The sequence below is a fragment of the Oryx dammah genome, unplaced genomic scaffold (genome assembly GCF_014754425.2).
Source record: "Oryx dammah isolate SB20612 unplaced genomic scaffold, SCBI_Odam_1.1 HiC_scaffold_1, whole genome shotgun sequence".
Taxonomy (NCBI): domain Eukaryota; kingdom Metazoa; phylum Chordata; class Mammalia; order Artiodactyla; family Bovidae; genus Oryx; species Oryx dammah.
In genome coordinates, this window is record NW_024070185.1 from 88,050,127 (window position 1) to 88,194,305 (window position 144,179).

Sequence of the window (144,179 nt, forward strand, 5' to 3'; positions counted from 1 at the left end):
TGTTCCAACTTTGTGCATATTATAAACATAAGTTAATTACCATAAAATTTTCAAACATGACGCATGGCAAAATTTTGAGTGAAGAAGAATGTTTCCGTGAATTTTATTCAGATATTTTCTCTGATGGCCTGAGAGACATATATACCAGTGTCTCAGAAGATGACAGTTCTTCAGAACATAGTTCTGATTCAGATGATGTGAATATTAGACCAACTAAAAGACAAAAAACTTCAGTGATTGATTCTTATATGGAAAGTGAAAATGAAACTCATGGTGCTGGAGAAGACTTTACAGGTGTATCGGGGTAACTACTGAATGCAAGAACCCGCAAAGTGTTAGTGAAGTAACAGAATTAATTTTCAGCCAGCCAAAATAAAAATCGCTGGCCACAGGCATTACTTTCTGCAAAAATCTCCCAGTTAATAATGAGTTACTAAAGAGCTGTCCAGTTTGGGTAGAGATGGAAGGATGTATTTCCAGCTCTCACGTTTAGCATTCTAAGAATCCGCATCTCTCCAGTCTCTCACATCTGTCCTGAGGGTTCTTGCAGACACGCTGGGAGAGCAGTTGGCCTGACTTTGGCAGGAAACTGGAGAAATATCCCCAGAGAGGCCAGAAATATCCCCAGAGAGCAGTTGGCCTGACTTTGATAAGCTGGGTGGGAGTAAGAACAGGAAGCATGAACACAGCTATAATATTTGATCTTACTTCATCCTCACATCCATCTATAGAGGAGGCTCCGCATCAGACCAAACTTGGTGGCCTCAAGGAGCTAGCATTTGGATAATGAGAAAACCATACAACTCCCAGGCCTGCTCACATTATTATCAACACCAAGCACAAAGCAATCATAGCCAGAAGCCAATGGTATCCCCACCAAGGAAAACTGTCTTCAATTCTTAACTAAAAGGTCAAAGACAAAGACAAGTATTCTTTATGTAGAATTTTTCCATCCCAACTTCTGACATGTAGAGGCAACAGCATCTGGCATCTCTCCATAGACGCTTAGCTTCTGGTGTTCTTTTTGACCCCTCCATGGATTTTTCTTATCTCATCTGTGTGCTTCTTTAAGCTTTTACTGTAAAGAAAAAAAGGGATTTGGAAAATCACATAAAACAAAGATGCAGCTTAAGATAAACATCCCCATGTAGGCCACGACACAGCCTTGCTGCAGACCAGGAATGTCCCTCAGGACTCTCTCCCTTCCCAGGAAGGGGACAGAAGTGTCCTGGGGTGCTGCTGGCTCAGGGTCTGCTTGCAAGGGCAGACTTTCTTCCTATCTTTTCAGGCCCTCCAGGGGCCCAACATGCTCATTCTTCTCCCTCTAGGTCACACAGAGATGGGAGGATGCCACCCACTGTTAGAACAAATGTGATCTGGGGGCTCAGTGCACTCAGTAGCCCCATTCTGACACATGCAGATGGCAGTTCTCGGGGTCCGCTGAGGAAAAGGGGTCTGACTGCTCTTGGAGGCAGCCTCAGACTAGCCATAGAATAGTGGACATGGGTAGGGCCAATGGATACAAAACTAAAAAGACATAGTTTCCAACTTGCTGCCTTTAACTTGTGCAGGAATGAGAATTACTAACCTAGTGCAGTAACCAGACTCTGACAATGGTTGCCTGTGGGCAGAGCAGCCTGGCTTGCTACAGTCCATGGGGCTGCAGATTAGGACACAACTGAAGCAACTAAGCATGCATACACACACGCAGCAGTTGTAAACTACTCTCCTTAAAAAAAAAAAAGAATGACATGCATCTGCCTTCCAGTTTGCTGGCACGGTAAGCCTTGCAGTTGCTACAAGTGTTGGCCTAAGGCAGTGCCCTGGTTAGACAGTGAACTCTACAAATGTGACTGCCCCCTGCAGGGAGTACTGGCCTCTCTGGGGATATTTCTCCAGCTGAGCCACCTTTACAAACTACTAGTCATGTCTGACTCTTTAGGACCCCATGGACTGCAGCACACCAGGCTTCCTTGCCCTTCACTATCTCCTAGAGTTTGCTCAAAGTCATGTCCATTGAGTCAGTGATGCCATCCAACCATCTCATCCTCTGTCACCCCTTTCTCTTCCTGCCCTCAATCTTTCCCAGCATCAGGGTCTTTTCCAATAAGTCAGCTCTTCACATCAGGTGGCCAAAGTATTGGAGCTTCAGCATCAGTCCGTTCAATGAATATTCAGGGTTAAATTCCTCTAGGATTGACTGGTTTGATCTCCTTGCAGTCCAAAGGACTCTCAAGAGTCTTCTCTAACATCACAATTAGAAAGCATCAATTCTTCGGTGCTCAGCCTTCTTTATAGTCTGACTTTCACATCTACACATGACTACTGAAAAAACAATGGCTTTGACTAGATGGACCTTTGTCAGCAAAGTGATGTCTCTGTTTTTTAATACACTGTCTAGGTTTGTCATAGTTTTCCTTCCAAGAAGCAAACATCTTTTATTAATAATTTCATGGCTGCAGTTTCTGTCTGCAGTGATTTTGGAGCCCAAGAAAATAAAGTCTGTCACTGTTTCCATTTTTCCTGTTCTATTTGCCATGAAGTAATGGCACCAGATGCCATGATCTTACTTTTTTTAATGTTGAGTTTCAGGTCAGCTTTTTTACTCTTCCCTTTCACTTTTATCAAGAGGATCTTTAGTTCCTCTTGCTTTCTGCCATTAGAGTGGTATCATCTGCATATCTGGACTTGTTGATATTTTCTCCAGAAATCTTGATTCCAGCTTGTGATTCGTCCAGCCTGGCATTTTGCATGATGTTCTGTGTAGAAGTTAAATAAGCAGGGTGACAGTATATAACCTTGATGTATACCTTCCCCAATTTTGAACCAGTCTGTTGTTTCATGTAAGGTTCTAACTGTTGCTTCTTGACCTGCATACAGTTTTCTCAGGTGACAGATATACTTCCTGATGTACAGAGAACTTTCAGATGTACAAAGTGGATTTAGAAAAGGCAGAGGAACCAGAGATAAAATTTGCCAACATTTGTTGGATCATAGAGAAAGCAAGGGAATTCTGGAAAAACATCTATTTCTACTTCATTGACTATGCTAAAGCCTTTGACTGTGTGGATCACAACAAACTTTGGAAAATTCTCCAAGAGATGGGAATACCAGACCACCTTACCTGCCGCCTGAGAAATCTGTATGCAGGACAATAAACAACAGTTAGAACTGGACATGGAGCAAAGGACTGGCTCAAATTTGGGGAAAGGAGTACAACAAGGCTATATATTGTCACGGTGCTTATTTAACTGCTATGTAGAATACATCATGTGAAATGCCGGGTTGGATAAATCACAAGCTGGAATCAAGGTTGTGGGGAGAAATATCAACAACTTCAGATATGCAGATGATAGCATTCTAGTGGCAGAAAGCAAGAGGAACTAAAGAGCCTCTTGATGAAAGTGAAAGAGGAGAGTGAAAAAGCTGGCCTAAAACTCAACATTCAAAAAACTAAGTTCATGGCATCTGGTCCCATCACTTCATGGCAAATAGAAGAGGAAAAAATGGAAACAGTGACAGACTTTATTTCCTTAGACTCCAAAAATCACTGTGGACAGTGACTGAAGCCATAAAGTTAAAAGACACTTGCTCCTTGGAAGAAAAGCTATGACAAACCTAGATAGTGTATTAAGAAGCAGAGACATACTTTGCTGACAAAGTTCCAGATAGCCAAAGGTATGATTTTTTCCAATGTAACAGCTGGATAAAGAAGGCTGAGTGCCAAAGAATTGATGCTTTCGAACTGTGGTACTGGAGAAGACTCTTGAGAGTCCCTTGGACAGCAAGGAAATCAAATCAGTCCATCCTAAAGGAAATCAACCCTGAATATTCACTGAATGAACTGACGCTGAAGCTGAAGCTCCAATACTTTGGCCACCTGATGTGAAGAGCCAAATTACTGGAAAAGACCCTGATGCTGGGAAGGATTGAGGGCAGGAAGAGAAGGGGACAGAGGATGAGATGGTTGGATGGCATCACTGACTCAGTGGACATGAGTTGGAGCATATTCAGGAAGATGGTGAAGGACAGGGAAGTCTGGCATGCTGCCATTCATGGGGTCGCAAAGATCAGACACGACTGAGTGACTGAAGAACTGGGGGCTCAGTAGTAAGGAATTCATCTCCCCATGCAGGCGACCCGGGTTTGATCCCTGGGTTGGGAAGACCTCCTGAAGAAGGATATGGCAATCCACTCTAGTATTCTTGCCTGGGAAATCCCATGGATAGGGGAGCCTGGTGGGCTACAGTCCATGGGGTTGCAAAAGAGTTCAACACAACTTAGTGACTAAACAACTGACTTTTTAAAGTGATCAATAGTTTCTTATATTTGCCTTTCCTATTGTGTGATTTTCCCTTTTCTATGGATTCTTGCTCCTTTTCTATTTAGAAAACACCTTTCAATATTTCTTTTAGAATAGGTTTAGTACTGTTGTGTTCTTCTAGCTTTTGCTTTTCTGAGAACTTCTTTCTCTCTATGCTAAATGATAATCTTCCTGGGTAGAGTATCCTTGGTTGTGGGTTTTCCTTTTTCAGGACTTTGAATATATCATGCCACTCCATTCTGGCCTGCAAAATTTCTGCAGAGAAATCAGCTGATAGTCTTATGAAGGTTCTCTTGTGACTGACCCGTTTTTCTTTTGCTACCTTTGTTCAGTCATTAAGTCGGGTCCAACTCTTTGCAACCCCATGAACTGTAGCACATCAGGTTTCCTTGCTCCTCACTATCTCTTGGAGTTTGCTCAAACTTGTGTTCACTGAGTTGGTGATGCCATCCAACCATCTCATCCTCTGTCCCTGCTTCTGCCGCCTTTAGAATCCTCTCTTTAATTATATCAACTCCTTATTTTAATTATATTTATGTCTTAGTGTGGGTCTGTTTGGGTTCATCTTATTTGGGACCTTTTGTACTTCCTGCACCTGAATAGCTATTTCCTTCTTGAAGTCTGGGAATTTTTCAGCCATCATTTCTTCAAATACATTTTTGATCCCCTTCTCTCTCTTTTCTCCTTCTGGTACCTTTATTTTTCATGCTTTATATTATCCCACAAATTTCGTATGTTGCCTTCATTTGTTTTCATTTGCCTTTCTGTGTGCTGTTCTGATTGGGTGATTTCCATTATTCCATTTTCCAGATCACTTACTTGTTCTTCTGTGTTACTTAGTTTGGTATTAACTGCTTCTGGATTGATTTTTATCTCAGCAATTAAGTTGTCTAATTTTGATTGGTTCCTTTTTATAGTTTCTAGTTAGAGTGATCTGCATTTCTATTTAAAATCTTGACTGTCTTCAGCATTTTTATTACCTCTTTTTTGAGCTCAGGGTCTTGTAGACTGGTGAGGTCTGTTTCATTATTTGTTCTTTCATGGGATTTTTCTTGTTCTTTTAATTGAGAGTGATTCCTCTGATCTTTCATTTTACTTCACTTTCTCTGCCTGTATAACTTTAGGAGAAAATTACCTAAATGGTCCTTGAAGGGGTGTTTTTCTGTGGGAGCACCTCTGTGTAGACTGTGTGAGTCCAGTATTTTTGATACGGGTGTCTTTTGTGTGTGCTGGCTGTTTCCCACGTGATGTGCTGTGCTCAGTTGCTGAGTCATGTTTGACTTTTTGCGACCTCAAAGACTATAGCCCACCAGGCTCCTGTCCATGGGGTTTTTCAGGCAAGTATACTGGAATGGGTTGCCATTTCCTCCTCCAGGGGATCTTGCCAACTCAAGGATCGAACCTGTGTCTCCTGCATCACCTGCACTGCACATGGATTATTTACCTCTGAGCCATCCGGGAAGCCCTTTCCACTCGACAGTGGGTGTAATTAACGCTGTGATATCCAGAGCCAACACTGGTTATTGGGCAGGGGCTCCTCTCTGTTCCATAGCCATCACAGCCCTGTCAGGGGCAGGGTCTGCTCCCCAGTTGTTGGAGTAGAAGCCCTGATGGATGGATTAGATAACATTCTGGTGCCTTTGACTCCATGCTCTGCCCCAAAGGAGCTGAGTGCTGAAGCAACTGAGGTCCCACTCACCACCTGTGCTGTAGTCCATGGTCACGTGGAAGCAGCCCAAGGTCACATCCTTTTCTCCATTGTGTTTATCCTACACCTCATCCTGGGCTGATGCTGGGGGCCAGGGTGCTATGGCTACAGGGACCAAGGTAGTTGTGCTGCCGCATGGGACCTGGCCGCCTCTATAGCAGGTCTCTCCCAGGACCTGATCATCCCAGATCCAGCTGCAAACTGTGGTAAGGGGTGGGCAGAACCAGAGCACTCCTGCCAGGAAAGGAACTGCTGCATATTCCTCCCCAGGGGCTGTCCATGTAAGATGTGTGTTTCTGAGGCACCACCCAGATGTGCACACCAGCAACCCCTGCTTCTGCTGGACCTGTGCCCCACTGTTAATGCACTGACAATGGGCTCCAGTGGAGGACCACACTTGTCATTCCCATGCTAACAATGGGCTCCAAGGTTCAAAGCATATCACACCCCAGCCCCCAGGCTGTCTCTGTGCAGCTAGACCGAGTCTTCTCCCAGGGCCCATCCACCCCAGATTCAGTGCCTAGTTGCTGTTGGTACTGGAAGCCCCATCTGGTATGCATTTCGGGCTGGGAAGTGCAGCAAGGTAGCAGTCCATCTCTCTCAGCCCTGATTGTTGGTAAGCTGGCATGCATCCTGCGAGCAGGATCCTGACCATTCCAACCCCTCTGTCTGGCCTCCCAGCAGGCAAGGGGGGTCCCCCAGAAAGTACCCATCTGTGTGGACTTTCTCGCCTATGTCCTGATCCTCTTGCCCAGGGTCCTACTGTTCCTTAACAGACTTAGGTCCTCGGGACTGGACAAGGAGTGGACATGATACCTGGGACAGGAGCACCCATCTTGCTGTCAGGCTATGGGTAAAACTGATCATGGAGAAGACAGAGGCGACCCTGATATACTATGCCTCGTCACACCTCCCCTTCTGAGAGCCTTCAGTTATGGGAGATGATCCATTCCTGTCTGAGCCAATGTTTTCTATCACTGTTGTGGAAAATACCCTAGGTGGTACTTTGTCTAAAATTTCTATCTTGTATAAGGTATCATGCCAGATACTTTTCCTACTGAATGTGATGGAATCTCAGGGAGACGTGGCAGTTCAGAATCATGATTTGACAGGTGCGTCTAGACATACCTGCAGTGCCTTTGCCCCTTCCTGGGGTGGAGGTCACACTCACTCCCTGTGACAGCCCCGTAAAGAGGTCCTAAAGGGGGTAATGAGCCCATTTTAAAGGTGGAGATCTGAAGCCTGACCACCACACCGGGCATGACAGGGCATGAAGGCAGAGATGAGTCGCCTATTAGGACATGAAGAGCTGAAATGATTTCTTGCTAAGAGATGGTTAGTTTCCAATGAAAGATTCCTCATGTACAATAATGGAAACCATTAGCTCAAGGTACCTGTGTCAACTGTCTCCAGACTCCCCATGTACAACGTCCTTCAAGCCTCTAAAAGCACATGGTGAATGGCTGGCACTCTGTCCTTTCCGTGTAACCCCTGCCACTGCTCACTTGTACTCGCGCGCTCTCTCTCTCTCACACACACATATACACGGGACCTCGACCTACTGTCCCGGCACCCAAACTTGTTTTGCCAGAACAGAATATATATTATGTTGTTGCTTTGCTTACAGAGGATCCCCTAAAACACAGGGCTCTGTGTACTACCCCCTCGCCTTCTCTGCTGCAGAGATCTGGTCCACAGGCAATGACTCTGTCAGAGAGGACTATCGTTTTCAGAAGCCAATGGGCAGCCCCATAGACATCAATTGTAACTACAAATGGAAATCCCTGTAACACCCTTGAATGAACTAACAGTGCATGGAGGGCTCTCTGACAGATCACAAATATGTGGCATGAGGAAGTTCATGCTTATGGTCAGTTGCTTAGCCCTGTCTGACTCTGTGACCCTATGGACCCTAGACTGGCAGCCTCCTCTGTCCATGGACTTCTCCAGGCAAGAACAGAGGAGTGGGTGGCCATTTCCTCCTCCAGGGGATCTTCCCAATCCAGGGACTGAACCTGAGTCTCCTGTATCGCCTGCATTGGTAGGCAGATTCTTTGCCACTGAGCCACCAGGTAAGCCCCCATGAGGAAGTTAAAGTCTTTATTGATAAGAGCTGATCTTACAAAGAGGTCTGTGAGAGAATTAAAACAGAGAAATACAAAGTGTGAGTGCATGTTGGAGGATACAGGACACAAGCAGGTGTAGCTCTCACTGGTCCCGTCTGGCCTGAGTACACTAACACTGACAGTTAATTATATTGCCTGAGATAGTTGTTGAGATCAAACTTCATCCTGCCCATTCTCTTTCTTTGCCACCCTCACTGCCCACCCTCCAGTTTCTCTAACATAACAACCCATGTGCTTCCTCACCCCAGGGCCATTGCACATGCTGTTTCTTCTGCCTGTCTTCAGTTCCCTAGTGCTCCTCCCGCTTCAGGACTCTGCTTAAATGCCCTGTCCCAGCAAGTCCACCTTCAACCTCTGGACCATGTCAGTTCAGTTTAGTCGCTCAGTCGTGTCCAAATCTTTCTGACTCCACGAACCACAGCACGCCAGGCCACCCTGTCCATCACCAACTCCCGCAGTTTACCCAAACTCATGTCCATTGAGTTGGAGATGCCATCCAACCATCTCATCCTCTGTCGTCCCCTTCTCCTCCCACCCTCAATCTTTCTCAGCATCAGGGTCTTTTCAAATGAGTCAGCCCTTCGCATCAGATGGTCAAAGTATTGGAGTTTCAGCTTCAGCATCAGTCCTTCCAATGAACACCCAGGACTGATCTCCTTGAGGATGGACTGTTTGGATCTCCTTGCAGTCCAAGGGATTCTCAAGAGTCTTCTCCAACACCACAGTTCAAAAGCATCAATTCTGCAGCACTCAGCTTTCTTCACAATCCAACTCTCACATCCATACATGACCACAGGAAAAACCATAGCCTTGACTAGATGGACCTTTGTTGGCAAAGTAATGTCTCTGCTTTTGAATATGCTGTCTAGGTTGGTCATAACTTTCCTTCCAAGGAGTAAGTGTCTTTTAATCTCACGGCTGCAATCACTATCTGTGGTGATTTTGGAGCCAAAAAAAAAAAAAAAAAACAGTCTGACACTTGTTTCCACTGTTTCCCCATCTATTTGCCATGAAGTGATGGGACCAGATGCCATGATCTTCGTTTTCTGAATGTTGAGCTTTAAGCCAACTTTTTCACTCTCCTCTTTCATTTTCATCAAGAGGCTCTTTAGTTCCTCTTCACTTTCTGCCATAAGGGTGGTGTCATCTGCACATCTGAGGTTATTGATATTTCTCCCAGCAATCTTGATTCCAGCTTGTGCTTCCTCCACCCCAGCATTCCTCATGATGTACTGTGCATATAAGTTAAATAAGCAGGGTGACAATATACAGCCTTGACGTACTCCTTTTCCTATTTGGAACCAATCTGTTGTTCCATGTCCAGTTCTAACTATTGCTTCCTGACCTACATATAGGTTTCTCAAGAGGCAGGTCAGGTGGTCTGGTATTCCCATCTTTTGAAGAATTTTCCACAGTTGATTGTGATCCACACAGTCAAAGGCTTTGGCATAGTCAGTAAAGCAGAAATAGTTGTTTTTCTGGAACTCATTGGCTTTTTCGATGATCCAGTGGATGTTGGCAATTTGATCTCTGGTTCCTCTGCCTTTTCTAAAACCAGCTTGAACATCTGGAAATTCACGGTTCACGTATTCGTGAAGTCTGTCTTGGAGAATTTCGAGCATTACTTTACTAGCGTGTAAGATGAGTGCAATTGTGTGGTAGTTTGAGCATTCTTTGGCATTGTCTTTCTTTGGGATTGGAATGAAAACTGACCTTTTCCAGTCCTGTGGCCACTGCTGAGTTTTCCAAATTTTCTGGCATATTGAGTGCAACACTTTCACAGCATCACCTTTCAGGATTTGAAAGAACTCCACCGGAATTCCATCACCTCCACTAGCTTTGTTCGTAGTGATGCTTCCTAAGGCTCACTTGACTTCACATTCCAGGATGTTTGGCTCTGGATGAGTGATCATACAGTCGTGATTATTTTGGTCGTGAAGATCATTTTTGTACAGTTCTTCTGTGTATTCTTGCCACCTCTTCTTAATATCTTCTGCTTCTGTCCTTTATTGAGCCCATCTTTGCATAAAATGTTCCCTTGGTATCTCTAATTTTCTTGAAGAGATCTCTAGTCTTTCCCATTCTGTTGTTTTCCTCTATTTCTTTGCATTGATCGCTGAAGAAGGCTTTCTTCTCTCTCCTTGCTATTCTTTGGAACTCTGCATTCAGATGCTTATATCTTTCCTTTTTTCCTTTGCTTTTCACGTCTTTTCTTTTCACAGCTACTTGTAAAGCCTCCCCAGATAGCCATTTTGCTTTTCTGCATTTCTTTTCCATGGGGATGGTCTTGATCCCTGTCTCCTATACAATGTCATCAACCTCCATCCATAGTTCATCAGGCACTCTGTCTATCAGATCTAGTCCCTTAAATCTACTTCTCACTTCCACTGTATAATCATAAGGGATTTTATTTAGGTCATACCTGAATGGTCTAGTGGTTTTCCCTACTTTCTTCACTTTGAGTCTGAATTTGGTAATAAGGAGTTCATGATCTGAGCCACAGTCAGCTCCTGGTCTTGTTTTTGCTGACTGTAGAGCTTCTCCATCTCTGGCTGCAAAGAATATAATCAATCTGATTTCGGTTGACCATCTGGTGATGTCCATGCGTAGAGTCTTCTCTTGTGTTGTTGGAAACGGGTGTTTGCTATGACTAGTACATTCTCTTGGCAAAACTCTATTGGTCTTTGCCCTGCTTCATTCCATACTCCAAGGTGAAATTTGCCTGTTACTCCAGGTGTTTCTTTGGAGAAGGCAATGCAACCCACTCCAGTAGTCTTGCCTGGGAAATCACATGGACGGAGGAGTCTGGTAGGTTACAGTCCATGGGGTTGCAAAAAGTTGGACATGACTGAGCGAGTTCACTTTCACTTTCATTCACAGGAGAAGAAAATAGCAACCCACTCATGTTCTTGCCTGGAGAATCCCAGGGACAGGGGAGCCAGGTGCGCTGATTCGGACACGACTACTGTGACTTAGCAGCCAGGTGTTTCTTGACTTCCTACTTTTGCATTTGAGTCCCCTATAATGAAAAGGACATCTTTTTGGGGTGTTAGTTCTAAAAGGTCTTGTAGGTCTTCACAGAACCATTCAACTTCAGCTTATTCAGCATTACTGGTTGGGGCGTAGGCTTGAATCACCATGATATTGAATGGTTTGCCTTGGAAATGAACAGAGATCATTCTGTCATTTTTGAGATTGCATCCAAGTACTGCATTTCAGACACTTTTGTTGACCATGATGGCTACTCCATTTCTTCTAAGGGATTTCTGCCCACAGTAGTAGATATAATGGTCATCAGAGTTAAATTCACCCATTCCAGTCCATTTTAGTTCACTGATTCCTAGAATGTCAACGTCCACTCTTGCCATCTCCTCTTTGACCACTTCCAATTTGCCTTGATTCATGGACCTGACATTCCAGGTTCCTATGTAATATTGCTCTTTACAGCATTGGACCTTGCTTCTGTCACCAGTCACATCCACAACTGGATATTGTTTTTGCTTTGACTCCATCCCTTCATTCTTTCTGGAGTTATTTCTCCAATGATCTCCAGTAGCATATTGGGCACTTACCAACCCGGGGAGTTCCTCTTTCAGTATTTTATCATTTTGCCTTTTCATACTGTTCATGGGGTTCTCAAGGCAAGAATACTGAAGTGGTTTGTTGCTCCTTACCTTGGACGGGGGCTATCTCCTCACAGCTGCCCCTCCTGACCTTGAATGTGGAGTAGCTCCTCTCGGCCCTCCTGAGCCCGCGCAGCTGCCGCTCCTTGGATGTGGGGTTAGTCCTCTCAGCCCGGAATGCACCCTATCTACTGACAAATACATAGCATTAAGACTTACCTGTACAGTTTACAGAACAGCAATGAGACAGACAACCACCCGGGTTAGGTTATGCTAAGGCCTTGTCTGCACTATCTGCCATAGCAGCTACAGGCCACATGGAGCTATTTTTATTACAATGAAATAAAATTAAAAATTCAGTTCCTCAGCCCCAGGGACCATTCTGGGTGCTTAGAAACCACATGTAGCTAGTGCATTGGGCAGCACAGACAGAATATGTCCCTCATCCCCCAAGGTTCTACTGGACAGCCTTGTCTAAGCTGCTCAGTGCAAGCTCAGCTTTCTAAAGCACAGGTATGAGTCTTACTAGTCACTCAACTGGCCCCATCTGTAAAATGATGATAGTGCCTAACCTTGAAGAAGTTACTGTAAGATTTTTATATCTCATATATGAAACATACACACAGAGCAACCAGATTCCCAGCACGTACACACGTGGTGTTTTGCTGCCTGATAAATCTGAGTAACTACTGGGTCTTGGTCCACTTGGGCTGCTGTGACAGAAAACCAAATACTGGGTGGCTTATAGACAAGAACTGCTCACAGTTCTGGAGGCTATAAGTCCAAGATCTTGGCACCAGCAGGAGGACCCGCTTCCTGGTTCATAGACGGATGACTTACTGCTGTCCGCCATCACATACAGGAAGGGGCAAGGGAGATCTCTAGGGTCTCTTTTGTAAGGTCACCAAGCCCATCAGGGGCTCTATCCTCATGCCCTAGTCATCTCCCAAAGGTCCAACCTAATACCATCACATGGAGCATCAGGATTTAACACGGTAATTTTGGGGAGACACAGCCTACACATGGGCTCAAGTTTCTGCTAAGTGTCTTCATGGAGACACACATGCTTCTTATTTGTTTCTGATATGAGATACAGGAATGTGTATACCGGTCAAGAAGTAACAGTTAAAACTGGACATGGAACAACGGACTGGTTCCAAATTTGGAAAGAAGTACGTCAAGGCTGCATACTGTCACCCTGCTGATTTAATTAATATGCAGAGTACATCATGCAAAATGCCAGGCTAGATGAAGCACAAGCTGGAATCAAGATTACTGGGAGAAATATCAACAACCTCAGATATGCAGATGACACCACCCTTGTTTCAGAAAGTGAAGAGGAACTAAAGAGCCTCTTGATGAAAGAGGAGAGTAAAAAAGCTGACTTAAAACACAACATTCAAAAAATTAAGATCATGGCATTGGTCCCATCACTTCGTGGCAAATAGATGGGGAAACAATGGAAACAGTGACAGACTTAAATTTTCTTGGATTCCAAAATCACTGTGGGAGAGCCATGAAATTAAAAGATGCTTGCTCCTTGGAAGAAAAGCTATGACAAACCTAGACAGTGTATTAAGAAGCAGAGACATTACTTTCCTGACAAAGGTCCATATAGTCAAAGCTACGGTTTTTCCAGTAGTCATGTACAGATGTGAGAGTTGGACCAAAAGAAGGCTGAGCACTGAAGAATTGAAGTTCACAGCTTCTGAACTGTGGTGTTGGAGAAGACTTTTGAGAGTCCCTTGGACAGCAAGGAGATCAAACCAGTAAATCCTAAAGGAAATAAACTCTGAATATTCATTTGAAGGACTGATGCTGAAGCTGAAACTCCAATACTTTGGCAACCTGATGTGGAGAGCTGACTCATAGGAAAACACCCTGATGCTGGGAAAGATTGAAGGTGGGAGAAGTAGCAGATGACAGAGGACTAGATGATTGGATGGCATTACTGACTCGATGGACATGACTGTGCAAATCTGGGAGATAGTGTAGGGCAGAGAAGCCTGGTGTGCTGCAGTCCATAGGGTCACAAAGAGTATGACACGTCTGAGTGACTGAACAGCAGTATCTCTGATCCCTTAAAGGCCTGAGGAAATCTGACTCTGAAATGCTTGCAACATTCCTGTCCTACCCAGGATTTCTCTCCATCTTGGATTCTTCCAAGATGTTCTTCTGAAATGCACAGTCATTTCAGAAGACTTTACCCTGATCTCAGCTGCTTTACCCTGGTTAGGTCTGAGTTGCTTGTTACTCCCTTAGAAAGTGTTTATTGCTCACCGTTGTGTTGGTAGCCATCAGCGGATGAGGGGTAAGTGATAACTAAGTGATAGCGTCTCTCCACCACAATCCTCCACAAGCCACAGGTTGCATGCTTCTCTTTCTAGATCCTTCACCCACAAATCCAAACCACCTTGTAGGGAATTCCCCAGCAGTCCAGCAGTTAAGACTCTGCATTTAAACCACAGAGGGGACAGGTTAACTAAGACTCCCACATGCTGTGTGGTGTGCCCCTTGGGAAAAAACCTTTTATTCTTGAGAGACTTTCATCTCTCAAAGATGCATCAGTAAATCCCATTTCTTAGTAGCACCACCAGGCAACCGTATTTCTAAGGACTTCCTTAGAAACGATTAAATGTGGATTTGTGAATTTTAAAAGACAATTTCAACTTATTGCGAAGTCATGAAACACCCCTAGAGGAGGCCTTCCAATCCACAACTGCTGTGGGTCCCAGACAGAGAGAAGGATAGAGGCAGTGTGAGTTACTCATTAACCATTAGTTCATTGTTGTGGTGACCAACCTCTCCAAAATACATTATTATTCTTTTTTTAAAAAGACATTATAACCTAGGACTGATATTAGGTTTTACTCTTTTGTACATAATTTAGACAAGAGTATCACTGATATTCAGAGAGATGAATACATTTACACAGACATGAAATAAAGCAGTTTTGAAATGACTTACATCAGAGGCTTCTGAGACATGGGCCATAAAACAAAGCACAGGCCAAGGCCAAGGCCAAGGCTACCGTAAGAACAGAAGTGGGTATCACCTGGCTGCCTTTTCCCTTGGACTCAAAATCCTATGTTCTTATGCTGTGAAAGACGGCAACCAGTTCCTAAGCATGAACATCTGTCATTACAGTGTGGGCATTCTTTTTAGGGCTTGTTTTCATGAAACACTACACATTTTGGGACACATGGTGCACACTAGGGGAAACAAAGTTCTCATGGCAAAGTGCAGTCAGCAGAACCTAGAGGTGATCGCCCATAAATGTGGCATGCTGCAGTTCATTGGGTCACAAGTCAGACACGACTCAGGGACTGAGTAACGGTAACAACAAAGAATGGAGAGTAAGTCCCATTCAAACGTGGAAGGTGGCTCTTTTCCTTCTGCATCTGGATGCAGCTGTCTTTCTTGTCTGGATCTTGAAGGAGGAAACACACCCAAACCTGAGAAGAAATGAGGAACTGGCGGTCACTGCCCTTGAGGTCAAGGCTGTGGGTGGCATTAGCCGACCACTAACTTATTGAGTAAAACATCCAGGCCATGGAAACACCAGGACGGCAGGGGCAGACTGCAAAGGACGTGCAAAATGCCCAAGAGGAATAGCAAGGTGTTCCCAGTTATGACTGTGGAGGAATTCCCTTGCAATAAAGCAACTGGAAACTGATACGGAGAAACCTCATAAAGTAGCACATGCAGAAACTGTTCAGTTGCTGTCATGTCTGACCCTTTGCAACCCCATGAATTGCACCACAGCAGCCTCCTCTGTCCTTCACTATCTTCCAGAGCTTGCTCAAACTCATGTACACTGAGTCAGTGATGCCATCCAACCATCTCATCGTCTGCTGCCACCTTCTCCTCTTGCCTTCAACCTTTCCCAGTATCAGGATCTTTTACAATGACTCAGTTCTTCACATCTGGTGACCAAAGTATAGGAGATTCAGCTTCAGCATCAGTCCTTCCAATGATGAATGACCAGAATGATTCAGGGTTGATTTCCATTAGCAATGACTGGCTTGATCTCCTTGCTTTTGAAGGGACTCTCAAGAATCTTCTCCAGCACCACAATTCGAAAGCATCAATTCTTTAGCGCTCAGCCGAAGAAATCGTTGTTGTTCAGTTGCTAACATGTCCGACTCTGAAACGCCTTCACCAACTCTTGGACTTTGGATTATGGTTCAACTCTCACATCCATACACGACTACTGGAAAAACCATAGCTTTGATTAGATGGACCTTTGTCAGCAAAGTTTTGTCTCTGCTTTTTAAAACACTTACTAGGTTTGTCAAAGCTTTCCTTCCAAGGAGCGAGTGTCCTCATTTCATGGCTGCAATCACCATCCACAGTGATTTTGGACCCCAAGAAAATAAGTCTGCCACTGTTTCCACTTTTTTTCCTTTTATTTGCCATGAAATAATGTGACTGGATGCCATGATCTTAGTTTTTTGAATGTTGGGTATTAAGCCAGCCTTTTCACTCTCCTCTTTCACCTTCATTAATAGAATCTTTAGTTTCTCTTCGCTTTCTGCCATAGGGGTGGTGTCTTTTGCATATCTGAGGTTGTTGATATTCCTCCCAGTTATCTTGATTCCAGCTTGTGCTTCATCCAGCCTAGCATTTTGCAAGATGTACTCAACATAGAATTTAAACAGGGTGACAATATACAGCCTTGTTGTACTCCTTTCCCAATTTGGAACCAGTCTGTTGTTCCCTGTCCAGTTCTAACTGTTGCTTCTTGACCTGCTATATATAGGTTTCTCAGGAGACAGGTAAGGTGGTCTGCTATTCCCATCTCTTAAAGAATTTTCCAGTTTGTTGTGATCCACACAAAGAATTTAGCATAGTCAATGAAGCAGAAATAGGTTTTTCTGGAATTCCTTTGCTTTCTCTGTTATCTAACAGATGTTGTCAATTTGATGTCTGGTTCCTCTGCCTTTTCTAAACCTAGCTTGTACATCTAGAAGTTCTCAGTTCTTGTACTGTTGAAACCTAGCTTGAACGATTTTTATCCTTACCTTGCTAACACGTGAAATGAGCACCAACTGTGTGGTTTTAACATTCTTTGGCATTGCCCTTCTTTAGGATTGGAATGAAAACTGCCCTTTTCCTGTCCTGCAGCCACTGCTGAGTTTTCCAAATTTGCTGGCATATTGAGTGCAGCACTTTAACAGCATCATCTTTTAGGATTTGACATAGCTCAGCTGAAATTCCATCACTTCCACTAGTTTTGTTCCTAGTAATGCTTCCCTAAGGCCCACTTGACTTCGCATTCCAGGATGTCTGAGAGCTCTTAGGTGAGTGATCACACCATCATGGTCATCTGGTTCATTAAGACTTTTTAAATACAGTTTCTCTGTATATTCTTGCCACCTCTTCTTAGTACCTTCTGCTTCTATTAGGTCCACATCAATTCTGTCCTTTATTGTGCCCATTTTTGCATGAAATGTTCCCTCAGTATCTCTAATTTAAGAGATCTCTAATCTGTCCCATTCTATTATTTTCCTCTATTTCTTTGCATTGATTAATGAGGAAGGCTTTCTTATCTCTCCTTGCTATTCTCTGGAACTCTGCATTCAGAAGGGTATCTTTTTCTTCTTTGCCTTTCATTTCTGTTCTTTTTTCAGCTATTTGTAAGGCCTCCTCAGACAACCATTTGGCCTTTTTGCATTTCTTTTGCTTGGGGATGGTTTTGGTCAACACTTCCTATACAATGTCACAAACCTCCATCCATAGTTCTTCATGCACTCTATCAGATTTAATCCCTTGAATCTATTCGTCACCTCCACTGTGTAATCATAATGGATTTGATTAAGGTCACACTTGAATTGCCTAGTGGTTGTCTCTACTTGAAGTCTGAATTTTGCAATAAGCAGCTCATGATCTGAACCAGTCAGCTCCCTATTGTTTTTGCCTATTGTATAGAGCTTCTCCATCTTCAGCTACAAAGAATATAATCAATCTGATTTTGGTATGAACCATCTGGTGATTTCCATGTGTAGAGTTGTCCCTTCTATTGTTGGAAGAGTGTTTCCTTGACCAGTGCAGTCTCTTGGCAAACTATTAGCCTTTGCCCAGTTTCATTTTGTACTCCAAGGCCAAATTTGCCTATTACTCCAGGTCTCTTGACTTTCTACTTTTGCAGTGAAGTCCCCTATGATAAAAAGGACATCTTTTTTGTGTGTTAGTTCTAGAAGGTCTTGTAGGTCTTCACAGAACTGTTCAGCTTCAGCTTTTTCAGCATTAGTGGTTTGAGCATAGACTTGGGTAACTGTCACGTTGGTTTTGCCTTGGAAACAACTGAAATCTTTTTGTCATTCTTGAGACTGCATGGAAGTACTGCACTTCATACTCTTTTGCAGACTATGAGGGTTAGTCCATTCCTTCCAAGGGATTCTTGCCCACAGCTGTATATATAATGGCCATTTGAATTAAACTCACCCATCCCCATCCTTTTTAGTTCACTGATTTCTAAAATGTTGATGCTCACTCTTCCCATCTCCTGTTTGACCATTTCCAATTTACCTTGATTCATGGACCTAACATTCCAGGTTTCCATGTAGTATTATTCTTTACAGCATCAGACTTTACTTTTACCACCAGACACATCCACAACTGCATCGTTTCTGCTTTGGCTCAGCCTCTCATTTCTTCTGAAGCTATTTCTTCACTCTTTCCCAGTAGCATAGTGGACACCTAGCTAGCTGGGGGGGGGGGGGGGGGTTCATCTCTGTGTCATATCTTTTCACCTCTTCATACTGTTCACGGGCTTCTCAAGGCAAGAATGTTGAAGTAGTTTGCCATTTCATTCTCCACTGGACCCCATTTTGTCAGATTTCTGCAGCACGACCCATCTATCTATCTTCAGTGGCTCTACACAGAATGGCTCATAGTTTCGTTGAATTTTACAAGGCTGTGATCCATGTGATCATTTTGGTTAGTTTTCTGTGATTGTGGTTTTCACTCTAGGGCTAGGGAAATAAAAGCACTAAGAGACTCGGGATTAATTTGTGTGAGAGAAAATGGTTGCATCAGCCAACGTTTCATCACAGTAAATGTACCTGCTTAGCCATCAGCTCCAACAGGCAACCTGGGCCTGGGCAGCTGCTCTTTTCTCTGCAATCCTGGCCACCAATGTGTGGTACTAAGGTGAAAGGGAGCTATTAGATCCTCACTGGCCTTCACAGGCACCACTCAGAGAAAGAATTCCCACGTTGAAAAATGAGAAGTGTGCCTAGCTGCCACAGCAAACCCATCATCAAACACATTCTCCACTAACAGTCAGGGAGGACCATCTCTCAAAGCTGTAAATCCACTATGGTCACTTGGGATTTGCACTTGACACTTTTTGTCTATGATCATTTTCTTCTGGGGCCTCCTGACCATTCACAATAGGAGTGTAACTGAGACAGTGGTCACACAACTGATCTTTGTGTAAAGAGAGCAATTATCTCGCTACGCCTCCTTCCAGGAAGAAGTTGGGGGTAGGTGGATATTGTGACCTGCGATGTGAGTGCCATCTCAATGTCCTGCAGACAGGACACAATCTCTTTACCAGGGACTACACTCACCAGTAGCCCTTGAGGCCTGGGCTGCTCCCTCGACTACAGATGCTGAGAGGGATGACAGATGACAGCACCAACTCTCAGTGACACCAGTCACAATGTTATGGACATGCCCTGCAGGCAGTGAGAGGCCCTAATGGAGGCCCTCCTGACTCCACTGTGGGCCTCTGCCCAAGCACTCAGCTTCACATGCATTTGTCAGGCACTCGGGACTGGCAGACAGCTCCCAAGGTGGAGAGCCATTTAAAGATGGGACTCTCAGGTGAACCTGAGATGGATCTGCTCAGAGTGTTTCTTCTAACACAGAAAAGTAACCTAGGCACTGTATTAGCTTACTCCTTTTTTCAGTAACATACTTTCATATACTTCCCTCTGAGGGGGGATTTTCTGCTCAAACTAACTCACACCAGAACTCTTTCAAAAGGTGTGAGTAGTACTCTGAGGGGACTTCCCAGGGGACTAGATAGGACTTTACTATCTGAAAAAACCTGTGACACAAGAATCTTAAAATCTTGCCTTTAAGGATCATAAAAAGTAAATAAACTAAGCACAAAATTATATTAACATGACCCTGAAAAAAAAAAATAAAAGTATGTCTAATTTATGGAAGTTATGGTTTCTACAAAGTGCAAAGGAATTTGTTAATAGGAAGTGAAGTCGCTCCGTCATGTCTGATTCTTTGTGACCCCATGGACTGTAGCCTACCAGGCTCCATCCATGAGATTTTCCAGGCAAGAATATTAGAGTAGGTTGCCATTTCCTTCTCCAGAGGATCCTTCCAACCCAGGGATCAAACCTGGGTCTCCCACATTGCAGGTAGACGCTTTACCATCTGAGCCACCAGGGAAGCCCCATTTGTTAATATGGTTAGCTACAAAACAAACTACATTTTCTTGGAAAAATTAACAATCAGAGTAAAAGCTGCAAATAAATTTTGAAAAATTTCTGAAGGGTTAATGCAGCCACAATAGGGTAGCGGAGATGTGCCTGCAAACAGGACTCTGCTCGCGCTGAACATGCTTGCAAACGAGGTGTTCTGCCAAGGAGTCTGGACACAGCCTTGAGTTTAATGGTCCCTTGCAAACGAGGGAACATTCCCTTCTTATGATAAGGAGAAAGAAAGGCTCTGGACTGACTCTGCAGTAGACAGGGATTTCACTCCCCTTGCTGTACAATAACATGTATGTACCTGCGCTGTACTGAAAAGGCTTATTCATGCAGTCTGGAATTCTGCCTAGGGGGCTTTATAAAAATAAACCGCAATTCGTTTTGTGCAGTTTTTTTCCTCCGGCAGGAGTAGTGTATTGTCTATCTCTTGTGTATCTCGTGTGTTTTGTCTTTGTGTCATTTCGCTCGCAACATCTGGAGACCAATGTGGGGCACGGGTGAAACCGAAAGGGTGAGTAACCCCGGGCGGATTTTATATCCATAGCAGGGGAACTTTCAGGAAAATCATGGGGAATTCCTCATCATTACGGACACAATCATGGAGTTAGTCAAAGGACTTCTCCACTCCATAGGTGTTAAGGCCTCGACTCGTCGATTGAGTGAGCTCTTTCGCTTGGTGGCGCAATATTGTCATTGGTTTCAATATCAAACTAAGTTACAGTTAAACATGAAGGAATGGGAAATAATTCAAAAGGAATTGAGAAAGCAACATCAGAAGGGTAATGTGATCCCTTTGAAGTTATGGACTTTGTGTAGTGCTATAACACAGGCTTTGACCTTGCGTTCTACTGATAGTGAAACTAAATCTAATGCTTCAAGGAAGGGAAAAATAATTTATGAGGATGTGTCAGACGTTGGTGGGGCTTCTGCATCGCCTGAAGGCAAGGATACAGGTGAGCCTCCTCCTGTAAATGGTGAAACATCTGATAGTTTAGAATCAGATTTGGAGGCTTCTTTGGTTTCGTCAGAGGAGGGCAAAGAGATTAAAGAAATGACCCATCTCTTCCAGGAGTGACAGAAATCCCGTAAGGAGGAGAAGAAATCTACACCTTAGGCTCCTCCTTATGCTTCTCTTTCCCCCACTGCGGTTAATCAGCCCGATGTGGGCAGGGAACATTGTCGGTTCTCCTTCCCTTTGTCTATGCTTCATGATGATGACTTACCTGCTCCCCCTGGTGGTTTTATCGATCCTCCACAATTATTTCCCATCCAGAGACAGCAAAATGACAATGTGATAAATGTTCAATACACTCCTTTGGAATATAAATTTTTTAAAGATCTTAAAGCTGCAGTAGCGCAATACGGTCCTCAATCTCCCTTTGTTTTGGCTATGCTGGAATCATTGGGAAAAGGCAAATTAATCATTCCGTTAGATTGGGAATCTATTGCCCAAGCTGTCTTGGAGGGTTCTCAATGTTTGCAACTTCGTAGCTGGTGGGAAGAAGAAGCTAGAAAGCAGGCTCGGATTAATGAGGGACAGAATCCCCCTGGTCCTCTCAAGGACAAGCTAATGGGAGAGGGCCATTATCGGGCTTTAAGAGAACAGGCTCAGTACTCTGACCAGGACTTACAGCAAGTCCGCCAGGTCTTTTCACAAGCATGGCGCCGTGTGGTGCCTACTGGCCACGCCCAGCCCTCCTTTGTTAAAACAATGCAAGGCCCCAATGAGCCATATACTGATTTTCTAGCAAGATTGAGGGTAGCTATGGAACAGGCTGTAGGGAGGGACAAAATTTCAGAGATATTATTACAAACTTTAGCATTTGAAAATGCAAATCCTGAATGCAAGCGTATACTGAGACCATTAAAGGGACAGGGTGCATCTATAGCTGAATATATCAGAGCCTGCTTGGGAATAGGAAGAACTGAGCATCAGGCTAATGTCTTTGCTACAGCCTTGGCCAAAGCTATGAGACCACAAAAAGGAGGTAACTGCTTCCATTGTGGAAAACCTGGTCATATGAAAAGAGAGTGTTGGAAATTAAAAGCTGATCAAGGTGCAATTCCTAAAGACAGATCTCTTGCTGGGAAGAATAAGACTCCTCCTGGACCTTGCCGTTGGTGCGGGAAGGGGCTTCATTGGACTAATGAATGCAGATCTAAAACAGACAAAATGGGCAACCTGATACCGGGAAACTATCCTGCGGGCCTAAGTCCTTGGGGCCCAGGAACAATACCGGGGACTTCTCCTCCTTGCCCTCCTGCCATGCCACCTGCCCCAACCCTGTTCCCTCCCAGCAACCGTTACGAGTCGATGCCCCATTAAAAGGACCTCAGATGATGGTTTCGGACTTACGGTCTGCTACTTCAGGGAGTGCTACTGTTGATTTGCCACTAGCTGATAATGTTCTTTTGTCACCAGGGGGAGGCATTTGCAAATTAAAAACAAATGTATTCGGACCACTGCCTAAAGGCACTTTTGGCTTGATATTAGGCCATAGCAGCGTGGCTTTGAGAGGTCTAACCATAATTCCTGGGGTAATAGACTCTGACTATGTTGGGGAAATTTTAATTATGGTCTCTACTTCTACCACGCTTTCATTGTTAGCTGGAGAGCGTATTGCTCAAATACTTCTCCTACCTTATCACCCCTTTTTGGCTCTTCCTAATGAACTAACAGGAGGATTTGGAAGTACTGGGCAACATATATTTTGGGAAATGCTTATCAAAGATTTTCGCCCTGTTCTCTCCTCCTTGATTATACAAGGAAACAACTTTGAGGGACTAGTAGACACAGGGGCGGATGTTTCAGTCATTTATTCTCAACCATGGCCCCAAGATTGGAAAAAAGAAAAAAGCCCTCTAATACTGACGGGACTGGGCTCCATTGCAGATGTCTGGAAGAGTACCCATCCCTTGCAATGCCAATTCCATAATGGAAGATCAGTGTCTGTTACCTTGTATATTGTAAACATACCTATTAATATATGGGGAAGAGATCTTCTCTCTCCTTTGGGGGCTTCTGTAACCATTCCATTGGAAAACTAGCAGCCACCGCTCAAATTCCTCGAGCACTCCCATTAAAATGGTTAACTAATACTCCAAAATGGGTTGAGCAGTGGCCATTACCACAAATGAAGCTCGAGGCATTAGAACAATTAGTACAAGAACAACTCCAACTTGGTCATATAGAGCCCTCTACCTCCCCCTGGAATTCTCCTGTTTTTGTTATAAAAAAGAAATCTGGAAAAGGGAGAATGTTAACTGATTTACGAGAAGTTAATAAATGTATTGAACCTATGGGAGCATTACAACTGGGACTCCCCTCTCCAGCTCTTATTCCTCAGAATTGGTCCTTAATGGTGCTAGATCTCAAAGACTGTTTTTTTTTTACCATTCCCCTACAATTGCAAGATAGAGATAAATTTGCTTTTACAGTTCCTGTTCTTAATCATGCTCAGCCTGTTAAGCGTTATCAGTGGACAATCTTACCACAAAGAATGATAAATAGTCTACCTTATGCCAAAAATTCGTAGCTCGCTCTTTACAATCCCTCCATCAAAAATACCCCAATTATATTCTATATCATTATATGGATGATCTCCTATTAACAGCTCCTAATATTGATGAACGTGATGAATTCTTTTTAAAGTACAGGAGGCTTTAAGACTATACAATTTGCAAATAGCCCCGGAAAAAATTCTAAAGGACTTTCCTATTTCATACTTAGGGACAATATTGGAACAACATAAAATAAGGCCCCAAAAGTTGCAAATTAAAAGAGACCATCTCAAAACCTTAAATGATTTTCAAAAGTTATTGGGAGATATTAATTGGCTACACCCAGTACTTGGGATTCCTACTTATCAGTTATGACATTTGTTTTCTACTTTAGAAGGAGATACAGCTCTGGATAGCCCCTGGACCTTAACCCCATTGGCTTTATAGGAACTTCAATTTGTTGAGCAACGACTAAATGACGGCTTTTTGACTGACTTACATGTGTCTCAACCTATTTCGTTTATAATATTTCATACCCCTTATTCTCCATCTGGTGTAATTGCTCAAAAAAAAAGATTAATAAAATGGGTTTTCTTACCTAACAGTTTTTCCCAAAAATTGACTACATATATGGATAAATTAGCCTTCCTTATACAGAAAGGTCGCCATCATATTTTACAATTGTCAAGATGTGAACCACACCAGATTGTTACTCAGTTAACAACTGCTCAAATATCTCGATGTTTACAATTTAATGAAAACTGGCAAATTTCTCTTGCCTCATATCCTGGTTCGTTTTCTAATCATTATCCGTCATCTAAATTGATTGATTTTCTCCGGACTAACGCTATGATATCTCATTCCCCAATTTCAGATGTTCCAGTTAAGGGACCCACTATTTTTACAGATGCAAATAAAAATACTGCTGGATATTGGACCCGGAAAGTTCCAAGGTTCTCCCCAACTCATTTTCTTCTGTACAGTCCGCTAAATTGTGGGCTATCTATTTAGTTTTGCAAGATTTTCCCCAACTTCCTATTAACATTGTTTCAGATTCTTGATATGCTGTTTTGCTTGATTGCCTACAGCTTCCCCATGTCTCCCTTCCACTGACCCTTAAAACAGCTATTGATAAATTGTTTTACCAAATACAACAATTGCTCTTGCAGCGTTCAGAGTTAATTTTCTTTACCCACATCCATGCACATTCTGCCCTTCCTGGACCCTTATCATTTGGAAATGCTACAATTGATGCCTTACTTTATCCTATAGAAGCAGCAAAACAAGAACATCTCTTACAGCATACCAACTCCAAAGGGTTACAAAAATCTCATGCTATTACTCAAAAACAAGCTCAAAATATTGTTCGTTCTTGTTCCATATGTGCACCCTTTGCTTTGCCATTTACCCCACCTGGTGTCAACATGAGAGGACAACAAACAAATCAGATATGACAAATAGATGTAATTTACATTTCTTCTTTCAGACAACAAAAATGTGTGCATCATACTATAGATACTTGCACACATTTTCAATGGGCCACTGCATTACATTCTGAAAAGGCTGATGCTGTTATTACTCATTTGTTATCTTGTTTTGCAGTTACGGGATTACCAATTGAATTAAAAACTGATAATGCACCTGCCTACCAATCCGCAAAATTAGCTCACTTTTTCTCCCAATACCATAAAACTCATACTTTTGGTATTCCTTATAATAGTCAAGGGCAAGCTATCATTGAAAGAGCTAATCGTACCTTGCGTAAATATCTTAAAAAAATAAAAAAGGGGGAACAAGAGAGATTTATGAAACCTAAAGACATTCTGAATAAAAACTTACTTACCCTAAATTTTTTGAATGTTTGGAGCAAGGGAAATCTATCAGCAGCAGAGTTGCATTTTCAAGGGTAAGAAGAGGATAAGAAGATCTTGAATACGCCTATTTGGTATAAAGATAAAGAGAAAGGTTGGATCCCAGCATCATTAATATATTTGGGATGAGAGTATGCTTTGACCCCAGCAAGATTGATCAAAATCAACAATGGCTGAACCCTTTGTCCAAAAATTCGAAGAGTTTACTATGCAGAGAAGCTTTACTTTCTGTACAAGGGAAGCAACACCTCCTACGTGGGGTCAAATGAAGAGGTTGACCCAGGAAGCAGAGAAGACGTTAATGAAGGTGGGGCAACCTCTAAATCCTACCAATTTTTTGCTTGCCACGATGGCGGTGGTGACATGTCAGGTAATCAGTGTATCAGCAAGTAATCATACATATTGGGCATATATACCTAATCCCCCATTATTAAGAGCAGTTTCCTGGGGGGAACCAGAAGTGCAGGTATGTACTAATGAGACTGCCTTCTTTCCCTCGCCAGCTTGCGGGGGACTAGAACAACTATCTCATCATAAACAACAATATAATATTAGTAATTTGACCATTGCAGTGGAAGGTGTTCCTTTGTGTATAGGAGGACACCCCTTTTTTCTGTCCACCAAGGAACATTCTTATCATTCCTATAATACATGGGGTGTAAAGTATAATAATTACCATTTTGCTACTTTTACTGTGCTTGTTTCCACCAGGGGATTTAATACCTTGACAGAACCGATAGACATTCATAATGGAAAACACATGTCGCTATGTCCTGTTAACTTTTTTGTTTCTTCTCTAGAATCTTTGGAGTGAGAACGTTGCCGAGGTCATCGACCCTTTAAAGTCATGAATTATTCTGGGGCCATCATTGTAGATTGGAGTCCAGATCATGGGCAGTTCTTAGGAAAATGGTCAAATAAATCTCTTAGGTGGCATCGTGCAAATAGCAGTTTGATGGGCAATGGTAATGAAACAGTTAAATGGCAGCAATTTGCACTTGTCCCTCCTCAATTACAATTGCAAGGATATCCGCACATTCAAGGAGATATTTGGAAACTATGGGCAGTTTCTGGTAATCTCACTATCTGGTCAGGAAACTGTACTTTGGATAGTGGTGACTCTTCGGGTCCATTCCATGTCAATTTACATGTTAATAAATCTTATTCCGCAATGGCATGTGTAAAATATCCTTTTGCCTTGTTATATGGGAATAGGACCTGGAATGATACTGTGGGGTCTGTGTCATGTTACTATCGTAATCTAACTCAATGTGTAAATCAGTCTTGGTGGAAAGAATTTGAAAGATGAGCCTATAACTCTAATTTCTCGTTAGTAATTGTTAAGGCTCGGACAGAAGTATGGTTACCTATAAATCTGACTCGGCTATGGTCAGATTCTTTTGCTGTTTCTCATCTAGTAACCGCTGTATGGACTTTGCTACACCGATCTCGACATATGCTTGGTGTGGTCATTGCTTCGATTCTAGCAGTCGCGTCAGTAACTGCAACAGCGACGGTGGCAGGTCTTTGCATTACACCAAGGAATTCAAACAGCTGATTTTATTCGGGATTGGCATAAAGACTCTCATTTGTTATGGCAACAACAGCGAGATTTGGATGCACAACTTGCTACCGACGTGCCCAATCTTCAACACACTGTTTCCTGGCTTGGAGATCAATTAGCTGTTTTATCTACACGAAATGTGTTGAAATGTGATTGGAATTCTCCTCAGTTTTGTATAACACCTGTACCATTTAACAAGAGTGAAGGATGGGATAAAGTAAAACGATCCTTGACTGGGCATCAAAATCTCACTAAGGAGATTATGGACCTGGAACGACAAATTTGGTCCAGATCTGATAGTAATGGTAACTTGAAATCTAACTTTGCACCTCATGATAAAACTATAAAGGGAGCATAAAACCTGAGAAGCACAGGTATGACAACCCAACCAGGCAGGTCCCGACTACAGCCAAACAAATCCTGCTAGAACAAGGAACACGAGTTTGTCCCGCCACCTCGCAGAAAGCCCTTGGCTGGAGGAGGCTGGGCGGTTAACAGCCCTAGCAGATTCCAATGTATTAGCAGTCTGTTGGCCAGTGGTGGTTGGCTGGGAGACTTTCGACTGAGAACATGTTGCAATTTACATTTTACTTTGTTTTCTCATTCTAAAAGTTACACCACACCCTTCTTTAGTATCACAGAGAACTAAAATGCTTATATGGCAGTTGGAAGCTACTCCATGGGGCACAGCCTAATAGGGATGACACTGGTTAGGAACCTTCATAAACTTCATGTTCATCAGCCAAAGTAATTGTTGACATAAGGCAACTTGTTGAACCAGGTGAGCAGTGGAAAGCCTGAGATGTAGTAATACTTAGAAAAGATACAAGCTAATTGCTATCCAAATTACTCTGCTACTAGTTTAAAAGTCATTTAAATAAGGTTACTTATTCTGAGGTATTTTTGCAAAAAAAAAAAAAAAAGTTACCCTTTCCTAATGAACAGGAAATGATAACTTATTCTGGATATAAACAAATGAGAAGTTCAGTTCAGTTGCTCAGTTGTGTCCGACTCTTTGCGACCCCATGAACTGCAGCACACCAGGCCTACCTGTCCATCACCAACTCCCAGAGTTCACCCAAACTCAAGTCCATCGAGTCGGTGATGCAATCCAGCCGTCTTATCCTGTCGTCCCCTTCTCCTCCTGCCCCCAATCCCTCCCAGCATCAGGGTCTTTTCCAATGAATCAACTCTTCGCATGAGGTGGCCAAAGTACTGGAGCTTCAGCTTTAGCATCATTTCTTCCAAAGACCACCCAGGATTGATCTTTAGAATGGACTGGCTGGATCTCCTTGCAGTCCAAGGGACTCTCAAGAGTCCTCCAACACCACAGATCAAAAGCATCAATTCTTCAGCACTCAGCTTTCTTCACAGTCCAACTCTCACATCCATACATGACCACTGGAAAAACCACAGCCTTGACTAGATGGACCTTTGTTGGCTTGAACATCTGGAAGTTCACGGTTCATGTATTGCTGAAGCCTGGTTTGGAAAATTTTGAGCATTACTTTTCTAGCATGTGAAATGAGTGCAACTGTGCAGTAGTTTGAGCATTCTTTGGCATTATCTTTCTCAGAGATGTTTAAAAAAACAAATCATGCAAAGAAAGAAACTGAGCAGAGATATTTTCAAACAGAGAACAGAGAGCAGAGTGCAGATATCTGCCCGATGCTAATTCTGTTAGGCCTTGCGAATTCACCCTGTAAAGTCCAGCTGCTGAACCACAGTGTCGCCCAAAGTCCCAACTTATAACCACCATAAAACTCATGCACCAGTGAATTTAACCACATAACAGTGACCACAAGTTTTAGGAGCCATCTCAGTGAAGTGTCCCCCTGAGGTGGCAGTACACTGTATCAATTTATATCATCTGAAAAGAGAGGAGAGAACCCAGAGGGATAGGGTGGGAAAGGAGGTAGGTTCAGGATGGGGGGAAACATGTATACCTGTGGCCAATGCATGCTGATGTATGGCAAAAACCATCACAATATTGTAAAGTAATTATCCTCCAATCAAAATTAATTAAAAAAATAATTTTTTTAAAAAAAGATCAATTTTCCACAGACTTAAAAATTCACTGAAGGGTAGATAATCTTCAAGGGCAAAGTAACAGTGTATACCTGTTTTGTTCTATACAGTATTTTAGGTATCTTATGAAATTATTTGTATATTATCCACATTTAAAAAATACACTACAGGCAAATGTATATTTCTACTACTATCTGAAGAGCATTAAAGCTGAATTAGTTTAGAACTGACTTATGTACAGGTTAAAATAAACATTTACAACATAACAACATTTGAAATTTAACTCTTAAGTCTGTATAAACCCTCACCTCCAGTTATAACTTCTAGACCAAAGGTCTAGAATGTTCCCTAAACATTAACCCTTTAGAGGAAGGCAGCCTGCTGTCTTCACTTTCTCAGAAGAACAGAACACACTCTCAACCACTTCCCAGGCGCCCCACGGAAGAACATAAGCAATGGCACAGTTATGGACCAGCTGCCAGCTACCATTCTCTCACAATCTGAGGGTTCTTTCTTTTAGCACCCCTGAAAAGAAAATGAAATTTTGCTGCAGTTTAAATAAAGCTGTTAGCATTACTTAAGAGTGTAGGACCCAATGTTAAAAATCCATACCAGAAATTAATGATGGAATGTCAAATACTAAGGTGAATTTTAATTCCCATAAATCTCCACACCACCCCTGCGTTCATGCAGAAACATAATTAACTTTTAAAACCTCTCCAAAGAGGGACCGGTTTCAGACCATATTAGAGAAAAAGCAAAGGTGGTGATTAAAGACACAGTTGAACCAAGGCCTTGCCTGGGGTGGGAGGGAGGAGAATGGTGGTTACTCTTGCACATAACAGTTACATTTCATGGGGCGCAACTGTCCTGGTTTAAAGACACATCTCCCCTCATAGGTGGCAAATCATTCTGAAAGTGGATGCTGTTTAAATTACTCTGAATCGGGCTCCTGGCTGACACCACAAACTTCTAGCACCATGTTTAACAAAAGCACTGAGGAGGCAGTTCAATGTTCATGAACCCTATGACAATGTGAGAACATAAGCAAAGCTTTTTCCATCAAGATTGCCTTTATAGTCTACTTCTCAGTCACAATAAAATGGAAAATATGAAACAGCCACTAACCCTTCAGCAGTGCTTTTTATAACAATTTTTACATATGCTGGGAGATGCCAGTGTTCTGATAAAACATAAAAACGGAAATCTTCCCAACTGACATTACATAAGTGAAACTAAACTTAGGATCTCGAAGATTATAAAATCAAAGCAAAACATAGCAATGCCTGAAATGACAGAGCCACTGCCTGTGTAAGGCTCTGCCACTCAATGAAATCCCAGCACCAAAAGGGACTCATCCTTCCGGCATCAGGCTCAGGTCTGCATCATGGGAAACTCACAGGCATCTTCAGTGTGTGGGGCAGGAGTCTCCCTCACTAGATGAGGAAAAGAAGGTACAAAGGCTAAGTAATCTGCCTAAGTTTACACCAGCAGAAAGTGAGCGACTAGAACTCAGATTTGGTTCTTCTTTTAATGCTCTTTTTAGTACACTAAATTTATCCATCTCTATTATATAAAACCAGAATTAGTATTAATTTTTAAATAAGTAGACTGTAAAAAATAATGCCCTCCCAATAAGATTTCTTTTCCATTGTAAGCTTAACAATAAGAAAATCCAACATGGTGCTACGGATTGAATTGCATTCCCTCAAAATTTACCTGGTACCTCAAAGTGTGACTGTATTTGGAGACAGGGCCTTTAAATAGGCCATGGAATTTTCCAGGCAAGAATACTGGAGTGGGTTGCCACTGCCCTCTCGGGAACTTTCTGACCCAGGGATCAAACCTGGGTCTCCTGCATTACAGGCAGATTCTTTACAGTCTGAGCCACCAGGGAAACCCTTTAAATAAGCAGTTAAAGTTAAATGAGGTGGTTAACAGTGGACCCTAATCCAATGTGACTGATGTTTTTACAAGAAGACATCAGGACATGGACTCGGGACACCATGTGAAGAGGGAGGGAGAGAACACGTCTGCAAGCCAAAAATTAAGGCCTCGGGAGAAACCCGCCTGCTGACATCTCAACCACAGACTTTCAGCTTCCAGAACTGAGAGAACAAATGTCTACTGTTTATTAAGCCCCCAGGTCTGTGGTGTTTGTTACAGCAGCCTGACCTGATACATATAATACGCAGAGCAGTAGCAGAAAAAAATCCTCCACTGGTCTACCACATGTAATTTGAGCAGAGCATGGCCCTTTTTAAAAAACTGCAATTATCAAATTTTAAAAAAGGGCCAGTGACAACAGTGGTTTTTTTTTTTTTTTTAATAAATGCTTGTGAATTAAAGAGACATCCAGTAATGGGTGTTAAGATTCCTGTGCTCTGTGTGATCTCCCCCTTACAAATTGATCAGAAGCAGTGATTGTGGTTGTAGGACAATACAGACCATGGACTCCATCCCTTGAGACGTGTTTTTCACTGCTCTCCTCTGCTGGACTGGTCTGAAAACGACCACTCCCTTGTCCTTCTAGTGTGACAGATCAGATTTGGAATAAAGAAATTCAGTGGTTAAAACTACTTAGCCATGGTACTACAGGACGTGAAGCAGGACTTTGCTCAAAATAGGTCCCCCATAAATCAGACACACAGAGAGTCCACCCCGAAGTCTAACTCTTGTGAGAAAAGCCGGGGTCACCAGGGACTACTCTCCTTGTTTTTCCAGTGGGAAAGTGCACAGGGCACAAGTGGTCACATCCAGATTTCTTATAGATCCTTTAGGAGACAAATTCAAGGCAAAAGCTTTAAAGCTACTTTCACAATCAATATTTGAAGACAATTTAGAATGCTGAATTTCAATCGTCAGTTGTTAACTCTTTATGTTAGTGTCAAGGGTTTTAAACGGTCCTCCTCCTCTACTTTTCACATCATGATCTATCTGCTCTGGTTCCAACATGAAGACACAGAATCAAAAGCTCTATGTAATATGCCAATCCTATAAGGGATTGCCAGGTAGTTCACATGGTACTTCAAGCTCTTATGTTTTCCCAGAGGATGAATTTTCAAGGCGTAAGCGGCAAGTAATGGAGGAGGATGGAGATAAAAACAGAAGCAGGAACGTGCCTAACAGTACACACAGCAGCCCACTCACCTACTGTTAACAGCCAACATAAGAAAGAAATGCATGCAAAGGGCCCAGACTTCCGGGTCGCTATCACTAGGGCACACACCACCTGGTCCAGTGCCCTTCACATAAAAATTAAGCAGAAAGAATGCAATGTCCTTTTAAGCAAAATAATGTGCCAAGGCAGTACCTCAAAACCATCTGCCACTGAGTTACCAAAACCTGAGTTTTATGGACAATGTAAGGACAGAGACTATCTAAGAATATCTGGAGAAACAGTTTACAGACTCAGTCAATCTTCTGAAATTCAGCAGCCTAAGAACTATATATATATATATATATATATATATATATATATATATATATATATGAATGACAAACTACTCTAATTAGATAGGAGTCCAGGTTTAATAGGGCTATTAATCTAATGTTTGAAGTGTCTTGAAAATATAAAATAGTACCTATATTCTTGTATTGGAAATTGATAAAATATTTCCCGTAAAATCTCTAAATAATAGATATTTTCGTATCTTTTATTAGCTGTCATTTTGGGTTATAATTCTCACTATGAAGAGGCATAGCTTTCTACATAGCTTTCTAAAGAGACATAGCTTTCCAGTGATTTAATCACCCCACTGAAGTAATTCCGATGCAAGAATGAAGCAGCGTACAGCCTTGACACAGTGTTGGGGGTCTGAGTTTCGTTCGCTTCTGTAATCCTGGACAAAGGACCCCACCCTCATCTCTTTTTCACAACATGAAAAAACATCATGCCTTCTTCACAGGATTAAGAATGAAATGAAGGGCACTCCCTGGCAGTTGAGCAATTCAGATTCAGTGCTTCCACTTCAGGGGGCATAGGTTCAGTCTCTGGTTGGGGAACTAAGATCCCACATGCTGCGTGGCATGGTAAAACTCAAACACACACACACACAAGCCAACAGCAAAACAAAACAGACAACTAAAACAAAAAGCATTAAATGAAATGGGTGGAAAGTGCTTGGTAAGGTACTTATTAAGCACTTTTGCTAGTGCTTTATTAGTGTCAAATGATTTTATTATCACAGAGCTGACAGTACCAAATGAAGAAACAATGGAAAGTAAGCCCACCCCTGCAATTCTCCTACAGTGGTGACTGCTTTAGACTCAGTTCTTCAGTTTACAAGTAGCAGTCAGCAACCACCCACCTTTAGACTAAGCCTGCCTTGTTATTTTGGGGGAAAAATATTTCCGGAGCTGTACCTTCAGTTACTGCAATGAGTGATTTACCTTCAGGAAGAAGACTCTAAGATCTCGCTCAGGGGGAACACCTATGCTTCCAGGTCCATCTCCTTTCTGTATCTGTCTGTGGCTCCTCCCACCAGAGCCTGAGAGGTGACCCTGCCATCCCCCTGGCCATGGCCTTGGCAGTGGCCATTGTGGCTGCTACGCCAGCCACTCTGCCAGCAGGAAAGGTGACCTGTCCCATCCCAGCTTTAACCACAGATCCTTGGGCCAAAGAGGGTAACATTAAAAAAAAAAAAAAATCTAATTAAGTGTAGGAATACCATAAATTCTACTTTTTCCTCTGATAAAATTATCCAGGAAGATAAAACAGAGTACATACAGTTTCAGTACTTATATGCCTTGGTGCTTAAAACAAAGATTTTTCACTACAGAATCTAACTGGTACTTAAGTATTAATAAAAACAATATGCAATTACAGCAAGAAAAGATATGAAACTATAAAACACATTATTTAATCCTATTTAAAACAATTCTTTTTAAGTTTAAAATTTTATGATAAATTGAAATTTCTTATTAATTGCTAATCATAAAGTTTAATACTTTGGACTATATAATATATTGGGGCTACTGATTATTGCCCCTCTTCTTCTTAGGTAGTATTATCATTCAAATAAAAATTCTACTTCTTTTTGTTCCTATATGTATACCTGACATTTACATTGGTGAAAAGAGGGAAAAAGATTACCTAAAGTCTTCAAGTAAAACTTCAAAAAATCTTTTCACAGAAGCAGTTTTAACACATCACAGTCTGCTCATAAGCACAAAATTTGCAGTCAAAAGTTGCACATAAAGGGTTTATTTTAAATGTTTTAAGGATAGGATAGAGTTACATCATAATTATAAAAATTACTTACAGAATTAACAGCTTTATATTGTTTATACTTCTAAATGCAGAGAACAGGGAACTGTCTACACATTGTATAAAATAAAATTAAAATTAAAAATGAATTCAAGCTTGAAAGATGAGGTCATTTACCTAATTTTAAAATGCGAACACAAAGACCTCTGAACTATACACATTCGTTCAACTGCACTAATGATGGAAAATACAAAAAGCGCAGCATTTCCAAGGAACCACAGACATTTCAACCATAATTGTTTTCTGTTATAATAATTATTCCTGTTTTGTCTTTGGAGAACTTTCTTTTTTTAAGACAATCAGCTTAATAATGTTTTCAGGCACTACAATTTGTGACAATCAAAACAGTCTTCTAATGGGTCCACGGCGTTCAGAGATTCAAGCCCAATGCACTTCGGGGTTTGGCACGTAAAACAATAACAGAAATGAAATCTGGTTTAGAAGCAACTGTGTTTGTTTTAAGAATGCACAGTCCCTTCAAATGCTGCAAGACATACACAACAGGAAAATCACCTTCTGTTGGCACTACATTTGCTTCACCAGTGCATTTATATCCTACAACCACTAAAACAGCACAGTTAAGCAAATATACAGAAACTGAAAACAAATAAAAACAAAGATAGAAAACAAAAAACCTAAATATATTTAACATGCAATTTTAGTTAGTTACATTGAACATTCTACTTAGAATAGAGCATGCAAAAAAGGATGGTCTGCTTTTAAGGTCTTCCTTTGAAGCTTTACGTGGCAGCCAGACATCACACACGCACACACACGACACAATAATACTATAGCAGGTCAATGAGAAAGGCCAATACATTTTATACAGAGATTCATGTCTTGTGTTGTCACAAGTCCCATGATAATTTTGGAAATTAATGTTGTATTCCTAGAACAAGGAACCAACATTCCGATACCAGGAAAATGCAAGCAATGCATGCAGATCTGAAACATGAGCCTAAACGAAGCCTGAAATACTCAGCTGGGAAGCAGAGTTAGTCACGGCATCAGGAAGTGTGGTTTAAGCCACCAAAAGAAAAAGAATGAAAAAAATAAGGGAAAAACAACAACATAAAACCCCTTCCCCTTCCTTCAACCCTAACGGCAATAAATGGAACAATGATTAAAATAATAATGATAACAAATCACATGTCACATTCATCTAGAGAGTGGCAGATCATGTGGTATATTAAAAGTTCCTAAAGGTACTTGCAGAAAAACCACAATGCAAGTCATTAAGTAATGCAAGAATTGTTTCAACTGATCCAACCCTCAAGATACCACCAAAGGACTATGTTTTTCAGCCTATAGTCACTGTGTCCTGTTCATGCAGTGCACACTGGACAACTCACTCTCTTGGCCATTCGTGTCCTCTTGGACTCAGGGATGGGCTCAGCCTTGAGACTCACATGCAGGAACTCTTACAAGAGCCACCAGCAGAACAGATGATAGATCTGTAGTGTGACACTTGTTTCAACCACAGAAGGAACACCTAAGACCTAGGTACTCACTGCATGGAGAAGCTCACCCTTGACCACCCTGGGTGAGGGCACGCTGCAGAGACCCAGAGTGCTGGATTTACATGGCGCACGAGGTTACCGTACACCAGCATGACACGGCAAAGCCTTCCTGAGCGAAAATGGGCATCATACAAACCACATACAGCATGGCCTTGAAACAAACATCAAGAACAGCTACGAGAAGGGTCACACAGACCTGGTGTTTGATTGCCAGCCTATGTATTTAAGCTTTCTGCGCAAATCTTAGGTAAGATTTTCAACCTCTACAAGACTGGTTTCACAAACCATCTTTCTCCCAGCCAGCTTTCAAACTGCCAGGGATCATCCAAAACAAAGTGGTAGGCTGATGTTTTGCTGCTAAACGAACCACTTTGCAGTTATATTTTAGTTCAAACCGCCTTGCAGGGAAGGTTTCAAAGGCTAAGGGCTGCTATCAGTCACACCCATAAACCAGTACAGGTGACCAACCCTGATGTGGCAGGACGCACCAACTGGAATGAATCCACATTATTAGCACACCATGAGCAAGAACACACAGCACCAAAAAAGGTGTCAGGAATTTAAGCTGTTAATTGTCTAGATATTCTTTGAGGGGGAAAAGCCTTCTGACCATAATCATACACCAGTAGTAACAGTAATAATAATGAAGGGATCCGAGAGAACTTGGTAAAAGACAACAATGCCATTCTTACATTTCTAATATAAAAGTACTATGTTCTTCCAGGAACCTACCAAATACACATAAACCACTGATATACTGTTGCCTTTTAAATTCATGTACTAAAACCCAGACTAGTACTAATTTGTACAAATAGTGGACCAAATGCATCATCCAAAATACACCTGTATTACACAATGTGGACCAAGTACCTGGGCTTTGCTTTAAAAAAGTATTTAAGATTAAAAAAAATGTAAACAAAAAATGTACAAAGCTTAGAATTAAAGGCAGCCTTTTACGTAGATTCCTAATTGTTTTGTAAATTCTAATGTGGGTCGTTAAACACCCACAAGTGATTCATGTTTGAATTTACAGTTTAAAAGCTCTGGATTGAAATGGCGCTCTGAACTTCTGACTTTCAACACAAGCTGAATGTCCCCATGTTCTTCCTGTGCCTAGATTTAATTTTTAAATAAACAGCAGTGATATAAAGTCAAGCACTCCTGCTAAACTGGAGAAAATTATTTAACTCCTACCTCAATCCACAAAGAACTGCCAGTGAAGTGTGTGTTTGTGTGTGTGTGTGTGTACACAGATCTGTGTGTGTGTATATATATTATATATGTATACACACAGATATAGATAGGTAGAGATATACATACATATATATCTAAAAAAAAAAAAAAAGGCAGTAACAAAAATGCAACCAAACTATGCTTGCATTGTGGCAGCAGAATAAGTGTTAAGAGTGAAGGGGAAAGTGGATAAGATCTATTACGGTTTTAAATGACTATGATACTAGCTTAATTTTTACCAGACTTGCCTGTAACTCCCTTCCAAACAGACAGACTTCTTTTAAGAGGAAGGAGTTCCTTACACAAAATGCTTTGTGTTCACATAAATCTGTACGATTCAGAACAAAACCAGTTCTGCTGGCAGAGATTGTGGGTTCGCAGGGACATTTAAGCTTTCATTAAACTGGAAAGCAATCAAGTCTTTATGTCTACAAATTATACATTTAATAGTTCCACAAATTTGGTAAAGTTTGTGATGCCATCTAGGATGTTTTCACCAAATCGTAGACATAAATATGGAAATCATCATCAAACTTGATGAAATAGACAGACGGTTTGGCTTCTACTTGATGAATGACCATGCCAGTCCTTTTAGAGCCGTCTTCTTTGGCATATTCCACTTGTTTGCCCACCAGGCTGTCCACAACTTCTCCCGGTTCCCTTTCTGCTGGAGGTGAATCATCTATATTTAAAGGGGGGAGAAAAAAAAAAAAGAATTTAGAGTCAGTTTTTAGATACACACCAACTCATATTTTAATAATTTTTAAAAATGTTTTTAATATCCTGCATTCATTTTGATTTTCTAGACCAAGAGTCAGCAAACTTTTTCTTCACTGGCCAAACAATAAATATTTCAGGCTTGAAGCCATATGGTCTCTGTACCAACTACTCAGTTGTATCTCTTTGTGATGACACATCTGTGACAACACAGCTGACACATCAATGAATGGTGTGACTGTGTGCCAATAAAACTTCATTTACAAAAATCTAGATATGTAAACAATTTCAAAAATCATAACCAGAAATTCCTTTGGCTCATATTTAATTATAGCTATAATTACCTAATGAAGTAATAAGGACTAAAAGAAGGAAAAGGGCAAGAAAAAACTAAATACAGTTCACCCTTAAACAACAGGAGTTTGAACTGTATGGGTCCACTTATACCGGGATTTCTTCCCAACAGTAAACAGATCTGCAGTTGGTTGAATTCATGGATACAGAGGAACCACAGAAATGAAGGGCTGCCCATAAGTTATATGCAAATTTTCAACTGCTCAGAGGGATCAGTTCTCCGCCACACCCCCAAGTTGTTCAGTTGTCAACTATAATAATATCTTTCTTTAAAAAAAAAAAATTATTGACATGTGAGTGAGTGAAGTTGCTCAGTCGTGTCCAACTCTTTGCGACCCTGTGGACTGGAGCCCACCAGGCTCCTCAGTCCAGGGGATTCTACAGGCAAGAATACTGGAGTAGGTTGCCATTTCCTTCTCCAGGGGATCTTCCCAACCCAGGGATCGAACCCAGGTCTCCCGCATTGCAGGCAGACACTTTAACCTCTGAGCCACAAGGTTGATTTACAATTGTTATGTTTTATAACTTCTTAAAAATAAGTCTGCATTGGTGATTTCCCTGGTGGTCCAGTGGTTGAGAATCCACCTTCCAATGCAGGGGATGCGGGTTTGATCTCTGGTTGGGTAACAAAGATCCCACAAGTCACAGGCCAACTAAAGCCCATGGGTGCTGCAACTAGAGACCACAGGCTCTGGAGCTTGCACACCACAACCAGAGAGAAGCCTGCACATTTCACAAGGAAGATCTCGCATGCCACAACTAAGACATGATGCAGCCAAAAATACATAATAAATCTAATTCCTTTCAGTGGAAGTCTTGCTTTACTTTGAAATGATTTTAAAGCAGACAATGCCTACTGGGATTGCTGAGAATGTACTACACACTTAAAATGCCTAAGAATCCCTGCCTTAAAGCTTTTTTGCCTCAACTTCATTTCATTACACATGGTCCTCCTAACCCAGTTTCAAAATAAAAGAGATTTCTCATGCTATAAAAATAGGTGCTAGGTGAATGCAACTGAATCTCGGAGGATGAATGGGGCACCTGAACTTTTTTTTAAAAGTCCCTAAGAAAATCTTGAGTGTTGGAAAACATTGCTCACCCTATGACCTAACAAGAACTCTGTAAATTCTAGGAAAACACATAAAAATGAGAGCAAATTATCACTATCAACAATAAAGAAATAACGTACAAAAGGGAAAGGGGGTTGGCAAGGGGATGGCGCTAGGCAGTTGCATTTTTATTTTAAGAAACCCCTTACTGGTCCTGAGTAAATCTGTTGCTCCTTTCCTATGGAGCAACAGAGAGCCTGCAAGTAGGACAACCAGGTATCCTGGTTGTCCATGCTTATGCCAGTCATCCTGACACACTAGTTAGCAGTGCGCCTTTTAATTTCCACATGTATCTTGGTCTGGACCATATCTTGTATTTACATTAACAGCAGTTTGCTCTTTGATTATAATAAATTCTCTCACTGGATGATATAATCCAGAACCTGCAATTCTGATCTCACATAACACAAATAATCCACATGAGCATGTTATCAGTCCTGGAGGAGTACAGAGGAAATCCAAGCTGAACGCTTCTTCAATAGTGCTCTTCCATCAAGCAGCAGCATCATACCACACCACACTTTCACGGAACCTCATGTGGATGAAGAAATCCCATATACATGACTGCCGTACATTCTATAGTAATCATGAATGAAGCAAGAGACTCAAACAAAGGCCGCCATGGAGCTCTTTGTACCAGAACATCATCAGAGATTCTAACAGCAAATAAACTTGCATACCACTCAAAAGAAAGGAGTGAGAGGATAAAGACATGGTCAGTACAGGCAATGGGTAATGTGCAAATGATCCCATACTTTCTATTATCAAGTCAACAGCACCTGCTTTAGACCTTTCTCTACAAAAACGTTAAAAATTTCATATAGGTTGGAGAAAAGCTTTTAAGGAATGCTCTCATCACTAAATTCTTGCCTATATAAACACTTTCCCATTATACATTTATAACAAATACACACAAACTAAAAAAAAAAATCTCTAAGAAGACAGAAGTCAGGGCCAGATGACCATGAGTGGGTTCACTGAGCAGCATGTTCAAAGGGAGAGCTTAAAAAAAAAAGACACAAAAACGAGGAGAGGATATCACACTGTTAATATATCCATTGTCTATCAGCCACATTTGTCTAAGGCCAAGACTTCATGTGTTTGAGGAAAAGCTATTGAGTAGTTAAAAAAAAAAAGGCTTACCTAAAAGTGAAATTAAGAAAATAATTCTAGTCACAACAGCATCAAAAAGAATGAAATACTTAGGAATACATTTAAGAAGTGCAAAGCTTAGAAAACTACAAAACATTATTCCCAGAAAAAAAAAAATCTCAATGAATGAAAAAACATCCCATTCTCATGGGTCAATAGCTTAACATTGTTAAGATGGCAATACTCTCATGCCAAACTGACCAAGAGATTCAACATAATATCTAACACAATCTCAGCTGACTTCTTTGCAGAAACTGACAAGCTGATTCTAAAATTTACATGAAACTGTAAAGAACAGCCAAAACAATTCTGAAAGAAAGAAGGAAGATTCACACTTCTTGATTTTAAAACTTAAAAGAATGAAGTTGGACCTGACATCACATCATAAACAAAAATTAACTCAAAATGTATCAAAGATCCAAGTAAGAGTTAAAGCCCAACATATTCAAGGCTTCTAGAAGACATGAGGTAAATCTTTATAACCTTGGACTTAGCAAGGGATTATTAGATATGACTAAAAAAGCATGGGCAACAGAAGGAAAAATAGACAACTTGGATGTCATAAAATTAAAAACTTTTGTACTTCAAAGAAGGCTATCAAGAAAGTAAAAAGACAACTCTGAGAAGAAGAGAAAAGTGTCTGCAAGTCATGTATCTGACAAGAGACTTGTACCTAGACTACTGCCTCTAACTCAGGAACAGAAAGACAACATAACTGAAACTGCAGGCCAAGACCATGAAGAGATTTCCCCAAACAAGACACACCAAAGGCCAGTAACACAAGAAAAGATACTTGACAACTTTAGTCATCAAAAATATGAAAACCAAAATCACAATGAGGTATCATTTTACTACCACCAGGATGGCTAGATTCAAAAAGGCAAGTTCAGAGATGAACGAATAAACAAAATACAGTATATCTGTTCAATGGAGTTGTATTTGGGCGTTAAAAGAAATGAAGTATGGACACACACTACAACATGGATGAGCCTTGAAAACACTAAGTTGAGTGAAAGAAGCCAGTTAAAGGACCCCAAATTATATATTCTATTCATATAAAAACCCAAAGTTCAGAAGAGGGAAAGGAAAATATTCTTGACAAGAGGGTGAATAATTTTACTACCTAACTAAAACAATCACTTATCCCTAATAATTAAATATTTCAAATGTACCCCCATAAGAATTAATCAAAGACCTTGTTTTGAAATTCAAATTCCTTTTGAAGTTATCAGAAGTAAAAGCTGTTGATTTATACTTACTAGAATCGGGCATAATGCGAAGGTCGCCTTCTTTATAATCATCTAAGAGCTGGTACATGTATAAGACAGGATCTTTCTCATAGGTGATGTAAAACCATGTGTTCATGATAGGGGCGCGTGCTAAGACCATTCCCCTCCACTCGTCTTTAGAGCCATCCTCTGTCTCAAACATGTGCTCCACTGCTTTCCCAATCATTGTGTCAGCTAGGTGCGCATCACTGATTCGAGATGTTGCTAGGGATGAAAAAAGCAAACGATGATTTACAAAATATGCACTGTGAAGACTGAACTTACTCAAAGAAATGATTCTGAAATACACTATCAGGCTTCAGAATCATGTGGAGGGCTGTACGAAGGACAACCACCAAATTCACATTACTGACCCAGCCCAGGATGGATTCCATGGAATTACTATGCCCCAAAGTCATGTTACTGAGAGAATCTGTTTTTCTTTGAATTCATCTGCTCTTGGTACTGTACTTAATTTAAAATTTTAGCTGTTTATTCAAGGTATAAATATTTTGGTTACAATAATTATTTTTAAATTATTAATTATAGACTTACAGAAAAGTTCCAAAATTAGTATTGTCCCTATATAACTTTTACTCACCTTCCCCTTACATTTACATTTTACAAAATGGTCATTTATTAAAATCAAGATATTAACCTTCAAGGCATAGGTTTTTACTCTTGCCCCTACAATCTATTTTTTACAGTAATCAGAGTGGTATTTGTGGCAGTTACACCAGATTATGTCGATCACTCGCTTAAAATACTCCAGCATTTTCCTTTCATTATCTGAATAACAAACTGTTTCTCCAGAGCCGAAGGCCCTCAGCCATCATTCCCTGCTGGTCCTCTGCCCTCCTGTTCTGTCACCTCCCTCCTACTGCCTACACCTCAGCAGCATGGGCATCTTTTTCTGGGATGCCCTTTGCTGACCATGGCCCCCACATCCTCAGGGGCTGGCTCTTCCTGAGCAGGTGTCCTCCCTGAGGCTCTCTAGGACCATGTTATGAAAAGTGCCCCACTGCTCGGTCACCTGAGTTTTATTTCTTAAGGACATTCACCACTATCTATAATCATCTTGTTTTACATGTTTGTTTACTTGTTTTCAGACTGCACAGCGATGACAGCAGAGGCCTTTCCCATCTTATTCTCAATACTGTGATCATATGGGTTCAACACTGCTGTGTGAATTAATTATTTCAGAGGAAAACCAGGTTGTTCTAGATTGTCGTTAGGAACACAGGTGAAAAATGACAAGCTTCTTTTCTTTTTTAATACTGGGATAATTATGGAGGAATCTATTGATGTTAAGATTTTTCCATTCTTCATATTTCAGATAATTCTTTAAGGAAAAAAAGGCACTCCTATCTCATTCATGAGAGCTTCTATTTTTGTTTAAAGATACTGCTATTCAATTTTATCAGAAAGACACTCTAAATACAAATGGTAGTTTTGTTTACAAGTGCAATAATTCCCAAAAATAACAGATTCTCTGCTGCACAACACTAAAGCAAAATCCCACCAGTTTCTCCAAACCAGAAGGTATCAAACTTTCTGATCTCAGGACTCCTAAAATGTTTGAGTATTTGTTTATATGGATGATAAATATCAGTATCAACTATTTTAAAAATTATAAATGATGTATCTAAAGATATTCTAAGATACCCACAGAAATACATTTTTAAGGAAAAATAACTATTTTCTAACAAAATTTTTATATATATCTAACTTTAGAAACAGGCAGCTAGACTCATATCTGTTTCAATATTCAATCTTTTATGCATGTACTTTTAGTTGACGTTTAAAATCACAAAGATATGCTGTTGAAAAAGAGTTATTTTATTCGTCTTTTCAAATAATTCTAGATATTCTTCTCTGATATCACATCAAAACTCAGCAAGTCTTGGCTTTCCTTAAAGGTTAATTGCACTGTAGAATCTGAAATCATTATCAATAACCTTCTGTCAAACTATTAAACTAAAATTCATCTGCAGAATACATAAAGAATTCCTATAACTCTTGAAATAATCCAATCAAAAATGTGGGCAAAGGAATAGATATTTCTGCAAAGATGATATATGAATGGTCAAAAAGCAAATAAAAAGATGCTTAGCATCACTAATCATCAAAAAATATTCAAATCAAAACCAATAGAAAATAACAAATATTGGGGAAGATGAGAAATTGAAATCCTTATGCACTGCTGGTGGGACTGTAAAATGTTAATGAACACTATGGAAAAACAGTTTGTACACAGGCACCTCAACACAAAATTGCTGTATGATTCCACTTCAGGGTAAATGCCCGAAAGAACTGAAAGCAGTGCCTGAAGACATATTTGTACACCCATGTCATAGCAGCACTATTCACAATAGCCCTGGAAGAAGGAACCCACCAAAATTCCAATCAAGGATGAATGGGGAAAAAATGTGGTATACACATACAATGGTATATTACTCAGCCTTTGCCTGGAGAATCCCAGGGATGGCGGAGCCTGGTGGGCTGCCGTCTATGGCGTCGCACAGAGTCGGACACGACTGAAGCGACTTGGCAGCAGCAGCAGAAAGGAAGGAAATCCTGTCACATGCTACAACATGAATGAACCTTGAGGACACTATGCTAAGGGCAAAAATCTAGTCACAAGAAAGCAATACAACATGTTTCTATTTATGATGTACCTAAAGTTATCATATTCACAGAAACAGGATGATGGGTACAGGGGCTGGTGGGAGGAGGAAAATGAGTTGTTTAATGAGGAAAGAACTGCAAAATAAAAAAATGTGGAAATCTGTTCCATAACAATGTGAATATACTTAACATCTCTGAACTGTACACTTGAAAACAGTTATGGTAGTAAATTTAATGTTTTTGGGGGGGGGCGGGGAAGGAAAAACAAATTTAATGTTTTGTGTTTTTTTACCACCACAACAAAAAAAAACCTGTTGGTCTTTGAATGGATCTTTCACCAATACATGATTTGGTAACAGCATGCACTGTTCATACTGAACATATATTCACCGAGCTATGCAGATCTTTGGAAACCTCAGTACGTAACTGTGAAAGGATGAGAGTGATAAAGGCAAATTCTACCTTAAGGTTACTATGAATTTTGATCTCATAAGGCACATGAATATGCTTCAGGGAACCTCAAGAGTCCTAGACCACACTTTGGGAATCAGTACTCTGTGATGTCACTTTCTCTCACCTCTAGCTTAAGGTTATGCAAAACAAAACTAACTTAAATGTACTGCCTAAAGCAAATTAGGAAAAACCATTTTCTTTCTACGTGGAATATAAATGAAGTCCAAATAACTTTTCAGAATAAAGTATCACAGGGAATACTATAATTAACTGATAATTATATTAGGCATATAACATACTGCTGCTTTGCAAATAGGCCTTTGGATTTCCTTTTGAAAATTGAACTCGAAAGAACATTAAGAAACCCTTAAATCTCATTACCAGAGACACTCATATATTTCTGGGTATCTTGGTTGGTAAAATCACTGTTTTTTTATAAATCAAGCTAAGTTTTTTTGCTCTATGATGACAAAAGAACTAACATAGGTCATGTGGAAGAATGCAGTAAAATCTCAAATAAGCTAGCAGTCTTGCCCTTGAAGGGGTCAGAAAAAGAATTATGATAATTAATGAGCACAAATAATTGATATAAAGGTGAGGATACTTTTTAAGCCCTGAAGGGAAGATTCTTCCCTGTTAGTTTCTGATGTGGGATATTCAAGAGGAAAGAGGACATGCTTCACAAGGAACAATTTGTTCAGTCACACTTAAAAGAGATAAAGTTTAAAATGCCAAAGATTTACTATTACACAATTAGTTGCCTGTAGTTAAAAACACAAATTTAAAGAAAGACTTCTGTGAAAACAGAACTATATTTATATAGGATGAGTAAAGACAACATCTGCTATCTAAAGCGAAGATTAAAAAGTAACTTGCTGCTCTGCTAAACTTAACCTGATGGGGAAGCATTGTCCCAGGAACACAAGGGTAAAATCAAAGGGACAGGGGACTGGGTAAGCTTCTTCCCTTGACAATCTGATTCCAAAATTCTATCCTCCAAGTACAGAACTGCTGAAGCTATATTTGTAAAACTACAGGCTTTTAAAGGACAATTACAAAAACATAAACCAGATTCAGGCAATGGCAGCATCACTGTAAAAATGCAAATACTCTGAAGAAAGGAACATTCATTTGGGAGTATTCTATTGATCTTAAAAATAAAACCTATTTTACTTTATTCTTAAAAATAAAACCAGTCATTATGCCTAAGGTATGCAAGGCAAAACTGATTCATATGACATTTAAAGTCATTCATAGCTCCTATGACCATTTGTGTACATAAAAAATAAACTGAGGCTGTCATTAAAAAAAAAAAAGAAAAAAAGCCATTCATTTCCCACAAATCTTGCAAAACAAACCCTTAAAAATATAATAAAATTCACATGCACTGGTTGTTTAAATTTTGGCTGAAAGTGCAATGATCACTTTTGTAATAATACACAATGAAAGATACACTTCACCTAAAAGATTCTAAAATAAACACATGGAATTTTTCTTAGCTACTGTATGATAAAATAAGTATACTGAATATTTGAGCTAATGAGAAATACTCTTACCCATCAGAGTCCAGATAAACTGTGAGCAAAATGTGGGAAATAATCATATTAGAAATTATTAGATCGTCAACTTCTTAGGGAACAATTTTATACATCTTTATATCCCTCACAGTTCCTTTGAACTGTGGTTTCAGGACATCTGTTCAGCAGTTTTCATGGTCTTAGGTGACTGATTTAAATATGTATCAGAAGTGATTATTCTCCAATAAAAAGACAAAATACCAGTAATGCAAATAATCAAAAAGCATCCATTTCAGAAATCCTTTTTAAAGCATGTAATGCACAAATAGTAAAGAGAACTTACCAACTCTATCAGGGAGGACTTCAAGCGCAGAAACTCTTTCATCTTTATTAAGTTCTAGTCCATAAACACAGTCAAATCCATCGTATTTTATAAGATACAAAGAAGGGTTTACAGGCACCTGGTCCAGAACGGTTCCTTTCCACTGGGTGACAGGGCCATTCCCTTCCTTCCACCCATGCTGAATCCTGCAGCCTACGATGTTCCGCCGAGGCTGGGAAACAGGTTTGCTTGGTCCCACACTGCTCCGATGTTTTCTGTATTCACACATATACACACGTAAGGTATCTTCTCAAAGTATCCACTCCTACCAACACAACTACTGCTAGCTAGCATGCTCTCATCAGAAATGATCCCGGTCCTGTACAGGCTAACGCTGCCACACCCAGGGTTCAGGTGGCTCCAGCCAGCCATCTCGCAGTCCCACAGCCGTGCAGTGGTGGCTCACAGGGGGCCCATTTCAAGCAATAGAAGCTCCCTGTGCACCTTAAGTGTGGAGGCAGAAAAACACAGGCCTAGCCCGTAACAACTAAACCCTAAAATTAAGCATCAGTTTTCCAGCTTTCTGAGTTTCTTTTAATTCAATCAACTTACAGTTATCCAAATTAATCAAAGAAAGACAAGGGCTGACTACATGAAATAACTGCATGTGCATATGGCTTTATGAAACAGAAATCCATTTCTTGTCAAAACGAAATGTGTAACTATTCAATTTCAACCATTCTTATGCCCACATAACTTTATTCCCATTGGCTTAAACAATAAGAATAAACTACACATTTAACTTTTTCTTAAACTAAGCCCAGGCTGGCTTATATTCATGCATTTATACCATCATTACTTCTCTAAAAAGCACATAACCTTCAACCCTTAAATCTGTAGCAAATAATATTGAAAATTATTCAAATGACATACATCAGTTACAAATAATTGAAAAACCTACATACAATGTTTACAAATAATACACCTGGCTCTTGATGTGAGGGGGAAAAAAACCTTCATTTCATGGAGCAATCCAAAGACAAGGGACAAGACTTAGCTTGAATGAAAGCTGAAGGCCGAAGCCATGATGGCACATGGATATATGCCAAGAATGAAAAAATTTAGAGAGCAGAAAAGAATTGCTTTTCTGCTACACTTTTATAGGCATAAAGCTCTCATCTGGTAAACCATAAAAGTGGGAATAAATGGCATAAATACAAATGTACGTTAAAAAAAACAAGCAATTTATTATAGGATGTAATATTTAAAATTACAATTTTATATATTTGAAGTACACCAGGTTGGTAAACTTAGTGGGTTTGTAAGCAGAGAAAACAGGTTATACAGCAAACCATTAAAGCTGCCTTAATAAGGCCTATAATGAGTTGACACAATCCTTTACCTAAGAGAGGGAACACCATTTGGGGAACATCTCAGAAGGAAAACTTCTCCAGTCGGACTGTAAAAGGATTCACAGATTACATACAGGATTGTGAGATCATGAGACCGGAAGATGCTGTGTCTGCCCAGCCCTTAAGGCTCTGCACACACCCAGCCAAAAGGCCTTCCAGGAAAGGCAGAACCATGCACTGAGGCCATAAGCTGAGACTAACATCCTGAACAGGATGAGGCCCGGGGATAAAGGAAAGATGAGGTTCGGGTGCTAGGCAGACCTCAACAGGTAACACAGAGGAGACCACACAGAAGTGTATTAGGTGTGCCATGGGAATACTGAAGAGCTCTGCAGCACAGACAGCTCTCCTGGTGTAGTGTCACCCCTTTCCATGTACAAGAGTCTCAGGAGAGGACCATGGTGGCAACAACGGGCAACAGAAGCAAACCCAAGAACATGTCCACAAGGTAGATGGAAACTATCATCTAATATTATGCACATACAAAGGCCATGAAAGAGGAACTTACATCAGAAACAGAAGAGCCCAGATGAGAGGCAGCCACACGAGAGAAGATGCAAGAAAAATCAGACACAGTCAAGAAACAAGGAGCAATTTGAAATCTTTTCAGAAATGAAGACTAGACTAGAGGAACACGGAAGAAATTGACACCAAGGAGCATTTAAGGAAAATTGTTGTTTTTCAGTCATTAAGTCGTGTCCAACTCCGCAATCCCACAGACTGCAGCACATTAGACTCCTCTGTCCTCCAGCATCTCCAGAGTTTGCTCAAATTCATGTCCATTTAAGGAAAATAGATAATAAAAAAAGAGACAGATGGGAACAGATATGAAATTCCAACTTCTATATAACAGAATCACCCAACAGCTAAAATCAGAACAGAAAAAAATACTAAAATAATTCAAGAAAAACATCCTGAAAGACTGAAATGTACAAATGCATCCCTGGTAAAACTGACACAGAACTACTGACGCTTAAGACATCCAGTAAAACAAACAGACTTTAAGGAAAACATCTCCTGGGCATCCAAGCAGAAGAACGGCATCACGTGTAAGGAAAAAGCAAATCACAACGTGACAGCGACCCGGTGTGCCTCCAGACACACAGGGTGATGACCTTCCAAGTTCCCAGGAAAGCAAACGCGAGGTGTTGATTTCACAGTCAGCCAAGAATGCTATACTATCCTCCAGGTAAAAGTACACAGATAACACTGTGAACAAATAATGACTTGAGGAATATTGTTCTTACAGATGCTTCCTGAAGAAGTTAACAGTTGGCCATCATATCTATGGGTTCCACATCCTGATTCAACCAAATGTGGACAGAAAAACAAAGTTCCAAAAAGCAAAGCTTGAATTCGCCACATGCAGGCAACAATTTACAAATCATCTACATTGTATTTACAACGATTTACACAGTATTTACTCTGTATTAAGTCTTATGAATAATCTAGAGATGATCTGAAGTATACAGGAGGATGTGTGTGGGTTATGTGCAAATACTAGGCCATTTTATACAATGGATGTGAGCATATGTGGATTTTGGTATGGTGTCAAGGGTCCTAGAATCAATCCACCCAGATACCAAGGAACCACTGTATAGGACAGTTTCAGATAATCAAGAATGCTTAGAAAGCTTTCAGCACAGAGCTGATACTAAGTAAAAGTGAGCATCTTTTACTGCAGAACAAACATAGGGAAAAGAGCAATATGTAACTATTATCTGCTCTGACAACAGAGTTAACACCACTCTGAAAAGGGGAAGGAAAGAAGAATACCTGTAAAGTACAAGAAGTTTGCTAAACAAAAGAGTATGACTTGGAACAGAGTACCTTATATTAAATGGAGATAAAGCAGAGAAGCGGGAGCTAAATTCAATACTGTTCATAGTAAGGAACCAATCTATATAACCTAAAATAAATAAAGATTGGTTAACTTTAAAAGACTGCAGTATAAAACTTACTGGAGAGACAAGCCTTAATAACATACTATCAGTCAGTAACTTGTAACTACTAATAATACTCAAACCTAAAAGTGAACTCAAGACCTCTTCATACTCCCTGAAAATGGGCCACTACATCCAACTAGTCCTCTGTGGGGATATATGGCTGCGAAGGTGATTACATGTCTTCTTTAGAATACAGGTATCTTTTTGAGCATTACATTTTTCTTCAAATAGACAATTACCTATCTTCTTTTGATCTTTAGGAAAAAGTCCTTGTGATTCATCCTGTGTACAGGATCACGTTTTCTTCAAAGCAAAGGCAGAGGTTGGTCCCCAAAACTCACTGAAGAAAGAATTCAGTCATATGCACCATTTTATAATTCACAGACATTCTATTATTCCTACCAAAATTATAAGCAAATATAGCATCTTTACCAGTGTGATGATTAATTTTAATGTGTCAAGTTGGCTGGGCCACAGTACTAAGATACCTAGTCAAACATTACTCTAAATGTTTTCTGTGAAGATATTTTTCTACATAAAACTAACATGTAAATCAGCAGATAGATTGCCTTCCATTACATAGGTGAGTCTCATCCGATCAGTTGAAGGTATTAATATCAGCTCTTCCCTGGATCTCCAATCTCTGTGCATAAAACATTGGTGCTGTTTCTCTGGAAAACACTGACTACAAACAGAAAAGATTCCATCCTAGATTCAGAGGCATTAAATTTTCTACTACCATGATTCTCAACAAAACCAAACTACACTTAGCAACTGAGAGCAGAAAAGGGCAACTGGAAGACGCAGAGCAGTTCAGTCATTCCTCCTTCCTACACTCACTAGGGGCATTCTTCTGTAACGCGCAGTTGCTTCTGAAGAGGGAGATGCATGACGCTCTCTTTAATCACATTTCAGAACAAGCATTTTCATCCTGGTCGCCTCCAGTGGAAGTACACGAGACTCTCCTCCCCTCTTCCAAACAACACGAGGGACTGAAATCTAGTTAGCAAGCAGCCCTATTCAGAGTGGGTCCTATATCCTTTAATTCTGAAGAAACATGACCCTTCCTTTTTCGCATGGATTTTCTCACTTTTTTAAAGGGAATTTTAATCAACTTTTGTTACATAAATGTGGTAATAATATGCCTGGATTACTCCCTGGTTCGAGGAACTTCCTGCAAGCTGTATGGCACAGTCAAAAAAATACAAATAAATAAATAACCTACTTATTAAGCTTACAATTTTCTACTAGAGTACACAATTAAAACCAAAGCAAGACGAAAACCAAAAAAAAAAAAAAAAATAACAACAAAAAAATTCTTAGTCAAGGAAGGAAAAAAATTTTTAAAACAAACATCTTAGCACCTTAGTAACCCTTTCCTCACCACTTTCACCACACTATCAGAAATTTAGTCTTTTGTTCCAAATTGTTATTAATCTTGCTCAGTTCAGTTCAGTCACTCAGTCATATCCGACTCTGTGACCCCATCAACCACAGCACGCCAGGACTCCCTTTCCATCACCAACTCCCAGAGTTTACCCAAACTCATGTCCATTTAGTCAGTGATGCCATCCAACCATCTCATCTTCTGTCGTCCCTTTCTCCTCCTGTCCTCAATCTTTCGCAGCATCAGGGTCTTTTCAAATGAGTCAGCCCTTCGCATCAGGTGGCCAAAGTATTAGTTTCAGCTTCAACATCAGTCCTTCCACTGAACACCCAGGACTGATCTCCTTTAGAACAGACTGGCTGGATCTCCTTGCAGTCCAAGGGACACTCAAGAGTCTTCTCCAACACCACAGTTCAAAAGCATCAATTCTTCGGCACTCAGCTTTCTTCACAGTCCAACTCTCACATCCATACAGGACTACTGGAAAAACCATAGCCTTGACTAGACAGACCTTTGTTGACAAAGTAGTGTCTCTGCTTTTTAATATGCTGTCTAGTTTTGTCATAACTTTCCTTCCAAGGAGTAAGCATCTTTTAATTTAATGGCTGCAATCACCATCTGCAGTCATTTTGGAGCCCCCAAAAAACAAAGTCAGCCACTGTTTCCAGTTTCCCCATCTATTTGCCCTGAAGTGATGGGACTGGATGCCATGATCTTCCTTTTCTGAATGCTGAGCTTTAAGCCAACCTTTTCACTCTCCTCTTTCACTTTCATCAAAAGGCTCTTTAGTTCTTCTTCGCTTTCTGCCATAAGGGTTCTGCTGCTGCTAAGTCACTTCAGTCATGTCTGACTCTGTGTGACCCCATAGATGGCAGCCCACCAGGCTCCCCCGTCCCTGGGATTCTCCAGGCAAGAACACTGGAGTGGGTTGCCATTGCCTTCTCCGATAAGAGTGCTGTCATATTCATATCTGAGGTTATTGGTATTTCTCCTGGCAATCCTGATTCCAGCTTGTGCTTCTTCCAGCCCAGCGTTTCTCATAATGTGCTCCACATATAAGTTAAATAAGCAGGGTAATAATATACAGCCTTGACATACTCCTCCTATTTGGAACCAGTCTGTTGTTCCATGCCCAGTTCTAACTGTTGCTTCCTGACTTGCCTACAGGTTGCTACTATCTTAAAAATAATTTTTAAAAAACATTCCCTATTTAGTAGTAAACAAAGAGGATTTTTGTTGCTTTTTGCAACATTTATTTTTTTCTCATGCATATTTGCTCTTTCTAGTATATTCTCTGGTAGTCAGACAGGGTTCACAAATGCAAACTACAAATTCTTGCAAGCCTCAAAATACTGTTATTTTGTTCTCATCCTTGACTTGCCTAGGTATGCAAGGCAGGCTCAAACTCCCTTTGCCTTCAGTACCTTTACTGCAAAAAGGTATTTTCATTGTCTTTATCTTATCTTCCAGAATCACAGATACCAGATGCCAATCTGATCCTTGCTCCTTTGAGGGTAATCCATCTTCCTCTTCAAGCTGCTTTTAGAATTTTGTTACTAGATTCTGAAATGTCCCTAGAACTCGTGACATGTTTCTAAGTATCCCTCACTAGGACTTGGTAAATTTCTTGAATTAGGTAAAATAGGCTTGAATTTCCACCTATCTATTGAATATCTTACCTAATATTTTGATTTCTATGAACTGATCACTTCTTTACCTTAAATGATTTTTCTTTGTAATGAGTGCAACACCTGATATGAGGATAATTTTCACTTTTCTGGATTCCTTATGAACTTCTGAGTTCAGCCTTTCTTTGTAGCATCTGCTGCCATCTGAGTGGCAGCATTCTTCACACCTGCAGGAGAGCAAGGTTAACTCTCCTGTTCTATGTATGACTTTCCTTGGTGCTGTCAGAGTTCCTCAGGTGCCTGATGATTCTTGGTGTCCATATTTTCAGATGCAAGGAAAGATATAAAGTGGTATCCGTAGTTGAGATGTGTTTCTTTAGGCCAAGTCAGGGTCTCTGATATCTCAGTATAAAGTACAGGTTCTGATAAAGCAGCCAGGACCCAGGTAATTTCAGAGCAGCTGAGACTGTGTGGAAACTTCCAGCCAGGAGAGATAAGGTGAACACCTACCGCCTAATGTGGCTGGTTTCTCGCCCATAATGACAAAGGTAACTGCGGCCAGCCTGTGCTGTCCCTAACCTGAATAGATGCTAGGATCCAGTTCGAACATTCAACGTTTTGGAGGTCTTCTTTTTCAACTCAAACTTGTTGACAGTACCTTAGCTTAGCTTAGTTTTTATGTTGATATAAATCTATTCCTGTCTGCTGTGTATCTTGCAGAGATTTCTCAGTGTTCTGATCTGTTGGTGGGATGATCTTTCTATATCAATAACAAAAACTGCAAACTTAATGCAAATTACGGTGAAGTGCTATTTTCTATCTTCTTATAGAATAAATACAACCCTCCTAGTGAACAAACAATCTGGCATCCATTGTCTCAGTGATTTCATGTCTAGGAATTGATCAAAAGAAAACAATGGACAAGCACAAAACTACAGCAAACAGTATGTTCTGAGCAGTGTTTGTACCACGGGAAACCGGATATGAAGTTCAATAGGTCTCACTGATTTAGTAAGTAACACTATATCTATATGATGAATTACTACATAGCTATTAAAATCACAGAAAAATACTAAGACATTTAAAAAATATACACAATCATCCAAATATGTAGGAAAAAAAACTTTTAAAACATACATTAAATTATTGACAGGGATAATCTCTGGATGACAGTGGATCAAAAATAATTAAGTTGCCTTTCTCTGCATTCACCTGTTATTTTCAAATTTTTTTATGACTTAAGTACTTTAATAGACAGATAAAATACAATTTATAATTATGCTTAAATTAATGCAATGGATTCCTAATTCTGCAAGAAACTATATATAAAAATAGATTTTACATATTAGCATTATAAATTCCAAATTTTATTTCTGTTGCCTTTTTAGTCAAGAGTAATTTCACTTTTAGAATACCATTTCACTAATTCTAAAAGAATTAAAGATCTAATATAGATACCATTTTTGCCAAATTTATTTAATGAACAACCTAATTTGATTAAAAAGGTAGAGGCAGTAAAGTTGGAACAGATGGGACTTCCTGGAGGTCCAGTGGTTGGCACTCCAAGCTTCCACTGCAGGGGGCACGAGTTTGAGGAACTAGGAGCTGCACAGCAAAGTGCAGTCCCAAAAAAAGAAAAAGAAAAGAATGAACGGATGCCTCAATGAATACTAAAGACAAAAATGGTAATTAGACTAATACAATACTTCTAAAAATCGTTAAGCCAAGCTTTCCAATTACTGCTCCCTGAATGTCCAAACTGTTCAAATACCTTACAGGCAGAGTTTACAAATGTTGTTTTAAAATATTTTTAAATATGTTAAGCCAGTAATTATTAATGTTAAGAGTGAAAAAATATTTACTACTTTATTTCTGTGTGTATTTAATATTTTCCATACTAGAGAAGTTAAAAATTACATATTAATTTTTTAAAATTCCAATCACTAATTCAGATTCAAATATCGGTAAGAAAAGTTTTAATAAAAATTAAAGCTTACTTACATGAGTTGAAATGGTATATATAAAAGGAAACAATAAGAACATGTCAGATAACTGGCAGAAGATACAAAAGATCAAAAACACACTTTGATGGTCATATCTCTAGGTAGTTCAATCTAACAGCAGTATAGGGCTTCCATGATAGTCCCCACTGTGGTTAAGAACCTGCCTTGTAGTTCAGGGGACTCTGGCTTGATCCCTGGTCCGGAAGATCCCACATGCCGTGGACCAATTATGCCCGTGCATCACAGCTACTGAGCCCCCATCTAGAGCCTGCATGCTGCAACTCCTGAGGCCGTGTGGTGCAACTCCTGAGGCCCTCGTGCCCCAGAGCCCACGATCTACAAGAGAAGCACTGCAATGAGAAGCCTGTGTGCCACAACCAGGGAGGAGCCCCTGCTCTCTGCTAGAGAAAGTTCATGCTGCAGCAACAAAGATCCAGTGCAGCCAAAAATAAACACAACAGAACAGAAAATAAACATATTTTTAAAAAGAACAGTACAGGGAGTTCCCTGGTGGTCCAGTGGTTAGGACTTTAAACTTTCACAACTGAAGACTGAGTTTCAATCTCTGGTTGGAGAACTAAGATCCCACAGGCCAGTACAAAAAGGGATGTAAGATTAACAATTTAAAGCAACTAACTTTTTTTAATTTAAAATGAGAGTTTCTGGAATATGGTGATTTTGCTTTATATGTTCTCCTTGGATATGTTATTTTTAATAACCTTAGTGTCTGGCATTTTCTTGGGGGAAAAAGTCTAAAATATTCTTAACTATCACTTACCAGGTAGTCAATAAACAACAACATTATAAACAAATACCAGGACATCTCATTCAACTGAGGACACATGGAATTATAGCGCCAAGGGCAAATAAAAGGCTGTATTGTGTCAGGATCCAAACAATTCAAGGATAAAAGCAGAGACACCAGAATTAAACATCTATAATCACTTTCCTTGTCATCTCCATAAGTTATAAACAGCTTTTCCTATAGTTTCAATAGGAGTAAATGGTGACCAAGTATACAGCATCCAATCACCTTTCATTGCTGTAATTGTGTATATTAATTTCCAAACAACTTGACTTTGTTATCTGATGTGCTCTAAGATATCAGTTCTGATGATGGTTTAGGCCAGTGCTTCTCAAACTTAGGCATGCATCAAATCACCTACAGTTTCTGAAAACAGTTACCCAAGCCCTGTCCCAGAAACTCTGGGTTCCATTTTATTCTTCAGGTCTGAAGAAGAACCAAAGACTTTCTAACAAGGTTCCAAGTGCACTGCTGACCTAGGCACCACACCTTTGGTAGCAGAACTGATCCAGAATAAACAGTAACTTTTATACATCCATGTTCCCAAAAAGGAAAACCAAGACTACAGAAAACACTTCTATACTTTGCTCAATATTTTAAATAATGGTACTGAAAGTACCATTCCAATTATTCTATCAAGAAAAGAATTCCTGAGAACAAACTAGTGGTTACCAGTAAGGAAATGGAAGGTGGAGGGGCAAAACAGAAACAGGAGATTAAGTATAAACTCCTGTGTATAAAACAAACAAGGATATACGGTACAGTATAAGGAATCTAGCCAATATTTTATAACAACTATATAAACAGAGTATAATCTTTATAAGTTGTGAAACACTATGTTGTACACCTAGAACATTGTATAACCCAATTATATGTCGATTTAAGAAACAAAATCTGTGCTGAAAGACCTTTCACCCTTTATCTAGACTCCCTTAATGACTTAAGTTGACTACCATTTCTCATCAGTAAATATCTTACTTTTATAGTCAATATTTAAAGGCACTGTACTTCTTACATTTTTAACTATTATAATTCTCCTATAATAAACCAGTAATGACAGCCACATACTGCATACTGGTGTATGAATTAACTGACCTCTTTCCTGACTTTTTTAATACTGTGAGATAAAAGCAGCTTCCTTACTGTGTTCCAGCAGATTTCAAAAGAAACTAAGTCAAAATAATTGTCTTTTTGCAAGATGCACAGCAGCAAATAGAGAGAGGAAAAAAAAAATCTGCTTCTCTAGTACTTGTTGCTTGTTAAGAGTTCTACAGCTGAAACTGGCATTCCCAGCTTAAACCGACAATAAAAAAACAGGATGGAGAAAGTCAAGTTTTCTATCCAAATCACTCTGGTTTTTTTCATTATTTTGTCTACACACTGCACACTGAGAGTATTCAGAGATGTTCATGGCAAGCATCCAAATGCCTCAAGGGTTTTCCAAAGCACTATTCACTTTCACTGGTATGAATAACAGAGCTACTGGCAAACTGATTAAAAAGTATTCCACATTTGACCAGTTTAAGAATGTCAATACCATGGTTCATTTAGATGCTTACTCCAACTGTGATATAGGTCTGTGTGCTTGTCACAGAAATATTATTTTCATATACGAGACAACAAAACATACAGTTCAGGAAACAGGACGTGGTTATCAACAGTTACTATAGGTTCCAGAATCATACTGTGCTGTTTCTGAATCCTAGCTATTTCTTAGATGTGATGACCGCAGACTCAAACTTTCTTCTCACAGAAGGGTTCGCGGTCCCTACTTGACAAGGGATGTCATGAATGAGACTACCACAGGGACAAGAGGAGGAGGGGAAGGAACACAGTGACAGCCTTGGTCAGTGACTACTGGTGTCTTAGAAAAAGGAAAACATTCCCTAGAAATCTTCAATTCAGTGTGTTAACAGCTCCTGATCCATTTTTCAAATGTACATTAGTGGAAAAGATACCAAAGCCCAGTCACACCTCCCTGACATGTAAATCTATCGACTATCCAAATTACAGAAGCAAAAAGCCAGACCCACATTCGAAAACTAAAACGAAGAATTACTTCAGCTACATCCACCTTATTTGTTCCCCAACTACACCTGCCTTCAAGATGTACCTTCAGTGAAGACATAATTCCCAAACAACCTTCTGGGAAGCCAGAAAAGAAATGTCCACCAGCTTGTCCCCAAAATACACCAAGGACCCTGGCTCACAAGAAGCACAAAAGTTTCTATTTACTTCAAAAAATGAGAACGAGACTCAGCTATGCAACATTTCTGGGTGCAGAGACACTGCTCCAAGCACTTTGGACCTGATTACCACAATCCCCTCACACCCACAGAGATAGGAGGTGCCATTTGCAGGAACTGGGCTCTGCCAGCCCTTGTCTCCTGGGTGTTCCTTTGACTCTCTCAAGCAAGCAGAGGCATGTGCACACGGAGTTATTATTGCACAGTCCCCCTGTACCAACATGGAAAGCGAGAGGAGGCATGACCACGGGTCAGTGGCTGCACACAAGGAGTCTGAGTGCCTTACTCTCTGGAGGGCCACAGTGGAGGCAGGCAAGGAGAGAGCGAGGCTCCAAGTTCTGCTTTCCTGTATTTGTTTGCTATAAACACTTCATCTGTAATGAAAACCCAAAAACCTCACTGTTCTAGTCCAACACCATGACTTAATACAAGTTAAGCTGAGCGTTAGGCATACGAGGGATTTGGTAAAGCCCAAAGCTGGGCCAGTGGGGCTTCCCACTCTAAGGCCAGCCTCTCCACTACCCATCATCCCCACTTACCCATTCAAGGACAACAGTTAACAGCTTTCATTTGTGATATGTGGAAACTTCTGTTTCAGTTTTTTTCCACCCCACCCATCCTCAAATTTGCACTGACATCAGAAAAAAATAGGAAAATGACTGGTAACTTTTCAACTTCTCCTTTTTGCTATGTTCAAAACTTCTACTCTTTAAGTGAGACAAGCACACCTCATATTAAAGCCCTAGATCACGTTTCCTGCATCATGTAACAGATAGGATGAGAGATTCTTTAGCTGTACATGTATGAACTTCAAAAATCAAATGCATAGGTATTTATTCCTTTTTAGGGGAAAAAAGATAATGCTAGTTTTGCAAAGTTAATGTGTAATTTGCTTTCATCTCCCATTGTATTTAAGTTTTTTTTTAATTACCTTCTATTTATGCCAAGAGATGGTTTACTACTTATGGTAAAGATAATGAGTGGAGATATATTACATAAATTATTAGATCACTAGATATGACAGAACTGTGAAGATGATGGGCAAATAAGTGAAATTTGAGAAATGTTTTTATCAAACCTCAGGACTTGCCCTATCTTCATATTTTTACTTTTCAAGTCATTTCTTAATCTGAGTATCACATATATTTACATTACATATCCAAGTTTTCCTTTAAATAGAGACACATTTTGGTTTAACTACCAACAGTTAATGAAAGGCACCTTTATTCATCCAGACCTTCTATAACAGCCCAGAGGACTCACACTCTTCGACTACTAGACTGATGACCAAGTGGCACAAGCATTTCAATATAAATAATTTGAAAATAATTGTATAATCAGTCTTAGGAGGTGTGAGGGTCACAGTGAGGGTCTCCCATATTTAACAACCTTATGATGAACACTCATACAATCATAGTTGATTTGTTAGAGAGGATTTCATGGTGCAGTAGCCATCACAGTACCACAGTACCAGTGGATATTGTTGTTTAAGATAGGAACTCAATTTTCATTCTGGACATAACTATACACTTACAAAAAAATTGCAGGAAGGAAAAAAGTTGCTTTTACACTCTAGTACCTACAGGATTTAAGATGCATACCACTTTGTCACTTAAAATTATCTTTCAACATGAATATGCTTTCTCTACATTACAATATCCTCATTCATTTGAAAATTTTATGAAGAAGTGAGTGTGCCTGGCAGAGTGCTAGCTAGGTCCTTGATGAACGGGGCAAGATAGCACACCATTATTTAGTGTGCAGCGAGGCTCCATGTGAGGCTGGCTGCTCTGAGGGTTCAAGAGAGGGCCTCAAAGAGATGACCTCACAGCCCATGTAACCAAAGGCCATAGTGTGCTATCTAAAAAGGCAAGTTTCTGTAAAATAGATAACCAGTGCAAGTTCAACGCATGAAGCAGGGCACTCAAAGCCAGTGCTCTGGGACAACCCAGAGGGATGGGGTGGGAAGGGACGAGGGAGTGGGATTCAGGATGGGCAACACATGTGTACCCACGGCCAATTCATGTCAATGTATGGCAAAAACTATCACAATGTTTAAAGTGATTATCCTCCAATTAAAATTAATTACTTAAAAAATAAATAAATAAAAAGGCAAGTTTCAGAGCCGCTTACTTGTGGGATGTCCTTTTCTTCATCATGCTTGCAGATACACCAGCATGGCCTAAAAGAGAAGTGAGTATATGTCAATGAAAACTGGATTAAAAAATAGTTCAAACTCAGGAAAAAGTTAACTTATGAAAAACTGTCATATAAAGTATGCAATTAAAATAAACTACAAGGGAATTCCCTGGATGCCCAGTGGTTAGGACTCTGCACTACTCTGCTTTCACTGCCATAGGTCCAGGTTCCATTCCTGGTTAGGGAACTCTGCAGAATCCCACAAGCCACAAGATGTGGCCAAAAAACAAAAAACCCCAAAACAGCCAAAATGTAAGAAAACCATTTGCTTACTTATCTTTTAAACGGAAGATATAAGGGGTTCTGGGAAGATTAAAGGACAGGAAGAGCAGTTTATCTGCCTAAATTGCCCATAAAACACACAAAAAGCAAAATCACATGGATAAAAACTACAACCAAAAAAAGTGACAATCCTAGTCATAAACTACTAAAAGGTACAGAACTCATCTTCCTGCAACAACTAGAAAATGGGACAAGAGATATGAAACATCTGGATGCAGACATCAGGACAACAGACATCAGGACAACAGACAGCACAGGATGATGGAACCAGGGAGCTGAAAACCCACACAAGGGCCCCTACACCAACCAAGTGCATCCCAAGAACCATTTGAGGACAATGGTGCATGAAGGGTAACCAAGGACACTGAGGTTGTGCTACACTGAGAGTCAGATGGAAGCTAAGGAGGCGAGGTGGGCTGGGAGCCGTGGGTCAGAGCGCTGGCAAGGAAAGAGATCTCACAGGGGGCTCCAAACATCTGGAAAAGGTATGGTGGTCTTCAATCTCTGGCTAGATACTGACTTGCAAAGGCATGAGAGCTGTTCAAACTCCATTTAGCCACCTCTTTGAGCACACAGGACAATCAGGAAAAACCATAAAGATAATTCCTTGGCAGGAAGATGAAGCAGCCCTAAGAAGGAAAGCTGCTACAGACACATTCCAGAACTTGCTTGCCAAAACAAAACTCTAATATGCAGTAAAGGACATCAGTAAAACCCAATGCTTCACAATTGGGTTGGACACTTCAGATGTCCAACACCCCAACTACAAGCACTAGGTCTGTGGGAAAGCAGCAAACTGTATCCCCATAAGCAAACAGGTTATAACCAAAACAATGCAATTAGCAAGCAAAGATGCTAAAAGAATGATTAACACCTATGCTCCAACAGTTAAAGGAAGACATAAACACTCAGAACAGATGAATAGGGAAGGAGAAATAAATGAAACTGATGGAAAATACATGATCCAAAATGAAGAAGAAGAAAAAAAAACTACACTGGATGTGGTTAGTAGCAGATCAGACCCCACAAATAAAAAAAGCAGTGATTGTGAGACATTGTAACACAACATATCCAAAATAGAACACAAACAGCCTCAGTGACTTCTAGGACAATAGCAACCGGCCCAGCATAAATGAAATGGACTCCACGAAGAGGACAGAGGGGTGAAGAAAAAGTCTGACAAAAATAATGGCAGAAAGGTTTTCAGATGTGGTAAGTACACAAACATAGAGCCAACAAGGTCAATGAAACCAAAGTAAAAAACAAAGGGAAAAACCACAAGGCACATTCTAACCAATTTCTGAAAACCAGTGACACAGAAAATACCTTTAAACAGCCTAACAATAAAAGACATCTTAAATTTAGGGAAACAAAACAGTGGCTCCAGATTTGTTGTCAGAAACAATGTTGGCCAGAAAAAGCAGTGGAATAAATCTTTAAGGTGCTGCTAAGATAAAGAAAACAATCTACTTGTGAATACTATATATAGCAAAAATCTTTCCAACCCCAACAATATTATTTCACTAAATATAGTTTAAATACATCAATTAAGAGACCATACAAAGAAGGAAGGAACAATTATTAAAATCAAAGGTATCAGGCATCAAAAAGGATATTCCAAAATGATAAATAACAGAGTCAATTAAGAAGCCCCAACACTTTCCTTTCCGGGGTGTGGGAGGTAAGATGGCAGTGCAGATTTCCAAGAAAAGAAAGTTTGGCTTTGAAGAAGATGGCATCTTCAAAGCTGAACTGAATGAGTTTCTCACTCAGGAGATGGCTGAAGATGGGTACTCTGGAGGTGAGGTCCGAGTTACACCAACCAGGACAGAAATCATTATCATGGCCACAAGGACAGAGGATGCTCTTGGTGAGGAGGGCTGGCGGATCTGGGAATTGACTGCTGTGGTTCAGAAGAGATGCAGCTTCCCTGAGGGCAGTGTAGGGCTATATGCTAAAAAGGTAGCCAAAGGAAGTCTGCGTGCCACTGTCCAGGCAGAGTCTCTGCCTTATAGACTCCTAAGAGGCCTTGCTGTGCAAAGGGCCTACTATGGTGTGCTGAGGTTTATCATGGGACCAAAGGCTGTGAGGTTGTGGTGTCTGGGAAACTCCAAGGATAGAGGGCTAAATCCATGAAGTTTGTGGATGGCCTCATGATCCACAGTGGGGACCCTGTTAACTACTATGCTGATACCTCTGCATACCATGTGCTGCTCACACAGGGTGTGCTGGGCATCAAGGTAAAGATCATGCTGCCTTGGGACCCAACCGCTAAGACTAGCCCTAAGAAGCCTTTGCTTGATCACAGGAACACTGTGGAACCCAGAGATGAAAATGCTGCCTACTGACCCCATTAACAGAAAAGTGGGATGCCAGAGCTGCCTGCCATGCCCTAGCCAGTAACCAAGGCAAGACAGATTTCCTTGGCCCCTGGGTCTGGAGCCTGGATGTTGCTCTATAAAGATCGTTAATAAAATATTTTTAAAAGACAAAAAAAAATAAAAAAGAAGAAGAAGCCACAACAGGGCTGGTGGTCCTGTGGTTAGGCTCCCAGTTCTCATTACTGAGGGCCTGAGTTCAATATCTGTTCAGGGAACTAAGATCCCACAACCATGTAGCACAGTCAAAAATAAACAAAACAAAACAAAAAAGGAAGCTATAACGATCTTTAAGATATATACTTTTAAAGTATATAAACCTAATTATAGTATACTGAAATATATAAAGCAAAAACTGACAGAATAAGAAAAATTGACACACTCATATTTAAAAACATAAACACTTCTCAGTAATTGATATAACAAGTGGGTAAAAAATAAGAAAAGGATATAGGAGACCTAAACATCACAAACAGCCAACTAGGCTTAGATGACATTTACAGAATGTTAATTCAGTAATACCAAAATAAACATTTTTTCCAAGTTCACATGGGACATTAACCCAGATACACCATATGCTACTCAGAATGCAAACTCTCAATACACTTAACATGAAACCATACAAAATAAGTCCTCTGACTACATCAGAATTAAATTAGAAATAAATATTTGTAAACACCCCAATATCTGAAAATTAAACAATCTTCTAAAACTTCATGTTTCAAACACAAAGTCACAATGAAAATTCAAATATTTTGAATAAGAAAACAACAACTTATCAATATCTACAGAGTGCTTCAAAATGTATACCATATTGATCAAAATTCACACTAAGTAACATAATCCACCTGGGTGGAGGAAGAAGGCTTCTGGGTTATCTGCAAAGTTCTCTCCTTGGCATTACATCAAGATGTGCAGTTTTTAAACATAAATTTCTGCTATTACATAACAATTCTAAAAAGATAAACGAAAAAGGATATATATAAGTCAGTTGGTCTGTACAGGACTATCCATTCTACTTCACAGATGAAAACTGCCAAACATGATCCCAAATGCTAAGAGAGCCATTTCCCCTCAGTTTCGCCCAGCATGTTGACAAACACTGATGAAGTGGGCAGCTTATACATGAAGATACAGACTGAACAGAGATCAAATCTACCCGAAGCATCTCTAGAAGAGCCCTTTCAGCCGTATGAAGTGCAGCTGCAAATGCCTATGGATGGTCATCCAGCTGATCCTGTCAACCCACAATAAATTTCATAATCACACTTTATGCCCACTTCACTTTTGGTCTCAAAGTTCCTCCTTAGTACAGAGGATATTAATATCTCCACCCTCAAAGAGGCTCTAATGAAAAAAGTAGACAATAAATAAGAACAAATGAGTAATATAAGCAGAAAAATTGAATGTTTAAGAAAAAACAGACAGACATGGCAGATGGGCTTCCCTGATGGTTCAGTGGTAAAGAATCCACTGCCAGTGCAGGAAATATGGGTTTGATCCCTGGTCTGGGAAGATCCTACATACTGCAGAACAACTACGCCCCTATGCCACTACTATTGAGCCTGTATTCTAGACAGACCCCAGGAACAGCAACTACTGAGCCCACTGGCCTAGAGCCAGGACTCCACACAAGAGAAGCCACTGCAATGAAAAGCCTGTACAGCAAAGAAGACCCTTTGCGACCCCATGGACAGTAGCCTACCAGGCTCCTCCATCCATGGGATTTTCCAGGCAAGAGTACTGGAGAGGGTTGCCACTTCCTTCTCCAGAGGATCTTCCCAACCCAGGGATCAAACCTGAGTCTCCCGCACTGCAGGCAGACACTTTACCATCTGAGCCACCAGGGAAGTTCTAAAGATGATCCAGAATAACCAAAATAATATTTTTTAAAGATCAAAGAGATTTAAGACACAGTAGAAATCAAAAACACCAAAACAGAAATGAAGAACGCTTTGATAGACTCGTTAGTAGACCGAGTAGACTCAACTAAGGAAACGACTTCTGAGCTTGAAGATATGTCAAAAGAAACTTCCAATACTGAAAAGTAAAGAGAAAAAAAAAAAGATGAAGATGCAGGGAAAAACAGAATATCCAAGAACTGTTAAATAACAACGTCTAAGTGTAATATGTACATAATGAGAATATCAGAAAGACAAGAAAGAAACAGGAAAAAAAATATGTAAAGTAATAACGACAATTTGCCCCAGATTAATGTCAGACACCAAACCACAGATAAGGAAGCGCAAAGAACACCAACCAGGAAAAGTGCCAAGGAAACAAAAATAAAACCTAAATAGGTTTTTCATATTCAAATGTGAGAAAAACCAAAGATAAAGAAAAAAACCTCTTAAGAAGCCAGAATAAAAAAAAAAAAAGCAAAATTAAGAATTAGATCCTACTTCTCCTCAGAAAGCATGGAAGCAAAAAGATACTGGAGCGAAATATTAAATTTTGTATTCTGCAAAAGTATCCTTCAAAAGTGAGAGAAATAGACTTGCTCAAACACAGATGAGGGAATCTGTTGCCAGTAGATATGCCCTTCAAAAAATGCTAGAAGAAATTATTCAAAGAGAAGAAAAACAAGATAGCTCTGAAACTCAGATCTGCATAAAGGAAGAACATTAGAAACAGAATAAGTGAAAGTAATATAAAAATTTTTATTTTTTGATTTTTAATTGAACTGATAAATTTGTTCATAGTAATATTAGCAACAATGTACTAGATGATTATGGAGCTTATATGAAAGTGAAAGACAACAGCACAAAGGACTGGAGTGGAAGAATTAGAATACTTTGCTGTCGTAAGATATTCTCACTACCAGTGAAGCTCTACCACATTATTTGACAGTGTACCAGAATAAGCTGTATACTGCAAACTCTAGAGCTAAAAGTTTTTTTAAAAAAAGTATAACTGACAAGGTAAGAAAAGAGAATAAAGGGAATCAAGCACATGCTCAATTAAAACCATAAAAGGGGACTTGTCTTGCAGTCCAGTGGTTAAGAATCTGCTTACCAATAGAGGGGACACGGATTCCATCCCTTGTCTGGAAAGATCGCATGTACCATAGGGCAGCTAACTAAGCCTGTGAGCCACAACTACTGAGCCAACCCACCAAAACCACTGAAGCCTGCTTGTTCCTGAGCCCAAGTGCCACAATTACTGAAGTCCACAGCAACTACGGAAGCCTGCATGCCTGAGTACCTGTGCTCTGCAACAAGAGAAGTCACCACAATGAGAAGCCTGAGGACTGCAACTAGAAAGTAGTACCCACTCACAGAAACGAGAAGGATGGCTGTGCACAGCAATGACAACACAGTGCAACCATAAATAAATAAGCAAGAAAAAAAACCTTAAAAGGCAGAAAAAGAGAAGACAAAAATATGAACAAAGAAGAAGGGCAATACAGCAGTAAGTATGGCAGATATTAATCCAATAATCTCCTTAAATGCCAATGGTCTAAGTAAGCACTCCAATAAAGAGATTGTCATACTGAATGAAAAAGCAGTATCATATTGTAGATGTTCTATAAGAAATTCACTTTAAAAACAAAGATATATTCAGAGTGAAAGTAAACAGATGGAGAAAGAGGCACCAAGGGAACAAAGATCAAGAGAAAGCCCTTAAAGGGGTATTTGGGTTTCCCAGTAAAAGGGAAAGTCACTCAGTCGTATCCAACTCTTTGTGATCCCATGGACTATACACAGTCCATGGGATTCTCCAGGCCAGGACTGCTGGAGTGGGTAGCCTTTCCCTTCTCCAAGGGATCTTCCCAACCCAGGGATCAAACCCAGGTTTCCTGCATTGCAGGTGGATTCTTTACCAGCTGAGCTGCCAATTTCAGAGAGAGATTTAAGAGCAAAGAAATTCACTGGGAATACAGAAAAGCATTATGTAACGATTATGGTCTCATTTCTCCAAGAAGACATAACAATCCTTAATGTGTATGTACCTAACAACAGAGAATCAAACTAGTTGAGGCAAAAACCGATAGGAACTACAAGGAGAAATAGATGAATTCACTATCACAGTTGAAAACACTTCACTATCTCTATCAAAAATGGACAGCTTCAGCCTTAAGAAAATCAGAAAAAGACATAGCTGAACCCAATACTACCATTAATCACATGGATAAAACTGACATATATATAGCACTTTACCCAACAACTGAATATACCTTCTTCTCGAGATCCCTTGGAATATTCATCAAGAGGGCCTATATTGTGAAGCATCAAACACACTTTTAACAAATTTAAAAGAAGATAAAAGAAATATCCTCAGATCACAATGAGATCTACACTCAGTAATAGAAAGACAGCTGGAAAATCCCCAAACACTCGAAGATTAAATAGCACACTTCTAAATACATGCTTTGAAGATGAAATTTTAAGACAAAAATATTTTGAACTAAATGAAAATGAAAGTACAATTTACTAAAATCTGTGGGATTCAGATAAAGCAGTGCTCAAAGGGGTTATTTGGGCTTCCCGGGTGGCTCAGATGGTAAAATATATGGCTGCAATGCAGGAGATGATCCCTGGGTTGGGGATGATCCCCTGGAAAAGGGAATATCAACCCACTACAGTATTCTTGCCTGGAGAATTCCATAGACAGAGGAGCCTAGCGGGTTACAGTCCATGAGGCTGCAAAGAGTTGGACATGACTGAGTGACTGATACTAACTAAAGGAAAATTTATAGGACTAAATGAAATGCATATATCGGAAAAGAGGAAAGATTTAAAACCAAAAATCTATGCTTCCAATTTAGGAAACCAGAAAAAGAAGAGCAAATTAAATGCAAAGTAAGCAGATATTATAAAACTTAGAAATCAACAAAATTTAAATTAGCAAGTCAACAGAGACAAATCAACAAAATCAAAACCTGTTCTTCAAAAAGATCCAAACTGATAAATCTCTGGCTGTGCTAAGAATAAAAGATACAAATCACTAGCATGAAAGATGAAAGAAGACATCAGTACTGATTCCACTGAGGTAAACTGCAAGAAATTAAAGACAGGAAGACTCAATATCATCAAGATGTCAGCTCTTCCCCACTTGATCCACAGACTTTAAACGCAATCCCAATCAAACTCCTAGCAAGTTATTGTGAGGATATCAACAAACTGATTCTAGAGTTTTTACGGAGCGGCAAAAAGACACAACCAACAGGACACTGAAGTTGAAAAACAAAACTGGAGGACATTACTGGACTTCATGACCCACTATATAGCTACATTAATCATGACAGTGTAAAAGAATTGGTGGAAGAATGAACAAATAGACCAAAAAAAAAAAAACCAACAACAACAACAGAATAGAAAGCCCATAAGAGATCCTCCATAAATACAGTCAACTGTCCTTTGACAAATGAACAAAGGTAATACAAATGAAGACAGTGTTTTCAACAAATGGTGCTAAACAACTGGACTTCTACATGCAGAAAAGTGAATTTAGACACAGACCTTATATCCATCACAAAAATGAACTCGTAACAGATCATATACCTAAATGTAAAATTAAAAACTATAAAATATAAAATCCCTAAAAGGTAGTAATAGGAGAAAATCTAGATAACCTTGGTTATGTTGAACACATTTTAGATACTGAGTCTGCCAAAAAGTTCATTCAGTTTTCCTATAAGATAGCTGTGGTAGTGCTTAGCTGTCTTTAACTTCATTTGAAACAATTCTGTTACACTGTATTGTGACAGCTGTCATCTCAGTGTGCATCAAAAAAAAAAAAAACACCTTATCAAAATTGGTGAAATTTTGTGTAGCCATTTCCAGTCATTTTAATACTGGAGACAGAAGAAAATGTTATTATTTCAAGAAAACGCAATTGATTTGTGCAGTATATGGAGAAGGTGCTGTGACTTATCAGGTAGACCAGTTGAAGCTGATAGCCATTAAACCCAGACATTAACTGAGAAAGATCAGTTATACCATGTGGGAGACAGCCAACATACTCAAAACATCCAAATTAAGTGCTAAAAATCATTTGCACCAGCTTGGTTATGTTAATTACTTTGGTATTTGGGTTTCACATAAGTTAAGTGGGAAAAACTTTCTTTTATTAAAAAAAAAAATCATTTTTGGCTGTGCTGGGTCTTTGCTGTTGCACATCAGCTTTCTCTAGTTGCAGCAAATGGGGGCTGCTCTCCAGCTGCAGTGCCAAGGGCTTCTCACTGTGGTGGCTTCTCTTACTGTAGAGCACAGGCTCTAGGCATGTGGGCTTCAGTACTTGTGGCACAACTTAGGTGTCCTGCAACATGTGGGATCTTTCCAGACCAGGGACCAAACCCGTGTCCACTGCAACGGCAGGTGGATTCCTGATCACTGTATCACCAGGGAAGCCCCATGAAGAAACAGTATTTCTGCAAGCAATTCTACTTAAACGTCATGAAAACATTCTGTTTTTAAAACAAACTGTGACAGGTGATGAAAAGTAGTCACTGAATAATAACTGGAAGAGATTGTGGGACAAGCAAAAGGAACCACCACACCAAAGGCTGGTCTTCACCCAAAGATTATATAGTATATATGATGGGATTTGTAACGGAGTCCTCTATTATGAGCTCTTTCTGGAAAATCAAACAATTCCAACAAGTACTGCTCCCAATTAGACCACCTGACAAAAAGTATCCAGAATTAGTCAACAGAAAACACAAAATCTTTTCATCAGGAGAACACAAGATCGCATGTTTCTTTGATGATCAGGCAAAAACTGTAACAGCTTTGCTGGGAACTTCTGATTCATATACCATTTCACCAGACACTGCACCTTCAAAATTCCATTTATTTCAGTCTTTACAAAATTCTGTTAATGGAAACAATTTCAAATCCCTGGAAGACTGTAAAAAGCACCTGGAACAGTTCTTTGCGCAAGAAGATATAAAGTTTTGGGAAGAAGGAATCACAAAGTTGCCTTAAAAAATCACAGAAGGTAATGGAACAAAAAACAATTAATATGTTGTCCAATAAAGTTCTTGAAGAAAATGAAAAAAGTGTCTTTTATTTTTACCTTAAAACCAAAGGAACACTTTGGCCAACCCAATACAATGCCAAAGGCACAATCCATGAAAAATCTGATAAGTCAGACTTAATTAAAATTTAAAACTTCTGCTCTATGAAAGACAATGTCAAGATGCTAAGAAAATATTTGTGAAAGACATATCTGATAAAGTACTGTTATCTATAATATACACAACTTTTAAAATTCAGCAACAAGAAAACATAACTGATTATAAACATCCTTTAAAAAATGAACCAAAAACCTTAATATCCACCTCATCAAAGAAGACAGAGATGGCAAATAAACACATGAAAAGATGCTCTGTATCATAGGTCATCAGAGAAATACAGGCTCAAAACAATGAGACACTACTAATATACCTATTAGAATGGTGAAACTGACAACAGCAAACGCTGGAGAGGATGTGAAGCAACTGGAATTCTCATTCAAAGCTGATGGAAATGCAAATTTGGCAGTTTCTAACAAAACTCTTATGATATGATCCAGAAATTATGCTCCCTGACACTTACCCAAAGGAGGTAAAAATTTATATCCATATAAAAGCCTACACATGGATGTGCATAGGACTTTTATTCATAAGTGCCAAAACTTGGAAGCAATCAACAAGACATCCTTCAGTAGGTGAATGGATAAATACTTGGTACTATATCGTGACAACAGATTATTCAGTACTGAAAGAAAAAAGAGCCATCAAGCCATGAAAAGACATGGAGGAAACTTAAATCCATAATACTAACCTGATAAGTTTATGTATTTTATGACTCCAACTATATGATATTCTGGAAAAGTCAAAAACTGTGGAGACAATGAAAGGTCAGACAATAAAAGGTTAAGGGGGAGGCAGGGATGAATAGCTGCAGCAAAGAGGAATTTTAGGGCCGTGAAGCTGCTCTGTATGATACTCTAAGGGTGGATTCGTATCACTACTTATTTGTCAAGACCCACAGAGCATATGTCACCAAGAGTGAACACTCTGGTGAACCACAGACCTAGGATGATGATGCCTCACTGCAATAGACGCATTTATCTAACAGAAGTACAACTGGCTGCGGGATGCTGCTGCTGGGAAACACTGAAGAGACAGGGGATATATGAGGAGCCACTGGACCTGTGGTTCAGTTTTGCTATGACTTGAAATTGCTCTACAAAATAGTCTAATTTTTAAAAATTCTTTATAAAAAATAAAGAGGTACTAGACTTATTCTTTGACCATCAACACTGGGCTAGATTAACAAGAGGTTAAGTGATGCCTTCAAAACAGAGGTAAAATTACTTCAAAGCCTGAATTCTGTAATCAGATAAATTACCAACTGGCATTTACATTCACGTATGGGCTCAAAAATTTACAGCTTAAATAAATCTCTCAAAATTATTGGAAGATACTCCAGAAATTGAGAGGAAAGCACTGTAGACACACAGGACTCAAGAAGCCATGTGGGAAGCCCAGCAGAACTCCTGAGAAGCAGGCTGGGACCCACACAGCTGGGAGCCAGAGACAAGGGCGCAAAGAGGGTTTCTCCAAGAAGCCGATGCCACACAACAATGTGTAGATAAATTAGTCACAACACAGACAAAGTTACTATCTCTGATATTAAAAGACTTTCAGAAAGCAGGGGAGAAAAAATGGGTGAGATAAGAACAGAAAAAGGCCAAAGAGGCCTTTAAAACTACAGTGATACCATTCCTCATCCATCAGATGGAAAAAATCCTACACTGCTGATGACATACATCACTGGCAAGACTGTGTAAGAAACACTGACAAATTACTTGCTGGTAGGAATACAAAGTGGTACAAAGCCCATACAGGGGAAGGTGATGGCATCTTACATAACTATATATATATATTTAAGATCTGATTCAGTGCTACCTCAAGAAATCTATCCCAATGACAGTGGTAAGACAAATGGGCAAGGCTATTCACTGCAGTTATTATTTCCAATAGCAGGAGAGTAGAAACAACACAAATGTCCAAATAAATGACTACTCTACAAACTAACTTCGTACTTCTACACAATGGAATACCATGCAGTTGTAAGGAACCATGAGCCATTTCCCTATATATTGCTAAGAGGTCACAACTACATATTGTTCAGTGGAAAACGCCAGTAACAGAAGAACAGGTAGGTATGTATATATTAACTGGGCACTAAGCTTATTTAAGTTATATGCAGAGTACATCATGAGAAACACTGGACTGGAAGAAACACAAGCTGGAATAAATATCTGGGAGAAATATCAATAACCTCGGATATGCAGATGATACCACCCTTATGGCAGAAAGTGAAGAGGAACTAAAAAGCCTCTTGATGAAAGTGAAAGTGGAGAGTGAAAAAGTTGGCCTAAAGCTCAACATTCAGAAAACGAAGATCATGGCATCCTGTCCTATCACTTCATGGGAAATCAGTGGAAACAGTGTCAGACTTTATTTTGGGGGGCTCCAAAATCACTGCAGATGGTGACTGTAGCCATGAAATTAAAAGACGCTTACTCCTTGGAAGAAAAGTTATGACCAACCTAGATAGTATATTCAAAAGCAGAAACATTACTTTGCTGACTAAGGTCCGTCTAGTCAAGGCTATGGTTTTTCCTGTGGTCATGTATGGATGTGAGAGTTGGACTGCGAAGAAAGCTGAGCACCGAAGAATTGATGCTTTGGAACTGTGGTGTTGGAGAAGACTCTTGAGAGTCCCTTGGACTGCAAGGAGATCCATCCAGTCTATTCTGAAGGAGATCAACCCTGGGATTTCTTTGGAAGGAATGATGCTGAAGGTGAAACTCCAGTACTTTGGCCACTTCATGTGAAGAGTTGACTCATTGGAAAAGACTTTGATGCTGGGAGGGATTGAGGGCAGGAGAAGGGGACGACCCAGGATGAGATGGCTGGATGGCATCACTGACTCAATAGACGTGAGTCTGAGTGAACTCCGGGAGTTGGGGATGGACAGGGAGGCCTGGAGTGATGCGATTTATGGGGTGGCAAAGAATCGAACACGACTGAGCAACTGAACTGAACTGAAGATTAGTTTGTTATTCACAATGGCTTCATGTCACCCATCTGAGGATCACAGATTTTCCAGCAGAAAACAGAACAAGACCCTACACTAGGTAGCAACAGTTACATCTATTTGTTGATTGAAGTGAGGAAAAACAAGCATTATTTACAAAATAAGCTGTTATATGATTCACCTAACAGTACAGTCGTTTGGATTGTCCTAAACAGTAACAGGCAAGAAAAACTATATACACTCAAACTGTTTTAACAAACTCATCCAGACACAAGTTCCAAAATAATCAGCATTTTTTTAAAATTTACTTTTACTGTATTATTTATTTTTGGCTGCGCAGGCTTTCTCTAGTTGCAGACTTCTCACTGCAGCGGCTTTTCTTGTTGTGGAGCACAGGCTCCATAGTGGTGGCGCACGGGTTTGATCGCCCCTTAGCATGTGGGATCTTCCCATGTCTCCTGCGTTGACAGGCGGATTCTTTATCATTGAGCCACCAAGGAAGCCCTTTTTATGTGCATTTTTGAAAATTGTTATTAGAGACAATTTCAGTAAATCTGAGAACTGAAAAATAAAGAATATGAATGAGTCACTATACATTACACCTGTAGCTTTCTAACAATCAACTCATCCACTGCCTATTCATGTAACTTTTAAAGATGTACACGCTTTAGCTAGGCAAGAGTACACACTAAGAAACAAAGGCACAGCAACCAAGAAAAAGGAGAATCTAACATATAAAGAGGAAAAAGAAACTCCAAGGATGACAATGTTGTATCAGATCGAGAGAATAATCAACAGAATAGAAAATGACAGAAGGTGCTAGAAAAAACTCTCAAGAAAAACAAGGACAGATGGATTATCTATTACATTCGGCATGCAGGAAATTATATTGAGAGGAGTTTCATAAAGCTGTTAGAGGTTCTAGGAGACTCCAACTTGCAAAGAAACTTAAACAAATAGAAAAAAATAAGGCAATCACAAAACTCCAAGAAAAACATTATGTACCAAAAAAAAGTAACCATACTGCATTACTTGGCTCAAATGTTCAATATTTATGTAGTAATCATGACAGAAACAATAAATACACTTTTCACCAAAGCTTTTTTAGAAGTTTAAAGAAGTAGTAAAAACTGTCAAGATGACATAACGCTATGTATCGGTTCAGTTCAGATGCTCAGTCGTGTCCGACTCTTTGCAACCCCATGAATCGCAGCACGCTAGGCCTCCCTGTCCATCACCAACTCCCAGAGTTCACCCAAACTCACATGAGTCGGTGATGCCATCCAGCCATCTCATCCTGTCGTCCCCTTCTCCTCCTGCCCCCAATCCCTCCCAGCATCAGAGTCTTTTCCAATGAGTCAACTCTTCGCATGAGGTGGCCAAAGTACTGGAGCTTCAGCTTTAGCATCATTCCTTCCAAAGAACACCCAGGGTTGATCTCCTTGCAGTCCAAGGGACTCTCAAGAGTCTTCTCCAACACCATAGTTCAAATACATCAATTCTTCAGCACTCAGCTTTCTTCACATAGAAAATCCTAAAAAATGCTATCAGAAAACTACTAGAGCTCATCAATGAATTTGAAAGTTGCTGGATACAAAATTAATATACAGAAATCATTTTTATTTCTGTATACTAACAATGAAGCATCAGAAAGAGAGATTAAGGAAACAAGTTCATTTACCACTGCATCAAAAAGACTCTAGGACTTCACTGGGGTTCAGTGGCTAAGAGTCCATGCTCCCAATGCAGAGGGCCTACATTCAATCCCTGCTCATGGAACTAGATCCATATGCTACAAATAAGGGCTCACATGCCACAATTAAAAGATCTCCTATGCTGCAATGAAGATCGAAGATCCTGTGGGCCCCATCTAAGACCTGGTGCAGCCAAATAAATTCATTGTTGTTTCCGTTCAGTCGCCAAGTCATGTCCGACTCTTTGTGACCGCAAGGACGGCAGCACACCAGGCTCCCCAGTCTTCACCGTCTCCAGGAATTTGCTCAGATTTATGTCTGTTGAGTTGGTGATGCTACCTAACTATCTCACCTCTATCGCCCCCTTCTCCTCTTGCCCTCAATCTTTCCCAGCATCAGGGTCTTTCCCAATGAGTCTGCTCTTCACAACAGGTAGGCAAAGTACTAGAGCTTCAGCATCAAGCCTTCCAATGAATATTCAGGGTTGATTTCCTTTAGGATTGACCACTTTCACTTCCTTGCAGTCCAAGGGACTCTCAAGAGTCTTCTCCAGCACCATAATTAAAAAACATCAATTCTTCATCACTCAGCCTTCTTTATGGTCCAACTCTCACATCCATACATAACTTATTGGAAAAACCATAGCTTAACTAGACAGACCTTTATCAGCAAAGTGATGTCTCTGCTTTTGAATATACTGTCTAGGGTTGTCATAGCTTTTCTTCCAAGGAGCAAGTGTGTTAATTTTGTGGCTGTAGTCACTGTCCGTGTTGATTTTGGAACCCAAGAAAATAAAGTCTGTCACTGCTTCCACTTTCCCCCATCTATTTGCCATGAAGTGAGGGGACCGGACACCCGCTTAGTTTCTTGAATATCAAGTTTTAAGCCGGCTTTTTTACTCTTCTCTTTCACCTTCACAAAGTAGCTCTTTAGTTGCTCTTCAATTTCTGCCATTAGAGTGGTATCATCTACATACCTGAGGTTGTTGGTATTTCTCTTGGCAATCTTGACTCCAGCTTATGAATCATCCAGCCCAGCATTTCACATGATGTACTCTGCATAGAAGTTAAATAAACAGGGTGACAATATACAGCTTGTCATATTCCTTTCCCAATTTGGAACCAGTCAGTTGTTCCATGTCCCACTCTAATTGTTGCTTCTTGACCTGCATACCAGTTTCTCAGGAGATAAGTAAGGCAGTCTGGTATTCTTATCTCTTTAAGAATTTTCCAGTTTGTTGTGATCCACAAAGTCAAAGGCTTTAGCACAGTCAATGAAGTAGAAGTAAATGATTTTCCGGAATTCCCTGGCTTTCTCTATGATCCAACAAATGTTGGCAACCTGATCTCTAGTTCCTCTGCCTTTTTAAAAACCAGTCTGTACATTCGGAAGTTCTTGGTTCACAAACTCCTGAAGTCTTGCTTGAAGGATTTTGGACATAACCTTGTTAGCAAGTGAAATGAGTACAATTTTACAGTAATTTGAACACTCTTTGGCACTGCCTTTCTTTGAAACTGGAATGAAAACTGACCTTTTCCAGTGCTGCGACCATTGCTGAGTTTTCCAAATTTGCTGACGTATTAAGTACAGCACTTTAACAGCATCATCTTCTAGGATTCTAAATAGCTCAGCTGGAATTTTACCACCTCTCCACTAGCTTTGTTGGTAGTAAATGCTAAGACCCACTTCACTTCACACTCCAGGATTTCTGACTCTAGGTGAATGACCACAAAATCGTGGTTATTCAAGTCATTAAGACCTTTTCTGTACAGTTCTTCTGTGTATTCTTGCCACCCTTCTTACTCTGCTTCTGATAGGTCCTTACCATTTCTGTCCTTTATCATGCCCCTCCTTACATGAAATATTCCCGTGATATCTCCAGTTTTCTTGAAGAGATCTCTAGTTACACAAGCCTCTTCACCACGAGAAGGCTGTGATCCATGAACAGGAGCCAAATTAATAAATAAATATCAAAAAAAATAATAAAGCATTAAAAAAGAGAATTTATCTATAAATAAAGCCTAAGGAAGCAGAATACCAGAACTTCAAAAACTATAAAACACTGATGAAAAGAAATTGAAGATATACTGTGTTCTTGGAATGGAAGAACCAATAATGTTAAAATGGCCACACTACCCAAAGCAATCTACAGCCAATGCAATTCCTTTCAAATTACCAGTGGTATTTTTCATAGAACTAGAACAAAAAATTTTATTTGTATGGAAGCACAAAAGAATCCAAATAGCCAGAACAATCTTGAGAAAGAACACACCTGAGGAATCATGCTCCCTGACTTCAGATTATACTACAGAGATACAGTAATCAAACAGTATGATACAGGCACAAAAACAGACATAGAGATCAATGGACAGGATGGAAAGCCTAGAAATAAACTCACACACTTTGAGTTTGTGAGTGGCAAGAATATACAATAAAGAAAAGACAGTCTCTTCAGTTAGTACTGCTGGGAAAACTGGACAGCTACACGTAAACGGATGAAATTAGAACATTCTCTTAACACCATATACAAAAATAAACTCAAAAGGAATTAGACTTAAATGTAAGACTGGGTACTATAAAACTCCTAGAGGAAAACAGAACACTCCAACATAAATTGCAGCAGTATTTGGGAAGATGGGGGGAATGGAAGAGGGGCGGCTGCTCTCTTACGGGAATGGAAATAAAAGCAAAAATTTTACAAATGGGATCTAATTAAACTCAAAAAGTTTTTGTACAGCAAAGAAAACCATAACAAAGCAAAAAGTCAATCTACAGACTGGGAGAAAATATTTGCAAATGATGCTACCAACAGGGATTAATTTTTAAAATATACAAACTTCATACAGCTTAGTATCAAAAAACAAACAACCCAATCAAAAAAGAACAGAAGATCTATACAGACATTTCTCCAAAGATGACACACAGATGGGTAACAGGCATATGAAAATAAGCCCAACATTGCTAATTATTAAAGAAATGCAAATCAAAAGTACAATGAGGTATCTGACTGATAGACACCAGTCAGAATGGCTGTCTTTAAAAAGTCAATAAACAATAAATGCTACAGAGTATGGTACTCTTCTACACAGCTGGAGAACGTAAATTGGTACAGCTGCTATGGAGAACAATACAGAGGTTCCTTAAAAAACTAAAATCAGAGCTACCATATGATACTGGAATCCATGCATCTCAATGTTCATAACAGCACTAACTGCAACAGCCAAGACCTAGAAGTATCCATCAACAGATGAATGGATCAAGCTGTGGTACACATACACAACAGATTATTACTCAGCCATAAAAAGAGATGGAATAATGGCACTGCAGCTACATGTACAGACCTAGAGATTATCATATGAACTGCACTCAAGGAAAACTATCACATGCTATCACCTACATGCCAAAGTTAAAAGAATAACACAAGTGAACTTATTTACAAAACGGAAATAGACTCACACACATAGAAAACAAACTTATGGCTACCAAGGAGATATAATGGGAGGAGGGGATAAATTAGGAGTATCTGCTTAACACAAACACACTATCACATATAGAATAGGTAAACAAGGACCTACCATACAGTGGAGGGAACAATCAGTATCTAAAAGAATCTGAGAAACAGACATGTATATGCAGGTGGCGCTAGTGGTCAAGAACCCGCCTGCTGATGCAGGAGACGTAAGAGACGCAGGTTCAATCTCTGGGTCGGAAAGATCCCTTAGAGAAGAAAATGGTAACCCGCTCCAGTATTCTTGCCTGGAAACTCCCAAGGACAGAGGAACCTGGTGGGCTACAGTCTACAGAGCTGCAAAGAGCTGAACTGATGCAACTTAGCAGCAGTAGCGGCAGCACATATACAACTGAATCACTTTGCTGTATACCTGAAACTAACTCAACTTTGCAAATTAGCTATATTTCAATTAAAAAATAGACTTCATTTTTAAAAAAAAAACAAAAAGGGTAACGAGAGAAAAAGATGTTATGTGAAAAAGAATCCTCAACAGGTTTCAATATCGAATAAAGAGAAATTTGTATACTCATTATTTACAAATACTGAAGGCAAAAATCAAAATGAACAGAATGCCTACTTTTTGATAAAAGTCTTTGGCACTATTTGACATTTCACTCATAAATTTCTATTGATTGGTAAACATAAATATCGAGGTTTTAAAAACATCTGAATATAGTAAAAATAGTTGTTAATCTGAGTATTAGGCACATCCATCTATTATTTCCATTCCCTGTACTTGTAAGTATGATTAAAATGTCATAAAGAGAGAAAATTTATATTTGATAAACTAGTAAAAATGGAGGCTAACTCTATGGGAGGAAAACATGAAAAGAAGTTTTATCAGGTAAAAGGACTTGTGGCTCAACATCATTAGGTATATATAAAGTACCACTTCAGAAACCGATTAAAATTCAACATAATTATACAAATAAATCTAAGTGATTTAAAAAATAGAAATCCCTATTATGTTGAACTATGTATATAGAAAGTGAAAAGAAAGAAAGTGAAGTCACTCAGTCGTGTCCAACTCTTTGTGACCCCATGGCCTGTAGCCTACCAGTCTCCTCTGTTTGTGGGATTTTCCAGGCAATACTCCTGGAGTGGACTGCCATTTCCTTCTCCAGGGGAATCTTCCCAAACCCAGGGATCGAACCCAGGTCTCCGGCATTGTAGACAGACACTTTACCATCTGAGCCACCAGGGAAGTCACTTATGTATATAGAGATAATGCAAATATTCAATTTGCAAATTTTTATTGATCACACATGCCCTAACGACACTGTCAGGTATTAGGCTTTGCCCACTCTGGTGGTTTTAAAACATGACCATAATTCTCTGACACTTCTCCCATAGAGCAGAGTGCATGCCCACTCCCTTGAACCTGAGCAGACCTTTGACACTGCATCAATGAACAAAATGCAACAAAAGTGAACCCATGTAACCTTCAAGACTCCCAACAGAAGACACCATGCATCTGTGCCTGTTTCTCTTCAGGTACTCGCTCTAGGAGCCTTAAGTAATAAGTCCAGATATCCAATGGCCCACAGTGGAAGAGAAATATCCTAGGAGCCCTATACACTGAAGGCTTCCCGTTTCAGTTTTGAGATGGCACCAGACTAAGGGAATATCTGAGCCACCATATCAACTCTGGAATGTCTATCTAGGTTTCTTGATGCATGAAAATAAGAAACCCCCTTTCTAGGTGAATTTTATTTGTTAATGGGCACATTTGTTACTGATATAAGGGTTTAAAAGTAACAGTCTCCATTTATGTTAACAGGAAGAATGATTAAGATAATTTTATAAATAATACTGATCAAGAGATCATTAATCTAAGAGTATAATACATAACAGTGAAAAATAAATGACCCCAGGATCTTACACATTAAAATATTAAACAAAAGGCCAACTGGAATTTACAGAGTACCCACTCTGTCTTCAGTGCTATGCCACGTGCTCTAAGAAATTATCAAAGGATAAGAAAATATAAGATCAAAGTACTGGCTAGGATTAGACAATCTCTCCCTTAACAGTAACATCTCCTGGTTTAGCTCTTTCACTTACTTATACCATACTACACATCACTTTAATCAATTCTCTCTCCTAACTAAGAATATGACTTTAAATCAATAAAGAAAATAGGAGTGATGAATTCAGAATGGTGTGCCTAAAAAAACTTGGGGTACAATTACTATTTCAAGCTAGAGAAACATGATCAACAAAAACTTTTGTCGACACCAATTTTTGAAACATGAGATGAAATAAACATTTTGTTAAAATAGTATGATCAACAAAAACCATGCTTTTTGCAGAGCAGCTGTAATGTGGCAGGCATGTAGCTAAGCACCTAACACACAAAAACACATTTATTTCTTCATAATAAGCCCAGTAGATACATAACAGTACTGTTGTTTAGATAAGGAAAAACAAGGCTTAAGAAGATACAAAATGCACCAATGTTTACACAGCTAGTAAAAGAGCAGGATAGGACTTCCCTGGTGGTGCAGTGGATAAGAATCTGCCTGCCAATGCAAGGGACACAAGTTTGATCCCTGGTCTGAGAAAATTCCACATGTCGCAGAGCAATTTAAGCCTGTGTGCAACTTGAGCCTGTGCTCTAGAGCCCGCATGTGGCAACTGACCCTGCACTCTAGAGTCCACATGTGGCATCTACTGAAGCCCGTGTGTCTAGAGCTTGTGCTCTGCATCAAGAAGTCACGACAACGCACCACAAAGAGCAGCCCCCACTAGTAGAAGCTAGAGAACCTGTACGCGGTAACAGAGACCTAGTGTAAACAAAAATAAATACGCAAATTATTAAACAATTTTAAGAAGTAAAGAAATAAAAAAAGAGCAGGACAGAACTGATGAGAGAGTTGGAATCAGAACAGTAAACTCCCAGCTGACTTACACTCCAGTCTGTCACCATGCCTGCAAGTTAATCTTATCAACAAATGTAACAGTTGAATCAATGTTTGCAAGAGAGGAACTAAAATCAAAGAGATAAAAGGAACTTAAAATCTTAATCCCTGTGGCTCCTCTACAAAGGAATTACAAACTCCATAGCGAATAAATACAGTAAATTCTAAACCACAGCAACCATTTTAAGATTACTAGTAATTTTGCTAGCTGAATTCTCAGATTCACTTATATTTGACAGATGTTTTCAATATTCAAACATATTTCTGGAATGGAAAAAAATATAAGTTCAAAAGAGAACACTGAGCTTCCCTGATGGCTCAGTGGTAAAGAATCTGCCTACCAACACAGGAGACGCAAGATGGATCCCTGGGTCAGAAAGATCCCTAAAGAAAAAAATGGCAACCCACTCCAGTATTCTTGCCTGGGAAATCCCATGGACAGAGAAGCCTGCGGGGCTACAGTCCATGGGGTCGAAAAAAAATCTGACACAACTTAGTGACTAAACAACAACAACAAAAGAATATATTACTTACCTATTTTATTCTGTAGCCTATAAGATTTTTACCTTTTAGTTTTCTAGGGTAGACAAAAACCATGCAAAGTCTAAACTTCTAGTATCAACTGTATGCCACAAAAATAAGAATTTCTATTAAACATTCATTACATTTCCATACATTACATTCCAGTAAAGTTCTTTCAAGTAAATATACAAAAAACTGAGTTTACCTTTTTTCCTATTAAATACTCTAAATCTCACTAAATCTAATACTCATCTAGTCTTCTTACTTTCACTTCTTTCAAAACCAATGATAAAACCTTTACTTACTATAAACCTCTTAAGTATTTACAATTCACTTGCTAAATTTACTGGACATCCATAACTTACTGCAAAAGACCACAGGAAAAACTAATGATTCCCTACCTTTCAAAAACCTAAACCTGTGTTTTTCACATGTATAAAATACTAGAAATCACACAAAGCTTTAAGAATAGCAAACCACTAGGAATTACATGAGCGCATTCCCCATTTTCACAACTGTTTCAAATTTATTGTACTAAAGTAAGTGTAGGTAGAACTGCACTGCCTACCTGCATCAGCTCTGGACCGCTGGCCAGGTGTCTTTCCGAATGGGGTCTTCATTCATCTGTATTTAAGTGAGCAGCACAGCTGCTGGACTAGGGTGAAAATTCAATATGCTCCAATTTGAAACTTTTCACAGAATTTCAATGTTCTTGTTAATCCATCATCCCAAGCGCTTTTTTTTTTTTAACAAGTTCAGCAAAAATACGTGAAATCTTAAGTACTCTGTAAAACAGTGAAATAACAGTTCATTACTAGAGCATCACACAAGAGCAAACTTCTCCAAGTAAGCCATCAAACGTGACATTATTTTAAATGTAACATCAGTGAAAACACACTTTGCCCAGAAGCAATTAACTTTAATTTCTCAGTCCTTGGTGCCAAGGACTGCACAGAGAAGCAAGAGAAAAGGAAGTACTAGACCCCTCAACAAAGAAAAGGGCAGTTCCTTGGCGGTCAACTGAACATAATACAGCCTTGGGCTTCCCACGCTGTATCCCAATCCATTTTGCTGGCAGAAGTCAGAAAAGGGTAGACACTGGTATGTCAAAAAAGATTTAGACTGGCACAGCCCATCTTCTTGACGGGACACAAAAACACCCAGCAAGGAGCAGCAGTGAGGAACAGGTGCAGCCGGCACACAGCGGGACAACTGCCGGAGGATGAGGCAACACTGCAATCTACGTCAAGCCTGAGCCACTGCTAGGTGGAAGGTCGGTAAACCAAGATAAGGGACTACAGTCAATGAGGCTTAGCAGTTCCCTTTCTGCTCCCAAGATTCCAGAAACCAGAGGGAAAGATCCAGTCAGTAACTCTGGAGGAGCCTTAAAGAAATTTTCATTCATTCCCATGTAAAAAGTTAAATCGTCTTATAAAAACGGTTCATCCTTTAAACCAAATTTGGGTTCAGTTTACAGTCCACGTAGTAAAACATCTATGGAAACATATTCTCATAAAACACAAAAATATCTACCACAAATTTCAGTTCACAAACTGAACCACCTGACTATATTCAGTTCTCATGTATTAGTTACCATATATACAACTTATAGGCACGTGTTCACAGGTTTAAGAACTAAAGGGAATGCATTTTCTAGAGACTAAAATGTAACATAATAGTTAAAATAATTTAATAAGTCTAAATAACAAGGGGAAAAGGAATCATTTTAGCTGGTAAAAAATTCTTAACTACACAAATAAAACTTCAGAAAACCTCAAAGGAAATTTAAAATCAAATGGACTTTGTAATTCAATGAATACTCAGAACGACTATTGTTTGAAGCTAAGGTAGAAGGGGAAAGACACTTACATAAGTAAGCAAGCAAAGGAGATAGTATCTCAAGTGGCAGTAAGTCACAGGGCATCCCTCAGAGATACGGCGGGTTCAGTTCCAATTGCTTCCAACGAAGCAATTATTGTCAACTGTCAACTACAAACTGGTGCTTGCCAAGGGCGTTTGCCATCTGCCTCTGTGGAGACTGAACACTGGGCTGCTGCAGCTGTTGACCTTCAACACTCGCTGAGGGAGTGCAGGGTAGAGAATAAGGCACTCTGTGCTCCACAGAATCTGGTGGAACAGGTCTTTACACAGTTGGATATTTTCAAGAACTGATTTCATTACCCCAATCTTTGCATCTCCTCATATCTAGAAAAGCACTAAATCCCTTCATGAAGACATCAGCTCCTCATGACTAGCAGAAAACCTCTTATTAGGTTAAGAGCTTGATTGCACTCAACTCCCCCTTCACCAAAATCTTTATATGCACTTTCCCTCACTACCTCTTTGGAGCAGTCTCTCAGAGCTGTATGAGATGCTGTCTCCCTGGCTGCGGTCCTCATTTTGTCCCAAATAAAACTTAACTCACAACTCTCATGTTGTTTTTAAGTCAACAATAAAGTGAGTCACATGAATTTTTTGGTTTCCAATGCATATGAAAGTTATGTTCACATTATACTGTTGTCTATTAAGTATGCAGCAGCATCATACCTGAAGAAAACTACGTACATATCTTGATTTTAACAGATTCTATTGCTAAAAAAGCTAACCATCATCTGCCAATGCCAGGTTACCACTAACCTTCAATGAAACGAGCTATGCCTGTAATGAAAAAAAAGGAAGCGGTATCACCAAGTCCATGCTCATTCTGCTTGCCACACAACAGGGCAGTGAATCCAAGAGACAAGGTGTAGAGACAAGCTGGCTGACCAAGGAGACGGCAGACTAACGTCTCAAAATAACCATCCTGTCTGGATCTGGATGCCAGGTTCTTTTATAGAACCCAAGAGAGAAGCAATGAAGAACCACAGTCAAAAGGCAGAATAGAGAGGGAGGCAGTGAGGAAGTAAAGTAAAAAGGGTTTTCAGTCTTGCAAATATCTCCAGGAATGGCCAAGCCTCCGGAAAGAATGTGTAAATCTTTTCTTTGCAGCCATTCACAGGTGGGCAGGGTCAGATTATCTATTAGCTGAACAAGGCATTTTAGTTTAACAGGCAAACAATAAAGTTTGTGGAAGTAATGGAATTCCAGCAGAACTATTTAAAATCCTAAAAGATTATGCTAGTGAAGTGCTGCACTCAATATGTCAGCAAATCTGGAAAACCCAGCAGTGGCCACAGGACTGGAAAAGGTCAATCCTCATCCCAATTCCCAAGGACAATACGAAAGAATGGTCAAACAGGACAATCATACTCATCTCCCATTCTAGCAAAGTTATGTTCAAAATCCTCCAAGCTAAGCTTCAGCATTATGTGAACCGAGAACTTCCAGATGTTCAACCTGGGTTTAGAAAAGGAAGAGGAAACAGAGAGCAAATCACCAACATTTGCTGGATCATAGAGAAAGCAAGGGAATGCCAGAAAAACATCTGCCTCTGTTTCACTGAGTACACTGAAGCCTTTGACTGTGTGGATCACAGCAATCTGTGGAAAACTCTTAAAGAGATGGGAATACCAGACCATTACCTGTCTCCTGAGAAACCTGTATGTAGGTCAAGAATCAACAGTTAGAACCCTGTATGGAACAACTGACTGGTTCAGGATTGAGAAAGGAGTACAAGGCTGTTATTGTCACTCTGTTTATTTAACTTATATGCAAAGCACAGGATGAGAAATGCTGGGCTGAATGACTCACAAGCTAGCCCAAGAGAAACATCAAAACTTCAGATATGCAGATGATCCCACTCTAACGAAAGAAAGTAAAGAGAAACTGAAGAGCTTCTTGATGAGAGTGAAGATAGGAGAGTGAAAAAGCCCACTTAAAACTCAATATCAAAAAAACTAAGATCGGTCCCATCACTTCATGGCAAATAGAAGAGGAAAAGGTGTAAGGAGTGACAGATTTCTTCTTGGGATCTAAAATCACAGATGGTGACTGCAGCCATGAAATTAGAAGACCACTGCTTCTAAGCAGGAAAGCTATGACAAACTTAGTGTGTCAAAAAGCAAGGTCTTCATTTAGCCGACAAAGGTCTATACAATCAAGGCTATGGTCTTTCCAGTAGTCATGTATGGATGTTAGGGAGTCATGTATGGATGTTAGGGCTGGACATTAAAGAAGCAGAGCAAGGAAGAACTGATGCTTTTAAATGTGATGCTGGAGGAGACCCATGAGAACACCTTGAAAAGCAAGGAGATGAAACCAGTCAGTCTTAAAGGAAATCAACCCTGAATACTCTTTGGAAGGACTGAAGCTGAAGCTCCAATACTTTGATCACCTAATGCAAAGAGCTGGGCTACTTCCCCAGTGGTTCAGTGGTCAAGATTCGGCCTGCAGTACAAGGGCTGTAAGTGACATGGGTTCAATCACTGGGTTGGATGTTCCCCTGGAGGAGGGCATGGCAACCCACTCCAGGAGAACCCATGGAACAGAGGAGCCTGGCCGGCTACAGTCCATGGGGTCCCAAAGCTGGACCCAAATGAAGCGACTTTGCACACACACACAATGCAAACAGCTAACTCATTGGCAAAGACCCTCATGCTGGGAAAGATTGAAGGAAGAAGGAGAAGAGAGAGACAGCAGATAAGATGGCTGGATGGCATCAAGAATTCAATGGGCATGAACTTGGACAAACTCTGGGAGATGATGAGAAACAGGGAAGCCTGGTGTGCTGCAGTTCATGGGGTCACGAAGAATACTTGGCAACTGAACAAGAGGCAGAGAGGCAGGGTCCTTTGAGGTAGGCCATTAAGTAAGATTTGAAAGGCAAAATGGTTGTCTGAGAAGGACTTACAAATAGCTGTGAAAAGAAGAGAAGCAAAAAGCAAACGAAAAAAGGAAAGACACTTCCATTTGAATGCAGAGTTCCAAAGAATAGCAAGAAGAGATAAGAAAGCCTTCCTCAGTGATTACTGCAAAGAAATAGAGGAAGACAATAGAATGCAAAAGACTAGAGATCCCTTCAAGAATATTAGAGATACCAAGGGAACATTTCATGCAAAGATGGACTCAATAAAGGACAGAAGTGGCATGGACCTAACAGAAGCAGAAGATATTAAGAGGTGAGAAGAACTGTACAAAAAAGATCTTCACGACCCAGATAATCACGATGATGTGATCACTCACCTAGAGCCAGACATCCAGGAGTGTGAAGTCAAGTGGGCCTTAGAAAGCATCACTATGAACAAAGCTAGTGGAGGTGAAGGAATTCCAGTTGAGCTATTTCAAATCCTGAAACATGATGCTGTGTAAGTGCTGCACTCAATATGCCAGCAAATTTGGAAAACTCAGCAGTGGCCACAGGACTGGAAAGGGTCAGTTTTCATTCCAATACTTTGGAAAAGCAATGCCAAAGAATGCTCAAACTATCACACAATTGTACTCATCTCACACACTAGCCAATTAATGCTCAAAATTCTCCGAGCCAGGCTTCAACAGTATGTGAACCATGAACTTCCAGATGTTCAAGCTGGATTTAGAAAAGGCAGAGGAACCAGAGATCAAATTGCCAACATCCGCTGGATCTGGAAAAAGCCAGAGAGTTCCAGAAAAACATCTATTTCTGCTTTATTGACTATGCCAAAATTTTGACTGTGTGGATCACAACAAACTGGAAAATTCTTTAAGAGATGGGAATACCAGACCACCTGACCTGTCTCCTGAGAAATCTGTATGCAGGCCAAGAAGCAACAGTTAGAACTGGACATGGAACAACAGACTGGTGCCAAATCAGGAAAGGAGTATGTCAAGGCTGTATTTTGACACCCAGCTTATTTAACTTATATGCAGAGTACGTCATGAAAAGAGTTCATCCAGAGTTCATCTGGGCTGGATGAAGCACAAGCTGGAATCAAGACGGCTGGGAGAAATACCAATAACCTAAGATAGGCAGATGACACCATCCTATGGCAGAAACCAAAGAAGAGCCTCTTGATGAAAGTGAAAGAGGTGAGTGAGAAAGTTGGCTTAAAGCTCAACATTCAGAAAAATAAGATCTGGTCCCATCAATTCATGGCAAATAGATGGGGAAACAATGGAAACAGTGAAAGCCTTTATTTTGGGGGGGCTCCAAAATCACTGCATATGATGACTGCATCCATGAAATTAAAAGATGCTTGCTCCTTGGAAAAAAAGTTATAACAACCTAGACAGCATGTTAAATAGCAGAAACATTACTTTGCCAACAAAGGTCCATCTCGTCGAAGCTATGGTTTTTCCAGTAGTCATGTATGGATGTGAGAGTTGGACTATAAAGAAAGCTGAGCACCAAAGAAATGATGTTTTTGAAATGTGGTGTTGGAGAAGATGTCTTGAGAGTCCCTTGGACAGCAAGGAGATCCAACCAGTCCATCCTAAAGGAGATCAATCCTGAGTATTCACTGGAAGGACTGATGCCGAAGCTGAAACTCCAATACTCTGGCCACCTGATGCCAAGAACTGACTCATTTGAAAAGACCCTGATGCTGGGAAAGATTGAAGGCAGGAGGAGAAGGGGATGACAGAGGATGAGATGTCTGGATGGCATCACCAACTCAATGGGACATGAGTCTGAGTAGGCTCTAGGAGTTGGTGATGGACAGGGAGGCCTGGCGTGTTGTGATTCATGGGGTCACAAAGAGTTGGACATGACTGAGCAACTGAACTGACCTGAACAACTGAATTTAACTGATTAAGTAAGATCACAATAACAGCAACAAAAAGCAAGTTGAAGAAACAGGTCCAACATGGAGTCAGAATTGGCTGGTCTCTGTAGAAGCAGCAGCACCTTCTCTAAAGGTGACTTTTCCCCCACGCAAGGTTCCCAAGCTGTTCCTAGGGGCTCTCCCACATTGAGCTGAGGAAATCAGTATAGGTGTCATGACAGCAAAGACAAACATCCACCTTTCCCAAGAGTCCACCCAACCGCCAGGCAAGCCTTGCACAGCTCTACCTCTTTCACACCAGAAATCTCAGCTTCCACATTGAACTCTTCCCACACTGCTATAGCTTTCCTTACTGGAACCCTACAGCCCTTATCCTCCAACTGTCCAAACCTCTCCACTGCCTTCTGAAAGGCAGTCCCCGCCATCCAGTAGCTCCCTCCAAAGTGGTTGTTTGTGTTCTCCACTGTCTTTACTTACATGATCTCTCCTACCCCCACACCCTAATGTGGAGGCATGTGCCACAGCACTCACTAGTAATAACAGGCCTCCCTTTTTCTTCAAAAGAATTGATGCTTTTGAACTGTGGTGCTGGAGAAGGCTCTTCAGAGTTCCGTGGACTGAAGGAGATAAAACCAGTCAATCCTAAAGGAAATCAATCCTGAATATTCATTGGAAAGACTGATGCTGAAGCTGAAACTCCAATACTTTGGCCACCTGATGCGAAGGGTCCACTCATTAGGAAAAGATGCTGATGCTGGGAAACATTGAAGGCAGAAGGGGATGACAGAGGATGAGACGGTTGGATAGCATCACCAACTCAATGTATATGAGTTTGAGCAAGTTCCGGGAGTTAGTGATGGACAAGGAAGCCTGGTGTGCTGCAGTCCATGGGGAAACAAAGAGTCGGACACAACAGAGCAACTAAACTCAACTTTTTGTTTCAGACCTGTATCTACCTGCTAACCCTCTAGTCATCTGCACACATTTTTGAAAATTTGGTTCCTGGTTTGCTTGTTTTCCATTACATTTTTTCAGCATAAGATCCTTTGAACAACATGCCCCCTTGGTTCTAAGACATCTTTACTTCAATCTATCCAACTCCAGCCAACTATCTCCACAGTCATAACCTCAACCTTCTCATTAGCAATCACTCCAATACCTCTGGAATCTTTGTTTTAAGCATCTCACACTCCAAACAACCTCTAGTCACTCCACTTTCCTTATACCAGCCATGCTGCTCCCACAATTACCTTATGCAACCACTACCTCCAAACTACGGCTTGATTTTTATCTCCTTGGGTACTAACCGCCTTCATTACTCAGCTTAGATTCCATAGATGGTCAACTACATAGTGACTCCCTTGCCTGTCTCTGGCACTTTCTGCCAAAACGAACTTCTTGCTTACCACAGCCACAATTTGAGCCATTAAGCATGGCTGAAAAACTTCAAACTTATAATCTTATATCTCAAGTGAGCTTTTGACAATATCATGCCCACCTTCAGCAGGTAAGCTTCCTTTTTGCTAGTCAGATGGAAGCAAACAAAAGAGAACTGCTCATTTTCCCACTACCAAATTTGTTAGCTGACTGGTACCTTCTCCTGTAGTAACAGAAGAACTGTTTCAATTCAACCCTTTCATATGTTTTGCAAATCCCATCTTCTGTATCAATTTCCCTTACCACTAAAATATTCTCAACAGCACTTAACAAAGGATGTAGTATTTTCCAATTTTAAAAACATCTCACGACTCTGTTCCTTTTCTGACATTCTTTACAAAGCTACTTCAAAGATTAAAGACTATTTTAACCTACACAAGTATCAATGTTTCCTAACTTAATAAATCAACTTGGTTCTATAACATAAAAAATTTGGCTTACTGATGATCTAAAGGCACTCTTCTCACTAGCAGATATAAGCTTGTCTTTGTATGATTTTCTATTGCTTACCACTGCATTAAAATTTTCAGGTTAAACTTGTTATAATACTTTCACGGAAAGTAAAACACACAGATTGAAGAGTTGCAGCAGGAAAGGATACGGGAGCTTTTTTAATAACACAAAAGTCCTTCCCCATTTTTGAGCTGCAATTACTATTCCAAACTGCCTGATTTTATCTTAAAAATGATATAGCAAAATCTCATTTCTAAGATAGCTGCTGCTGCTGCTGCTAAGTTGCTTCAGTCGTGTCCGACTCTGTGCGACCCCATAGACAGCAGCCCATCAGGCTCCCCCGTCCCTGGGATTCTCCAAGCAAGAACACTGGAGTGGGGTGCCATTTCCTTCTCCAATGCAGGAAAGTGAAAAGGGAAAGTGAAGTTGCTCAGTCGTATCCAACTCTTAGCGACCCCATGGACCGCAGCCCACCAGGCTCCTCCATCCATGGGATTTTCCAGGCAAGAGTACTGGAGTGGGGTGCCAGTGCCTTCTCCTCTAAGATAGCAGGAGTCACAGTTTTTTCAAATATCACAGAAAATGTTATCAAGTGAAGCTTAATTTGATGGCCATAAAAAAGACAGCCCTGTATTCAGGATTAAAGACAGCAGACTGCTAACCCCATGAGGCGAAAGGCTTCTAGGGAATAATGTTGCATAGTACTAAAGAATCACCTCAAATTACCCGCTGGTTATGAACGGCGCTTGACAGTGAAGGGACCAAACCATTCAACACCACTAATTATGAGTCAACCACACTTTGGAGTCCTCCAGACATGATGTAATGCAAAGCACACCAGGCACAAGAGCAGGTAAGAAGCTTCTACATGACAAACAGGTCATATTCTATAAAAGTTCAATGTCATAAGAAAAAAAGGTAGACATACTGATCTAGATTAAGAGACTAAAAGCAGACAAGTAAATCCTAAATGAATGGTTTGGAGGGGGAAAAGCTGTAGAAGACACTGAAAACAAATGGGGAAATTTAAATAGGGACTATATAATAGATCACCCATTATTACATTATCATTAAACTTTAAAGGCAGAGTGACATTACAGTTATGCACAAGAATACACTTATTTTTAGGAAACACATACTGAAATTTCTACAGGTAGGGTGATGTAATGTCTGCAAGTGAATTTCAAACAGTTCAGGGCAAGAAAGCAATACATACAATCAAGTGAAAATGACAAAATATTAATTTCTGAATCTAAACAAAGAACATACTAATATTATTTTCCAAATTCCTACTTCAATATAAATTTAAAAAATAAATAAAATTTTTCATAATGAAATTTGGAGAAAAGATGATCTTGGATTTCCCTTTGCTAAATCCATCTGTATTAAACATAGCTAGCTATCCGGTATGCAATTTTGCTAGACAACTTTTAAAATGTTATGAATTTAGTTTTAGAGCTCAAAATTCTTCTATAACCATCTCAAAGGTTGTTTGTCCCCAAGCACATGCTGTATCTCACACACTGATATACATCTAACAACTCAGACCGTACACAGCCACCATGAGGCACACACACTATAGCTGTTCCATTTTGGAAATTAAAAACCTATGGCACTGAAATTAAAACAGCTAGCAAGTGGGCTGCAAGAAGTATTACTGAGATATATTTATTTTAAAAATAAACACAGGGGCTTCCCTGGTGGTCCATTGGTTAAGACTCTGAGCTCCCACTGCAGGGGGCATGGCTTTAAACTCTGGTCGGGAACTAAGACCCCACATGCCGCACGGGGTGGCACACAAACCAAACAAAAACTAAAAACACAGATTGTGCCCATAAAGGAAAAGGACACCACACACACACAAAAAAAAATCAATGACACAGCGCTGTTGTCTCCAAAAAGGTTAAGAAATGGATGTTTCAAATTTTCAGATGTAAAATTAACAAACACAAATCAGAAGTTACATATCAAAATATTTGCTGCCAGCTGCTATCACCAAACAGTGCTATTTATAAATTCCTAAAGCTGCTTAAGCAAAAGTGCCATGTTCCAAAGAAGTCTCAACACCAATGCAAAACTACACAGGAACACTAAAGGCCAAACACATCACGTGTAAGCTTAAGTTTGGGCTGCCAACAAGGGTCTTAAAGTTGTCATCATAGAGGGTTCAGAGTGTGGGGGGGAATTTATGTGAACACAAATATTTATATGAAAAATGACACATGGCTAAAATCTGAATAAGGACCTAAACATTAAACAAGAAATAATTTTCTTAACTAAGATATTGTAGATACAAAGAAAAACACCCAAATCTTAAAAGTGTTATGATGCCTGCAATTTACTTCAACTTTCAAATGGCTCAACAAAAAATATTAGTAGAGCAAAATGTTAGCAAATGAAATCTCAATGGAAAACATAAAGGTATAATTAAGCTATAGCTTTAACCTTTCAGTGTAGAGGAAATTTCACTTTAAAAGCTTGAGGGATGGGGAACAGCACACAGAGGAGAACAGCAAAGTTTGGAACTAGTGGCAACAACACTGATTTACTACACGTACTCAACAGTCTGTAGCTTATTTCCTAAGATGAGATTTTTTTTTTTTAATTAAGAAAAGGTGGCAAAATATTTGCAACTCCTGAATCTGGATGGCAAGTATTACACATGTTCAAATGCCTTTTTCAACTTTTCTACATGTTTGAAAATTTTCACAATAAAATGGTAAGAGAAAAAGATTCAATAGTTTCAGATTTTATAAATCTGGAAAGAAAAAGCACTGGTTTACAACTGAGAACCTTCCTAAGTACCCAGAAGAATTTACTAGAAAAGTCCAGTCATAAATGTTTCAATGGACGGCAGGTAAAACCAGCACTCTAGGCCTCCGGTGCTGACATCCCTTTGGCTAAAACTTTAAAATTAAAATGAAGGGCTCAATTTGAACACAACATCATTAACTACCCAGTGTTTGGCTACAGTATATACCAAGAGTATACTTGGAAGGCCTTCTGGAGCCCCAAACTATCAATATAAACAAAACCATTAAACAGTCTAAATCACTAGACATCTAAACACCAAGTTCTAATATAAGAGCTCTTAAGCATGGACAAAATTCACAAGTACCATGAAGTTGGACAAGGGAAAAATCCTATCTTCATTTTCCTTTTAGTTTCATCATGTGTATGAAACACAATATTACTTGAGTATCCCTGACTTTCTCAAACAATAGAAATCACAGATCTTTCCAACCCCCACTGCATATGTTACAGATCTCAAAATAGCTTTAAAGCTCATGCACTACTTCTAAATTAAGTTACATGGCCTGCCACAGAACAGACATGACCAGAGCCATCAGGGAATTAGTCATCCAACTATGAAAACAGAATTGGTGACTGCTGTAAAACAAAGAGTTTGGCTGGCCTTCGTCCCAGTTCCTAGGAAGTACCTTCTAAATCCTTGGAATGTACTTAGTAACAGGAGTGCTTTTGATTTATGATCCCCTAGATAGTTTGTGCCAACAAGATGACTCACCAAAAAGATCAACTAGGGGATTAGAGAATTGGGATTTTGAATCCCCTGACAAGTCAATTTTCAAGGAGAGACGCTAATGATTGAGCTCAACCTTATGGCCAATGATTCAATCAGCCATGCTTACATAACAAAGCCCCAATAAACACTCTGGACAGCCAAGCTTCCCTAGTCAGCAATACTCCAGCCCTACACACGGTTACATATCCATGTGCAGGACAGTGATACTCCTGACTCCACCAGAGAAAACTGGATGATCCCCACTCCGACTATTACAGACCTCGTCCTGTGTGTTTCTTCTTTTGGATGGTCATGGATTTGGATCCTTTTCTGCTATAATGAAACTGTATCATAAGGATAGCATTTTCCTGAGTTCTATGAGTTCTTCTAATAAATTCTCAAATCTGAGGTGGTCATCGGAACCCCTGACTTTGTAGCCCAGGTGGTCAGAAATGTGGATGGCTTGTGGACCCCAAGTTTATTGCTGGTGTCTGCATGAGGGCAGTTTTATGGAGGACAATGCTTCAGCCTGTAAAGTGTAGCCTCACTCTGAGTAGGTAGCATGTTAGGATTATATGCACTGACCCACAGATCTATAATGCTCTTCCGTATTCCCTATCATCAATTATTTATGGCTTAATATGCTACAGTCCATGGGGTCACAGAGTCAGACACAACTGAATGACAGAACAACCAACAACAAATGTGAAAGGTCAAAGACCACCTCAATTCACTCTTCTGATAAGCATCAAGAACTACCATTTCAGTGCCTTAAAATATAAAAATTGTTTTCCTATATGTCTTACCTGCAACATAATATATTAACAAAAAAGCACTATTACTAAATTAAAGTTTTCATATTTTAGTTAACTATTTAAATGTTTAAATTTATTTCTCCTTTGCTCCCTTGTATTTAAGTTACTGTATTCAGAAACATTCTGAGAAGGTATCCATAGGTTTTGCCAGACTGCCAAAAGACCCATGACAAAACCACTCCTGCCTAAAACCACTGGCAAAAAAACAACTCTGAATCTTTGGTGTGTCTTTACAAGGATACACACAGGAATCACTATAAAGAACAGACAATCCTGGTAGTGATGGACTACCATCACTGGTGATGGACTGGTAATTTAGACCACTCACCTGAAAGCTAGAATATTAAAATAAAATTTGAAAGAACAACACTAACAAAAACTACTGGGAACCAGGGTTTCTTATAGGAATGGTTAATTCCAGGTAAGGGGGAGGAAATACACGAAGAGCTTGGAATATCTTGCTCATACCAGAAGCCAGGAAGTTATCCAACTTAAGAAAGTATCACTGGAGTGGTGTCACAGAGACAAAGGGGGTTCTTTTACACTATTTTCTTGACTGTTATATCATTCACCCTCTGTATCTGTGAGTTCCACATCCACAGATTCAACCTACCTTAGATAAAGAATATTCAAGGGAAAAAAAATTCCAGAAAGTTCCCCCATAGCACTGGTAACTACTTACAGAGCATTTATGTGGCATTTGCAACCACTTATGCAGTACTTATGTTGCATTTGGTATTATAAATAATTTAGAAATGACAAAGTATATGGGAGGACGTGCATAGGTTACATGCAAAAACTATGTCGTTTTATGGAAGAGATTTCTTCAGGGGATACTAGAACCAATCCCCCACAGATATTGAGGAACTGTATATGACTGAAAATGTCCACAGACCAAAACTTGAAGACACACACTGACACATACCCTAATCACATGCTTGCAGGTATCAAAGAATTTGAAGATAGTGCTTCCAAAGGTAGGGCCTTGAGAGGTAAACCCCAAATTTGCAACCACTTTTATCCCTGGGGGTAACGGCCAAGTGTTTGGGGCAGCTAAAGGTAAAAACTTTGCAAGGTGAGGGGACCTCATTCCAAAGGCCAGAACCCAGGGAATACCAAAGAAAGGAGGGGGCTAGTAAATCCATCTCTCTGTAAGATGGAATCCTGAACTGCTCTTGGGATCTGAGGGAATGGTAAGAGACCTAGCTCCAACTCATCTCTACCTTAAAACTTAGCTGAGATTATCCTAAACCACCTGATCCCTCAGATGTCTGGCACAGCAACCATCCCAGAAATGTCTGGCACAGGAATACCATCCCAGAGCCCAAATTATCTCAAACAATTAAAAAAAAATAATCTACTACATGTGCAACTATGTAAATTAACCCATAAAGAGAAAAAATAAAAACCAGCTGAAACAACAAATAACCACCACCAAAAAAAGCAAGACCCACTAACGTCTAAAGAGCCTCTTGATGAAAGGAAAGAGGAGAGTGAAAAAGTTGGCTTAAAGCTCAACATTCAGAAAACTAAGATCATGGCATCTGGTCCCATCACTTCATGGCAAATAGATGGGGAAACAGTGGACACAGTGGCTGACTTTATTTTTCTGGGCTCCAAAATCACTGCAGATGTTGACTGCAGCCATGAAATTAAAAGACGCTTGCTCCTTGGAAGGAAAGTTATGACCAACCTGCTGCTGATACTGCTGCTAAAGTCACTTCAGTCGTGTCCAACTCTGTGTGACCCCACAGACGGCAGCCCACCAGGCTCCCCCACCCCTAGGATTCTCCAGGCAAGAACACTGGAGTGGGTTGCCATTTCCTTCTCCAATGTGTGAAAGTGAAAGTGAAGTTGTATCTTTCGAGACCCCATGGACTGCAGCCTACCAGGCTCCTCCTCCCATGGGATTTTCCAGGCAAGAGTACTGAAGTGGGGTGCCATTGCCTTCTCCATGACCAACCTAGACAGCATAATAAAAAACTTTGCCAACAAAGGTCCGTCTAGTCAAGGCTATGGTTTTTCCAGTGGTCATGTATGGATGTGAGAGTTGGACTATAAAGAAGGCTAAGCGCTGAAGAATTGATGCTTTTGAACTATGGTATTGCAGAAGACTCTTGAAAGTCCCTTGGACTGCAAGGAGATCCAACCAGTCCATCCTAAAGAAGATCAGTCCTGGGTGTTCATTGGAGGGACTGATGTTGAAGCTGAAACTCCAATACTTTGAGTTTTGAAACCCCAATACTTCTCATCAGCCACCTGATAAGAAGAGCTGACTCATTTGAAAAGACCCTGCTGCTACTGCTGCTGCTAAGTCACTCCAGTCATGTTCAACTCTGTGCGACCCCATAGATGGCAGCCCATCAGGCTCCCCCGTCCCTGGGATTCTCCAGGCAAGAACACTGGAGTGGGTTGCCATTTCCTTCTCCAATGCATGAAAGTGGAAAGTGAAAGTAAAGTCTCTCAGTCGTGTCTGACCCTCAGCGACCCCAGGGACTGCAGCCTTCCAGGCTCCTCTGTCCATGAGATTTTCCAGACAAGAGTACTGGAGTGGGGTGCCATTGCCTTCTCCGGAAAAGACCCTGATGCTGGGAAAGATTGAGGGAAGGAGGAGAAGGGAAAGACAGAGGATGAGATGGTTGGATGGCATCACCAACTCGATGGACATGGGTTTGGGTGGACTCCGGAAGTTGGTGATAGACAGGGAAGCCTGGCATGCTGCGGTTCATGGGGTCACAAAGAGTTGGACACAACTGAGCGACTGAACTGAACTGGGCTGCCGGCTATTGCAGTTACAAAATTATCCTTTAAAGTAAATTATGGGAGGAAGGCTACAGGAATAAATAGCTAAATGCAAAAACATCTGCAACTATCACATTTGAAGTGATTAAAAATAAGATATAAAACTCTGGTAGAAAATTACCACAGAACCAGATTTTCCAGAAGTGAAAAAACACAATAAACTCAATGGACAGATTATCAGTAAGCTAGTCTCGAGCAGCAGCAGTCTCGTTAAAAATTAGTGAACCAAAGGAGATCAGAAGAAATATCAAGAATGAAGCATGCAAAGGGTAAATAAAACATCAGGAAAATCTCACAAGTGTTTTAATGGCGTGGAGGGTGGGAGACAGGGCAGCAGAAATACATTAAAAGACAATGACTGCAAACGTCTCAAAAGAATAAAAAGCATTACCGTAGATTCAGTAAGACCTGTAAACACAAAATATAAATTAAAAAAGACATAAAATACAAAATATAAATACAAAAATTACAAAATATAAACACAAAAAATATAAATTTAAAAAATCACAAAAACTGTTCAAAGCGAAAGACCAAATAAATAAATAAAAAGCATGAAGTAAAAAAGATTCTATCCATGACAGCAAATACTAAACTGACAGTTTACTTGAGGAAAAAAAAAAAAAAAGAAAGCTGAAAATGTAATTCAGTAACTTCTTTCAACACCTTAGAAGAAAACCAACAAGTTAAAACTCTATACATATCAAAAATATCCTTCAAAAAGAAAAATCAATTTGAGATATTTTTAGACTAACACAAACTCATAGAATTCACTATTAGGAGTCACACAACAGGGGAGAAACAAAGAGTGTTCTTCAGGCAGAAGGAAAATGAAACTGGAATTGGACTGACTGGAATTACAGCAAGCAATGAAGAGCAAGGAAAAGGATGAAGGTAAATGGCTAGTACTAGGGGACTCCCTGGAGGTCCAGTGGTCAGGACTTTGCCCTCCAATGCAGGGGACATGCGTTGATTCCTGGTCGCTGAACTAAGATCCCACAAGCCGTGGGACAACTAAGTCCGCTCGCTGAAACTAGTGAGGCTGCACGCCCCAATTGGAGAAAAGTCCACAGGCAGTTACAAAGAGCCCGCCTGCGGCAGCAAAGATTCCACATGCCGCAACCAAGATCTGACACAGTCAAATGAGGGGGTTTTAAAAACAATAAATAAATGGCTATTACCATACAAATTAATAATGTATAAGATAAAATACACACCAAGTTAAAATAGCACCAACTGAGCTACATAAGTGAAAATAAAATAAATGGAGTTTCAGCATCCACAAAGAGGGCGAAACAACCAAACGTTAGATTTTTGACAAGTCGAAGATGCATGTTTTAAGTAACCTTGAGGTTAGCAGAGTTAAAAAAAAAAAAAAAAAAGGACATCCAAAGAAATGAGGGAAAAGACATAAAACAGGTGCAATAAACAGAAAACAGAAGAACATATTAAAACCCACTGGAGGAGGAAATGGCAACCCACTACTCCAGTACTCTTGCTTGGAGAACACCATAGACGGAGAAGCCTGGTGGGCTACAGTCCATGGGGTCGCACAGAGTCAGACTCCACTGAGCGACTTCACTTTCATGTCAGTCATTTTGTTAAATATCAATAGACCAAACACTCCAGTTACAAGAAATAGCGTCAGACTAGATTTTTTAAATCCCAGCTATGTATTGTTGACAACAGAAAAATCCATAGAAAGTATGCAGAAAGACTGCAAATACAAGTTAAAAAAACTAAAAGGCACACACTATACCTACTAATCAGAGAAAAGATAATGCAATTACATTAATATTAAGCTAATCGAACTTTACCTCTAATAATACTTTTGCCTTAAAGGACACATTATTTTAAAAGACTCAATGGTGAGGAAAATATACAATGTTACATGTATACACTTAGTAACATAACCACAAAATAGATAAAGTAAAAAGTATCATTAAGGAGATACCAATACATTTGTCTTGATAACCAATACAACCAGCAAACCGAAGGGATAAAAGGACAAGAAGGATTTAACACAACCAGCAAAGCTGACTAACAAATATAAAACAAATGTTCAAGAACATTCTTTCCAAGCACACACAGGTCATTTACAAAAACTGATCAGAGCAGTGACGCTGCACACAGCAGGCAGAAAGGACGTGCTCGCCCGCACTACTCCTTCCTCTTTCTCTACTCCGTATCTGTGGTAGCAGCAGCAGTGTCCATGCTCTAGTAGCCAACAAGCAGCTCTTTGTCTGCGCACAGGAGCTGCACACTCTCCATGTGAGCAGCCAGGAGACAGTCCCCCAGATCAAGGCTCATGCAGTCTCTCGCTGGAGAGCACTGCTCCAAAGGGTCCAGCCCTGCTCCTGGCAGGCACGCCCCAAGAGGATGAGGGTACCCTGGGCCAGTGCGGGTTAAAGGTTCTGAGCACTCTGCAAGTAGCCAGCCTCATGCCTGGTCCATGGGTCCCTGGGGCCCTGCTGGGGAAGTAAGGGTCAGACTCCGAAGGTGCCAAACAAGAGGAAAAGAAGACAGACTGGGCCAAGAAGCCTACGCAGTAGAACCAGCACTGTCAGTGGTGTGCCCATTTTGGGCAAGAAGGGCCCCAATGCCAACTCTCAAGTCCTCCGTAATCTTGGCTTTCTCTAATAAAGCCACTTAGCCCAATCATATTAAAAAAAAAAAAAAAAAGAACCTGATCAGATGGTATGTTAGGCCATAAAAGCAAGCTTCAAAAAATGTCATAAGCTTTTAATTATATAGTATTCTGACCACAAAGGAATCAAAACAGAAATCATAAAAAAAGCACAAAGAATACAGAAGATTCTTAGAGCAAATAAACTATTCTGTATGTAATTATAATGGTGGATACACATTACAAATGTAAAGGCTCCCAGACTATATAAAACCAAGAGTGAACCCTGGTGGTCCAGTGACTAATACTCCATGTTCCCAACACACGTGGCCCAGGTTTGGTTCCTAGTCGGGGAACTAGTACTATATCCCACATGCCACAACTAAGAGTTAGCATGACACAGCTAAAGATCACGCACGCATCACTGAAAATGGAAGATCCGCATGCCGCAACTAAAACCTCGTACAGCCAAACAAACAAACAAATACATTTTTAAAAAGAACGGTGAACCCTATGTGACCTTGGATGACAATGACGTCAACGTAGGTTCATCCACTCTAACAAAGGTACAATCTGGTACAGGATGTTGCTAATAGGAGAGGCTGTGCTTGTGTGAGATCAGGGGGTAGAGGGAACTCTGTACTTTCTACTCAGTATTGCTGTGAACCTAAAGCTGCCCTTAAAAATAAAAGTGTATTTGGAAATAAGGAAAAAAAAAGTTTAACTACCTGGCAGGCTAGGTTAATAAGTATGCTACGATTACAAACAACTCTCAAAATCTTGGTTGCGTAAGACCAAAGAAATTCCCACTTCCTGCCTTCCTCTTTTCTCCCCTCTTGCCTCCCCCCGAACCCTCAGCTCTGTCTGCTCTAGACACATAAACACCTGCACTGCAAGAAGCTCCGCTTGTAAACATGATCACTGGCAAGAGGGAGGGAGTATGGCAAATCTCACCACTGCTCTTAAAGCCTGTGTGACAAGGCTCTTCAGCTCACACTTCACTGGTCAAGACAAATCACATGACTACTTAACTTTGGAGGCAGAAACTAAAAGCAAAAATATTGCCACACACTCTCAGAAAAGATTTAAACTTAATACTGGTGAGGATGTGGAGTCACAAGAATGCATTCACCAGAAAAGAAACGGACAGGTACACCCACACTGGATGTCTGGCATGATCTAATGCTGAACATACAACAAATCTACTCCTAAGTCTACCCAACAGAAAGGCAACCACGAGACATGTACCTGAATGTTCAGAGCATATCCACTTACCCGAGCCCCGTGACACTCATGAAATGAGCCTCCTGGATCACTTATTATCAGGAGATGCTCGGTTCTAAATCCATCATGGTCCTTGCCCTAGACCAATACTTCCCACAGGCTGTTCTAGCCAATGACTGGCCGTAGGCAGGATGCTAAAGAATGCCCATTGCAGCAGGACAAGGGACTCCTCTGGTCCCAACTTTGGCTACAGGACATGTCACTGGCCTTGCTAAAACTTTCTTAGAACAGCACTTAAGTCCTAAGTTACCAGACATTTTCTTCAATTTCTTTCTCTTCCACATGCATCAGACCTGCAAGGGGCTGTTCACTCTCTCACAAGTATTTCTCCCAATACTGCAAAATCTAATCCAAACTTCCTTTCTTGTCCTTGGGGGAAACTGAACAGTCTCAAAGTGGGAACAACCTAATATTTATCAGCAGGAGAATGAACAGCCATGGATAATACATGAGTAAATCATTACATTCATAAACAAACTACAACTATACGTGACCTTGTGAATGAAACGAATGACAAAAATGAGTAACAGTTGCATGGGTAGTATGTCACAAACCACAGATTTGTCATTACTTCTGTACTTTCGGTATATTTCACTGAATAAAAAACAAAGGCAAGACTCTGAAAAGTCAACTGTCCTTAACCCAAACAGGGAATTGGCTACTTACTATTAATCAGATACAACCGCTATGGAGAACAGTGTGGAGAATCCTTAAATAACTAAGAATAAAAGTATCATCCGTGTGTGCTCAGTTGTGCCCGACTCCTTGCACCCCAATGGACTGCAGCCCACCAGGCTCCTCTATCCATTAAAATTTCCAGGCAAGAATATCGGAGTAGGTTGCCATCTCCTCCTCCAGAGGATCTTCTGGACTCAGAGATAGAACCAGTGTTTCCTGAGTTTCCCACGTTAGCAGGCAGATTCTTTATCACAAAGCCACCTGGGAAGCCCAAAGGTGATGCTGAGGGTGATGAGGGCCAAAGGAAACAGTGATTCCTTCCTCTTTTTCTCCCTCCCTCTCTCCCGCTTCTTACCTTCACCTTAGTATCCATTTGAGTAGACATCAATGCTATTCTCAAAACTACCATATATGACTCAGCAATCCCACTACTGAGCATACTCCTTGAGAAAACCATAATTCAAAAGGACACATGTACCCCAATGTTCACAGCAGCACTGTTTACAACAGCAAGGATGTGGAAGCAATTTAGATGTCCGCTGACAGATGAATGGATAAAGATGTGGGGCATGTATACAATGGAATATTACTCAGCAGCCACAGAAAGGAACAAAATTGGGTCATTTGTAGTATGTGGATGAACACAGAATCTGTCATACAGCAGAGGGAAGTTAGAAAAACAAATATATATACATGGAATATACATGGAATCTAGAAAAATGGTACTGAGGAACCAAACTGCAGAACAGGAACAAAAATGCATGTAGAGGATGGCCTTTGGGTGGGGGGGGGGGTGGACTGAGAGAGTCACGCTGACATATACACACCACCATCTGTAAAATAGCTAGCTACCGAGAGGCTGCTGCAGAGCACAGGAAGCTCGACTTGGAGCTCAGCAATGACCTAGACGGGTGGGACGCAGGGAGGCTCAAGAGAGAAGGGAAACATGCATACTTATAGCTGATGCATGCTTTTCTATAGCAGGAACTAAAGAAAGTTGTAAAGCAACTATATTCCAATTAAAAAATGAAAAAATAAAAACAGAGCATAAGCAATTTATATTTCTTCAGTGAAGCCACTTTCCAAAAAGATTCTACCAAATTATAGTCCCACAGTTATGTAAATTATTTATTTATTTAAAGGTAATGCATTTTAGGTGAACACTACTTTATGGACTAAAACTTGTAGTGAAGAGTAATTATGAAGAGAAAGCACATAAGATTGCTTTTATCTTTTACTGATTCCATGTAAAAGATTCATGAGATTACATCTGATAGAGTGCCTGAGGAACTATGGACAGAGGTTTGTGGCATTGCAGGGATCAAGACCATCCCCATGGAAAAGAAATGCAAAATGGCAAAATGGCTGTCTGAGGAGGCCTTACAAATAGCTGTGAAAAGAAGAGAAGCAAAAAGCAAAAGAGAAAAGGAACGATATATCTATTTGAATGCAGAGTTCCAAAGAATAGCAAGGAGAGATAAGAAAGCCTTCCTCAGTGATCAGTGCAAAGAAATAGAGGAAGATAATAGAATGGGAAAGACTAGAGATCTCTTCAAGAAAATTAGATACCAAGGGAACATGTCCTGCAAAGATGGACTCAAATAAAGAACAGAAGTGGCATGGACCTAACAGAAGCAGAAGATATTAAGAAGAAGTGGCAAGAATATACAGAAGAACTGTACAAAAAAGATCTTCATGACCCAGATAATCACGATGGTGTTATCAATCACCTAGAGCCAGGCATCCTGGAATGTGAAGTCAAGTGGGCCTTAGGAAGCATCACTATGAACAAAGCTAGTGGAGGTGATGGAATTCCAGTGGAGCTATTTCAAATCCTGAAAGATGATGCTGTGAAAGTGCTGCACTCAATATGCCAGCAAATTTGGAAAACTCAGCAGTGGTCACAGGACTGGAGAAGGCCAGTTTTCATTCCAATACTTTAGAAAGGCAAGGCCAAAGAATGCTCAAAGTAACCCACAATTGCACTCATCTCACATGCTAGTAAAGTAATGCTCAAAATTCTCCAAGCCAGGCTTCAACAGTACAGCATGAACCGTGAACTTTCAGATGTTCAAGCTGGTTTTTAAAAAGGCAGAGGAACCAGAGATCAAATTGCCAACATCCACTGGATCATTGAAAAACAAAGAGAGTTCCAGATAAACATCTATTTCTGCTTTACTGACTATGCCAAAGCCTTTGACTGTGTGAATCACAATAAACTGTGGAAAATTCTTCAAGAGATGGGAGTACCAGACCATGTGACCTGCCTCTTGAGAAATCTGTATGCAGGTCAGGAAGCAACAGTTAGAACTGCACATGGAACAGACTGGTTCCAAATAAAAAAAGGAGTACGTCAACGCTGTACACTGTCACCCTGCTTATTTAACTTATATGCAGAGTACATCATGAGAAACGCTGGGCTGGATGAAGCACAAGCTGGAATCAAGATTGCTGGGAGAAATATCAATAACCTCAGATATGCAGATGACACCACCCTTACGGCAGAAAGTAAAGAAGAGCTAAAGAGCCTCTTGATGAAAGTGAAAGTGGAGAGTGAAAAAGTTGGCTTAAAGCTCAACATTCAGAAAACTAAGATCATGGCATCCAGTCCCATCACTTCATGGCAAACAGAAACAGTGTCAGACTTTATTTTTTGGGGCTTCAAAATCACTGCTGATGGTGACTGCAGCCATGAAATTAAAAGACGCTTACTCCATGGAAGAAAAGTTATGACCAATCTAGACAGCATATTAAAAAGCAGAGACATTACTTTGCCAACAAAGGTCCACCTAGTCAAAGCTACGGTTTTTCCAGTTGTCACGTATGGATGTGACAGTTGGGACTATAAAGAAAGCTGAGCACCGAAGAATTGATGCTTTTGAACTGTGGTGTTGAAGACTCTTGAGAGTCCCTTGGACTGCAAAAAGATCCAACCAGTCCATCCTAATGGAAATCAGTCCTGAATATTCATTGGAAGGACTGATGTTGAAGCTGAAATGCCAGTACTTTGGCCACCTGATGTGAAGAACTGACTCATTTGAAAAGACCCTGATGCTGGGAAAGGTTGAAGGCGGGAGAAGGGGATAACAGAGGGTGAGATGGTTGGATGGCATCACCAACTCAATGGACATGAGTTTGAGTAAACTCCCGGAGTTAGTGATGGACAGGGAGGCCTGGTGTGCTACAGTCCATGAGGTCACAAAGAGTCAGACACAACTGAGCAACTGAATTGAACTGAGTCCATTTAAAGAAAAACTTTTTAAGATTATACAAAAATACCAGGGTCACCAAAAATTACCTATTATAACCCAATGATTAATTCTAAATTAAAAAGAACATTTAACAGACCTTCCAGACCAAGATGGAACTGTCACCACAGCATTTACAGACCCCAGTTCAGTGTCCTGCCCACATCAATGAATTTGGCCTAACCCAACTTTACATTCCCTCCACCATCATCTCACACCCTTAACATCCATCCCCACAATTATTCCCCAGGCAAACTCTTTTGGAGGGTAGGTCTTCCTCTTCATGAATCACACCTGGCACCTCATCCTTTGGGGCCTTCTGGGAGGATTCTAGGTGAAGCCAAATGCAGGTTTTTCAGACAGAGATTAAGTTCAGACAGGGGATGAAAAGGCTGTTTCTACTGGCAAAGGTAGCCCAACAGAATTCAGGTGTTCAAGATCTCCAGCTAAATGAGAAACTGACCATATGTCTCTAATCCAATTTTCAGGATTCCACTCCTAATCAATCCAAGTTCTCACCTACTAACAGGGAATTCAATTTGCAGTATTAGGGCAGTCGCAGAAGCTTTCAGGTTCCTTATGTGGAACCCTCACTGGGAATTTAAAACCCTGAACTCATCATTTTGCTTTGTAATGTTTTAACTTGGCCAGGCTAAACTGCATTCCCAGGCTTTCCCTTGTATTTGTTTAGGACTGGGTGGGCCACAGAGAGACGACCGTGCCGCAGACGGAGGGGGCATCTGGCAGGACCTGCACTCACGAACTCCCCATCTGCCTCACTGACGCGAGGCTGCAACAGCTACTCTACCTTCCCCCAGGCTCCCTGAGTCTCTGTCTCCTGGGCCAAGCGTGTGTGGTCAGCTCCAAGACAAAGGCCCAGCTCTTTCGGATGCCCTCACAACCAATGTCAGAAGTAACACAGCTGACACAGCTTTCCATCCGTCTTGCTGTGGCTTCCAGTCTGTTTTCTCCCCCAAGGCACTTCCACCTTTCTTTCTCAAATTCTTGTCCTATGGACTACAACTCTAACATGCGGCACACAAGCTGCATCGCCAGCTCCTACACTGTTTTAACTGAGATCTCTGAATAAGACTATCTGACAGACTCCTGGAGAGAAAGCCACACATTTAACCAAACAGCCTCAATCTGCCTTTGGACAATGCTAGCTAGGGCCCAGGGGATGTGAGCTCTCAGAACCCAAGAACTGAGCTAAGGACCAGAAAAGTAGTGATGGACAAAAACAATTAAGAATCTCTACTTTCATGAAGCTCAGCCTTTTTGAGAAAACAAAACCTCGTTAAATCATGTGAACAAACGTAACCCTGTAATTTTGATAAGCACTTGGAAGGACAGCAATGTCTCTAAGGACTTGACCAAAGTCAAGAAAAAACTTCAAAACCTTCAGAAAATTGATGGTTACTATAAGTGAGTGATGGATATATGGAGATTCTCTATTCTACCTTTATTATAAAATTTACAAACACTTTCATCAAAACAGCTTTCATCAGAAAGTGATGCTTGAGACAAGCAACGCAGACTAAGAAGAACTGAAATTTGGACAGAAAAGCATTCCAGGAAGAGGGAAAGAACAAGGGCCATGCTCCCTAGTGGCAGAGATGATGACGGGCACTGGAGATATGAGAAGCACCTGCATGGCTGGTGCAAAGGGAGATGCAATGCAGGTGAGGTCAAGGCCCAGAGGATGAAAATTATGCACACCCTTGAGGCCTGCTATGAAGCTCTGTCCTTAAAGCAACGGGAAGCCACTGAGAATTTTACCCAAACGGTGATATAATTAGATTTGCCTTTTTTTTTTAAACAGGTAATTTCTGACACTAACAAATTATAATATAGACATATTTACCTTTTACCCAACAATCTCACTATCTTGAAACTATATCTGATCAAATATAAAACAATGTATCGAACAAGGTTATTCATTGCAATAATTTTTTAACAGCAGCAGAATATAAACATTATATGTATATTTAGGAAATGAACTACAAGCACAAAAGAGTACTTACCAAGAATATAGAAGTGTATATGAAGTGATCTCCAGAATATATTAAGTAAAAAGGAAGAAACAACAGTGTATACAAGCTTTTTGGAAACACAAACTTTTTTTTTTTTTTTCAAGAAAAGCAAGTAAAAAAAATGTTTCCTTATATTGCAAAACTAAGTGGAAAAATAAGCCAGAAATTAAAATGGAGGTGGAGAACAGTTTCCAGACAGGAAAAGAAGGGAGAATGTCAACACACCTTTACAATGCAGATTTGACTGTGGAACTATATAAATGTTTTACACACAGAAAAAAATACGTTTAGAAAAACATTAACGCAATCCTTAAATGTTAGGGATTTCATTCAAATAAACCAAACTAATAATCAAATTGATTACAAAATCAGAGAGAAAATGTCTTCAAATAATTCTATATTCAGAATGTAAACATTTTTAAAACAAAGAGAATAAAATAGAAACCTACAATCATTCTACTGTTAAAAAGTTTTCGAACTACTATGCTTATACTGTAGGATAAACGAAAGTAAAGTTGATAAGAATGCAAATTTTTAACATTAGAGAAGGATAAACTCAAATTAAAAAACCCTATGAAGTTAAATGTGAACTGGAATTAGCAACACAAAATCAAAACTAGTATTTCCCAAGTCTGTCCAATGACAGCAAGGGCATCTCAATGGCAATAAGGACACATAGCACCAGATTTTGGTATCTAAACTCCACTGCCTGATAAAAAGAGCTAAAAGAACTGGTTGATAGATATTGGGCAGAAAAAGCACAAAGTGAGTCTCAGACATCTTGTAACATGAGCAAGAAACAGTTCAAAGGTTAATAGGGTCACATCCAAGGGAAGAAAACCAGTTTGAAAGCACCAAGCCATGACCAAACCAGGACAAGCTGAGGAAAAAAGAATGATGACCACTTGATTAAGACACCCTGCATACATAAAATTCCACAGGTCCACAGGGATCCTAAAGGAGAGGAAGCAAAAGGAAGTACACAGTAACAAATCGACCCTGTACACAGTAACAAATCAACTCTGTACACAGGGAAAAGAACATTCTTACCCGTGTGTCAAGACCTAAAACTCATGCTACGAATATTTATTTAGATATGATTCGTTAATATATGGATAAGTAGGTCATACAGACTTAAACTGAAGAAAGTTTTTTTTCCTATTGGGAAAACCAGTAGGCCATTTGGGCATGACCTAAATCAAATCCCTTATGACTATACAGTAGAAGTGAGAAATAGATTTAAGGGACTAGATCTGATAGATAGAGTGCCTGATGAACTATGGACGGAAGTTCGTGACATTGTACAGGAGACAGGGATCAAGACCATCCCCACGGCAAAGAAATGCAAAAAAGCAAAATGGCTGTCTGAGGAGGCCTTACAAATAGCTGAGAAAGAAGCGAAGCAAAAAGCAAAGGAGAAAAGGAAAGACAGAAGCATCTGAATGCAGAGTTCCAAAGAATAGCAAGGGATAAGAAAACCTTCCTCAGCAATCAATGCAAAATAGAGGAAAACAACAGAATGGGAAAGACTAGAGATCTCTTCAAGAAAATGAGAGATACCAAGGGAACATTTCATCCAAAGATGGGCTCAATAAAGGACAGAAATGGTATGGACCTAACAGAAGCAGAAGATATTAAGAAGAGGTGGCAAGAATATACAGAACTGTACAAAAAAGAGCTTCATGAAGCAGATAATCATGATGGTGTGATCACTAATCTAGAGCCAGACATCCTGGAATGTGAAGTCAAGTGGGCCTTAGAAAACATCACTACGAACAAAGCTAGCGGACGTGATGGAACTCCAGTAGAGTTACTTCAAATCCTGAAAGATGATGCTGTGAAAGTGCTGCACTCAATATGCCAGCAAATTTGGAAAACTCAGCAATGGCCACAGGACTGGAAAAGGACAGTTTTCATTCCAATCCCTAAGAAAGGCAATGCCAAAGAATGCTCCAACTACCGCACAAATGCACTCATCTCACACGCTAGAAAAGTAATGCTCAAAATTCTCCAAGCCAGGCTTCAGCAATACGTGAACCATGAACTTCCTGATGTTCAAGCTGGTTTTAGAAAAGGCAGAGGAACCAGAGATCAAATTGCCAACATCCACTGGATCATAGAAAAAGCAAGAGAGTTCCAGAAAAACATCTATTTCTGCTTTATTGACTATGCCAAAGCCTTTGACTGTGTGGATCACAATAAACTGTGGAAAATTCTGAAAGAGATGGGAATACCAGAGCACCTGACCTGCCTCTTGAGAAATCTGTATGCAGGTCAGGAAGCAACAGTTAGAACTGGACATGGAACAACAGACTGGTTCCAAATAGGAAAAGGAGTAGTCAAGGCTGTCACCCTCCTTATTTAACTTCTATGCAGAGTACAGCATGAGAAACGCTGGGCTGGAAGAAGCACAAAATGGAATCAAGACTGCCGGGAGAAGAAATATCAATGACCTCAGATATGCCAGAGAAGGCAATGGCACCCCACTCCAATACTCTTGCCTGGAAAATTCCATGGACGGAGGAGCCCGGTGGGCTGCAGTCCATGGGGTAACTAAAGAGTCAGAAACGACTGAGCGACTTCACTTTAACACATTGGAGAAAGCAATGGCAACCCACTCCAGTGTTCTTGCCTGGAGAATCCCAGGGACAGGGGAGCCTGGTGCGCTGCCATCTATGGGGTCGCAGAGTCAGACACGACTGAAGCGACTTAGCAGCAGCAGCAGCAGATATGCAGATGACACCACCCTTATGGCAGAAAGTGAAGAGGAACTAAAAAGCCTCTTGATGAAAGTGAAAGAGGAGAGCGAAAAAGTTGCCTCAAAGCTCAACATTCAGAAAACTAAGATCATGGCATCTGATCCCATCACTTCATGGGAAATAGATGGGGAAACATTTGAAACAGTGTCAGACTTTATTTTGGGGGGCTCCAAAATCACTGCAGATGGTGACTGGAGCCATGAAATTTAAAGACGCTTACTCCTTGGAAGAAAAGTTATGACCAACCTAGATACCGTATAGAAAAGCAGAGATATTACTTTGCCAACAAAGGTCCGTCTAGTCAAGGCTAGGGTTTTTCCAGTGGTCGTGTATGGATGTCAGAGTTGGACGGTGAAGAAAGCTGAACGTCGAAGAATTGATGCTTTTGAACTGTGGTGTTGGAGAAGACTCTTGAGAGTCCCTTGGACTGCAAGAAGATCCAACCAGTCCATCCTAAAGGAGATCAGCCCTGGGTGTTCATTGGAAGGACTGATGCTGAAGCTGGAACTCCAATACTCTGGCCACCTCATGCGAAGAGTTGACTCTTTGGAAAAGACTCTGATGCTGGGAGGGACTGGGGGCAGGAGGAGAAGGGGACGACAGAGGATGAGATGGCTGGATGGCATCACCAACTCGATGGACATGAGTTTGAGTGAACGCCGGGAGTTGGTGATGGACAGGGAGGCCTGGCGTGCTGCGATTCATGGGGTCGCAACGAGTCGGACATGACTGAGTGACTGAACTGAACTGAGGTCATATAGACATACATGTCTGTAACTATATAGACCGTCTATAAATAAATATGTAGATCATTTGCAGACAGGTCCAAATAGTAAACCTAAGTTATAAGGATGTAACTATAAGCAAGCTGAACAACAAATATAAGCAAACAAATATAATCTAAGTTTAACGAGTTGTCCTGCCTTTTATTACTACAATCTAAAAACACTTCAAGTGGTATTCAAACACTTCATTAGTCTCTTTATTTACTCCCTCAACATATGGATAAAACAATATCTATGATGAATTGATCCTTTTCTATCACCCACCCACCCCCAAAAAAGTCAACACACATTTAACATTTTAGTGTCTCCAGACAAACTGCCTTTGCTTCAAATTACTTTATCCTTATTCAACAGGCTAGACTCTTGTAAACTTGAGGTGGAACACTGGCAGATTCCTTCAATCCATATTTCAGAAGGTTTAATGTCTTTCAATGGCTCCCCGCACCCGCCCACCACCACTACCCTTCGAATAAAACAGCAACCACCTTAATGTGATATGTTCACTTATTTAAAATCTGGCCCCAAATTCCTTCCTAGACAGACTGATCATGTCAAACTTAAGTGGTATCAGCAGTTGTATGATCAACACCCACAGGGAACTTATGATATCCTGAAGCCCTATGAATCACTCACATGGAAGTAACAGATAACAGAGCAGAACTTTTGATTGTAATGGTCTAACACTCTTCATGACTCTGCCTGTTGTTCCTTCATCTAGACTGCTTTCCTCTAACCTATATTCTTAACCCTGCAGGAACATCACCTTCTCTCCATATATCTTCCCTACCAAGCTGTAAGGTCTCTAAGCGCACATCTTCATCTATCATGCCCATATCTGACTTATGGCAATCTTAAAGCCAAAAAATAAGCACTCAATAAAGATTTAATTAAAAATTTAATAAAAGCACAACTATGCAACCTACTGTTGAAAAAAAAATGCTAATAACTATAGCAAAGTTCAAAAGCATGGAGAAGAAGGAAATCAACAATGCCTGGCACCAGCTGCTGCATTTCAGGAACTGTACTGGGAACTCTACACATCCGTTTCATTTAACTATTGTAATAGCCTTACATGATAGGTTTCATCCCAGTTTACAGTTGAGGAATAGCCCTTAGAAGGGCTATGTGATCAATCAGGTATGTGGCTTTGGACCAGTAAGGAGTGGGGTTGGATTTCAACCCAGACTCTTCAGAGTTGAAGGCCATTCGATCTCCACATCCAACTCCAGAGTTCACATCTTTTTCACAATGGATTCCCCATTTCCAATTTCTTTTTGTTCAAAGGAAAGAAAAAAAAACACAATTAAGCATCTAATAAATACAAGCGAGTATTTCCATGATATATATTTTTCTCAACAAATTAGAATTCTGCTAATTCAAAAGAAATATCCAACAACACTGTTATTTTTAATGTCTACAATAATCCACCATAATTCTTCCAGAACAGTAGTATCCTTTTTATGTGTTTCTAACATACCAGAGGAAAAAATGCTAACAATTAAGGAGTACAGCCAATGGAGTTTAACTGTATACAATCAGATAAGTCATTGGGAAGAGAGAACATTGCATAATTAAATTTCTTCTAGTTAAGATTTCAAATTAATAGCTCATAATTATATCATATCAATACCGTTAAGAGTCAAATCTGAGGTACTCTTTCCCACAGGATGCGCAGGCAAACAAAAATCACATCAACCTTCCACTCCAGGATTTACGAGAGTGGTACCATTCATTACCTGTAAGGACACCAATGACCAACATTTCATCATTACCTAGATTTCATGAGTGTTACTAGATATTACACTAAAAACAACAAACTATACAAGGTTAAATATGGAAAACAATGTGCTACTATTTCTCAGCACCACTAACCGGATACTGTGAATTGTTACCCTGCGGGAAAAGGGAAAGAATGTAACACTGTTTCCCAAACTAAGGTGACCAAGGACTCCTTTGATTTTCCTGTAGCATTTCTTAGCATGAGTGTCACAAAGAATACCATCTTAAACGCTGCTTCATATATATATACTCAAGACAAAGTAAATATTATGACTAGGTTCTGAACTAGTAAATATAGAAACAGTACTATCAAAACTCGGGGGGATCATCGAAAATCTTAAAAGAAAAAAAAAAAAACTCTCAGTTAATCATAGAGATGACTGAAGATCTCTTTCCTTAATTCATTTCACAGCATTTTCAAGTAACCATTTTGCTACTCAAAGAAATTCTACTTTCTCACAAGAAACACACACCTATTATCGACGATTCTGACAAACATTTAACGACCTTTACATGTAATTATCAAGTCAAATCCCATGAACACAGGGGCCTGGTAGGTTAGTCCACGAGGTCACAAAAAGAGTGGGACTCGACTTAGCTGCTCAACAACAAACCAAGTCTGATAATAAAGGTTCTGTAAATTGTTAGCTACAATTTTTTGGTATTTGCTTCTTACCCAAGGATTGCGGAAGGGCAGAAGCGTCCTCATCTCATTTGACCCTCATCTGAAATTTCACAGCCTCTTCAAAGTTCACAACCTCTAAGAACGTTAACAGACTCAATCTGTCCTGGTATACACACCCTCAAGTACAGGTTTAGTTTTCATTTCCTAACAAAGGTATGTAGAAAGCAATTACTGTACTCTCCATCAATCCCTTCAGACCGCAGAGTTCCTTCCAGAAAATTCCAACAGAAGTTATATAGGAATTCGCATTTGGGGAGGTATGTCGTCTTTGGCAGAAGTCGTGTTATACAGCGCAATCCTTTAACACTTTAATGTACTGAGGGTTGCTTTCTGACGTACAGCCGATCTGTATTTGCTACTTCAACGTGCATGGAAAACCCTCTCCAAAACCAGGAATCCCAACCCACAAATCATAAAAAAAGCAAATAAGCGTGAAGCAACTGCGTAAACAGATTTGGGGTGCCTATTTTGTGGCATTATGGCTGAGGCCATCGCTAAAATTCAATCCGGTAAAGTCGACAACGCATCCCCAACAGGAAAGACGAACAGAGCCAAACCGTAGGCACTGCGCAGTTTCCGCGCCGTGCGATTAATCTCAGCAAATGCTTGCGGAATGCGCTCAAGGTCACTCGTTGATGAAAAAGAAAAGTGTGTGTGTGTGTTTGAGTGTGCGTGTGCAGAAACGCCCGCCGTCGGCTAGTCCCGCGCAGAGCTGCCCAGGGCGCGTGGACAGGCAGCCAAGGGGGCGGGGGAAATGGGGGGGGGGGTTACCGAGAGCCCCGAAAAACCACCTTCTCCGCCAAGCCCACTGCTGCAGAACCTCGGGCAGTCACCCGGGAGGTTACGCCGTCGTAGGTACACAGCCCTGCGTAGGAGAGCAACGCCAGGCCTCCGGAGGGTCCCGATCTCGGAGAACCCCCTCCCCTCTCAGTGGTCAGGTTCCAGCGCCCCTCTAGCTACGGAGACCAATGCTCCTTTCCACCCCCACCTCCTTCCACCCTCCGCTGCAGCCCCTCCCCACGCCCCGAGGGCCGTTCCCCTCCCCCTTTACATCCCCTCCCACCACCCGGGGGTCCAGCCCCCACCCCCGCCCCAGGGGACTCCTACACCGCCCCCTCAGGCCCCGAGGGTCTCATTCCTTCCTCCCCCGCCCAGGCCGGGTTATGCAACACTCACCCGCCCCCCCCCCCCCCCGCCAGCTCCCGCCGCATTACCCGCCTTCCCCGGGCCCAGCCACCCAGCGCCCCCCGCCCGCTCGAGTGTCGAGGCCTCCCGAACAAAGCGCGCGGGGCTGGCCGGCCGGGCCGGGGGCGGCGGCCATGTTGGCGGGGGCGGCGAACAAAGGCGCGCAGCCCGAGCCCGAGGCCCCCGCCCGAAGCCCGGCCGGCAGGGGGCGCTGTACAGGCGCCGCCCGCCGCCCGGACAATGCGCCGCGGCCCGCTGCTCCCCGGGCGCCACCGCCCCTCAACGCGCCCCGCCCGCGGCCCCGCTGCGGCGCCCGCTCCCCGGCGGTGCACAGGCCTCACCTGCTGGCCTCCTAGGCTGCCGTCCGCAGCCCTTGGGCCCTGCCGTCCCGCGCCGCGCTCCCGCCCCGGCCCGACCGAGCCAGACGGCGCCGCCCCGCCCCCGCTCCGCTCCGCGGCCGCCGCCGCCCGCCCCCGACCGCACGGCGCACGCGCACTGCGCCCGCCGACTGCACCGGCAGCACCGCCCGGCCCCGGCCCGACGGGCCGTATTGCGCAGGCGCTCCAGCTGGAGGGCGGGCCCTAGAGGACAGAGGGCGGGGCCTGGCGGCAGGACCCGGCTAGAGGCTGCTCACCTGGCGGCGGGGCGGGACCGAATAAAGGAGGGCTTGGAGGTGGGGCGGGGCCTGGTGGTGCAGCAGGGCGGGGCCTGGCACCACTCACCTGGTAGCCAAGCACAGCGGACCCAGGCCTGGCGCCGGGGTGGGGCCTGGCAGCTGGGAGGGGCCGGGCGCGGCTCTCACCTGGGGGCGGGGCCTGGCTGGGTCCCAGCCGCGCTCCGAGAGGCGGCATTAAGGGCCCAGAGGCCGGGGGGCCGGGGACGGCGCGAATTGCGCCGGAAGTCTGGCATCCTTAGAAGTTTCGTTTTCGCGCAGTGGGAGGGTTTTCACCGACTGACTGATCCTCCCTGTCCTTCAATTTAAGCAGCAAGTCGACCTGCGTGGCACACGCCGCCCCTTTGAAAGAAGCGGAATACAGTGACAAGGCTATCCGCTGACAGAGCTGTAGTGGCCGAGGAAACGCAGCACCCATCGCTGAGGGCTTCCCAGTCGGGCCCCACCGCCGCACTGCACCACCGCGGCCGAAATTCGGGTCTCGCCCGCTCACCTGCCCTACCTGGCGGAGGAGGACGAGCTTTGCAGCGCTTGACAACGCACTCCGTCCTTTCCCGTATTGCGCCCCCTCCACAAACTGGCCAGGTCGCTCGGCTTTCCGCAGAAGACAGGAGCCAGGCACTCTCACGGTCACTCGCGAACTTGTTTGCCTTCTGTTTCACCCAAAACGCCCTTTGCGTGTCAGCTTGGTTGTTTGCAGGAAGAGGGGGAGAGGAAGGAAGAGTCCGGAACAGTTTTGACTCCTTCGGAGTGCAGTGCCCGCAGGCTGTACCCGGGGTCTGAATCCGTACCCCGCACCCCAGCCTGGAGCTCTACCTGCTTCAATCCCAAGACTGGCGCTCTCCTCTCCCCTCGTCCTCATACCCCCTCAACTCTCGCCCAGCACTTCCCTCCCCCACTTGCCCGGTACCCTCCCTTCCCCCAACCCTACAACCACCCGGGCGTCCTCCAGAGAATCACTGGGCGGACGTGGTTCCTAGAATGCGAAAAGCTTCGTAATAAACCGCCTGCCCCAATGTTGTCGGGTCAAATGACAGGCGTATTATTGGAAAGCGCTCTCTACACCGTAACCTGCAGCCCAATTGTCGCTTAGCATTGCTCTGTGGGATTTTGCTGGCACCTTTTTCTTCCAAGTAAGAGTGATACGTGCCTGGTGAAACAAAGTGCTCATCTCAGATGACACACTTGGCAAGAACTGCAAGTTCACAGGCCAACTAGAGGACCAATTTAGATATACAGATATACAAAAGTGTGTCACTGTACTTACCAATGAGAAAGAGTTGGGAAATTAACTTTCCACAATGTTAGATGTTTATAACCCAGACAGTAGTGGAAAGGGAGAAATTTCCCTCTTGAGTTCTTATGCGGTGGACTAATGACAAAAAAATTTGAATGCATGCACATATAGGTCGCATAGAAATTGGATCTATGAGGTGGCCAAAGCAGGCAGATTTTATACTTTTTAGACAAAAAATAAATTTGTGAGGAGTTGACAAATAGGGCTGGGATGCTCAATTAGTGAAAAATCTAAACAAAATTTGGGCTTGGGATGGTAAATTTAACATTAAAATGTTTGTTTATACAGGTTTTTCAGCCCGATTTCGTTGTTTCTGGTGATAAGGATCTCTCTGTAATTTCTGGTACAAGAAAGGTATTTGTTGTTCAGTTGCTCAGTCCTGCCTGACTCTTTTTCGACCCTCCATGGACTGTTGCTCCCCAGACTCCTCTGTCTGTTATGCCCAAGTCGCGAAATGTCCCAATGACCACCAGGGAGCCTATATCCGATGCAAAAGCAAGAGAGTTTTTATTACCAAGCTCTAGCTGGGGCTCCCACCGATACCGACACCGACGCAGCAGCTATAGGGAGAATCCCTGAGCTCTGGGTTACATTGCTTATATAGGGTATTCTCACGTGAAAAATTAAAAAACCGGGAGTCTCCCGGTCTGATTGGTCACCTTCTGGTGAAGGGCTGGCCACGGGTGCTGATTTGTTCCCATTTCCTGGGCTTGATTCGAATTTCCCGGGCTGGCCAAGGGTTCTGATTGGTTCGCAGGTGGTGGGGTGAGGTCAGGGGATTTCCAAAGGCTCTTTTCCCGGAACCTTACAAAATGGAGTAGCTTAGATTCTTCATGTCCATGGGATGTCCCAGGCAAGAATACTGGAGTTGGTTGCCATTTCCTTCTCCAAAGGCAAATTCTTTACTGCTGAGCCACCCTGAGAAAGGTATCGAAACCTTTAAAAGAATGAGGTAGCCCGAGGACACAACCAAATAGGTCCAAGATGGCAGATGAGTTGACTTCCACTAGACCTTGAGCTTCAGTATGTGCTCAGGGTAACACATCAGCAAGCTAAATGACATACCCACAGGTGCCATAACAGTTCAAGGGCAAACCATAAAGGTCAAAAAATGGGTGGTGGTCCCTATTCCTGAAAATCCCCTCTCCTTCCCCAAAAGAGCTAAAATACTCCTCCCACTCATTAGCTTATGAAATTACCCACCCCTGTAAAAATTGACAAGTCAGTGGAATGTTTCTCTCTAAATAGATCCACTTCTTATCCATCACTTTGTCTCTCACTGAATTCTTTCTGTGATGAGACATCAAGAACCTGAGTTTCATTAAGTCCTGAGACCATGTGTGTGATCTCAGTTAAAACTGAGTTCAAGTCCCAATCTGAGTTGCATGGTTTCAGCAATTTTCACATGGGAGATTTTTTCCTATTTTTAAGGAGACAGAGGGGAAGGTCAGAGTGTCCCTCTTGCAGTGACCCTTTCTTATGTAACTGTGCATGCATGCTAAGTCACTTCAGTCTGACTCTTTGCAACCCTATGGACTGTAGCCCACTAGGCTCCTCTGTCCATGGGATTCTCCAGCCAAGAATACTGGTGTGGGTTGCTGTGCCCTCCTCCAAGGGATATTCCCAACCCAGGGATCGAACCCCAGTCTCTTATGTCTCCTTCATTGTCAGGTGGGTTCTTTACCACTAATGCCACCTGGAAAGCCTGTAAGTAACTTTAATACAAAATAATTAATATTCCATTGAAGCACATTTGGAGGCAATCCACTGGGTGCCCCAAAAACCTCGACCAGAAGGCTATGAGTCCCTTCCTTTCCCCTTCTGACTGGAGAGGTCTGGCCACCTTGCTTCCCAGGAAGCTTCAGTAGACCCCACACTAAAGTGTCTTCCTATTAGTGGGGAGGGAGTCAGATTGTTGCAATACTCTTTCTTTGGAAGTGGGACCTGAAGAACCAAAGAGGACTTTTGTCTCAAGAATCCTGTTTCTCAAAAGGTACTCTCTTTCCATGCTCATTCTTCGCTTAACTTGCTTCTGAAACCACAGGAAAATCACCAGTTAGAGTACTATGCCCCTTCCAGGCTTCTTTCCAACAGTTTGAAACTATCACCATCATAACACTGTTGGATGAAAAAGAGAACCAGAAGAGTCTTTCACACTACCTGGCTCAACATACATCAACTGGACCCTATCAGGCACAGGGCACTGCATTTGCCTCTGGAGGGGACACTGTGTCTAGATACACAAGAATGTTTATACTTTATGAAGGGAACATCACATGGTGCTGAAAAAGTATTTACTGAATGTATGACTCCAAGAAAGAACAGCAGGAGCAGAGTTCATCCATCTGGTCAACCATACAGCTTCCTCCCCTGGCTCATTCCCACCTTTCTCCAGGTCATTCTCTACACAGCAGCCAAATATATGCTTCAAAATGATACCTTCTCAGAGAAGCCTCTTCTGACCACCTACACAAGTAGGTTGCCCTCTATTCTCTTTAACTGTCATCCTTGTTTATTTTTCTTTGTAGCACTGATTCTCTTGTAATTACATACAGCACTGACTTGTTAAGTCACCACCCACCCCATTATAAAGTCCAAAGGCAGAAACAATATCTGTTTTCCTTTATACCTTGCAGAGGACTGTAAGGGTTCAACAACTATTTATTATAAATGAATAGATGACTTGTCTGAATACTGGATCATGTGGCTTTGTTAACATAGGGTTTAGGAAGAGCCTCAAGTGCCAAGATACTGAGGAATTTAAACTCTTACCTACTCACAGAGTTATATCAAGGTTCAACAGAAACTCTATACAGACCTATGCACATGTGAGGGAGTTTCTCCATCCCATTGGAAACAATTGAAGATGTTCAGTCAGGTTTGTGGGATGACTTTTTAAAATCAATCAGGTGCTATCTAGAAGAGAATTTAGAGTGGAAATTATGACATAAAGGAGACCATGTAGGAGGCTACTGTAATAACTTTGGGGGACAGAATTTGAACTGGATACAGTGCTTATGAAAAGGATAATAACTTTTAAAGAGCAAGCATCCAACTGCATGATAGAGGGGAGTTATATTATTGAAGAGGGGGATGATGGTGGCATTTTCGTTAGGCTGAGAAGGAAGATCTCCTTATGATTTAAAGAAATATCCTGAAAAGTTTTAATTAAATGATATGATGATATAGTCATGCTGATTTCTCTCAACAGATTAATTTTGCCTGGTTTTGAACTTTATATAAATGGAATAAAACAGTGACATACCTATATATCACATGATACTTGAATACTATTTATGCATCCCTAGGGATACTGCACGTGAACTGGAAGATAGCTGCTCTTGGATATACTCCTAGAAGAGAAATTTCTGAATAAAGAATATGAATATTAATAGGTACCACATTCATATAATGATGTGGACACTTTAGATCTTTACCAGTGCAGTAGGTGAACAAAACCATATCCCATGATAGTTTTTGTTTGTATTTATCTCATTTTAAGAGAGATTGTTCACTTTTCATATATTTAAAAGTCATTTGAGCCTATGAAATCCACTAAAAACTATTGGAAGTAATAAACAAGTTCAGCAAGGTTGTAGAATATAAAATCAATATACAAAAATCAATCATACTTCTATACAGTAGCAGTGGGCAAACCAAAAGTGGAATTTAGAAAACAATTTCCTTTTATTATAGATTTCAAAAGAATAAATTAAGAATGAATTTAACAAAAGTACAAAATTTATACTCTGAAAATTACCAAACAACAATGAAAGAAATTAAAGAACTAGGTAAGTTTGCAAATATCTCATGTTCACAAACTGGAGGACTATTTACAGATGGCAGTACTCTCCAAACTGATATGCAGATTCAATGCAACCCTTATCAAAATCCTGATGACTTTTTTGCAGAATTTGAAGAGCTGATTCTAAAATTTGTGTACGAATTTAAGGGATCCAAAATAGCCAAAACAATACTGAAAAATAAGAATAAAATTTGAGGAATCACACTTCTCAATTTTTTTTTTTTCTCTTCACTGGGTCTTCATTGTTGTAAGTAGCAGTGAGCAGTACAAACCTTTTCTGGTAGCAGTGAACAGAGGCTACTCTCTAGTTGAAATGTACAGGCTTCTCATTAACAGAGGAGCCTGATGGGTTACAGTACATACGGTAACAAAGAGTTGGACATGACTAAAGCAATTAGCAGCACAGCAGCAGTGCTACGTATGAAATGTCCCAAAGAGGCAAATCTGTAAAGACAGAAACTAGATTAGTTATTGCCTGGAGCTGGGGAATAGGAAGATTGAGGGGTGATGACTAAGGGGTGCAGTTTCTTTTGAGAGTAATGAAAATGTTCTCAAATTAATTATGATAATAGAATCATAACTTTGGGAATATACTAAAAACCATGAAATTTTACACTTGAAATGGTTGAATTATCTGGTAAATGAATTTAATCTCAAAATGAAAAAAAAAGATCATTTGATATTGATTTCTTGTGAACTTGTCTATATCCTTGGTGAATTCTTCTATTTTGATTTTTGTTTTATTTTTCTCCTTATTTGTAGGAACTCTGCACATTGAAGAGTACTAGTCTTTTGTTATAGGTGTAGCAAAAAATTTACCCAATTTTTTTTTAATTTTACCTAATTTTTTAATTTGGGTTTTTATTTTGTTTGTAGTATTTTTTATTTCCCTGCAAACGCTTTGTTAGCCCAAGGCAATAAAACAGCCAGTTATTTTACCAGTGAAGCAAATCTATTTGGGACTAGAAAACAAGCGCAATTTGAGACACACAACTATGACAAACCACATGCAATTCCAGCAAAGAAAGAAAAGTTTCTGTTGAGGAGAAGGGAAAGTTGGGAGGGGCTGTTGTAAATAAAAAGTCCACTAGAGGAAACTGGGAGTTCAAGGTATAGTAACTTCTCATTGGCTAAGTTGTGACAGTCTCTTGTCTGAGCTATGGCGAGGCAAAAAGAAAATCTGTCTTCCTCCTGCTGGTGGCAATAAAGTAGGGTCATTCCTGTAGGAGATGGAAAGTACTTCTCATCCAGTGCAATCTTACTGACTTCAAGGGGTACTTGTATGAGAGTTCCCCTTTCTGCCCTCCCAAACTATTTTAGTGAGGTTTCCCTTCATTAAAAAGCAGAGACACCACTTTGCTGACAAAGGTCCACATAGATAAAGATATGTTTTTTTCCAGTAGTTATGCAGGGATGTGAGAGTTGGAACATAAAGAAAGCCCTGAAGAATTGATGCTTTTGAACTCTGCTGCTGCAGAAGATTCTTGAGAGTCCCTTGGACAGAAAGGAGATCAAATGAATCAATCCTAGAGAAAATCAATCCTGAATATTCATTGAAAGGACAGATGCTGAAGCTAACCTCCAATACTTTGGCCACCTGATGCCAAGAGCTGACTCACAGGAAAAGAGCCTGATGCTGGGAAAGATTGAGGGCAAGAGGAGAAGACGGCAACAGAGGATGGAATGGTTGGATGGCATCACCGACTCAATGAACATGCGTTTGAGCAAACTCTGAGAGATAGTAAAGGACAGGGAAGCCTGGCATGCTGCAGTCCATGGGGATGCAAAGTCAGACACAACTTAGTGACTGAACAACAACCCTTCATTAAGGGATGAACAATATACCAGTAAATAATGGATGTTGTAGCCGTCAAGTCCTCAGCCACTGCAGCTGCCCAGGATTGTTCACCATTAAGAAATTCAGGATGGATGGAGAAAAGCAGGATACCAGTGCTAGAAATTAAGGTGTGCATAAAAGGAATACTTTCAATGAGCCCAGACTCTTGCATCTTCACGTGCATAGAAAAGTGCTAACTTGAGCTGTCTGGTCTTCTTTAATTAGTTTTCTTTAATTCTGCTACCTGGTTTTTGTTGCAAAAATTCCTATGTATCCTCACTCCTGCCTTACATCTTTGGAACAGTACCTCAGAGCTATCTGAGAGGCTACTTCCCAGGATAAGTCCTCAGGAAGTCACCAAATACAATACAACTGTTAACTTTTAGGTTGTACATTTTTTCAGTCAAGAAATTTTTCATAGTTTAAAAATGTTATGTAGAGGACTTCCTTGGCAGTTCAGTAGTTAGAACTTCTAATCCAGGAGCAAATATCCCACGTGACAGAGCATACAGCCAAAAAAAAAAAAATTATGTTAACAAATTTGTCACTCTTTTCTTCTATTGCTTCTTTATTTTAACATGTTTAGAAAGGTCTTCCCTATACTGAAACAGTGCATTCTTTCTCCTTTCATGTTCAGAAACATTTTTTGTTCTTTAAAAACTTAAAATTATAGATATAACTTTAAGCACTGGAAAAGATAAATTTGATTTTGTCTTTAAATATTTTTTTACGTTTTTAATGTGGCTGACATTGTCAAATAGTCAAAATCTTCCACTTTAATTCTCTATCGTGTTTAAATATTCTATCATCCACAGATGACTTCCCTAGAAATCAAAGACAAACTTTCCTGGGGGTCACTTGTTCTGGGTCTACTTGTGTTTATGAATGTCCACTTTTGGCTGTGTGTGTGTTTTGTGTGGTTTCCCTTGTTCTGAGGGTGTACACCTTGCTTGTGTGCATGCACAATATGTCGCTTCAGTCATGTCTAACTCTTTGAGACCCCATGGACTGCAGTCTGACAGGCCTCTCTGTCCCTCACCATCTCCTGAAGTTTGCCCAAGTTCATGTCCATTGGATTGGTGATGCCATCCAGCCATCTCATCCTCTGACACCCTCTTCTCCTTCTGCCCTCAATCTTTCACAGCATCAGGGATTTTTCCAATGGGTCAACTGTTTGTATCAGATTACCCAAATACTGGAGTTTCAGCTTCAGCATTGGTCCTTCCAATGAGTATTCAGAGTTGATTTCCCTCAAGACTGACTGGATAGATCTCATTGCTGTCTCAGGACAGCAAGGGATTTCTCAGGAGTCCTCTCCAACACCACAGTTTGAAGGCATTAATTCTTTGGTGTTCCCCTTCTTTACCATCCAGCTCTCACAACCCTACATGGCCACTGGGAAGATCATAGCCTTGACTATACAGATATTTGTCAGCAGAGTAATGTCTCTGCTTTTCAACATGCTGTCTAGGTTTGTCATAACTTTCCTCCCAAGAAACAAACATCTTCTGATTTCATGGTTGCCATCACCATCCACAGTAATTTTAGAGATCAAGAATAGAAAAATCTGTCACCACTTCCACCTTTTCTCCCTCTATTTGCCATGAAGTAATGGGACCGGATGTCCTTACTTAGGAGGCTATAATAAAGAACCCAACCCTGCTGGGAGCCAGCACGGGAGATCCCACCCATGACAAGGTCATGTGGAAGAGACCTGACAGGCAAGGGTGATCAGGACTTCAGGGATCCCCTGGACCTGCTTGACATCTACCCCCAAACCAGAATCTGTCTGTCGTACTATTTTATGTCTTTCACCAACTCTTCTGACATTAACAGGGGGCTATCCCCGACCACCTTTCTCTGGAGAAAATCAACTTATGGCTCTAGTTGATAAATCTCCTGGGCATGAAAGGAGTATTTCAATTCAAACCCCCTGTTAGCATTCTAGCTTACTTGGCAGGTTTATCCAGACTCTTGCAACATTGTTGAGCCAATGCTTGCTGCCAAGTTCCCACATCCCTTATTCATTGTGCTCCTGGGAGTGCATATAGTTAGGATGTAGAAAAAAACTAGTAGCCTTAGCATTAGCAACATTAGACTTTGAGTTAATAAGTTCTTTCTTTGCTGTAATCCACTGAACCTTTGCTCCATAAAAATGTAACTCTGTACTTTAAGGGTGAAGCAGGCTAAGGAATTTAAGAAAAAACATTTCAAGAAAAAGTAAGTGTTCTAGCTGACCAACCTTTATCAAAAAGGGGTCATAAAATGTCAGCAGGCCTCCGGGCCAGAAGATAATGTACAAAAAATAAGACCCTTGTTTATGAAACGGTATGCAGGAAAAAACCTGGTATCGATAAAAGTTAATACTGATGGAATGTTGAGCTGACTCTGCATGACTCTGCATTTTTCACTTTGCTCAATGTACAACTCAAGGTATAAAAGCTCCCTCTGAAAATAAAGTGACGGGCCTTGCTCACCGAAGCTTGGTCTCCCCGTGTCATTATTTTCTCTCTCTCTCTCTTTTAGCCAACGCCATATATCCTGAGGGTATCCCTGGATCCTGCTGGGGCTGGACCCCGGTACAACCCCCTCTTCCCTTGTCCAGATTTGCCTTAAGAGCATAAAAGCTCACTTCTTTGCTTTGTAAGTTAGAAAGAAAATAGCATAAAATGGAAGTGATTTAATCTGTGAAGCCACCATGCTTGTGAACAATAACCCTGAGTGGTGATTGTTTTCACAATTTGCCTTCAGGACTGAGTCTTCTGCCAACTTCAGCCTTGGTGTAAGTGCTGGGTCCCTCTGCACCTCCTCTGGGTGTGAGGATGATTCAGAGGACTGAGCAAAGTCTGGAACACATACAATGGGCATTGGCATCCTGTTGTTCAGCTGCTCAGTTGTGTGTGACTCTTTGTGACCCCACGGACTGCAGCATGCCAGGCTTCCCTGTCCTTCATCATCTCCCAGAGTTTGCCAAAACTCATGTCCATGAGTTGGTGATGCCATCCAACCATCTCATCCTCTGTTGTCCACTTCTCCTCCTGTTGAAGAAACCAGTACTTGAGAAACCAAGCACCACACTCAGAGAGTTGGAGAACTCAGGTTTATTATGCCAGTGGGCCCAGAGGAGTTAACACTCTAAGCTCTGAACCCTGAACAAAAGGGTTGCAGAGTTTTTATACACGGACAAGCATGATTAAGCGGGTTTGGAGGGGCTGGGCAACTGGAAAGAGCAGGACAAGAGTGAGGGAGATAAGCTCCAGTTCCTAGTATTGTGAGTCCCCACTTTCTGAGACTATGTGACCTACATGATCCAGACTTTGCAAGGAGAGAGCTGAGTTACAGAGGCAGAAGGAGCAGGAGGTTATGTAAAATTTTAACTTTTCCTCTTCATTCCTCCATCTTGATGCTTCTATCACTCATTGTAGAAAGCATCATCTCATGTTTTGGTAGGACATTCAGAGCTCCCCATCGTTTAGGGGGCTATATGGAGCTGTTACCATTTGTAATATTATGGATTCAATTCGAGAGGTTATGAACTGGATAATAACATTGAGAATACAAGTGCCAAACAAGAGCTCCCCAAAGAACATGAAGAGAGGACTGGTTAAAGAGAGAAGCCATGATGCTCAGCTCCAGATATTGTTCCAGTTACCCCAGGAATTAGGTAGTTTCTCTCTCTTTTTTATGATTTGTTCCCTTAGCTGTTGGGGTATGTCCCTGACTATTTCTGATTGGTTTACATAAAAGCAGCATTCTTCGTTAAAGAAGAGGCAGAGTCCTCCCTTTTCAGCTGTCAGTAGGTCTAGCCCTCTCCTATTCTGTAAAACCACCTCAGCCAAGGAGTCTAGCTGGTCCTGTAATGAAGAGTACAGCAATAATACCAATTAGGGATAGATGCCAGAGTTGAAAATGAAAATCCATCAATATTTTGATAGCCAGATCCTCAAGCTTCCACTGTGCATTGACCAGCCAGCTGCTAGAGTGTGGCTGGAGCAAGGCTGAAGAATCCTCAAGCTTCTGCCATGCATTGACTAGTCAGCTTCTAGAGTGACTGGAACAGGGCTCAGCATCCTTCATGGGTGAGGGTTGTTGTCTTTGGAACTGGACCTTGAGAAGGTTTTGGGGGTCCCAAATTGCTTTCCAAGTGTCCTCATCACAGGAAGTTGCTGCTTTCTTGACTCTGGAGTGGTGGATCCAAGGGATGACACCTATAACTCTAATAGCAGTAGGGATTGCCAGGACAACTGTGTGAGGGCCTGTCCAAACAGGCTGAAGTTTTGTTTTGTTTTTTTTTTTCCCCCTAATCTTTAACCCATACCACATCTCCTGGCTGATAGGGATGAACCCAATTTCCCAACGGAATGGATGTCCTTTCTAAGGTTTATCGGGCAATGTGACAGAAGACTTTTCCCAGGGCCTGGAGGTGTTGGGACATTTCCAGGTCAGCTGGTTGTTGGTGGTCTCTCTTGAGGTTTTCTATCACGGGGAATGGTCTCCCTTATAAGATCTCTAAGGGAGAATAGCCTGAGGACCTCGGGATGCATTTACAGAGGGAGATGACAGTCCACAGAATGATAAGGCAGTTTGTTTCAGCATTGTCTGGGTGTTGGCTGGGGGATATTCTTGTTGTACTACTACTTGGAGAAACAAACTTAACAAGAAAGTTAAAGATATAGGGCCCAAAGATTAATAGAAGTAGGAAAGCTGTTGTGGGGCTAGCCAGGAAAACCAGGTCCAGACATTGGTTCGTGACATTAGTCTTCCTCTAAGTATGAGAAGATGCAAGAATTTGGACTTATAAAAATCTTTACCTGAAAACCTCTGACTATCTGAAGGCCTGTTTTTCCAGGTTTTTCCTAGAGCACAGAGTGCCTTACTTTTTTGTCTCCACCCTGAACTCCTTTCAAAGGGATGTTGAAAGTCAGCATCTTGTAGTGGTCTTAACTTAATCTTTGTAGAGGCAGCTGACAAGGGCCAAATTCTAGTCAGCAAGGCTCCTTCATAGCCACATATTTGACCATGTTTTGGGGGCATTTCATGGTCAGTGTGTCCCACGGTGCTGGGAAGGCTCTTTCCCAGGTCTAACAAAGATTCCATTGACAAGCCATTCAGTGTGTTGTCACTAGACCAGGCCTTGTAAGTAGCAAACGTCTCTGGACCATACCTGTCTTACTAGCCTCTTGGTCCAGGAAAATAATTCCTCTTGTTCCTTCTCATATCTAGTGTTACATTATTACAATTATTTATTTCATAAGAAACTGCATATTAGCATTTTATCACAGGTTTAGTCACACATTTGGTAACATAAGAAATAATCTTCTGAAGCAAGCTGCATTAAAAAAATATAGCTACCAGTACTCTTGCCTGGAAAGTCCCATGGACGGAGGAGCCTGGTGGGCTGCAGTCCATGGGATCGCTGGAAGTCAGACACGACTGAGCGACTTCACTTTCACTTTTCACTTTCATGCACTGGAGAAGGAAATGGCAATCCACTCCAGTGTTCTTGCCCACAGAAGCCCAGGGACGGAGGAGCCTGGTGGGCTGCCGTCTATGGGGTCGCATAGAGTCGGACATGACTGAAGCGACTTAGCAGCAGCAGCAGCAGGTATTAATAAGGTCACAAGCAAGAATTTAAGTCAAGAACTTTCATTGGGTATAGCCTGGTATACCCCAGGTCATCTGACTCAGTTAAATGATTATAGCCAAATGTTAATCTCCCGGTTGTACATCATGGAGCATCTGACATTTATCCAAAGATTGGTTACTGAGATAAGCTTTAGAAACAATCTTAAAGTGTCCTTTTAATAACTTAATAAATCTTTTAGTAATATAACACAACAAGGAACTATCTCAGAAGTGAGTCTTAGTAAGCACAGACCTTAATTAACAGAACTAGTACTTAATATTCAATGAAACATAATTTTTTCTTTTTTGGAAAACTCAGTGTGAGGGTGTTAACACTGTAGCCAGGGGAAGCTTTAACCCATCAAATAAAAATGAGGTCTATCCGGGAGCCGGGAAAAGCCAAGCAGCCGTCTTGGATTTCCCATAGCCCTGGCTCTTTGATTTTTAGCTGTTGTTTACCCATTTTTAATTTCCTGATTTAGGAGCAGACTATTGCCATGTTTTAAAAGGACATCAGGATAGCAAAAGTCTAATCGTGAGGGGTTATTTTTTGTAGAAGCAGAATGAGCTTTATCTACATGTACCATCATCTTAAATAATGTTTATTTACTTTACCAAAGTAACAAAAAGATTTTAAAAACAAATATAAATCACTTAAAAGCAAAGAAATTCATAATCTGTTATTGAAAGCTGCATTCTAAGAAGACTTTGTTCTCTAAACAGAAAAAATACCAAATTCCAGTCTGGTACCAGTAAAAGGTTGTTGCTGAACGAGAAGACGCCAGGATTCTTGGCCTCCGAAGAGAAGAATTCAATCCGGGGCCAGACAAGGCTTGATTGCACAGAGCTTTTATGTAATAAAGTTTTATTAAAGTACAAAGGAGATAGAGAAAGCTTCTGACATAGGCATCAGAAGGGGGCAGAAACAGTACTCCCCTGCTAGTCTTCAGCTGGATGTTATATAGTCACTCAGTTCAGCTCAGTTCACTTGCTCAGTCATGTCTGACTCTTTATGACACCATGAATCGCAGCACGCCAGGCCTCCTTGTCCATCACCAACTCCCGGAGTTCACTCAGACTCACGTCCATCAAGTCAGTGATGCCATCCAGCCATCTCATCTTCTGTAGTCCCCTTCTCCTCCTGCCCCCAATCCCTCCCAGCATCAAGGTCTTTTCCAATGAGTCAACTTTTTGCATGAGGTGGCCAAAGTATTGGAGTTTCAGCTTTAGCATCAGTCCTTCCAATGAACACCCAGGACTGATCTAAGAAAGGAATGTCTTAAAACTCAGAATGGCACCAGGCCCCCCATCCATAAGATGCATTTTGGGATAATCTTGGCACCAGATGATTCATCCTGGGCCGTAAAACGATTGACTTGAATCTTGTAGGAGGGCAGATCACCATACAAATAGTTTCGTTTACATAGATTAGGGGAACAATGTCTGAGTATAACATACAGGTTTGTCAAGTAGTTTCTGAGCCATTAGGCAGAACCGACTTGAAGACAGAGTTTGGGGTAAATGCATAGTACATTAACATAGCTTAAGACAAACATTTCCATAAGAAAAATGCATTGGTTAACTCAAGGTTTGAGAATAGTTAGCTTCAGGTGAAACCAGGTGTCATTATGGCAACACATATTTTAAGAGGAACCTCCTTTTAAATTTGTATAGAGAAGGAAAAAAATATCCCTAGTTTGTTTCCTCCTACTGCTTAAGAGAGATAAAAATGTCTGACACTTGCAGCCTATTTCCTCCATTTGGAGACCCCTGGCCTTCTGCCTATTATCCTCTCACCAGCTTACTGTTAATAACAAAATCTGTTTATCTGTTTAATCTTAGAAAGTCTTTTCCATAAATCTTGAAGAACTAGCAGTATTCTTCTAAAGGTATGAGATTAAAACCATAGAAGGCATGTTTAAAATCTGATTCTATTGCAATTGACAAAGAAACTTGGTCATTGTTATGATATGTAACACTTTAATATGATAATTAGAATTATAATTAACCATATTTTATCAGGGCACATCAGATCTATATGAATTTTACATAATTTTAGGATATCTATATTAGTAACATCAACCATACAGTATAACCTGAAAAGATTTATCACCCCTTTAAAAGTACTTCTCATGTAATTTAACATGTCCAGTGAACCAAGGTAGCTTAATAGCTCTTTGGAATGTCTCAGGGTCCCTCTGAAGCATACCAAAGTTAGCTAGAAGTCAAGTTATTTAGGAAGTTTTGTCAATAAATGTCAAAAGGGTTTATAACATAAGAGTTATTCACTTAGCCAAAGCTAACAAAAGATTTCAAAGGTAAATATAGAATAGATCAATTAAGAGGTAAAGAAACTTAAATCTATTATTAAAAGTAGTTCAGCATCTGAAGAAAATATGTCCTCTTAACAGAGAGAAAGACCAAATTCACGTTTTTACACAGCTTACTTTAAACTCATTTAGGTAAACTTAATTAAACATATTTTAAACTCAGTCAATCCTAACCATACACAAAACTTTTTTTTCAGGGTTCACTTTCCACAAACCTTCTAATCACTTTTTGTAACAGCCACCTGTAAGTCAGACCTACTTTCTTTTCCCTTCATAAAATGTAATTTTATTTTTTATATCTTTTTTATTAAAAACATACATCCTATTTTCCTTATTAGATTAGCAAACAAACATTAATACTAGATATTTAATATTGAATATTTCCCATTTCACACATCTGAAATTTATTTAGGTTAACTTTTCTTGTATTTAGAATTGTTTGCTTTGTAAGTGCTTACATTTTTAGGCCAATTAAATTAGGACTCATTTAACTTTAACAATATTATCAGAAAAAAAAGGCATACACTGAGACATACATAAATCCAGACAGACAGACAGACAGACAGAGATCTTACAGTTTTCTGTTTGAGATTTAAAATATCTCTTTGACCCCCTTGTTTTTTCCTTGCTTGAACTTCTAATTTGGCCAAGGCTGAGGTCTCAGGCAAAGTGGGCTGTGTATTTCAAGAACATGGAAAGGGTTAACATCAAGCTTTTCCCTAGGCAGGCCTTTTAACAAGCTAGTTGTTTTTAATTGCATATGCAAAAAGAATTGGTTTTGCAGTTTCCAGAAGAAAAATTTCTCTCGCTCCATTCAATCAGCAATCACACACTCACAATCATTCAGAGGCTATCACAATGCTTCCCTTCTTCTGAGTCCCCAGCTTTCCTTAACTGTTGCTCCTGTCCTGGGAGCGCCAAGGAAGTTATCAGTCACAATGCCTCCTTATCTGATGCTCCCTTACTGGGAACTCCAAGAAGATGATCAGTCTCCTCTTCTACCCGTTGGGATAGGACCTAACTTGGGACTGGCCCTAGGGCCTTACCTGATCCTGTGGCCATTCCTGGTGAGAAGGTCCGACCCTCCAATGAGTATGGATGGGGCTCGGCCATTCGGAGAGTCAGAACACTGGTCCGAAAGAGAACCCAGAATACCATCAGGTGGCGCACCTCCTCATTCCTCTCCGGGTTCCTTCACTCCAGCCCAGCCAAGCCACCAGTCTGGTAGCTCAAGGGGCCAGCATTGTTGGAATCTCTCTGGGGCCTCCAGAAATATTGCAGAAACCAGTACTCAAGAAACCAAGCATCACACTCAGAGAGTTGGAGAACTCAGGTTTATTACGCCAGTGGGCCCAGAGGAGTTAACACTCTAAGCTCTGAACCCTGAACAAAGGGGTTGCAGAGTTTTTATACACAGACAAGCATGATTAAGTGGGTTTGCAGGGGCTGGGCAATTACAAAGAGCAGAACAAGGGTGAGGGAGATAAGCTTCAGTTCCTAGTATTGTGAGTCCCCACTTTCTGAGACTATGTGACCTACATGATCCAGACTTCGTAAGGAGCAAGCTGAGTTACAGAGACAGAAGGAGCAGGAGGTTACGTAAAATTTTAACCTTTCCTCTTCACTCCTGCCTTCAGTCTTTCCCAGCATCAAGGTCTTTTCCAATGAGTCATCTCTTCCCATCAGGTGGCCAAAGTATTGGAGCAGTCTAACCAATGAATGTTCAGGGATGATTTCCTTTAAGATTGACTGGCTTGCTCTCCTTGTAGTCCAAGGGGCTCTCAAGCGTCTTCCCCAGCACCACAGTTTGAAGGCATCAGTTCTCCGGTGCTCACCCTTTCTTACTGTCCACCTCTAATATCCATACATGACTACTGGAGAAAGCATAGCTTTGACTACACAGACCTTTGCAGGCAAAGTAATGTCTCTGCTTTTTTATACACTGTCTATGTTTGTCATTGCATCTTTTAATTTCATGGCTGCAGTTACCATCCACAGCGATTTTGGAACCCAAGAAAATAGTCTGTAACTGTTTCCATTGTTTCCGCATCCTAGCAGATAATAAACATCCAGGAGGTGCTGCCTATGGCCAAGAGGAAACCAACACCAATGGAGAAAGTAGCTAAAACATTAGCTTCCAGGCCTTGACAGCCTAGAGGCAGAGAGGCTCCCACCAGGAATAATCTCTCCCAAGCCCTGACCCCAGTGCCCTCTATCTTTCATAGCAACACCAGCTTTCTGGAAGGAGAAGGGTATCTGCATTTTAGGAGGATGGGGAAAAGCTGGTTTCATCTATTCTTTTGTTATCCCCCAAATCTGTGAGTCCCTAGTGATTTGGCATTTGAGTCTCAAACCCAGTTTGTATACTTTTCAAGTTTTTTGTCTCAAACTAGAATCTCTGACTTGAGACCTCAGAATCCTACTTTATAAATCAAAAGCTAATAATTTTGTTATCTCCGGTCTTTTCACAATCAACTCTCCTGTGAAGCAGGATAGTTTGGATGTTCTAAATATATGAATGCCAAACATGCTTGATCTCAAATTTGAAAACCTTTTGAGCAAGTACCCCATAAGAGAATGTGCTCCTAATGTGTATACTACTACTAATGTATACTACTGCTAAACTATATATAAAAAATTGGCAAAGCATAGCTTTTGCTTCTCTGCCTTGGATGTCAATTAAATTCAGTGTAAGTTCACCCAGCTAGAGTACTTGCAGTGACTCTGTGCTAATGATAATGCTGAGATAATAGGTGGGCTTCCCTGAAGGCTCAGACAGTAAAGAATCCACCTGCTTGTGCTAATAGGAGGTGAAGAATTTTTAATTCCAGGAGAGATGATTTCTGGTTCTCAAGGAAAAATGTCAACTGGCCCCTGGAAGCTCTTCTTGGAGTAGTAACCGACAAATCATTCCATTATTACCCTTGTTCACCTCTTGTGTTCCAAGCAGTGAGCAGGCTCCTCAGCAGGCTCCAGACCCCTCCTCCACCATTGCAGATGAAGTGTTAGACTTCTGAATGTAAAGAAAATAAAATGTTACCTGCTCTTCCAGTTCTACAAAGATCAAGCCATTAGTCACTGCAGCTGCTCAATGACAGTGCACCTGAGGGGAATTCAGAATAGAGAAAAACCGGTAGCAGTCTGTGCTTTGGGTACCCATCCCTAAATAGCTAAGATGCATATCTAAGGAAAACTTTCAATGATCCCAGATTCTTGCTTCTTTTTATATACAGAAAAGCACTAAAATCATTAACTTGAGATGTTTATTCTTTAGAATTAGCAGTAATCTGATGTCAACTCCATGATTATTCATTTTTTGCTTGGTTTTGTTTTCCAGCAAAAACCTCATATATATCCTGGCTTCTCCCCTACTGCTTCAGAACAGTTTCTCAGAGCTGAGAGACTGTCTCCCAGGCTATAATCTTCAGTAAGACCCTGAATATACTCAACTCATGGATCTCACATTGTGTGTGATTTTTGTAAGTCAACATGAGTGATAGGTCATCCTTGGGCACAAAGGGAAGATAAAGAATTGTTTTTTTAGTTGAAACACTTTCTTATCAGAAAGTTGATGGATACATGTTGTAAAAGATACAAAGAAAAAAAAAGATACAAAGAAAAAAAAAAGATACAAAGAATGCCTGAAAAGTATAAAATGAGCTCCACCTGCCCCTTTACTGTTCAGGGAAGGTACTTATTGACCTACAGAGCACCTCTCTTATTGGAAAAGTTCTTTCTTTTCAGAGCCCCTTTTAGATATCCTTGAGAATAGCTCTTCATACACATTTCACCTACTTTGTGGAGCAAACTTTGTTTTTTAAGTCAATATTTGCTTTATCAGTATGAAAAGGCAAAAAGATATGACATTGAAAGATGCCCTCCCCGGGTAGGTAGGTGTCCAAGATGCTACTGGAGATCAGTGGAGAAATAACTCCAGAAAGAATGAAGAGATGGAGCCAAAGCAAAAACAGCACCCAGCAGTGGATGTGACCAGTGATGGAAGCAAAGTCCGAAGCTTTAAAGAGCAATATTACACAGGAATCTGGAATGTTAGGTCCATGAATCAAGGTAAATTGGAAGTGGTCAAAAGGAGATGGCAAGAGTGAACAACATTTTAGGAATCAGTAAATTAAAATGGACGGTAAGGGGTGAATTTAATTCAGATGACCATTATATCTACTACTGTGGGCAAGAATACCTGAGAAGAAATGGAGTAACCCTCATAGTCAACAAAAACAGTCTGAAATGCAGTACTTAGGTGCAGTCTCAAAAATGACAGAATGATCTCTGTTGGTTTTCAAGGCAAACCATTCAGTATCATGGTACTCCAAGTTTAAGTCCCAACCACTAATGCCAAAGAAGCTGAAGTTGAGCAGTTCTATGAAGACCTACGAGACCATCTAAAATGAACTCCAAAAAAAAAAAAAAAAAGATGCCCTTTTCATCATAGTGGACTGGAATACAACAGTAAGAAGTCAAGAGATACCTGGAGTAATAGGCAAGTTTGGCCTTGCCTATTACTCCAAAATGAAGTGAGTACAAAATGAAGCAGGGCAAAGGCTGACAGTTTTGCCCAAAGAATGCACTGGTCATAGCAAACACCCTCTTCCAACAATAGAAGAGAAGACTCTACACATGGACATCACCAGATGGTCAACACCAAAATCAGATTGATTATATTCTTTGCAGCCAAAGATGGAGAAGCTCTATACAGTCAGCAAAAACAAGACCAGGAACTGACTATGGCTCAGATCATGAACTCCTTATTGTCAAATTCAGATGTAAATTGAAGAAAGTAGGGAAAACCACTAGACCATTCATGTATGGCCTAAATCAAATCCCTAAAGATTATACAGTGGAAGTGAGAAATAGATTTAAGGGACTAGATCTGATAGAGTGCCCAAAGAACTATGGGCGGAGGTTAGTAATATTAGAATCGTGTGTGAAGTACAGCCATGTGCACTGGAGGTTACAGTCATTGTTCCCTGGGTGGTGGTGGGGGGCAAGGGAGGGCAACTGCCCCCCCCCCCCGCCACACCTTGGAAAATCTCGTGACCCCCATCTCCTTGGCCTTGAAGAGTAGGATCTCTCAGCTCCAACTTCCTTGGGATCCCTGCCGTCTCTCCCTCCCCTGGGGTGGGTTCACTCATTTTTTTAATCTCTCTGAACTTAATATGTTGAAAGTTTAAAGGTTGGCCACGAATGTCCATGGCCCACAGTCTGCATATGGTGGACAGTGAGAATGGCCATCTGTCCCCTGCCCCTGGCCCCAGGTGTGCTCTGCATCGAGGCTCAGGTGCACAGAGATGCCTCCTGCTCTCATGGCAGGCCCAGTAGGCCCTTCATCCTCTCCTTCAGAAAATCAGGGGACATTGATCCCAGAGCAGTCATGGGAACCGACCTGTGTTGGGGTTTCCTAAATGTTGGGCCCTGTTCTCATGACCCTACCCGGGGGAGGCGCAGATAGCAGGGACCCCAGGGGAGCTGGAGCTGACAGATCCTACATCTTCAAACACATCTCTGCTATTTTAAATGCTGTCTAGGTTTGTCACACGTCTTTTTATTTCATGGCTGCAGTCACCATCCACGGTGATTTTGGAACCCAAGAAAATAAAGTCTGTCACTGTTTCCATTGTTTTGGCATCCTAGTAAGATAACAAACATCCAGGAGGTGTTGCCTGTGGCCAGGAGAAAACCAGCACATTGTACAGGAGGCAGTCATCAAAACCAAAAAGGCCAAATGGTTGTCTTAGGAGGCCTTACAAATAGCTGAGGAAAGAAGAGAAGCGAAAGGCAAAGGAGAGAAAGAAAGATATACCCATCAGAATGCAGAGTTCCAAAGAATAGCACTGTGAGATAAAAAAGCCTTCCTCAGTGATCAGTGCAGAGACATAGAGGAAAACAATAGAATGGAAAAAACCAGAGATCTCTTCAAGAAAATTAGAGATACCAAAGGAACATTTCATGCAAAGATGGACACAATAAAGGATAGAAGTGGTATGAACCTAGCAAAAGCAGAAGATATTAAGAAGAGATGGCAAGAATACACAGAAGAACTATACAGAAAATATCTTAATGACCCAGATAACCACGATGGTGTGACCACTTACCTAAGCCAGACATCCTGGAATGCGAAGTCAAGTGGGACTTAGGAAGCATCGCTACAAACAAAGCTAGTGGAGGTGATGGAATTCCAGTGGAGCTATTTCAAATCCTGAAAGATGATGCTGTGAAAGTGCTGCACTCAATATGCCAACAAATTTGGAAAACTCAGCAGTGGCCACAAGACTGGAAAAGGTCAGTTTTCATTCCAATCCCAACGAAGGGCAATGCTGAAGTATGCTCAAACTACTGCACAATTGCACTCATCTCACACACTAGCAAAGTAATGCTCAAAATTCTCCAAGCGTAGGCTTCAACAGCATATGAACCAAGAACTTTCAGAAGTTCAAGCTGGATTTAGAAAAGGCAGAGGAATCAGAGATCAAATTAACACCATTCATTGGATCATAGAGAAAGCAAAAGAATTCCAGAAACACCTCTGCTTCATTGACTATGCTAAAGCCTTTGACTGTGTGTATCACAACAAACTGTAAAATTCTTAGAGATAAGAATACTAGACTACCTGATCTGCCTCCTGAGAAATCTGTATGCAGGTCAAGAAGCAACAGTTAAAACTGGACATGAAACAGGAACTGGTTCAAAATTGGGAAAGGCATACTTCAAGGCTGTATAATGTCACCCTGCTTATTTAACTTTTATATAGTGTACATCATGAGAAATGCCAGGCTGATTGAAGCTGAAGCTGGAATCAAGATTTCCAGGAGAAATATTAATACCTCAGATATGCAGATGACACCACCCTTATGGCAGAAAATGAAGAGGAACTAAAGAGCCTCTTGATGAAAGTGAAAGAAGAGAGTGAAAAAGCTGGCTTAAAACTCAACATTCAGAAAACTAAGATCATGGCATCCCGTCCCATCACTTCATGGCAAAGATGGGGAAACAATGGAAACAGTGACAGAATTTATTTTCTTGGGCTCCAAAATAACTGTAGACGGTGGTTGCAGCAATGAAATTAAAAGATGCTTTCTCCTTGGAAGAAAAGCTATGACAAACCTAGTCAGCATATTAAAAAGGAGAGGCATTACTTTGCTGACAAAGGTCCGCCTAGTCAAAGCTTTGGTTTTTCCAGTAGTCATGTATGGATGTGAGAATTGGATCATAAAGAAAGCTGAGGATTGAAGAACTAATGGTTTTGAACTGTGGTGTTGGAGAAGACTCTTGGACTACAAGGAGATCAAACCAGTCAATCCTAAAGGAAATCAGTCCTGAATACTCATTAGAAGGACTGATGCTGAAGCTGAAACTCCAATACTTTGGCCACCTGATGCAAAGAACTGAGTCATTGGAAAAGACTCTGATGCTGGGAAAGATTGAAGGCAGGATGAGAAGGGACGATAGAGGATGAGATGGTTGGATGGCATCACCGACTTGATGGACATGAGTTTGAGCAGGCTCCAGGAGTTGATGATGGCCAGGGAAGGCTGGCATGCTGCAGTCCATGGAGTTGCAAAGAGTTGGACATGACTGAGCAACTGAACTGACTGAACTGACTTGGTTTGTCAAAGTTATAAATTTAATACTAGTGAATTCTAAATTTGTAAAAACCTAATTCTTCTTTAAGCAAACATAATTCATATTATTTTATTCCAAAATCTAGCCAATCTTTAAATAAACTTTAATGACATACTTTTATATAACCTAAGTCTCCTTAAGCATTTAACAATATACTTGATTTCCATCAACTATTCATCAGTTTAAGAAAAGCAAAAATTTGATTTCCTTTATAAGTTCTTTAGTTGTTTGATTAATTAACAAAATTTTCCCAAGTAGTCATCAATCTTCATAGATTCATAAGTTATAAGTTCTTTTACATGGTAATAATGTTTACAAAGTTTAGGATTTTCTTTGAAAATTAAAAATAGTCTAATCAGTTATTTAGTTACACATTTTAAACTGAAATTGCAAGATTGTTGGGCCCTAAATCTCCTAAACTTCAAAAATACATAAAATACTAAGTATGCACAAAAATATTAACAGTGTATTCTTGATTTATGAATCAGGTCTACACATACTTTTAACATTTTTTTAAATTGATTTTTATTAGCGTACAGTTGATTTACAATGTTATGTTTTCTACTGTATAGCAGAGTGAGTCAGTTGTTTATATACATATATCCACTCTTTATTAGATTCTTTTCCTATATGGGTCATTACAGAGTATTGAGTAGAATTCCCTGTGCTAAATAGTATGTCCTTATTAAAGAGAAACTAAAAAGCCTCTTGATGAAAGTAAAAGAGGAGAGTGAAAAACTTGGCTTAAAGCTCAACATTCAGAAAACGAAGATCATGGCATCCTGTCCCATCATTTCATGGGAAATAGATAGGGAAACAGTGGAAACAGTGTCAAACTTTATTTTTTTGGGCTCCAAAATCACTGCAGATGGTGATTGCAGCCATGAAATTAAAAGATGCTTACTCCTTGGAAGAAAAGTTATGACAACCTAGATAGTATATTCAAAAGCAGAGACATTACTTTGCCGACTAAGGCCCTTCTAGTCAAGGCTATGGTTTTTTTCTGTGGTCATGTATGGATGTGAGAGTTGGACTGTGAAAAAGGCTGAGTGCCGAAGAATTGATCCTTTGGAACTGTGATGTTGGAGAAGACTCTTGAGAGTCCCTTGGACTGCAAGGAGATCCAACCAGTCCATTCTGAAGGAGATCAGCCCTGGGATTTCTTTGGAAGGAATGATGCTAAAGCTGAAGCTCCAGTACTTTGGCCACCTCATGCGAAGAGTTGACTCTTTAGAAAAGACTCTGATTCTGGGAGGGATTGGGGCCAGGAGAAGAAGGGGATGACAGAAGATGAGATGGCTGGATGGCATCACAGACTCGATGGACGTGAGTCTGAGTGAACTCCGGGAGTTGGTGATGGACAGGGAGGCCTGGCGTGCTGCAATTCATGGGGTCGCAAAGAGTCGGACACGACTGAGCGACTGAACTGAACTGAACTGAACTGATTATTTGTCTATTTTATATATAGTATTTTAAATACTAGTATTTTTAAATCTTCCTCAACTGTGTTAGACTCTTTGCAAGTCCATGGACTGTAGCCCACTAGGCTCCTCTGTCCATGGAATTCTCCAGGGAAGTATATTGGATTGGGTAGCCATCCCCTTCTCCAGGGGACCTTCCTGACCCAGGGATTAAGCTGGGGTCTCCTGCATTGCAGGCAGATTCTTTACAGCTGAGCCACCAGGGAAGCCTTTGGACTAAGACACATTGACACTGTAAAGACACAAGAATGTGATCCCACCTGAATGGCATGAAGTAACCATCCCAAGCAAGATTGTTCTCTCAGCTCCAGAAAATCCAGATGATCCTTCTCAAAATGAGGGACATATTTCTGTGCCAAAGGATCTCCCAGCCCATATTTTGATCAGTCAAGTTGTACATCATGTAATTCTCCTATCGTTAGATTGGCAGCCTCCCCATTAAGATGGTTTTTAACAGCCTTTCAAGGTGTTTTTTTTTTTTCTTTTAATCTTTGTCTTTTGTGACTCTTTAGATATTTAAGTGATGTTATTTGGTGTCTGTCTAACTCTGTACCCACAAATTCCCAGGTCCTTTGAAGGAATTCAGGAGCACCACCCCAAAATATGCTTCTTTGGTATATTGATTATTTTGATCTGAAGGCACTTGAACAAAGCAAATGCTTATCTGCCTAAAGACAAATCTTCTGAAAAGAACTCAATTGCTATTAATTCCCTCCCAGGAGTTTTTCACCCAGCGGGGAAGATTAATTTTTATCATAGGAGAAAAGACTGGAAGTCACCACCACACTCAGACAAGTGACCATAACTTCCATCTGTTTGATTCTTTTTTTTTTTTTTTTTGTATTTGTTGTTGTTTTAAAATAATTTACTCTCCCCTAAAACATTCATATCCCTTCTTCCCTTCCCATATGAATATAGTATATAAGATCTCAGATCTCATCACCATTTTGGGTATTCACTTTTTTTCCCCTGCAACTCCTCCAATCTTGTGATGTTAAAAATAAATTATTTGGGGGATATCCCTGTTGCCCTAGTGGCTAAGACTCTATGTTCCCAATGCAGGGAGCCCAGGTTTGATCTTGGGTCAGGGAAACAGATACATGATACAACTAAGAATTGGCATGCTGAACCTAAAAATCTTGCATACCTCATGAAAATCAAAGGCCCCGAGTACTGCAACTAGGACCTGGCACAGCCAAATAAATAAATATTTGTTTAATAATAAATTAATTTACACACTTTTTGTTCTGGTTACTGTGTCTGTTGTCAGTGTGTTTCATAGATCCAGCTAGGGCAAGTCTTTATTCCTCTACCCCTTCTAAACACAAAGACAGTTTGGAGAGACAGATACATAGTGAGGGGAGAGGGGTATCTTCCCTACCTGCCACATCAGTAAAACAGATCCTAAAAATCAAGAGTTGCTGTGTCCCTTCCTGTCTCTCACAGGAGCTGGCCTGTGATCTGGGCCCGGGAGGACAAATGAGGGACATACCAACATTACAGGCAGAGGATCCTAGGCTCACTGGCCACACCCCCACCCCCCTGCCATCCTCATCTCTCTGTTGTTAATGTGCCCTTTGTTTTCCAGATGCCTGGGAGATCTTTCTTCCTCAATCACTTTAAGCAGTTTTATGATGATATAACTTGGAGTAATTTTCTTCATGATTCTTCTGTTTGGGGTTGTTGAGTTTTATTTTTGTTCTTATTCATTTGTTTAAGCTGTAAGTTTATGGTTTTCATCAAATCCCCTCCCTAGGACTCAAGGTCCAAAACTACTGTCATTTACGTTGTCTCACAGTTCACTGATAGTCTTTCATTTCAGATGATTTCTGCTATGAGGTCCTCGAGTTCACTTATCTTTTCTTGGACATTGTCTAAAATGCTATTAATTCCATCCACTGTAATTTTCTTATTTAAAAAATTTATTTATTTTTTAATTGAAGGATAATTGCTTTACAGAATTTTGTTGTTTTCTGTCAAATCTCAACATGAATCAGCCATAGGAATACATATGTCCCCTCATCTCAGGCATCATATATTTCATTTCTTGAGGTTCTTTCTATCATATGGGTCTATTTTTTTCTTCATATGTTCCAATAACTCTTCTATACATATAGTTTTCTCTGTTTTCTTGAACATTTGAAAAACATTCATAGTAGCTATTTTAACATTCTTTTCTGCTAATTCTATCATTGGTGACATTTCTGGAACTGTATCAATTTATTTTTCTACTAATCATAAGTTATAGTTTCCTAGATCTTTGCCTATTTGGTAAATTTTTAATTGTATGAATAGATATGTTAAATATATTCTTGAGTGTAGGAATTTTTTTATCATTCCTTTAAATGTTACTAGCCTTTATTCTGATACACACTGTAAGTACTTGGAAATAGTTTGATATTTCTGAGACTTGATTTTTACCCTAAGGCTAATTTGTCCCTACTCCTAAGACAATACAGTATTGACTACTTTTTTCAATACCCTGTTTATTGGGAGTCTTTCCAGTCTGGCTGGTGGAACATGAATGATTCCTGGACTGTGTGAGTGGGGACTGTTCCCCTGATCCTCTCTGGTGATGTTTCTCTGGCCTTCTCTTCACATATTCACATTTTTCAGAACTCTTTCACATGGTTGCAGAGAGATTTGGGGAGTGCTCTGTGGAGATCTCTTCTTTTGGACACTCTCACCTGTGAAGCATAGCTGCCTTGGCCACCTCCATCTCTGAGCTGTGTCTCCTTAACCCAGGGGTCTTGCCACTACTGAGCTACATTTGGGACCCCCATTATGCTCCATGGATAGCAAACCAACAAGGCAGTAATCCATAGCTTTTTCCTATATTTGGTCTGTTTCTCATTTGGGCAAGGTAGAAGATAATTTCTATCCCCTTACTCCACTCTTACTGAAAGGATAATCCCTCCCTTTGTGATCTGTGAATGGTCAGTCCTCTAGGACCTTCATGTTTATTGAATGAGAGGATCACGGACCAGCAGCAGCCCCTGGGAGATCCACTAGCTCTGCTTAGTCACATTCTTCCTTTTAACCATCTCGCCTGTTATTTCATACACGTTACGTGCTATCTCAGGAAACAAGCCCAAGAACAATAAAATTCACACTCTAGTTTAACTAGTTTAATACGAGAAAAATGGAATGCAAGTTAAACAGCAATCCCATGTATGCTGCTGCTGCTGCTAAGTCGCTTCAGTTGTGTCCGACTCTGTGTGACCCCATAGACGGCAGCCCACCAGGCTCCCCCGTCCCTGGGATTCTCCAGGCAAGTACACTGGAGTGGGTTGCCATTTCCTTCCAATACAAGGCATGAAAAATGCTGCATTCTTTAGCTTGCCTTTGGTCTAGAACAATTGCTCCAAAGTTATTACTACAGGGATCCTTGATCACATATTATTTTTATACAATTTAGCAAAAGGTCTCCCTCTTTGGGGGTCTCATTTTAGTTTTAATATAAAGCTATATTAATACTTACTTGTAAAGCTTTTTTAATCCTAGACTGTTCAAACACTGAGCTTTGAATGTCTTTTCCTTTCAGCTTCCGTAGACGGTGTGGAAGCCAGAGAGCCCACTTCACAGTCAGGAAAGGAGAGCGCGTGACACATGTATAAGTTACTCATTTGGAATTTTAACTGAACCAAAGGACAATTCATTTTTGGTAGAAAAAATTTGACATTACCTGGTTCTCATGTCTGGCTGTCAAGCCAACAAAGGCACAAAGGAGGATAGAAGAGGACTCCCCTGGTGACTCGGTGGTTAAGAATTCACCTGCCAGTGCAAGGGACATGGGTTTCATCGCTGGTCCAGGAAAATTCCATGCCTCCTGGCAGCTAAGCCCCTATGCCAGAACTACTGAGCCTGTGCCCTAGAGCCTGGGAGCTGCAACTACTGAATCCCATGCACTCTAGAGCCCACGCTCTGCAGTAAGCAAAGCCACTGAAATGAGAAGCCCAAGCATGGCAACTAGAGATAAGCCCCCTCTAGTTTCTCTAGTTGGCTTCCACTCGAGAAACCCTCATGCAGCAATGAAGACCCAGCACAACCAAAAATAAAATTAATTAGAAATGAAAAAGTAGGATAGAAGAATTATTTGGACAGATTCCAATGGCAGCTTATATTTTTTTTAGTGTAGGTAAGTAGACAAAGTTCTCATCTCTCAAAGCATGTTATTAATAAATTCAAAATAATATCAAGGCAAATCAGTGCATAAATGCTTGGAAGTCACTATGTCTATATTTTAATGATTCATTCATTTTCTAAATGTAGTAATATTTCTAAATAGCAAGGGGAGATAAGAAGTCTTTCTTAAATGAACAATGCAAAAACATAGAGGAAAACAATAGAATGGAAAAGACTAGAGATCTCTTCAAGAAAATTGGAGCTATCAAGACTTCATGCAAGGATGGGCATGATAAAGGACAAAAACAGTAAGGACCTAACAAAAGCAAAAGAGATTAAGAAAAGGTGACAAGAATACACAGAAGAACTGTACTAAAAATGTTTTAATGACTCAGATAAGCATGATGGTGTGATCACTCACCTAGGGCCAGACATCCTAGAGTGTGAAGTCGAGTGGGCCTTAGGAAGCATCTCTAGGAGCAAACCTAGTGGAGGTGATGGAATTCCAGCTGAGCTATTTACAATCCTAAAAGACAATGCTGTTAACGTGTTGCATTTAATATCACTGATTCCATTTTTCCCCCCATCTATTTGCCGTGAAGTGATGGGATTGAATGCCATGATCTTAGTTTTTTGAATGTTGAGTTTTAAGCCAACTTTTTTACTCTCTTCTTTCACCTTCACCAAGAGGCTCTTCTGTTCCTCTTCACTTAGGGTGATGTCATCTGCATATCTGAGGTTATTGATAATTCTCCTGGCAATCTTGATTCCAGCTTAAGCTTCATTCAGCCTGGCATATTGCATGTTGTATTCTATATATAAGTTAAATAATCAAGGTGACAATATATTGCCTTGACATACTTCTTTTCCAATTTGAACCAGTTCATTGTTCCATGGCCAGTTCTAACTGTTGCTTTTTTT

General features: G+C 40.7%; 1 protein-coding gene, 1 long non-coding RNA gene and 1 pseudogene across 4 annotated transcripts; 1 reads left to right on the top strand and 2 right to left on the bottom strand.

Moving 5' to 3' along the window:
- Positions 1 to 14,540: 14,540 nt before the first annotated feature.
- On the bottom strand, positions 14,541 to 20,066 carry LOC120864863. The gene is made up of 2 exons (XR_005721247.1): positions 18,849 to 20,066; positions 14,541 to 15,236 (listed from the first exon to the last, which is right to left on the bottom strand). It is a non-coding gene; the product is annotated as an uncharacterized LOC120864863 (long non-coding RNA).
- Positions 20,067 to 34,390: 14,324 nt separating this feature from the next.
- SPIN1 (spindlin 1) lies at positions 34,391 to 115,636 on the bottom strand. Of its 3 annotated transcripts, XM_040239921.1 has the most exons (7): positions 112,429 to 113,678; positions 111,871 to 112,068; positions 82,289 to 82,505; positions 60,310 to 60,358; positions 46,771 to 47,024; positions 41,821 to 42,054; positions 36,546 to 37,908 (listed from the first exon to the last, which is right to left on the bottom strand). In XM_040239921.1, the coding sequence occupies exons 3-7, from the start codon at positions 82,338 to 82,340 to the stop codon at positions 37,709 to 37,711; spliced, it is 789 nt and encodes a 262-aa protein (XP_040095855.1). In that variant the 5' UTR covers positions 82,341 to 82,505; positions 111,871 to 112,068; positions 112,429 to 113,678; the 3' UTR covers positions 36,546 to 37,708. The 3 variants fall into 3 exon arrangements, with proteins under 3 accessions (XP_040095847.1, XP_040095855.1, XP_040095863.1); XM_040239913.1 differs by lacking the exons at positions 111,871 to 112,068; positions 112,429 to 113,678 and adding an exon at positions 114,789 to 114,924 and having other exon boundaries at positions 34,391 to 37,908; XM_040239929.1 differs by lacking the exons at positions 111,871 to 112,068; positions 112,429 to 113,678 and adding an exon at positions 115,614 to 115,636.
- LOC120864946 lies at positions 62,329 to 63,005 on the top strand (annotated as a pseudogene).
- Positions 115,637 to 144,179: the final 28,543 nt, after the last annotated feature.

Bases quoted from the DNA above. Each gene is read 5' to 3' on its own strand.
- SPIN1 (XM_040239913.1), bottom strand. From the start codon at position 82,340: ATGAAGACCCCATTCGGAAAGACACCTGGCCAGCGGTCCAGAGCTGAT. The intron at 60,359-82,288 runs GTAGGCAGTGCA...CTTCTCTTTTAG, and splicing joins GCGGTCCAGAGCTGATGCAG to GCCATGCTGGTGTATCTGCA. The intron at 37,909-41,820 runs GTAAGTATAAAT...CTTTAAATATAG, and splicing joins TCGCATTATGCCCGATTCTA to ATGATTCACCTCCAGCAGAA.